The sequence below is a fragment of the Ictalurus furcatus genome, chromosome 7 (assembly GCF_023375685.1).
Source record: "Ictalurus furcatus strain D&B chromosome 7, Billie_1.0, whole genome shotgun sequence".
In the NCBI taxonomy this organism is placed as follows: domain Eukaryota; kingdom Metazoa; phylum Chordata; class Actinopteri; order Siluriformes; family Ictaluridae; genus Ictalurus; species Ictalurus furcatus.
In genome coordinates, this window is record NC_071261.1 from 14,886,576 (window position 1) to 15,008,224 (window position 121,649).

At 39.0% G+C, this 121,649-nt stretch overlaps 8 protein-coding genes across 13 annotated transcripts in view; all 8 read right to left on the minus strand.

Moving 5' to 3' along the window:
- Positions 1 to 7,700, minus strand: part of rab1ba (zRAB1B, member RAS oncogene family a) — a 9,882-nt gene extending 2,182 nt beyond the window's left edge. Inside the window, exons 1-6 of the mRNA XM_053628818.1 lie at positions 7,371 to 7,700; positions 4,211 to 4,283; positions 2,281 to 2,376; positions 1,770 to 1,865; positions 929 to 1,060; positions 1 to 750 (exon numbers count right to left, since the gene is read on the minus strand). The exon at positions 1 to 750 is cut by the window's left edge and continues 2,182 nt beyond it. Coding sequence (XP_053484793.1) covers positions 556 to 750; positions 929 to 1,060; positions 1,770 to 1,865; positions 2,281 to 2,376; positions 4,211 to 4,283; positions 7,371 to 7,384 — 606 coding nt within the window. The 5' untranslated portion in view covers positions 7,385 to 7,700 and the 3' untranslated portion in view covers positions 1 to 555. The remainder of the gene's footprint in view (positions 751 to 928; positions 1,061 to 1,769; positions 1,866 to 2,280; positions 2,377 to 4,210; positions 4,284 to 7,370) is intronic.
- A 3,806-nt stretch (positions 7,701 to 11,506) lies between these two features.
- On the minus strand, positions 11,507 to 23,692 carry si:ch73-40a2.1 (ephrin type-A receptor 7). The gene is made up of 15 exons (XM_053628816.1): positions 22,900 to 23,692; positions 22,168 to 22,229; positions 21,440 to 22,052; positions 20,375 to 20,530; positions 19,854 to 20,180; positions 19,422 to 19,584; positions 18,259 to 18,356; positions 17,943 to 18,047; positions 17,727 to 17,807; positions 16,095 to 16,187; positions 14,200 to 14,321; positions 13,945 to 14,054; positions 13,691 to 13,850; positions 13,468 to 13,601; positions 11,507 to 12,065 (listed from the first exon to the last, which is right to left on the minus strand). Exons 1-15 carry the CDS (start codon positions 22,991 to 22,993, stop codon positions 11,750 to 11,752), a joined length of 2,634 nt encoding a protein of 877 aa, XP_053484791.1. The 5' UTR covers positions 22,994 to 23,692; the 3' UTR covers positions 11,507 to 11,749.
- Positions 23,693 to 25,089: 1,397 nt separating this feature from the next.
- ehbp1l1a (EH domain binding protein 1-like 1a) lies at positions 25,090 to 74,883 on the minus strand. Of its 4 annotated transcripts, XM_053628822.1 has the most exons (24): positions 74,591 to 74,880; positions 63,249 to 63,306; positions 60,209 to 60,304; positions 59,983 to 60,036; positions 59,190 to 59,368; positions 56,531 to 56,667; positions 55,938 to 56,012; positions 55,335 to 55,592; positions 54,493 to 54,693; positions 50,119 to 50,178; positions 49,873 to 50,023; positions 35,951 to 36,185; positions 35,699 to 35,853; positions 35,548 to 35,596; positions 34,386 to 34,931; positions 33,526 to 33,577; positions 33,124 to 33,161; positions 32,676 to 32,787; positions 32,370 to 32,469; positions 32,158 to 32,231; positions 30,357 to 30,471; positions 29,200 to 29,274; positions 27,236 to 27,290; positions 25,090 to 26,719 (listed from the first exon to the last, which is right to left on the minus strand). In XM_053628822.1, exons 1-23 carry the CDS (start codon positions 74,692 to 74,694, stop codon positions 27,281 to 27,283), a joined length of 2,934 nt encoding a protein of 977 aa, XP_053484797.1. In that variant the 5' UTR covers positions 74,695 to 74,880; the 3' UTR covers positions 25,090 to 26,719; positions 27,236 to 27,280. The 4 variants fall into 4 exon arrangements, with proteins under 4 accessions (XP_053484797.1, XP_053484796.1, XP_053484795.1 ...); XM_053628821.1 differs by lacking the exon at positions 27,236 to 27,290; XM_053628820.1 differs by lacking the exons at positions 25,090 to 26,719; positions 27,236 to 27,290; positions 29,200 to 29,274; ... (8 more) ...; positions 35,699 to 35,853; positions 35,951 to 36,185 and adding exons at positions 44,955 to 46,589; positions 46,805 to 47,170 and having other exon boundaries at positions 74,591 to 74,883.
- On the minus strand, positions 37,831 to 44,316 carry LOC128609915 (uncharacterized). Of its 2 annotated transcripts, none has more exons than XR_008386297.1 (6): positions 43,992 to 44,316; positions 43,822 to 43,890; positions 39,980 to 42,772; positions 39,467 to 39,664; positions 38,330 to 38,821; positions 37,831 to 37,918 (listed from the first exon to the last, which is right to left on the minus strand). XR_008386297.1 is itself a non-coding variant. In XM_053628819.1 (6 exons), the coding sequence occupies exons 1-6, from the start codon at positions 44,288 to 44,290 to the stop codon at positions 38,326 to 38,328; spliced, it is 3,774 nt and encodes a 1,257-aa protein (XP_053484794.1). In that variant the 5' UTR covers positions 44,291 to 44,316; the 3' UTR covers positions 37,969 to 38,325. The 2 variants fall into 2 exon arrangements, 1 of the variants encoding a protein (XP_053484794.1); XM_053628819.1 differs by lacking the exon at positions 37,831 to 37,918 and having other exon boundaries at positions 37,969 to 38,821; positions 39,980 to 40,022; positions 40,104 to 42,772.
- Positions 74,884 to 80,698: 5,815 nt separating the features above from the next.
- Positions 80,699 to 86,595, minus strand: kcnk7 (potassium channel, subfamily K, member 7). The gene is made up of 3 exons (XM_053628825.1): positions 86,082 to 86,595; positions 83,535 to 83,930; positions 80,699 to 81,789 (listed from the first exon to the last, which is right to left on the minus strand). The coding sequence occupies exons 1-3, from the start codon at positions 86,413 to 86,415 to the stop codon at positions 81,431 to 81,433; spliced, it is 1,089 nt and encodes a 362-aa protein (XP_053484800.1). The 5' UTR covers positions 86,416 to 86,595; the 3' UTR covers positions 80,699 to 81,430.
- A 304-nt stretch (positions 86,596 to 86,899) lies between these two features.
- Positions 86,900 to 94,630, minus strand: taf6l (TAF6-like RNA polymerase II, p300/CBP-associated factor (PCAF)-associated factor). The gene is made up of 11 exons (XM_053628824.1): positions 94,033 to 94,630; positions 93,830 to 93,916; positions 92,234 to 92,384; positions 92,103 to 92,153; positions 91,893 to 91,987; positions 91,726 to 91,800; positions 90,729 to 90,949; positions 89,967 to 90,099; positions 89,755 to 89,883; positions 88,394 to 88,878; positions 86,900 to 87,532 (listed from the first exon to the last, which is right to left on the minus strand). The coding sequence occupies exons 1-11, from the start codon at positions 94,180 to 94,182 to the stop codon at positions 87,199 to 87,201; spliced, it is 1,911 nt and encodes a 636-aa protein (XP_053484799.1). The 5' UTR covers positions 94,183 to 94,630; the 3' UTR covers positions 86,900 to 87,198.
- Positions 94,631 to 94,794: 164 nt separating this feature from the next.
- On the minus strand, positions 94,795 to 98,086 carry cth1 (cysteine three histidine 1). The gene is made up of 3 exons (XM_053628826.1): positions 96,996 to 98,086; positions 96,761 to 96,862; positions 94,795 to 96,327 (listed from the first exon to the last, which is right to left on the minus strand). The coding sequence occupies exons 2-3, from the start codon at positions 96,770 to 96,772 to the stop codon at positions 95,386 to 95,388; spliced, it is 954 nt and encodes a 317-aa protein (XP_053484801.1). The 5' UTR covers positions 96,773 to 96,862; positions 96,996 to 98,086; the 3' UTR covers positions 94,795 to 95,385.
- Positions 98,087 to 98,532: 446 nt separating this feature from the next.
- On the minus strand, positions 98,533 to 118,882 carry mta2 (metastasis associated 1 family, member 2). Of its 2 annotated transcripts, none has more exons than XM_053628836.1 (18): positions 118,700 to 118,882; positions 111,874 to 111,941; positions 111,036 to 111,129; positions 106,805 to 106,922; positions 105,568 to 105,631; positions 105,300 to 105,417; positions 105,106 to 105,208; positions 103,800 to 103,899; positions 103,491 to 103,679; positions 103,262 to 103,336; positions 103,081 to 103,139; positions 102,711 to 102,811; positions 102,076 to 102,215; positions 101,753 to 101,981; positions 101,340 to 101,429; positions 100,930 to 101,048; positions 100,479 to 100,621; positions 98,533 to 100,343 (listed from the first exon to the last, which is right to left on the minus strand). In XM_053628836.1, the coding sequence occupies exons 1-18, from the start codon at positions 118,713 to 118,715 to the stop codon at positions 100,190 to 100,192; spliced, it is 1,980 nt and encodes a 659-aa protein (XP_053484811.1). In that variant the 5' UTR covers positions 118,716 to 118,882; the 3' UTR covers positions 98,533 to 100,189. The 2 variants fall into 2 exon arrangements, with proteins under 2 accessions (XP_053484811.1, XP_053484810.1); XM_053628835.1 differs by having other exon boundaries at positions 118,345 to 118,762.
- Between the last annotated feature and the right edge of the window lie 2,767 nt (positions 118,883 to 121,649).

Below are 121,649 nucleotides of genomic sequence, written 5' to 3' on the forward strand. Positions count from 1 at the left end.
TGACTACGTAACTTTCCCTCCTCACTCGCATCCCTCAGCTCTGCATATAATAAACAGATGTCCTCCAAAAGCCAATTACCTTTCTATTCTGAATTTGCACGTCAGTCATAGGACAGGTAAGCTTTCTAGGGACCCAGAAATCACTGTGTCTGTAGAGGGTTGGGGTTGTGGGTGGAAAATTGAACACAAGTGAGACTAAAGTAGAAGAATAGGTCAAGGTTTGTGAAGACAAAAGGTTGAGAGAGATAGGGTGTGAAGTCTAGGAGTATAAAACCAAGGAGAAGAACAGGATCTCATAAAGGAAGCTACAAAACTCCTTGCAAGGAAGCCAAGAGAAAGTTAAACCTCAAGCTTTGGCTTCGAACGCAGTGGTTACTACCATGAGAACGTTAGAACATCTTCACCTTCTGTTCTTATGCTCCTAGATGTAAGCGTGTGTGTGTGTGTGTGTGTGTGTGTGTGTGTGTGTGTGTGTGTGTGTGTGTGTGTGTGTATGGGCATGTGTAGGGCAGAGAGGGCGTGTTTTTGTGTGTGTAGGTGCGAGAGACAGGCTCTTCAACAGCAGCCACCACCAGACTGTCGAACTGGAGTGCTCTCGATCTTCAAGTTGGGCTTGTCTCCTCCAGCCGTAGCTCCCGGGCCCATGCGTTTCTTGATCTCGGCAGCCATGGTCATGAAGGCCTGCTCCACGTTGGTGGCGTTCTTAGCGCTCGTTTCAAGGAAAGGGATGGCGAGAGAGTCCGCAAATTCCTGAAAGACATAAAAGAACCCTTCTGATTACAATGTAATTGAATAGAGTTTCTATATTATGTATATATTATATAATACATACACTATGTAGACATTTTATTGAATTAAGAACAATGAAAGGAGCCATTAAAACACAGAAGTACAGAGTGAGAACACTGAAGCTTGGGTAAGTTCATACTTTGGCTGTTGTGTAGTCCACTACTTTCTTGGTGGTGAGGTCACACTTGTTCCCAACCAGCAGCTTGTTGACATTCTCACTGGCGTAGCGATCAATCTCCTGCAGCCACTGCTTTACGTTGTTGTAGGACTCCTACAGAGAGAGTACAATGACAAAATAAATTGTACAATGCTGGTACAGATAGATGCAGTAAGGCTTCTATAAAGCACCAAAGTACCTCGAGGAATTGACGTAAAGACAAGAACAGGGCGGAAAATTAATGTATACTCTAAACTGAACCAAACAACATAACTGTGTGCAAAATTTCAATGCCAGCTCATTACAGGAGAGTCTTTCAGGAAAGCTTCAAACAGTGAAAGGACTTCTAGAGCAAAGGCTGTGGTCTTTTACTTTAGAAAGATTCATTTTTAGGCTATCGGACCTCAGCACAGCACTAATAAACATTAATCAATCATTACATTGATCTCTTACACCAACTCACTGACACTGATCTATTAAACAAGACAACTGGGGTGCCGAGCATACCACAGCACCTACAGGTCTATTAGGAATGAAGTCTCACCTTATACTGATTATTCCATAAAATGGTTCGAACTATTTTTATCTGGGTTTTTATTGATTCAAGATTCAGTTTAAGTAATAAGCAAAGAGTATGCAATAGAACAATATACATAACACTGGTACTTTACATGTATCAAGCTTAGGCTTAGCACGACATCTATATCGTGTCTCTAGTCCTACATTTTTCATGAGATCCCCATTTCAATCTACAGCCATGTTGCAGTACATGCATTATTACACTTGGTTTATCTTATGAAGTAAATACTTCATGTTGCATTACCTGATCAGTGACATCATACACCACAATGATGCCATGGGCTCCTCTGTAGTAACTGGAAGTGATGGTGCGAAACCTTTCCTGTCCAGCAGTATCCCACTGAGAGGGAGAAACAGATTAGAGAAGATAGTAAGACAAAAAAAAAAAAAAAAGAATGGGAAGTATATATTCAGCAGAGCATGAACAGTTGATGATCATTACTCGACCAGAATGAACAGCCATATATCTAACTGCAACTTTTGCAAGAAATTCTTTCAGAAAAGAAATAAAAGCACTGGACACATTTCCTCCAGATTTATTTGATCTTGAAAGACTAACACACAGCTTAGATTGAAGCCAGCACACAAAAAAAATGCAAACAACAATTTTACAATACAAACTACAGTACTGTAGACTAACAACTGGAATATCTGTAGACATTGTTTGATGTAACCAACACCTTAAAGCTTGAACTGATCTCGAGATACACAAGAACGGCCAGGAGCAACCAAGTGAAAGTGTAAACATCACTCACAATCTGAAGCTTAATAGTTTTGCCATCCAGTTCAATGGTGCGGATCTTGAAGTCCACTCCGATGGTGCTGATATAGCTCTCTGTGTACGTGTCATCCTGGAAAACAAGCATGCACAGTCACAATCAGTTGTATATTAAACAAATCTTAAGTACTGTTTAAATCAATTACATTCTGGATGAATGAATTATATAGCTTTCATAAAGGACTTCAAGAAACACTGCACACGAAAGACTAGTTATTTCTTCTTATATGATAATCCTTGAGCTTTGACTGTTATGCAAAATGCCACCCACGTTCGGGCTCACTTGATCTAAAATACTAGGTCTATATCTTACTGGAGAGACCCCAGTGGAACTTTTCAACCTCCCACTTCGGATCAAATGAAAACAGGTTTTCAGTAAGACTATTTGCATGCATCATATACTCAGCAATAAAAAAAAAAAATAAGCGTCCTCTCATGTTCAACTGCTTTTATTTCCAGCAAATTTGTTAACATGAATAAATATTTGTATTAACATAAAAACATTCAACTGAGACATAAACTGAACAAATCTCACAGACATTTGACGAACAGAAATAGAATAATGAGTCCCTGAACAAAGGAGGGGGTCGATATAAAAGTAACAGTCAGTATGTGGTGTTCACCAGCATCTTTAAGTACTACAGTGCATCTCGTCATCATGGACTGTACCAGATTTGTCAGTTCTTGCTGTGAGATGTTACTCCACTCTTCCACCAAGACATTTACAAGTTCTCCATCACGTCTGGTTACATGTAATTTTCCACTGTGAGGACGATCAGCTGTCCTTCCTGTCTCCCTGTAGCACTGTCTTAGGCGTCTTACATTACAGACATTGCAGTTTATTGCTCTGGCCACATCTGCAGTCCTCATGCCTCCCTGCAGCAGGCCTATGGCATGTTCACGCAGGTGAGCAGGAACCATAGGCATCTTTCTTCTGGTGTTTTTCGGAGTCAGTAGAAAGGTCTCTTTAGTATCCTAAGTTATTGTAACTGTGACCTTAATTGCCTGTAAACTGTTCGTGTCTTAAGGACTGTTCCACAGGTGCATGTGCAATAATTGTTTATGGTTCATTCAACAAGCATGAAAAACACTGTTTAAACCCTTTCCAATAAAGATCTGTAAAGCTCATTTGGATTTGACAAAATTATCTTTAAAATACAGTCTCCTTAAAAAGGGACGTTTCTTTTTTTGCTGAGTTTATGTGCCAAAGAGCTTAATTAACAGAAAGTACAGTTGCACAGTATACCAGTACTACGGTAGTATCGCGTTATTAAAGCTTCAAATACCGCCGATGCCACTGTATATTTTTATGGTAGTACTGTAAGTAATGTATGTGCAGCAGTTAATACTATTTTTGCTAAAACGACACATCCCACTGCTTTTGCAGAATGCACAACGGTTAGTGACACTTCATTTAAACTAAACTCTTTACCTTAATCTTTAAAGATGTCCTGTTTGCTACCAAGCAAGCTAACGTTATTCTAACCGCTGTGTATAAATACTAAAATCTGCCGTGGTTGCTAGTAAGCAAGTTAACGTTCCCAATTTTATTTATTCCTAATGTTGTGTTCATTCTTAGTACTCTGAGGACAATTTCCATTTGCATGATTTCATTGCTCTATAGAACAGTAGATGAAATATGTGGCACATTGAACCATTCCAAAATTCATGCTCATTAATAAAGTATTCAGAGGAAAATTCAGTTTGTCTGTTTTCATTTATATGTATTTATGTAAATTGAGTTCATTATGTAGGTTTGAATTATGATTATTTGGCATTGTTATACTTCAGTTAGTATAGTATCGTAAGATATGTTTAAGGTATCGCGATGACCCTACCAGAAAGGATCAGTTTCATTATCTTAATTTATTTTGTTTAAAAACAGACTGACTGAGTTATGTACTTACTGCAAATCTCAACAGGAGACATGACTTGCCCACTCCAGAGTCACCGATGAGGAGCAGTTTGAACAGGTAGTCACTGAAACGCATAAATCACATTGCAGCTGAACATTTCACCACAGAGGATTACAGTTCAATAACAATTAAGCAGGAAAAGAAGGTAATTGTACGAAAGCAAGATGATTATGTTTGGGGTAAGTAAAGTTCATATATCAAAGATATATCTTTCAAACATCTATTAAAGTGCACCTATTATGGTTTTGAAACGTGCCTAATTTTGTTTTAGCGGTCTCATACAACAGATTTACATGCATCCAAGGTCAAAAAACACTTTAATGTGCTCATAATTTAAATTGCAGCATTTACCCCCCCCCCCAAACGACTGATTAAATGATTCATTTTAAAGGATTCATTCTAAACTCCTCCTTTCAGAGAGCATACTCTGCTCTGATTGGTCAGACATCCCAGTCTGTTGTGATTGGTCCACCACTGTCAGCCAGCATCCAATGAAGACCAGAGGCGGGGCTTTTTGTTACAAACCTACGTAGGTTTGTGCAGGAAGTGAATCTGGAATCACTAACGACTCGTTTCAGCTGTTTGGAATCTGTTCCTTCTTTTGGGAGTCAATAACTCAAAAACAACTATAACACACTACATGAAAGGTAATATTTGAGAAACCATAATAGGTGCACTTTCATATTTCATCGATCTAAAACACTGCATCTGTGTTATGTGTCACCATTTCACCACAACTCAGGAGAGTTTGGAGCAAACGCTCCTTTAAGGACCAGCACATAAAATACCCCCCCCCCCCCCCCCAAAAAAAAAACCCCAAAAAAAAAGGCAGCACAGATTGCCAATCCTTTTGGAAGCAACATTTATAGCAGACATGTAAGTAAATGGTTATGGAAACTATATAAAATAACTCAAGACCTGATGAAATTAATTTAATATAATTTATTACATCAGAATTTTAATATAAATGTTATGACATTTTATATTTAGTAAGCGGGTGTCAAATAAAACTCAAACACCCCATAATAACACTAGATAAAGTGGTAAACATAAACAGGGCCCATCCTTGAGAAACACCCCCATGTGACTCGAGCCCCTTTCTGACCATCACATATGTTGCAATTGACGAGCTGTTGAGGTGCTTTCTGAATCCTGAGCACTCACAATTCTTGGCACTGCCAAGGACTAACGTTACATATGCAACAAGACGTTGCGTCACATCTGTTGTGAAGCAATCGGCACTTTGTGCACGCAGCATGTCATACAGTCTGACGTGTCCGTGTCAAAAGACCACGCATAACAGGAGATTATTTTAGAGGTTGGTAATATGTAAATCCATCTTGTCATGACAGACTGCATCAAATGATGCTTTTCTGACCATACTGTGTGTATCCGCAATGAGCACGTGCATGTTTCATGAAAAATATATGTCAAGTATAGGGAGCCTATAAAGGGTATAGAGTGTATAAAACACATGCAGGTGCAATTTACTACAACAAAATGCTTTTTATTTTCCTTTTGCTTTGCTAGTTTTCTGCTAAACATTGAACAAGTAAATGGTGAGTTCACTGGACTTTAATTTAAAAGTCACACATGTTCTCAAAGGGCTTTGTTTCTGCTCCAATCTGGGAACCAGTGTTGACACGCCTGTGGTTCGAACCTGAAATTGCATTTGAACTACGTTTGCTCTTTTCTCCAATGGTTTTCACAGGACGCATGCGAGATTAAATGTGTCCATAATAAAATATTTAAAATCCACGTTCAAATTAAAAACAGCCTAATTTACTCGACCCCCGGCGATTCATTGCCATGGAAACGCCTTACATACCTAAACTTCTCCACTTGCATGAGCAGCACTGCAAGGTGTTACGCTTTTTATTCCTGATAAACGTACACGAGCATTTCTTTAAGCAGTTTTGGTATTGGTCTGATCATTACCCATCATCGACCTGTTTTTCCCTTCACACGGACCTGGAAATCCTACTGAAAGCGAACCTCGGGAAAAGTAAATATTTTGTTACACATTGTTTGTTACTATGATACTACATTTTGGCCACATTGCCCATATTATATACGTAATAGCGGTTGAGATAGAAATTTGAGAATAACCGAAGCGAAGCGTTGTTTGGATCAGGTGTACACAGTCTGACCAAACGGTCAAGCAAGAAGAAAAAGAGACGGTTGTGTGGGAATCGTGCGACAACACGCATTTCTATGGTACTGTGATCATCATCGTTGACTTGTTATTTCCAAGTCGTGTAAGAAGTCATCTTTCGGCTGAAATATTCTCAAAATTTTGATCCACTTTTATTGGCGAGCTGTTAACAAGGCAGTTATCGTGTATGGTGAAAATATGTGTTTAAGTATCGTGATGGGAGTTTGTTTTCATATCGGCCATCCTTAACACCAATGACCTCCTCCTCCTCCAGCCACAGCCCAGAGACTTCACAGGCCTAATCCAGTCACACAGGAGACACAGGCTATGGCGAAACTTCTGTCAATTTTCTCCGGCTTACGGGTTATTTTCATGAAACGCACCCATTTCACCTAACGAGGCCAAATAAAACGACAGGAAACCGGTTGCGGCGTAAACCAATAGCGTCACTTTCGATTAGCAACCCAGCGCAAATTAGCAACCCAGCGTCTGTTTAAAAAGTGTCTAAATAACAACAAAAATGAAAGAAAGAAAGGAAATGTGTAAACGGAGAAATTCTCTCTCCTGACGTCCACTAGTCCTTGCACAAATTTGGTGAGCTACTTCACACGGCCAATATTATTTTAGCTAGCTAGCTAGCTAGCTAGTTTGGATATATTCGTTAAATTAGCATAACGAACCCGTATTCCGATACCTCCCGCCTCCAACGCTAGGAGTGGCTGGTAGTGCGCTTCGTTCTGCGCTTGGATTGGCTCGTAGTCCACTGTCACGAGCAGTCCCCGATTCTATCCGATCACAGCACAGGAAGTGGATTGTGCCGTAAAACGGGTGTAAAATATAACACTGGGTTAGCTAGCCAGCTGACGGGGGCTAACTAGACGAGGTGACAAAGCTTGTCCGTTAACGACGCCATGGTTTTATCACTAGTGGACGTGAAACATAAGTGAAAACGGTCCATTTGTACTGCAGGTGTAGTGAAAGAAGAGGAATTCTTACTATTCAGGATTCATGTTGGTGAAGGCCGGGGTGTCTTTTTATTTTTTTAGGTGGAAATCTGACGGACACTCTTCCTTCTTCTTTCCCTCCCAGAGAACAGATAACTCCTCCGTCTGTGTTTCTGAGGCACTGTGGCGAACTCCGCTGCGTGTCTGTTTACCCTCCGCTGCTGTCACTCCGCACACTGCCTTTCTGCCTAGTCCCTTTTTACTTACCGAACATTACTCTACTGAACAACAGCACACGGTTATTTTATCCTTGCTTTTCTTCCTTCCTCTCTGGCCGCAGGAAAAGAACAAGATGGCTGCGCAGGTGCGGCAGTGACATCAGATGACGTGGCAGTACGGACGGATTTCAAAAGAGACCTCACTAGCAAAAAAAAGAAAAGAAATAAACGAAGAAAGCGAGTTAAGCAAGGCGTGCATGACGTCACCCGCCCGTATAGTTTCTTGAGTTGACTTTAATTTCAAACCTAAACTGATTCATTAAAGAGCAGCTCCAGGGAAGTTCATGAGAAATGTATGAACATTATTTTAAAATGTGTCATCTGTTAATTTGATAATTTCTGACTTTCAGTACTAGTGTACTAGAGATACTAGTGTATTTTACACACATTTTTTTTTTTTTTTTTTAATTGGCCATAGATGTGAGTCAGGGACCAGGACGTGGGATTTATTCATTCCCATACTGTCAAAGTACACCTTTGTGCTAATCTCCGTGGCAGAAACATGCTCAGTTACTGCATGCTGAGACCTTTTTTAAATAAAATAAAATATAAAAAGTAAGGAATGAAGCAGTATCTGCAGTAAATACTGCTCTCATGCAGGTATTTTCAGTTCTTCTTCTCAACTCATACATATCGGGCCACACGCACACTATATTAAGCTAGACAGTTCCAGCTTGTTGCTATGGTCAGAGGCACATGTCTCAGGCCTTCTCATCCAGCATCAGTACCTAACCTCATAATGCTCTGGTGGCTGAATGGGCAAATCCACACAGCCACACAACAAAATTTAGTGGAAAGCCTTTCCAGAAGAATGGAGGTTATTATTACAGTGAAGGGGGGACTAAATGTACATTTACGGTATTTGGCAGGCACCCTTATCCAGAGTGACTTATCTTATTTTTATACAACCAAGCAGTTGTGCTCAAGGGCCCAGCAGTGGCAGGTTGGCAGTGCTAAGATTTAAACTCACAACCTTCCATTCAGTAGTTCAGTGTCTTAACCACTGGGCTTCCACTGCCTAAACATAGTGGTGGCTTAGCAGTTAAAGCTCTGGGTTAATTATCGGAAGGTCGGGGGTTCAAGCCCAGCACTGCCATGATGCCACTGTTGGGCCCATGAGCAAGGCCCTCCAGCTTTCATATGGTCAGGGCCAAGGCAAGGAGCACATAGCTGGTGTATGTCTTTGGCTTCCAAAGAATTCAGACACTGGCCAAATGAACACAAGTTTTGCTGCATGTCTCTTTAGGCTGAGCACTTATTGTACATTCTCACAGTGTAAATGTGAAAATTCTGACCCAAAGTGAAAAGGGGGGTTATTTTGTGGAGGGGAAACCAGCCACAGAGCTGCATATTAGTGGCACTTAACCACAGGCCTGCTGGTCACTTAGATGCCAGGAGACATGATGACACAGTATCTTAGCAGACACATCGAGAAACAGCACATGACATGGAGAGCAGAGAGGAAAAATAATACACTATATGGCCAGAAGTTTGTGGATACTTGACCATCACACCCATATGTGCTTGTGGAACATCCCATTCTAGATTTAATGATAATGAGTCTTTATTGGTCACATATACAGTAGAGCACAGTGAAATTGTTTTCTTCGCATACACCAGCCTGTCAGGAAGTTGGGGTCAGAGCGCAAGATCAGCCATATTACGGCTCCCCTGGAGCAGAGAGGGTTAAGGGAGTGACTCTCCTTGCCTGAGGTTTGTCCGAGGCATGCAAGGCCATTGTGGGTACTGGAACACAGATTCAGGTTGTGGGGATGTAAATGTGTCTCACAGATGGTTTGTTTGGCTAGGGCAGTTTTGTGATTCTGAAACCTGTGGTCTCCTATCCAGGGCTTCTTTGGTGGCAGGCTCAAAGAACAGCCCTGGCACACAGGGAGAGTGGATTGTGCTAACCACACTTATGCCCTGCATAACCCAGGTTGGCATGCAATTCCTAGCTGTACTACCACCCCAATGCTAACAGCAAAACAACTAATATAATGCCAATATTTGACACAAAATACATACATTTCTTACTAAAACATAATCAACGTGTCTGCATTTAGCACATGGGCAGCACACATCTGAACTTCTACCAGCTGTGCACACTGCATCATCGACGGCTCACAGACAGACATTGCAGCCCCTAACAGGCTAATCATGTCCACATTCATAGTACTGGCCATATATAGCACCCCCAACACAATAAAGAGTCCAGCTGAGCATGCACCAGGGTTGGTTCGTGTCACTGAACCTGCACAATGCTTATTTTTATGTCCCCATCACCCTAAAACACAGATGCTTTAGCCTCTTTTTAGCTCCATGGCTGTTTCCAAGATGTATGGAAGTCACCTGGTCTCCCTTTGAATGACTGTCTCCTTTGTGGCCCCACGGAGGAGCAGCCCATTCAGCACACGTCCTTGCGCACATTATGGAGCTTGGTCTCATAGTGAACTCAAAATAGAAGCAGGTTCAACAATTTATCAGCTTCAGGCTAGCATCAAAGAGAATGCTAGCCACCCTGTCACCCCAAAATGTGTTACACATTATTATGCTTGCTATCAGATTTTGCCAGGTTGGTATGTGCAGAAGAGGCTTTATGTGGACGGAAGACACAATGTTTTGGACCATGACTGGCTTTACCATATACTATGCACTTTTCTTCCTGTACCTTTTCCTGACCATTCAATATGAATGTGAGAATTGTAACCGAGCAATCATGAATGCTCATGAATGAAAGACCTCCTCTGGCATAACCTTAAGAGGGAAGCTATTCTCAGGGCTGCCATCTCAGGGCACCACAAGATCATGAATGGCATCTCTCTGGAGTCTCACAGTCGATTACAACCTTCTCTTACAATCTATTATAACTACTCTTCCCTAAGAGCCGGGCATGGGAGCTCTCCCCTGTGATGGAGTCCCTTAAGGCCCCTCCATACTAGCCTGTGCAAGATGCTGAACTGAAAAAGGTGCTCAAAGACTCAAAGAGTGGCAGAGCTACATGCTCTGATGATAAGTACACATTGCAAGCATTGGTGGCCAAATGGGCTTGTGGTTGAATCTGGGATAGCTGCCTATCTTGCAGCATCCCATGAAGGTGAACGTATTTTAATGAAACTTTCTGGTGGTAGCATGATGGCGCCCCGGATCAGCTCACCTTATTGTCTGTTGAGTTTCACATGCTGTTTTGCATGCATTTCCTCCAGGTTCTACAGTTTCATCCCCCTGAGCAGTATAAGGTGGTTACTAAAGATGAATGAATGGATAGATGAATGGATGAATTTTCTGAATTACTGCACAGCTGCCATTAAAGAAAAAGGAAAACCAACAGAATCACTCAGTTGAGTATTTATGTACATTTAAATACATACAGTAGGTGTCAGTATACTGGATGAAGGTTTCGATTATAATATATAACATTCAATTTTGTTTGAGAAATGGTACCTACTAGGATCTGGCAGGATTGTCCCATGCAAAAGTGGAAGTAGAGTTTCACAAGCTTGCATCGATTCTGACAAAGTGTTTAAGTGTTTTATGATCCATTCTGTCACTGTTAATCATTCTGGGAGACATTTAACAGCTCTGCAAGAACATGCAAAAAGAGGTAGAGTAGTGGAGGGGAAGAATTCAACTGTGGTTGCTAGCACAGATCCATGAGACCACTGTATCAAGGGTAGGCTGGAAGGGGCTAATAACTTTGGCAAAGATTATATCAACCAAATTTTGCCTTGTATAGTATTTGTCAATTCTGATCAGAGTGTGGTAATTTTTCGAAGCTTTTTACACAGTGAGTACTGGTAAATGAGCTCTTCATCAGATGTCTAATTGATTTGACATTAGGCCACTATTTCTGTGGGACTTTCTATGTCTGTTAGTGTTAGTAAGAAAATACTTTTTCTTTTCATGTGGCTGTATGAAAAACAGTAATCACTGTTGATCACAGAAATATTAATCTGGCTTTATGGTGTTGACAAGTGTCGTGTTTAGAAACATGGACCGAATTTTAATGTCTGAATTATGAATACCGTAGGCACTTAATTGAAAGCGTGCACACTGGATTGGACGTTTTATTTTTTTATTTTAAAAAGTTAGTAAATTTTTTAAAAATATATATATGCAAATTACATCAAGAATTTGGGCCTCCATTTTTGACAGTCTACATGGCACGTTTATTGAAGAGCATATATCCATCCTCTTCGTCTTCCTTCACCTCCTCTTTCCTTTTAGCGCAGTCTGTTCTGGCCTCTGGCGAGGGCAAGTAAATGTTTCCTACAGCTCCCTCAGGGTCAGGCTCTGCAGCACTGCTCTGGGTGGCGTTGGCTGCCTCCAGGCCCTGGTTGATGTAGTAGCTCTCTTTACTGGGCTCCAAGGGCGGAAGCTCACACAGTAGAGCTTTAAGTCTCTGAGCCAGCTCTGCAAAACAAGGCCGCTGTGAGGGCTCTTTGTGCCAGCAGCTCAGCATCACCTCATATCTGAAAGGGTGATAGAGGAAGGAAAAAAGAGGACAACACAAGGAGATTTAGAGACTACTAGAGCTTTTGAATTTCTCGGTCGATACTGAATTTAAAAGCCCATGCTCAACGGTTATTTTTATAATGAATTTCACAGGCTCTGTTTATGTCATCATATAAAGATCTCAGTTCTCAGCGCCTCATGCCATATTCACAACCTTCAGGATAATTCAGGAGGATGGAAAAACCGCCTGTTATTGCTATTTAATTTTTTTTGTCATTTTTGTTTACTAGGTAAAAGTTTTTGTTGTGTTTTTTTTATCGAATATTAGCCAACGTTAGCATACTGATGTTTATCTTCCGAATATTTAATGAAATTGAAGACTTTAAGCACTTGCCTTTAAGCCCACAATTGCTACACAACTGTCTAAGTAGCAGATATACCATGTGGCCAAAAGTATATGGACACCTGACCATTAAATCTGCTGAACATCCCATTCCAAAGTTTACATCCTATTCCAATGTTGTTTGGGGTTTTGTGCTCATTCAGCCACAAAAGCATTAGTGATGTCAGGCACTGATGTTGGAAGAAAGCCTGTGGTGTAGTCAGCTACCAATTCATCCCAAAGGTGTTCAGTTGAGTTGAGGTCAGGTCTATGTGCAGGACACTTGAGTGTTTCCAAACCAAGCTTGGCAAACCATGTCTTTTTAGACCTCGCTTTGCGCTCAGGGGAACTGTCATGCTGGAACAGGTTTTGGACTCAACCCCTTTGTTTCAGTGAACGGAAATTGTAATGCTACAGCATACAAAGTCATAGTCTATATAATCGCGTGCAACTTTATGGCAAAAGTTTGGGCAAAAGGCCCACATATGGGAGTCATGGTCAAGTGCCCACAAACATTTGGTCATATAGTTACACCTGCAGTCTAAATACTGATGTGCACAATATCTGTATTCTAGCTCCTTATTATACATTCTTAACTCTGAATATGGCCATTTATTCCTATTTTTAGACTTCATTTCTTAGAACATATGGAATGTTTATGAAGGCCATTGCCTCAATTCCAGGCTTGGTCTGAGAAATCAGGGCTTTTAGAAATCTAAAAAAATTCTGGCTTACTGTATGATTCCCACCTGGAGTTTGACACAAATGGTTTTTCCAGGTCAGAAGTTGGGAATGACAGTTTTATTGTCAGCCTGTTATTGCATCTGGACTGTTAATACATGGCCAATATGAAGAAGTCTGAATTAATTCTCAAAATGGTTCTCCTCGAGTTTAAGTATACCCAATAGTCTTTGCTCTGTTTTGATTAATCTGGATACAGAGAAAGCATCACTACAGCATTCCTTCTCGAGTAGCATCTGTTTTTTCCTACTCACTGCTCATCTCTTGCTGAATGAAAACATATGGAAAGCACTCACAGTTTACTGTCACAGTCCCCCTGTTTGAGGCGATGCCCATTCTCCAGCAGTTCTAAAAGCTCATGGTTGGGGATGCCAGGATATGGAGTCCTTCCTCTGGACACAATCTCCCACATGGTCACTCCAAAGGACCACTGCATACAGTTAAAGACAGTGAAAGATTCAACAAACTATTTCAGAATAAACCCAAAAATGTGTCTTGACAGTAATATTCAGGACTGACCACATCACTCTTGCTGGTGTAGATGGATTCAGAAAGGCTTTCTATGGCCATCCACTTGATTGGCATTCGTATAGCAACCTTCTGTCTGTAATAGTTACTGCTGAAGATCTGTTTGGAAAGGCCGAAGTCAGCCACACGTACACACAGATCATCTCCCAACCTGCACGCGTGGGTGATGAGTGAGAGAGAAAAATTTTCAAATACCACTAGTTTACTGTAATATAAAATGTGCAGAAATGCAACCAAGGACTTACATGCAGTTGCGTGCTGCCAAATCTCTATGCAAAAAGCCCTTGCAGCTGAGATACTCCATGCCTGAGGCAATGTCAATCATAAAGCGTAGCAGGCTCTGATGAGGCACGAACTGAAATGAAGTAGTCAGTTACAGATGTCACAAGGAATGAGGTGATTTGTTATTTATTTGGCTTAAGTATCAGACTGCAAGTTATGAGATCTAAAATATTGTCTGGAAATGTCTGCTCGCTTGTGTATGTGTCTTTGGTATTCACCATAGGAATGTCACCATAGCGGGTGGCTATAAGAAATCGTCTCAGGTCTCCATGTTTCAAGAATGGTAGGATGACTAGTGGAACGGGGATGGATGAGTTCTGTACGGTCTCCAGAGTGACACCTGGTGGACAGACGTGGCACATAAATACACATTTCAACTTCAAGTATTTCATTACCCAATTGTCCTCTCTTACTTCAGTAACTTTTTATTTTCAACTTGCCACAGTGGAGATCAAGTTGAGGACCAAGGTTAAGCAGTAGCAGCTCATTTGAGGCAGTTTGTAAAAGGTTAACATACACTCACCATGCACTGTACATCTACTCATTCATGCAATTATCTAATCAGCCAATCATGGCATCGGTGCAATGCATAAAATCTTGCAGATACAGGCCAGGAGCTTCCAGTAATGTTCACGTCAAACATCTGAAGGGGAAAATGTGATCTCAGTGATTTTGACTGTTTGTTGGTGCCAGACAGGCTGGTTTGAGTATTTCTATAACTGTTGATCTCCAGTCTCTAAAGTTGCCCATATAGTATACTCAGAATGGTGCAATAAAGGAAAAACATCCAGTGAGCTGCAGTTCTGCAGACAGAAATGCCTGGTTGATCAGAGAGGTCAACGGCAAATGGCCAAACTGGTTCGAGCTGACTGAAAGCCTACAGTAACTCAGGTAACCACTCTGAACAACTGTGGTGAACAGAAAAGCATCTGAATCCAATAGAACAGCTTTGGGATGTGATAGAATGAGATATTTACAGCATGAAAGTGCACATGAAAAATCTGCAGGAATTGTATGATGCAATCATGTAAACATAGACCAGGATCGCAAAGGAATATTTAACATATTTGTGGAAGCCATGCCAGGAAGACTTGACCCTGATTTCAGAGCAAAGTGAGACCCTACCCAGTATTAGTGTAGTGTTGAGATGTGCGTAAGTGGCTTTTGTATTGATAATGAGTATTTATTAATCACGTATACATTACAGCACAGTGAAATTCTTTTCTTCGCATACCCCAGCATGTTAGGAAGTTGGGGTCAGAGCGCAGGGTCAGCCATGATACAGTGCCCCTGGAGCAGAAAGTGTTAAGGGCCTTGCTCAAGGGCCCAACAGTGGCAGCTTGGCAGTGCTGGGGCTTGAACCCCCGACTTTCTGATCAGTAACCCAGAGTCTTAACTGCCAAGCCACCACTGCCCCAGCTTTCTTTTATTCTGGCTTTCTGTGTTCTAGCGGTGCTCACATGTCAAAATTTGGTTCCAAGACTTGAAACTTTGTATTAGGCTGTCTTGGTCACTTGGTCACAATATGAAAAGGTACTAGTTTTACATCATGTGTTCTAAGACCATATGTAATTCAGTTTGTGTCTGCAACAGCATTATCATGGCAAAATCTGTGTCCATTTGCCTTGACACAAAAAACAACGCATGAGTAACTACAATTTATAATTATGGCATTTTTGGCAGACGCCCTTATCCAGAGCGACTTACATCTATCTCATTTGTACAACTGAGCAATTGAGAGTTAAGGGCCTTGCCAAAGGGCCCAACGGTGGTCACGTTGCAGTGCTGGGGCTTGACCTCCTGACCTTCTGAGCAATAACCCAAAGCCTTTAATCACCAAGCCACCAAAGCCCTAGCTAAAGATTAAAGATTAAAGCCCTAGTTCACACACTCTGAACTATGTTCAGAACTATAAACAAAAATAGTGTGTTTTTTTTCATGAACACACAGCTTGAGCAAGAGGCTCTTTCAAAATTAGAAAATATACACTGATTAACAGGACAATACACAGTACAGACAATAATCATATAATCCATACTAAGAAGAATTTCACAGAGACACAGACAAAACTTTACTTCTCTCGAAATAGACATTTAGAGAAGTTGTATTTTACCTAGAAGTTTCACTATGTTATCATGGTCAAAGTGCTGCATGATTTCAGCTTCCTTAAGAAATGACTGCAGATCGTCCTGGCTGTTAATTCCAACTGTAACAAGAAGTAGAAACATATTCTAAATTAAATATTTCAATGTTATCCAACACGAAGTAGGCTATAACTATATTTAACATCTTAAACGTGAGTGAGCAGAATAGTCTACGTAGTTCAGTTTCAGTATAATTTTCTGATGTATATACATTATATGACCTAAATTCAATTCACTTCATTTTTGTTTGTATAATGCTTTTAACAATGGACATTGTCACAAAGCAGCTTTACAGAAATATATCCATCCATCCAGGTCGCGGGGGAACCTGGAGCCAATCCCAGGGAGCATCACGCACAAGGTCGGGTACACCCTGGACAGGGTGCTGTCCATTGCAGTACAGAAATATATAAATTCGGGATATACATTTGAAATTGATAGATTTATCCCTAATAAGCAAGCCAGAGGCGACCATGGCAAGTAAAAACTCCCTGAGACGATATGAGGAAGAAACCTTGAAAGGAACCCATACTCATCTGAGTGACAACGGATAGTGAAATTATAAATGATTCCCTTCTATAACTGTGTACTACATTTTCAAAAGTTTGTGGACACTTGACCATCACACCCATATCTGTTTTTTGAACATCTCATTCCAGATGTAGTCCCCTTTTCCTGTTATAATAACCTCCACACTTCTGGGAAGGCTTTCCACTAGATTTTGGAGTGTGGCTGTGGGGATTTGTGTTCTTTCAGCCACAAGAGCATTAGTGAGGTCAGGCACTGATGTCAGGCGAGGCCTGAGGTTCAGTCCATGTTCCAGTTCGTCCCAAGGATGTTCAGTGGCGTTGAGGTCAGGGCTCTGTGCAGAACACTCAAGTTCTTCCACTCCAACCTTGGCAAACCATGTCTTTATGTACCTCGATTTATGCATAGGGGTATTGTCATGCTTTAACATGTTTGAGCTTCTTAGTTTCGTTGACGGGAAATCTTAAAGCTATAGCATACAAAGACATTCTACACAATTGTGTAATTCCAACTTTGTGGCAATAGTTTGGGGAAGTACCACATATGCATGTGATGGTCAGGTGTCCACAACTTTGGCCATATAGTGTATGATGCACATGGAGTATGCATTAAGTTATTGTGATAAAATGTTTCATGACAGAGGGCTGTATATACTAATGACAGATGTCATGTGTCAGATGCAAATGTGACCACTTAAGGCAGACAGACCAGATCTCAGGGGGAAAAAATGACCTAGAGTCTGATATGTAGGATAATAGAGTGAAGTGAAATCAGCTGGATTACAGCCACCCATAATAAGAGCTGGTTAGTTATAGTATATTTCATTAATAGTAATATAATAATAATAATAAATGTCAGCTCAGCACAGTGATGTCAAGAACTCAAGGTGGAAATGTCAATGTTGGATTTGTAATTGAGCCCTTTAATTTAATCTTTATATATATATATATATATATATATATATATATATATATATATATATATATATATATATATAGTAATCATAGACAAAACAGAGAGTCAATAAAAATGATTATTTTTAAAATGGTGCAGCTGGTGTATATTGTACTTGCCTCTCATGGTCTTCACCGCCACTTGGATGTTCTCATTGTCTTCTGATAAGAATATGCCCTCATAGACTGCCCCAAATTCTCCTAAAAGAGGTGAAATGCCAAACCTATTTAATATTGTACTGGACTACACCATTCAGTATGAAGAATGAACTAAAGACAAGTTCATTCTGACTGACCAGCATCTATTTATTTTTTTTAGCCTGAAGATATGTGTACCTTTCCCGAGCTCTTTGCCCAGCGTGACTCGGTTGCGATCTACCAACACGTCTTTAATACCAGACAGCAGGCTTTCATTCACACTGTCCAAAAACGGGACAGAACCTAAAGTGAGACAATGGCAGAGACAGCTCTGAGGTATAGCTCACATGTATATGTTTAATGACACTGCAGTCAACTGTACATTCACTGACACTGCTGAAATGAACTGTAAACAATTTTAAAGGCTAAATTCCAGTCATGTACCACTTCCACCAAAACTCACTGCCATCATTTTCTGTGTGTTTTAATGAGATGAAGTTTAATTAAATCTTACTGGCAGTTTGTTGAGGAGGTGTAGTTTGTGGTTCTTCAGGGGGTCTGTACACTCTACCAACACCCTGTAAAGGCATAAGCTCCACTTCTTGATCTTCCCTAAACCCAATACAGAATACAAATAATTAATAGAGATGCACCGATACTAAATTTCTCAGCCGATATCGATAACCGATTATTCAGAGTGATATCGGTCGATACCGATAACTGATACCAATAGTTCTGCCTTTTATTCTTTTCTTTTAATAATAATTAATTCCATAATTCTGAAGGCAATGCAAATTAAAAACTTTATTCTCTCCATTTCAAAAAGTTGTTTCAGATTAACTGGTCTCATAAACAGAAAACACATTATTCAAATTAACATTAACACATGAACTAAATTCTGAAGATTAAAGTAAGATTTCTTAACTTATTGAATGTTATTAATTCATATTAACATTGACTGGAATCTAAAAAACCTCCTGTTAGTCTCACACTCACTCACCACAAACAAAAGCATTTCTACTTCATCACTGAACATCAAACTGGTAATATATAATATCAACTTTTTTATATATTGACATTAACTGGATATGAAATATACTACTCTACAAATATATTTTTCTGTGCAATATATAGTTTTTTGTAAACTCATCTTCATTTAAATCTTACAACAGTGTACTGGTGCTTTAATTCAGCGCGAGCAGCTCAGCAAAAAACATTAGATTCGACGCTGAAACTCCCGCTTCACTGCTGCAGCGTCCGGTGTAAAATTTTAGCAGTGCAGAGATTACAGAGATTACAAACTGCAGTTTTGTCGTCATTCCACACAAGAGACATCATCTTTACACACAGCACGAAATCGATGTGTTTTCCCGCCCTCTTTTGACTGACAGGATATAATCGGCCCTGATCATCGGATGTTTATAAACTATATAAACTATACCGATTATTGGCCGATAAATCGGTGCATCTCTAATACTTAAGTTTATAAATAGAATGATCAAGCCCTAAGTTACACTGTATTGAATTGTTATAACAACAATAATGATAATAGTGAAATAAATAGAATAATAAAATATAGATTAAAATATTTCATTCTATATTATTTTATTTAGAGTTTTTATGTCCTTCTATTAAAATTAATTTTTTTGTTTATGAAAAAAATACCAGTTTCTTTACCTGAATTTACTATAACCTCTGCGTATAAGGCAGAACGCAGCTGATATCAGCGCCAGGAGTAGCAGTATTCCACACAGCACGCCGGCAATCACTGGAGTTTTGAGCTGTTGCCTGGCAGCAGGTGTTGGTACTGGAACAGCTGTGATTACTACTGGAGTCTTCACTGTCAGGCACACAGAGTAAATTTTTTAAATATTACCTCATACATGCTACCTAAAGGGGTTCTGATTATTACTCTTGTAGAGTCCTACATACAACCTTTAAGGATTCCCTCAGAAGGACAAAACAAAGAACCCTTAAACGTACTAATCAGACCATTTTCCCCCCTGAAATGTATGTACAGTATGGTCATATTTTGCCATCATCTAAACTAACAAATACATCCTTTATTATTACCCAGATCAACCGTTTTTGATGGGAATCATCACTTACATATAGTAATGGACTGTGAAGACCCAGATGTGCCCAGTTTCTGAGATATTCTGTTGTATGCTCTGACAGAAAGCTGGTAGCTCACATGTGCTTGTAATCCAGTAATGGTGGCCACTGTTTCAGTCAGCCCTGTGGACTGTGGAGTTATTAACATGGTATTGTCACATGGAATCCATGGAGCAAGAGATTCTTCTGTCTTTTGTCTACACTCTACATCATACATCACTTCCTCTCTTCCACCAAGATCTGCAGGCGTGGCCCAGTTCACAATCAGGTCTGTGCTACTCAAGTGATGTATAGTTAAGTTGAGCGGTGCTGATGGAGATCCTGAAAATAAATAACAGAAAGTAAGGAAAGATTTTCTCACACACGTGTTTATAGCTATATCTATCTATGTATGTCTAGCAATTTCAATGAATTACAAAGAATGTATATGTAATAAACCACTGTGATGTAAATGATGAAGAGGTTAAAAACAAGACCAAGGCTTTTTATTAATAAATTAAAGATACGTTACACACTTGTACAGCCTAGGTGTGGTGGGTCATTCTGCAATCGGGCATATCCTTCTTCACAGTCACAGTTTGAAGCACCTTCCGAGGATGTTCTACTATTGGACGGGCAAAGCTGACATTCACCACTTTCGCTGGCAGCTTTGTAGCTGCCCAGACCACAAGCTGTGTAAAAAATAAATCATAAATAAAATTACATTCATGGATATCCACCCTTATCTTGTTATCGGTTCTTTTCCCCCTAATAACACCCATAACAAGACAGGTTTTCCCCACCTCACTATATCTGATTCAACTCATTGTTCAATTTTCTAGGATTAGTAAGTGTGTTTTAGCAGGGAAATTACCAAACTATTCTACATTCCAGGCCTTCAATACCAGAGTTGGACACCCCAGATGGGTTTCTGTGTGTTTTTGTTGTGTAATTACCCCTTCACCAATAGCTCTGTACCATCGCGTATCACAAGTACCAATTACCCCTTGGCTGATAACATGATTTGACCAATGCCTGGAATGACTAATGACTTTTTTCATTAATTTTTGATGGTGACTAATACTGCTTCTCATAAACAAGCTACAAGGACATACACATCATGCATCCTCTGCATGCTACACAGGGTGATAGATTTTCAGCACTGAGTTTTCTGCATTTATTGTCAACACACTAATGCAACTCTTGCAGTTCAAATTTTCTCAGTCCTGTAGTGCTAACTCATCTCTTCACCAGTGATCACCAACCCTGTTCCTGAGAAACACCTGTCTATAGAATACAACAGAGCTGAGTGTATGGTCTTGATAGAAAATACTGTATGACATATGGTTAAAAGCTTGTTACTTTACTAATTATCAGTCATACTTTCCTTCTGATAACTTGCCTGAACAAGTAGGAACATGTCATGCTGCTTGGGTGACTTGGGAAACAGCCAAATGATGTTATGCAAAAAAATTCAGCAATAACACTGAAATAAAATGATTAATCTGACTAGGTGTACTGTATATGTCTCATGAATTATTCTTGTAGAGCTTTCATGGGTGTAAATCTTCAAGAGGTAAAAATTTAAAGCATCCTTTTACCTTTACACATGTTCCCCTCTGCTTCATAACCAGCTCCACAGACACAGAATCCTTGCATTACACCCCACTGTCCATTAGACTCGCACTCAATCATTGGGGTAGACTTTTCTTCAGCTCCATCCACACACTGGCCTCTGATCCATCTTGACCCTGCTGATGCTCCTCCAAAACTAGTCTGGTTCACTGTCATCCCGGGACATTTCATGTAGAAGACCCGTACGGACGAAATAAATATGCATGATCCACTGTAGGAGAAACCCAAATGAAAGCCATTTCTTTTGATCTTCCCCAAGTCTAGACCCTGCGCGTGATACAGGTGTTTCTCCACATCCTGAGGGCTTTTAGGCTGAGTAAATTCCTGTGGAGCTACAATCTGTTGTTGTATTTGTCGAGTCTGAGGACGTTCCACTGGTCCATCAGACTCCAGTAACTGGATTATGACAGGTGTTTTGTCATTTTGAGCAAAAAGCAGGTCCAGCTGAAGCTCATGGGCATCCTTCTTCGCCATCCATGTAGTCCACAATGTTTTTAGTCTGTTTTTCAAATTTGAATTACAGCCTTGGTAGACAGGGTGGGCTGAGGCCAGCCCCAGCTTTAACTTTATCTTTTGCCACTGAAATAAATGATTTGTAACATACGAAATTAAACATCTCAATATGCAAATTACACATTTTAATGAATGGCAGTTACAGAAAGGTTCATCACTAGATTTGAAATGAGACACATACAGCTCCAGGTGGATCGGATACCCATTGCAGATCTCTGTCTGAGGTCGAGTCCAAAATGTCCTCTGCAATTTGTGGATTCAAGTTATTATGGTTATTAAAATATGTTTTCTTCACATATAGAGTGTACATTTTATATATATACACAGTGTAAATGTTCATAAAGTATATGAATATAACAATATGTGAATATGAAAAGTATATGAAATTGTTTCTGATATTAAAACAAAATCTAAGATAATAGAAAGGCGACCTGAATAAACCCAAAATACAGTTTTTAAATGATAATGTAATTAATTGAAGCAAAAACGTTATCCAATACCAGCTATGTGAAAATGCATCTGCCCTCATAGTTATTAATTCTCTGTTTGGTTGCAGCTATTGCTGCTAAAGGTGGTACAATCAGATTTTAAGTTCAAGGGGGCAATTAGTTTTTCACATGGGTGATAGGTGTTGGATAACATTTTTGCTTCAATAAATTAATATATATATATATATATATAACTGTAGTGTGTGTCACGTGACGAAATAGAAACCCAATATAGCCAAGCCACTGTATAATGTATTGCACTTGTTCTATATCGTTTGTTAAAAAGTCAAAAATGTTTTTGAAACATAAAAAATTTTTATTTCTTTCAAGTATTTGTGTTTGATCTAATATTCTATCAGGAAAATCAGAACAAATAAAGCTAGTTAAAATAAAGTGTTTAAATTGCGAAAACTCAATTTTCTTACCTTCAATCGGGGTCAGCTGCGCTGTTGTGGCCAAAAATGTAACCGAAAACAAGTAGTAATGTAACAGTAAACAGAGGATGACAGCCATATCCATGAGAGTCACTGTGGGATTTATGATTTGAGCGAGAAAATCACAACCTGCCAACTAATTTGAACAATCATACTATTACCACACTCACACCTGTGCACTGAGCTTCTCTCCTCTACACATCGTTCTGTCTGAGCTCTCTCTCTCTCTCTCTCTTTCTCTCTCTCTCTCACTCACACGCACACACACACACACACACAATACAACCCGTCCTACTCGATGTGTCACATATTTCTCTCCTGATACTTTCCTGAATGCTGAAATAAATGTTTTGAAACGGTTGAAATGTAAAGCACTGGAGTTTTAACTGTGTTAAATAAGTACTTTAAATGCTACCTGACATGAAAGAGCTTATTTAACTACGATACTATTTAGTCTACACCTTGAGCTTTCATTGATACAAAACCTCAAGCTGTGCTATTTCGGTACATTTTGACATCTTTCCTCTTCATTTAAGTTCCCCATTTTAAAATGAACCGACCTAGCAGTTACAACTATAACCACCTAAGTTCTCACACTTCGATGTGCAGCAAAATTCCCAGTGTTGAATTAACACCTAGAGTATTGAATGAACTCTTTCAGAGTTCATTTGTGTCTAACTGGACATTTATAAACACTGTAGGTGTTAATTCAACACTGTGGATTGGAGATTTTATTCCTGAATTATTTCCACTCATATCACACTTTTAAAAATGTGAATTTAAATTGAAATAATTTTCACATTTCATGTGAATTACATTACTCAAATTCCACAATTTAAACATAAAATGATTAAAACTGTCCCTTCAACTTGATATTATTTATAATAATATAAATAATAAAATAAAATAATATAATATAAATATAAATAAAGGAACCTGTTCAGTTCTGGTGATTAGTCAGAGATGAGCTGAATGATAACCTCATCTCTGAGCATTCTTCTGCTATTCTTATGCCACATTAGGTTCATTCATAATTTTAGAAATAACTGTTTCAATCCTCCAGATAAACAATGTCTGTGATGATGAAACTGTCTCCTCTGATGTCTTCCATGTGCAAAAAAATACAACATAAAACCTTTTTTGTGGACATTAAACAGATGATACTATTAACTCATTAATTATGTCATATTTGTATATTTAATATTGGCTTTAAATGGCATTTCATATTTCTTTGGAGTGAGTGAACCCAAAACATACATTTCAAAGTGACATACTGTGGTTAAATGATGCACTGATCACTGATATCATGCAAGAAAAAAGCTTAAGTTCAAGATTAGAATCGTGTGTAATTGACACACACCTCTGTTTTACTCAAACTCATGCAATTGTACGAAGTCTGTGATTATGTTTGATGTCTGAACCGATATGCACAATGAACACTATAAGAACTCAATAATAAATATAATGTTGGGTTGTGATTTCCACCACTATAATAGTTGAGTTGAAAAAAAACACAGATGCCTGCCAGTGTTTCACTGACCCCTTTGTCACATGATGTAGGCGCAGGACAGAAGGAACTGCAGGTATGGCAGTTTAATCAAACAATAAGAAGGCCAAAGGATCAGGCAGAAATCAAAGTACAAGGCAGGCTAGGGTCAAACGATCAGGCAAACAGGCTAAACTAGGCAGGGCAGAGAATCAAGGTCAACAGAGTAAACAAAGTCAATAACCAGAAAAGCAAACACAATAAAAAGCTTGGAAATACAACAGAGACTAAGCAACTGAGCGTAATACTTCGCAAAGCTATTGTGTACAAACCGTCTCTTTATACTGTGGTTATGAGTGCTGTGAATAGGATGCAGGTGTATGTGATTAGAATGAAGGTGAGTGTTCTGGGAATTGCAGTCCATGGCGGTCATGTTTGTAGGCCACAGTGCAGGATGGGAAATGTAGTCACTGGTTTGCTGTGATATGACACCCTTGGACTCCCAGGACCCTACTTAGAGACCATGGCCCTAAGGTATCAGGTACAAGTCATCATTATTCTGTCTAGATGCAGTTAATTAATGTGTGAACTCAAGAGACTACACATATTTAAGTAAGGTGTACCACTATGATAGTGGATTGACAATAAAGATGTTGGAACAGTTCTATAATGGTCATGAAATATTTTTCACAAAATTTCAAAACATTCCATAGATTTATTTAAGATCGACATTCTGTGAATCAAGTTACATAAGAAATGTTTCTCTATTTTGCAATAGGTTTTTCCCACTGGGTTACAAGTTTTTAACTCAAATTCTATTTATAGTGAAATCCAGAAGTATTAAAGCTCTTGATAAAAATCAGCAAATATCCATAAATTGTCCATCTTCTGTACTGCTTATCCTATACAAGGTCGCCTATCCCAGGAGATTCAGAGCATGAGGCGGGGGACACCCTGGACGGAGTGCCAACCCATCACAGGGGACAATCACACACTCACACAATTTGGAAATGCCAATCAAACTACAACGCATGTCCTTGGACTGGTGGATGAAACCAGAGTACTCGAAGGAAACCCCCGAAGCACGGGGAGAACATGCAAACGCACCCGTGGTGCGCAGAGGAGGAGATTGAACCCCCAACCCCGGGTGTGCGAGGCAAACGTGCTAACCACTAAACCAATCAGCTTATATAAATATATAAACTGAGTTTAAACACATGGAAACTTGCCATAGGCTTATTTTCACCACAATTTTTTTTCAACCATAAAATGTTTTTTTAATTACTACAAAACTGTCTGCAAATGTAGCTCCAACTCAAAATTTTCAACTGTTTTATTAAGGTCATGGTTGTGTTTAAATATGTGATCAACTGCAAATGTATTTTCATATTCATTAGTTGACATGTCAACCATCTTGGATTTTTTTCTCTTTGTGTTCAGACCTCTTTGGTTTTCTCCCATGCTGATGGTCACATACTTATACTGAAGAGAATGAGAAAATGGTCAATAGCAAAAATCTTAGAGTCTTGGAGCAATTAAAAAAAAAAAAGCTCCAGCTGTTTGATTTTTCAGCAGTGTTAGAAATATGATACGGAAATATGAACTGTTGTCTGTAATATGTACGTGCAGTGTGATATTTTATCCCATTCTCTTGAAGTATGCCAAGAACTCAGGGACGTCAGGGTTTCTTAAAAAAAAAGAAAACAATGGACTAGAAAGTAATGAGCTAAGCAAAAACACGTAATTGTCTAGCCAAGAAACTAAAGAAACAGGAATTAAACACAGACACCAAGCCATGCCTCAGAATTGCATTTTACACCTGCAACGCTTTTATATATACACACCCAAGGGCCACTTTAATAGGAACATCTGTGCACCTGCTCATTCATGCAATTATTCAGCAATCCAATCATGTGGCAGAAGCACAATGCATAAAATCATGCAGATACAGGACAAGAGCTTCTGTTCATCTTCAAACATCAGAAAGGGGAAAAAACGTGATCTCTGACTTTAACCATGGGATTGTTTTTGGTCTCTCAAGTTTGAATAAATTTTAAATGGAATTAAAATGCTATATAATGCTTTTTTTCCGCAGTTGAGATATGAGTGACAGATCAACATTTCATTTCAGGAAAGCATGTAGTTTTCAGATCTATACGTAGTATAAAGTGTTCAAATGTCCCCATGTTAAAAGGCCACTACACAAGTATTAACCTTTCCACTTTCATTGCAAAATAGTTGCATGGTTTTTTCCATTATTAATCCACGTCTCTTTCACTTCTTGTTTCTGTACGTCACTGGCACGGGACTTGAAGTTCCACATTTCTAGGAAAAATGCATGAAAACAGTAGATCAAAGGCCATTTAAAAATTGCAAAAATACTTCCTGCTGTTTCTAAATCTAAGTTTCAAAATGTTCTCAACTAGAACTATGCCTTTCAGGAGCTTGAACAGTAGTTGATTTTAAAAACTAAAATACAGGAGCTATTGCACTCAAACCAAATTGGGTTATTTTTAGCCCAACGGCTTGGGAAAATATAGGACAGAACACATTTTGGGCTAAACTAACCCATCAAGTTGAGTTGTTCATTTTAACCCAGCAAATGGGTTCTTTTTCAACCCAAAGGATGGTTTCATTTTTACAGAAACGCTGGGTTCATTTTATTTCATAAATGGGTTAATATTTTCAGGGATATTTTTACCCTTTGAAAATGTCAAATATAGATATAGATAGATAAAGATAGAGGTGCATTTTATGTTATGTAATCTGGACTGTTAATGCACATTTTTGCTTTTTCTAGTGTACAGTAAGGGTTTTGTGGATAAATATACTGATACGAACCTTGTTTCTCCAAATAAATCTAACAGTCTGTCCATGTGAAAACTGCTACCTCCACCTGAGGGGAATTTAAACAGTCCATGCTGAGTTGATTTGACCCAAGGAGCTGGGCTGAGGTGCCGAGGTGGTGGAGGGGTGCATTGATCAACTGTCAGTGAAAATGACCCATCCAATAACCCAGTGGTTGGGTTACACAAATCAACCCAAAACTGAGAAAACAACCCAATTAAATGACCCAAAAGCGTTTAGGTAGAAAACCCAATTAAATGACCCAAAAGCGTTTAGGTAGAAAACCCAATTAAATGACCCAAAAGCGTTTAGGTAGAAAAAATAACCCAGTATTTTTTGGAATGTAGGTTACGTACATGGTCAATAACTGAAACTTTGTTTTTGTTGAAAACATGTGTGTGCGTTCTGGTCAGTTGTAAATGCTCTGATGGAAGACCTTCCCTTCATCATCATCTGTTGCCAAAAGCTCATGAAAGCTCATGAAACATTAGACAGAATTTTAAACGCAATACAATGGATAATGTTGCCAGACACACACATAAACGCAACTTTTATTTTCCCCAAAACTCTTTTAAACAGTGCAGTTTTAAAAGTGCAAAATGTCACTTAACAAGGATTCTTATATTCCTTATAGCTATACAATGCACAAAAAGTGACACTGCAAGGCAGAGGCCAAAACTTTCAGCAGTAAAACACGTTAAAAAAAAATCACCCAGACACTCACAGATTAATACATAAATAAATTAGCTAACTTTCAAGAAAAAGAGTGCCGAAACTAATACCTTTTTTTGGAAGCTTCTCGGGAAAAAGACATTCATTCTGAAGTCATCACAAATATTCTGCTACACAGCAAAATGTAACCATGTGTTTTTCCATGTAATTACATTTCTGCTATTAAATCTCCTGCCGTTGCATGTAATAAAGGAAGTTTAAAAATTCTGGGTTGCATGTTATTTTCTTGTGGTTCATATTTTTATGCTATATTTTAACTAAGTAACACAAAATAAATCTTAAATACTGTAAGTGCACTGAGGACCTCCTTGACACTAATTACCAAATGGCAGTAGCTAGAACAGTTGTGGGTGTATATTACAGTAAAGGGTTTGTTTACTATATTTTTATATATGTTTTTTTTAAGCAGGCTTCATAGTTTAAAACGTTCTTACTCTGTGTGGAAGACCAAATTGTACGATATCAGGAAATACCAAACCACAGTCACGAATTCAAGCATTTTGCTAAATTTTGGATTAATCAAATTTCATTTCATTTACTGTACATCTTTGAAATGTTTAGCCCACACAGAGGTCTCAATAACTTTCTTTGTTGAACATACAGATTTTTGTCCACCACTGTATGTTGAATAACAATTATGTACTAATTGTACTAGATAATGTGTATCTAGTAAAACTATATTTTCTTTTTGAGGTTTGATTTCAACATTCAATGTCTGATATCTACTTACAGCTATCATTTATATATACTGCTATATGCCATTTGCCTGAAAAACACTAGTGGCAATAAAATTTTAAAGAGAGCATTACTGCTATGGCACAGCAATATATTATGTTCTGTCTAAAATGCATCAATATCCTGTATAAATTACACAATGTAAAGCAGTATCTGTTTATAAACCATTTATAAATGTATTTTGAAGGTGAACTAGTAGAAGTATCCACTTAAATTTTACAAAAGAATCTCTGCAAAGTCAAATGGATACTAAGTGACCTCCTAAATAAAATACCTGTTTCTCTTAGTGAAGTGCAAAAAAAACTTTTTAAAAAAATCTCCACTTGTAATCCACACAGTCAAAACCTGTTTAACCTTCTGGTGAGTCTTTCATTTCTCCACCTTATATGTTCTTCACTAGCTCAATATAAAGTGTGACGTTTGGTGTTCCCAACAGTCTATTAATGTGAACGTCACCTTAGACCATCTTATTCCCTTACTGCAATACGCACTTCTCTTTTTGACTTCCATACTTTCTTTGTCTCTGCTCCAAAACTCTTCCCAACCTTTCATCTTCTTCCAAAGCTCTGCAACATAGAGAGAGGCAAAAGGAAATGAAGACTATAAAGTGATAATGCGAATGAACAATGTGCCTCTGATCTATTATTACCAGTCTTGGGTAAGTTACTCAAAAAAAGAAATCCACTACATGTTACTAATTGCTACTTTAAAATTGCAATCTGATTACACTACTGATTACCACATGTAATAAAAGTAATCAGATTACTAATTACTTTTATTTCACGTTACTTTCAAAATCTATCAAACCTACAAAAATACACTACAAAGTGTCACTCATAGTTCTTCCAGTAATTTGAGCAAGCGTCAATGTATGACATGATCAGAAAAAGTTGGCTTTATCATAAAACTTGCCTCGAGTGTTGTCACTGTTTGTAGGACTACCAGACCGATAAAATATAAAACTTTTCTAAAAGGCTAGTTTGGTGTCGCTAGCCAACTGGAGGCACAACTAAGCTATGGGTTTAGTTGCTACAATGCCATGCAAAGTACATTATCTTTCCTTATGCTCTGCTCATATCAAGTTCACGTAAACTGGAAATCATATAGACATTTACACATCTCGTTTTCCTGCTCAGCTTCAGACACTGTTACTGTCTCAGTTTCAACATCTTCATTGGTTTAAAAAATAAATTGCCGTGTATCCATTTTTCCTCACACTGACTGTGAGCTAGCGTTTGGCAGAATTAAGAGCTATCAGACACGAGTATTTCCATGTATTGTCCTGTAAACCATGTCTGATTGGTCTCACCTCCGTTCACTGAAGATATAAAATTACAACACCACCGTCCTCTTTTACTGATGTTCAGTTACGCAGTGACAAACCGCTCCAAGTGGAGAATTATTCAGGGCTAAAGAAAAAATCTTCAGGGCAAAACGTGATTTATTTTAAAACGCATTTTACTTAATATTGTTTTCTTAACAGTAAATTTGTAACCCAAGTAACGTAATGTTATTGACATCATTAACTGCAATCAAATTACATACATTTAAAATGTAACATGTTACACCCAACTCTGATTATTACTTAATAGTACACTAGAGGCCAATTAGAAATATAACACACAGATCTGTAATAAACAGAGCTTACCCTCTCTCTTTGGCATCCATGTCATGGACCAGTTCATCCCTCTGGTTAACAAGAGACACCAACTCTTGCAGCAGCAAATGCTCTCTGGTTTTATGGGCCTGAGTCTTCTGCCACTCTAAAGAAAAGAAAAAACAGATAGAAGAATGAGGAATTGGGAAGAGGAAAAGATGGAGGGAAAACTTTTGGAATATTGCCTCTGAAGCCCATGGGCTTGCAAAACATTTTCTGAGAGTGTGTGCATCAACATGTATGCTTTTGAAACAGACCAGATTTTAATCACGTCTAGTGTCTCTATGGATAAGGCTGGAGTTAATTCATTATTCATTATAAATGATTATAATTAATTAATTAATTATATTAATTACCAGAAATGTTAATTTTTAAAAATTCTCCCTTGTGTTTCTCTATATTGCCCCTCCCTTGTCTTTCTGGTGTTTGTTTCTCCCTCACTTCCTGTGTGTGTTTGTTTGTGTGTGTCCCTGGGCATGGCACTCCACATCTTGATGGCTCCTGATCAGTCTGCAGCAAATAAAAACCCTGCTTCTACAGTCACTCAGCAGCTGATTGTTCCAGCTATCACGATAAGGCCACTTCTCTGTTTATGTTCAGCTCTTTGTGACCGACCGACCACCTGCCTAGCTCCGCTACTCCGAGCCCTGCTTCGCCCTGTACTCTGCTTCTGGGTCCTAAACTCTTGCTGGTTATCAAAGTTCCCTCCTAAGCATGGGTTGCTGTTGGTGAGGAGTTTCAGGTTTCTTCCCACCTCCGAAAAATATGCCTGTAGGTGGATCGGCTACTCTGAACTGTCTCTAGGTATTAATGTGTGTGTGTGTGTACTGGTGTCCCATCCAGGGTGTATTCCCACTTCACACGTAGTGTTCCTGGGATAGGCTCTAGAACTACCATGACCCTGATCAGGAGGAAGCATTTACTGAAGATGAATGAATGAATGAATGATTAAAGGAAGCCATGTATATTAAAGCTGCAGTATCAAACTTTTATGTAAAAAATGAACAAAAATCACTTATTGAGCATGTACATTAAAAAGTCAGTATTCAAAACTTTCTTCTTACCTTACTCCGATTCGCAACGGTAAGCTTAAAATAATGATTTATAAATTGAGCTGTCAGGTCGTATTTCGCTGGAAATGTCAGATTGACATCATTTGCGTGGCCTTTGACGGCACCATGCCTTTGCGTGATTATGTCATGTGCGTAAGCAGAAAGAACTATATCGCGTGTGGCTGCTGATGATGGTGGAGTGTTTGTAGTTTGTCCTTAAAAGAGTTGCTTAGAATTTAAACGTGTCATCTAGACGGCTGCTTTTAATCTGGATAGTTTTAAAGGCATTTTATCAGATGACTGCAACAAATGAAATGTGAGTGTAACCATATTAACACTACCATATGCTATATGATGACATTTTCTTTCAGTTGCATACAAATTTCTATATCTATAGACCATTGGTCCTGTTAGTAATGAGGTAACATGATTATGTAAATATAATTGGCTAAAATACATAGCTTTACATATTTCTGTATATTTCAACACACATATGCATATCCATGTATAAAACACTTATAGTTTAGCCATTTAGACCCAAGGGTAACTGTTTTATATGTATATAGGGACTTTCATAAGTAATTGTTTTATTATGTATATAGGGACTTTCATATGTATATGTATATATTTTAATGGAACTAAAAAGAAACAGATCTACCAGTGTTGGGAATTTTCTGCACAGTTTTCCACATGCACCATGAGCTTATGCTTATGTTTGCTGTTGGTGTCGAATGTCTTACCTTCTACTGCCATGAGATCTCTAAGCTCCACCTTGAGCAGTTCCAACCTCCTCTCCAAATCATTCTCCTCTAGTCTGTCATAGAGTTGGAAAGCTTATTAGGAGCTTATATGCAGTACATGCAAGAGTATTCAGACAGTCATTAATGGATATCATACAAACAATGTCCTGTATTCAGAGAACAACGTAAAAAGCTTTGTGCAAAATCCTCACAGTAATTGCAGATGGTCTTGTCTCCTGATTAAGGCATTCTTCTTGTTAACTAGCGTGAACCACTCTTGAATCAGTTTCTCTTCCTCTGCGCGATCACTACCTGCAGGAAATAGTATTCAACGCAATCATTATAATAAGCAATATTGAAGATTCAGGCAACACTGCAACTTCTTTATATGATCGGTTTTGGAAAGACGATGTATGAAATGTGTGAGCAGTATCTATCCACTATCGCTAGTACTCCTCTGTAGTGAACAGTAACATGATGCCTACTGTATTACTCACAGTCACATACAACTGGCTTACCAGACTCCATAAGTCTTCTTAGTTTCCTCTCCACAATGTCAGCCCGGTGATCTATCTGCCTCTGCTCTGCCTCCAGGGCCTGCATCTCACTCAAGACATACTGACTGACATCCTACACACAAACATATATTTCCCTTCAACACACAAATAACAAAGGATACGATTCTTCAAACAATTAGTTAATTAATGCGAATGTTAACTTGAAAAATGTAACAGTCTTTATCTGTAGATAGTAGTTGGCATTTGTTTTAATATGTTTGTTGTTTTTATAAAGTCATAAAAGCCTGAAACTGTGGCATGTCCTTTTATTATTATACAAGAATGCACTGCATGTTTTGTGGTCCATGTGGAACTATTCATTTGCTTTGCTCAGATGAAATGGATGACAAAATACAATATATTTTATGTTAATAGCCTGCAAAGGCAGCAGACAGGCGAACAAACTGACCTGGCCATCTCCTGCTTTTCCCTGTTCCCCACACTCCACTACACATACACACACAAACACACACATATTAAATAATAAAAACAGCATTTATTACAATGTACCATCAGTTCTGCAAATCATTTTTACAGCAGCACTCAGCACACTCACTCAAATCAATTTGACAACAAACAACACTCACTCAAAGCTCAGTACAACAACTGACAAATATTTGGCAAGGGTGGACTTTTGCCAATTTTCAAAAGCACTTATCTTGATTACAGGAAAGAACCTATCTGCCTATAAGGAACCTATAAGACTTATGTGCAAAAACAAGTCTAACTTTTTGATCATTGTTATACTAACAGGCCCCACTTGTGATCTGATCATAATGAATTGTAATTTAAATTAAATAAATGTGCTTACATGCTCCTGAGGGTGCTTTGGCTGCTCCACTCTCAGCATGACTTGGTCCAGTCTGTGTAACATCAACAAACAAGTTACATGCTTTGGATTAATTTCACAATTCTAAACATTTCCAGTTGCACTAACAGGATATATATATATATATATATATATATATATATATATATATATATATATATATATATATATATATAATCTTAATTCCTACATATATTAATAATAATAATAATAATAATATAATATAACATAATAAAACATAACATAAGCTATAGGGAAAAAATCAACAGCGGGGTGGTGTGATGCAGCCCACTTCAGATGGAGTTACTGTTACCACCCTAATAATCGTGATCAATTTCTTGTCATAACATGGGCAAAGTGCTTTATTCATTTTATACCACAGTATTCTGCCTTTTAATGTATTAATTAATGACTCATTCAACATTTAAAGTTAGACAAGCACACAAATCCACACAGTTCCTGTTATCACTTGTGCTATACCAGATATAAACTGTCATTCCATAATGAGCCTATTTTATTTATCTCTCGCTTCGAGTTATTAAGACAAAAAACGTAGTTTGCCATGTTACCCAGAAACTAAACAGATTCAAGGATGCAGCTGAGCTGGGGTAATATAATATAATATAATATAATATAATATAATATAATATAATATAGTGAAAACTGAACATTCAACTGAAATTCAACCTGTGAGTTACAGTAAATATTCCCAATGCTAGGAGACTCTACATCTTTCTAAAGTCCTGATTTCTAAGTATAAGAGTACACAGGTATCTGTGTCCAAACCACACAATGTGAATTCAGGTACTTAAGGTAAATTAAGTGAATTTTATTTAAATTACCTCTGCTGCAGTCAGTTTCTCTGACATCTCAGTCTCTTCAAAAGACTCCCCTCTCAGCTGTGATCGCCGCTTCTTTACCAAATCTGCATCCCTGACATGAGAAAAACCCTTGGTGGATGAAGTGTGAGTCCTTGGAGGAACGACTGGAGCCTGGGCTCCCCCTGAGCCTCCCGCTTGACTCATCCCTTGAGTCCGTTTAGTTCGAGGAGGTGGTACCAAACTACCATTGGTATTTGGATTCTCCTTAGTTCCTTTGTCAATGACGTTCCCAGCTGTCTCCTGAGCAAGGTGGCTGGTCTGGAATCTCTCAGCATAATAGCGTGCAGCAGCATCCGGGTCTGTGTTCTGTATTTTATCTCCCACGGCATAGCTTGACTCATTGCTGTTCTGTTCAATCTGTACCACACTGAGCTCCTGGCCAGTAAAGTGTGTTCGGATCTGGCTGAGGTAAGTCATAACAATGAGCCGGTCAGGCACGGGCAGCAGTACCATGTCAGAGGGCTCGATCAGTCTGGAGATGCCCAGTTCAGCAAAACCATCAAAAGCCTGTGAGACAGTGTGGCAGTGATTAAATAGAAGAAAATACTGACAGTATTTAGGTCTGAAACATTTTTGCATTTTTTTGTATGGGTTTTGTGAATACCCAATTATTTTAAATATAGAAACTACTCAGTTTATGTTTCTCTTTGGATTAACTCAGCACCTTCTATATGTCATAGTGGTAGTGAATAAATAATTTAATCAAATTGTCACACCAACTGAAGATATGTATCATGTTTTTATGCTTTCAAACAAATATACCAACTATCGTCACCATGTGTCATCCTAAGTCACTGTTCTAAATGCTTTATCATTTATTTACAGTAGATGAAAAATTCCAGCAGTGAGGCTTCAGTAATAATGCATGAGTATTTGCATTAACTGGAGTTTGCCACCAAGCTTGAATAAAAGTATTTGGTGCAGTGAAGCCAAATTAAAGTGTACTAACATTAAATATACTTTGAAAATGTTGAAGATGTTTCAAGGCATTGTGCTCAGGTGAGGATCAATGGTGGCAACAATAAAGTACAGATTTCCAACTGGGTACCTATCAACTAAAACTGTAATAAAGATGACCAAAATGGTCAAATGTACAAAGAGAGAAGGACATAAAAAAGATAACCTTTTTGTTGTTCTGCTTAATGTCATAAGGATCCAGCATTTCGAAATTCCTAGATAAATGGAAAGATGATTTCTACATTTCTGAAATCATCGAAATAATTACACAATCATTTGTTTTACACACTTGATTCCTCAAATATCAAAGTACATACACTTTATCAGGATGGAAATTATGGAGGATGGCACAGAAAGCAAGACCATTTCGCCAGGAGGTGCTGAAGTTTGTGATCTTCACACCTTTGTGACCTTGCGTTACCTCTTGGCACCACTCTAGAAGAGACTGGCTGGAATCTACAAGGCATGTTGTCTGAGATGAAAGAAAACACAATATAAATGCATGTTAGCATATCCAAAATGGCACAAATCTACTTGAAGGAATACAATTTCAAAAACTATTCCTATACCTCTGCCTCAGTGGATGCAGCAGCGTTTCCTGGAGAACCTCCATGATGGACCATGGCTTCTGTCTTCGTAATCCCTCTGGTGAGAATTGGTTCATTAATGTTCTTATTAGAACCTTCTGCCGGATGGGTTATTTCATCAGCGGGAACCGAGGTATCATCTGGGAATGAGGCACTTAGACGTTTCTTCACACGAGGCCTTGGGACAGGCAGGTTTGAAGAATCCTCTGTAGCTTGTCTAGGAAACAGTGAAAAACAAACTATGATGCAACATTTATTTTCTTTAACACATTTACTAGATACTTCTTACTATCAGTTCACATATGTTTTTCAACTGCATTAGCACAATATTACATTTGGGGATGAATGAAAATCCAGAAACATATACAGCAGACCGATATGTGAGTGTATGTTTTGGTCATATCATTTACCCACAAAAATGTCTAAAATATTCTGTCCTTCATAACTTACCTCTTTATATCTAATGTAGCAGCAGTTTCATCTAAAGACACAGTAGCCAAATGAACCTTATCTTCTCCTTTTCCCTGCTTAACATCCTTCACAGTTGTTCCTACATCCTGATTTTTCTCACTGGATCTCTCTTCTTGTCTTTGTATATTACCCGCATTATGAGGAACATTGCTTGTGGCAGTGTCACTCATAGTTAAGGCTTTAGCAGACTCACAAACTTTCTCCCTGCCAGTCTCTTTAACCAGCTGTATGCTGCCTTCATATTTAGCGGAGGAAAGCTCTGGACGGGCTGTAACTTTTTTCACAGTAACTAATATGCTATTAACAGATTTGTTATTCTCTAGTTCAAGTGCTTTGACAGTCTTTTCTGAAAAATCTAATGAAGACTCATTTCCAGAAGAGAGAGGTGGTTTGCTTTCAGTTTGATCCACGATGGAGACAACATGGTTCACTTCGGATGGATTTTCATCTGAGAAAGTAGCACTGAGGCGCTTCTTTGAACGAGGAGCTGGAACCGGTGACCGCGCCTCTTTTTGCCCTTGATCAGCGACAAATGGAGGTGAGGATAAAACAGTTGGTATGTCATCATTAAAAGAAGCACTGTAACACTTCATCACACGGGGCATTGGGAGTAGCGGTTCTGTGGGCTTGACTTGATCTACTGACTTTCCTTTGATCTCAAAAGCAATTTGCTCCAGCTCTCTTTCAGCTTTTTTCTCTTTGCCAGGCTGCATATAAGTAGCTGATTTTATATCACCTTCCGAGTCAGGCACATCTGTGGAGGACACTTGATTCCTTTTCTGCATTTCAGTTTTATTTTCAGTACCACTAGCTTTAGAAATGACAGGCACTTTGGCTTTACTTGACATCTCATTATTGTCTGAGGGGCAAATACCGCCAGTGCTTATTTCAGTCGTACCACTTTCCACTCGGTAATCATCTGGTAAAGAAGCACTAAGGCGCTTCTTTCCCCGAGGCATTGGGACAGGTAAAACAGTGGGACTCTGCACCATGGATTTTGTAGAAGCATCTTCATCTGCAGATGTCATGGGATTTTCCAAAGATATGGGCATACCAACAACTTTGTCCAACTTCTTATCCTCAATCATAGATCCAGACATTGCTGCCTGCAAGCTCTGGGATACATCTGATAGACATTCAATCTGCTTCACAACAGATACACGTTCCTCAGTGTGTGAAGAGTCCTCAATCAGATGACTGTTTATCTTGCTGCCACACGGTGAAGCAATTGATACATTCGGACAAGGAGAAATGGGTTCTTGATCTTTCATGACTGCTGTCAAAGAAGCTTCTTGAAGCCTGGAGTTCAAGCAAGCCTCCTGAGGTGGTGGAGGTTGACTAGATGTTAAAACAGAGGTCTCTTCATTTCTAACATTCTCTGAATGTTTTTGTTGGGATGTTAGAGAGAATGTCATTATCTCTTCTCTCTGAGGCTTGCTGCTTGTAGGCTGGATGAGTGCAGCACTATGGTTCTGTGGCCTTAAGGGTGAGAATACAAATCATTGTTGTTTTTTTAATAAACATCAAACCTTTCCAATTATTTCCAGAACATTCCAATTAACAACACCAAAACTGTTTTCTAAGCTAGAAACAAGCAACACTGCTGGCAAGCAGTTTCAAAAACAACCCCTCAGCCAACAATTCAATTTTCAAGAATCGAGCACATCATTAATCCAACATCATCACGTTTTTTTTTTGTTTTTTTTTAAATCTTTGAAACGTGCACATGTAATAGATCAACTAATTCAAGCATTAATACTTCAAGACACAAACACACAAGGCTGCTTCAGGAAAAGCTTTGCAGTACAAAAGGATGAATGGCAAAAGGCATGGAAAGCACAAACTGGATTAGGTCATGCTGCCACTCAGACAACATTCCAACACACTCACCCCTTCTCTATCAAGAATGGCTTATCAAAAAACTCTTCTTTAATATTCTCATCAACATCAAACATTTTCTTTTTGGTTGTTTCACTAATTTGAAGTAAAGTGTGCGGGACGTGTTCTTCCTCTTCTTTGGTAATATCATGTAGGTCTGCCTCTGTTAGTGGAGGCCACTTCTTCATCTGGCTATGTTCTCCATTCTCGGTAAGCCAGCTTTCAACATCTTTAGAGCACAAGGATGTCTCAGATCGACTGTCAGCCAAGTGCCACATGTATGGTTCAGCACTTACAGGGAATTTAAACTGCTGAGGTTCAGTTGATGAAACATGTAATGCTTTTTGTAGGATTGGCTCCTCAGCAGGTTCACACCAAGGCTGTATGGGTTTCACACTAACACTGTTTTCAGGATTCACCGAACAACAGGGGTCAACAGTGGTCAATTGATCCACATCCACTCCAAAACCAGAGGGCTGCAACATCGCAGCTACTGTCTCAAAACTAAATAAAATGCATAACTTGAGTGGGGCATAAATAATAGCAATAATATCATTCAAAATCTTTTAAAAGTTAAAATCTCTTTCAATTAATATATTATTATGACAAAACTTACAAAAAATGCTTACAAAAATATGTTTTACAGCATTTACAAATCCTATTTAAAACCCGTACTTTTAATCCTATCATTTCACAGGAACAACTTTCCTCAATTTTATCCTCACAGGACTATTGTGGATTTAAAGTTGTTTTTAAAAAAAATTAAAAAATTTTTTTTTAAAAATCACAATTCCTGTGCACAATGAGCTCTCTAATTTGTGGATTTCATGTACAACCTGCCAGTCAAATAGGCTGTGTGTTGCTCTTTGGTAAGAAAATGATTAGATCTGCAAAAGGAATTTGTGATAAGGTAAACAGTGATCTAGTACAGTGATCTAGATAGACAACATTTTGTCCCATTAAGGAGAAAAATCGCATTAGAAGGTCACAAAAAACATGGACAGCATTTGAATATAGTACTCACATCACACAGTCACATCACATTAGAGAACAGACCTATTACACAAGTAAATCTCTACAACAATTAAATGTTTTAAAAACATTTTGCTTTAAGTCATCTTCCATGCTGCATATTTGTCTCTTGCTTACCCTTTGTGAAAAACACCAACTATGGATTCAACAAGGCCTGAAGATCCTTCTTTTACTATAAAAGGATCCTCTGCCTCCAGTACCTCCCATCCAGATGTTATATCAGTCTCTGAGTAGTCTGTAGTGTCATGGGTTTGGCTTGGAGATGACTGCTCCACAGTGTGCTCTTCCAGGGATTGCTTTTCTTGCAGTGGACTTCTGCTGATAATTGGATGTCTTAAGAAGATACTACGCTGGAGTCCAATGCCAAAATACTGTGTTCATGCCAAATCCTCCACACTCATGCAGTTCAAATTTCAAATACTATTGTACTCAAATCATACATTTGGAGATACATAATGTTCTTCAAATAAATCTTTATTCTTTTATTGACCAATAAGTTACATTTGTGAAAAATAAGCACAAATGCCACACGTTAACCATGCAAATTATTAACAAACTTTGGTGTATTAGTGTGTGATGACTGGAAAAATACATCACCCAAAAAAAAGGCACAGGCACAAATGAACTCACCCTTCAAGAATTTCTTGGCTCTTTTTTATTTCTGGGGATTTATCTTTAAAAAGACAGGGAATCAATGTTCACTCTGCTGTCATAAGATACATTAAGTAAAATACACTCTGTAAGTATGTCTTACCAGAGAGTTTGATATTCACTGTTAGATCCCGTTTGCCTATCTCATGTGGCATACCACTGAGTGCCATTTCAGGCTCTGTTTGGGTCTGGATTTGATTGGGGTTTGTTACAGACATGTCAGTTTGTGTGCAAAGTGTAGTAGACATTGATGGGAATCCAGGAATCCTTGCTTTGCTTGGGCAGCAGTACACCAAAGTGGACATAACTGTTTTATCCTCAACTGTAGGAAGATCGTTAGCAACCAAAAGCATCATTGTCTTCAAAGGTTTTTCTCCAAAAAGTGTCAGAGGAGGCAACACTCTGTCTATTTCAGTAAGATCTTGAATTATGTCTTTCCTAGATGGCATTCCAGGTATACTTGGTGCATACAAACAAGATGGTAGGAGTGCAGTCATTTCATACATTAACGTTCTTACAGATGGAAATCCAGGAATTCTAGCTTTATCAGGGCATGTTGGTGTAATCAATACAGTTTTCACATATTGCTCATAATGTTTGGTTGCACTTGAAATTAAAACTGATTTCTGCTTTACAGGTTTAACCCACAGTGTCTTCTCCTGAACTTTCCATGATGAGTCCATTGAGACAACTGAATTTACTGAAGGAAAGCCTGGAACAAGAGTAAACCCTGGGCAAGAATTCAGCATACTTCTCATGTCTGACTCTTTTCGTAAATAGAATTTATCCACTTTGATGTAAGGTATAGAAGGAAAGCCGGGGGTTTGAGCTTCTCTTGGGCAGGTTGGCACCAAAGCAATCATTTTCTTCATATTGTAATAGTCTAATTGTTCACAAGGAGGGTCAAAGTGGCATTGGTCACAAATATCTGATCTTGTATTGAATAATTTCTCCCACAAAGACTTTTTCTCAAAAAGCCATACAGGTGTGTGTGTTCTCTCTCTTGATTGGAGCCCAACTATTCTTGAGGTTTTTGGAATACATGGCTGAAGATTTACCATATTAGGGGCAACTTTGCGTTTTGGTGCAAATGGGAATCCTGGTGTTCTTGTCAGTGTTGGACAAGTTGGAGTTAAGGCAAACATACTTTTCATTGAGTCTCTGGTCTTGTCTGTTTTGTCCTTAATAAAAAATAACTTGTGTTTTGGTGCACTGCCGCACAATTGAATTGTATTTAGATTGTCAACTAACCAATCAAAATGCCTTGTTCCTTCTTTAGTAGGGAATCCAACAGTTTTAGATCTTTTGGGGCAAGAGTGAAAAATATTTTGCATTTTTGGTTCTGGTACAGATGGAAAACCTGGAATGCAGGATTTGGATGGACAAGTTGGCAGCAAAGCAGCACTGCTTTCAAGTATCTTGTTCTCTTTTGCTTTATTTATAATAATTGTAGGATTCTTAGTTTGCCTATCCATCAGAATGAATTGACTGGTTGGCCAATTTGATGATCTGGGGATCTGTATGCTCTGGCATCCAGCTATATGGGAGAGCATTGGGCAAGAGGGACGAATCTTTTGCATGTTTGGCTTCTGACCTTTACGTTGCTGTGTAGATGGAAAACCTGGAATGCGTGATGCAAGAGGGCAGGTTGATAATAAAGTCATATTTTTATTTATATCCTCTGCATCTGTTCCAGTTTCATTAAAGTTAATTGTGTTTTCTTTTAATTGTTTTCTTAAATTTAGTGTCTGACCACTGACCCACACCAAATTGTTAGATTCTTGTTTAGATGGATATCCAGGAATTCCAGAGATCATTGGACATGTTGGAAGAAGCCTCGGCATACTTGGAACCACTTTGACTTGAAGTTGTGATGTAGTGGTACATCCATTTACTTGAGCTGCTGGTGCTATTCTCAAAGTATGCCCAGCAACTACAGATACGGTAGATACTGTTGAGAAAGTTGAAGAAAAGGTTTCCATGGTGTCACCTTTCCATCTTTCTTTTGAGCATGGTGCAGATGGAAAACCAGGAATGAGTGTTCTCTCAGGGCAAGTTGGAGCAATAGCCACCATCATACTGGAAATCTCAGTATATTGAACTGGTTTATTTATGATGAAGGTCAGTTTTTCCTTTGACTGCATGTCCCACAAACAGCTTTTCCTGTTTAGCCACTCCACATGAGGCTTGTCCTCTTGAATTAGGGAGCTTGACGGCATACCAGCTACTCTGGAGATCTTGGAGCAAGATGTACTTATGGAGGATATTTTTAATAGTTTTCCCCTGATGGCAGAAGGATAACCTATAATACTTGTTTCGCTGGGACACGAATAGGCCAGAGATACCATATTTCCAATCATTTGTGTATCATACTGAGGTATTGCCATGTACAGAACGGGTTCTTCTGTTTTAGGTCCCATTACCTTTCTCCACAATGTATTTCCATCTCTAGGCCAGTCCATTCCTTCTGTCTCATAAGTAATAGTCATAGCTGTAGATGGGAATCCAGGAACTCGACAAATTCTTGGGCATGATGGAAAGAGATCAGCCATGTTAGGTACCCATTGGACCTGCTGTAATTTGGACTTAGTGTTACTCATGGAAGGCTCTAAATTACATCTGTCTTCCACTGTCTCTTTTTCATCCTTATGTCTGGATGCGAGTTGATCTGGTCTTTGTATCAGGTTCTCAAATCTACACTCATCACAAGCAGAGTGCTCTTTGTATGTATAATCATCTGTATTTTGGAACTCAGCATCTGTACGTTCAATTCTGAAGAAAGTAAAACATTGTCGTAAGGGTATGCAAGTACAGATGGTATTCCAAGGACATATTTTCACAAGTTCTACACCGACATTTTCTCATACATAATTGCATAAGTTGTCATCAGTTTCCAAAAGTCATGCCACAAAACCAATAAACAACACATCCATAAAACACCACAAGAATACAAACAGGACTCATTCAAGCTTGCACAATTTCCTTTGCAATATAGCAGTGTCTGAGAGTGCATTCAGATATGTAGTAGTAAGTCTGTTTGAATCGAATCCTGGTTTGTTTTCCTCTTTGGTGTGGTTTGCAGGTTAGAACACAAGGATCATACTTGGGTGCAAAACAACAACTCTAGCACAGTTCAACTGCAGTTAGAAAGTTATGCAACCCTGTATCAACCCAACTGCCGGAAGTGAACCAAACATGCTGTTTATTTTGGGATGTGGGGAACATTTTCCTGTAGATGAAAGCTGCTAAACTGAGTCACAAAGTGCAAACTAAGCCAAAGGACAGCGCTGTAGTGCTGCAGAAATTAGATGTTTTATGGATATAATGAACTCAAAAAAATAAACAGTGAATACACAAAATGTTTTAATGTAGGTACTTATAAAATTATCTAGCAATTTATTGAGTGCCAGGTCCATGTTCTCTGTGAATGGGTGATTTTTTTATGATTCCTATTCACACTTGATGATCATTTTTTGAGTTATCAGCCCTGCACAATGCTCAGCCAACATTTTTAGGTTTGTTTAATTATGTGCAGTGTGAAAACAAACCAATCAAAACAGCAAACAATGCAAGTTTCTCTCTGATTGGGACTCAGATGGACTAATAGGCGTGAAAGCACCCTAAGATGTTGAACAGATTCCTTTTCCATGTCATATGATTTGTAAGGCTTCGCATTCCGTATGATACAGCATGTCAAATGCTTTTCATTTTTATTATTAGTAGTGAAACGGAGAGGTAAATGAAGCTGTTACCGCAAGCCATCCAGTATAGCATTGGTCCAAGTTACACTGTAAATGCAAAGAGCTACATCTGTAACTCACCTTTCTCCAGCAGTGAGCAATAATGGTATGTCTGGAGGTAGGGAGTGCCACATTCTGCAGTCTATTTTGCTGAACACAGGGTTTATGAAAATTATTCTGTGCACTGTCCACTGACTACAGGGTGAGAAATATATATTTGTTTGCATTACAGAACTATGTCCCAAACTTACCCACTTTCCAGAATTCCCTTTTCTCCTTCCTCACTTCTTATCCAAAATCCTATATCCTCTTTGGTTTCTTCAAGGGAACTAGAGGTCAATTTAGTTGCATTGATATGAGTCACTTCATTTACATCTGAACTACTTGTTAAATGCTGCACAGCAATATCACATTCCTTTGAAGGATTTCTTTCCTCTGTTAGAATTGTAATAGGAACAGTTGTCATAGAAAAGCTTGAGATGAGAGATGACTCTAAACTCAGTGGGCCACAGGTTTCAACTATTGCACAGGGTGACAGTCTATTTGACATGATATGCTTTTCTGATCTTGGTGGTGGTGCACATGGGAAGCCAGGAATTTTTGCTGTTCTTGGGCAAGATGGTTTTAATAAAACTATGCTTTGTATACCATCTTTGTCATCTGTACATTCATATTGAGGTGGATATGAAAGTTTGGACCAGTATGATTGATTCCTCATTCTTTTAACCCATAATGGCTCAGTGTCCACTGGCCATTTATAGGAAACAGATTCGGTGTTGAGTACAGATGGTATTCCAGGGACACAAGAAGCTTTTGGACAAGAAGTTAGAAGTTTTATCATGCACTGAGCGCACTCATGATTCTGTGTTGTTAGGGATGGAAAGCCAGAAGAATGTGATTTTCTGGGACACGCTGGCACCAAGGCCACCATAGTCCTTGTAAAATCAATGTTTTCTTTAAATGTGTCCAAAACCTGACTCAGAATATACATGTCTGATATTCTCTTCCTTGGCATATGAATAAACCATTCACTGTTTAATCTCCACTGTTGAATTTCTTGATCTGTTCTCATAACTGTTATGGATGGGAAGCCTAAAATCTCTGAATTGTTTGGGCAAGATGGCATCATATTTACAATATTTTGGTCTTTCTGAGGCCTATACTGTGGGGCAGATGGGAATCCAGGAATCCTTGATTGTGTTGAGCAAGTGGACCTTATAAGACTCATTGAATTGGCTGTTTCTGCATTATATGTAGACATATAAAGAATGTGTGGGTCACTTGTGGTGTCATGTGTGGGTTGTCTTTTCCACAGTATTACACTATCCATATGCTTATATTTATCATCTGGCTCAATGACTAGCAATTTTGAAGCCAAGCCAGAAATCCTTGAAGTTGTGGGGCAAGTTGGACATAGACTGACCACATTAGGGACTTTTTCGATATGAACTGGTACAGATGGGAAACCAGGAGCAGCAGTTACTGGACATGTTAATGTCAGTGAAAACATATTTCTCACTTGTCTAATATCATTATATGGCTTTTCCAAGTCATGAATAACCCTTATTTGATCTTTATTTTGCTTCACAAATAATGGCGTGTAGTCGAATCAGCAAAGTGAGAGATCTTGCTCAATACTGAGAATCACTGAAGGGAACCCTGTAATACTGGAAATTTTTGGACAAGATGGTATCATATTTATGATACTTGGATGTTCTTGTGGTATGGACCCTGGAGTAGATGGAAATCCAGGAACCTTAGATGCTGTTGAGTAAGACGGTCTTATAGGAATCATTGCCTTAAACATATCTGGGCTCTCTGTAAATAAGTATAGGATCTGCACTTTACTTTTCTTCTTTTTTCTTTCCCATAACATCATGTTATTCTTTGGCCAGGTTTCAGGTTCTGAAATTGTAAATGGCAGTCTTGAAGGTAGGCCAGCAATTCCTGAGGCTTTAGCACAAGTTGGAAGGAAATTAACACTACTTGGTATGCCCTCAGTATCAAGGGGCACAGATGGAAATCCTGGAATGCTGACAGATTTTGGACAAGTTGGCTTCAGTGAAATCATTTTGTTCAGTATTTTAATGTCATGATACTGTATTCCCAAATTGTGAATATGCTTAGCAGGTTCCTTTTTACATGGCATGACTCTTATTGACCCTTCAAATGATAGCCATTTGATAGCTTTCTCTGGCAAGTATAAGGATGGCAAGCCAGGTATAGATGCAGCTCTTGGGCAGGATGGAAGAATACTGACCATGCATGGCTCTCTATATATCTTGGTATTATCAACCTTTGACCTCTGAGGTAAAAGTATGTCAGGAGTAGTACTTTCACTCAACTGAGGCTCACGCATATGTTCAAAGCAGTGTCTCTCTTGATATTCTGTATCCTTAGGGGCCACTGTATTTATTCTTTTGTCTTGTCTCTCCTCCTGTGACAGACTTTCATCTTTAGGCCACTGCACATCCTCCATTTTAATATCCTCCCCAGATGGGAATCCAGAAACATGTGATGCTTTTGCATCAGACAGAAAAAAGTCAATCCTATCTGACTCACTTTTATCTGCTTTTATTTTTGCCTTATGGACCTGTGCAAATTGTGGACTGTGTGCAATATCAGAACATTCTGACAAGTCCACAATATTTTTCACAGCTTCATAGTCTTGATTTGATTTCTGGTAGTCAGTGGCGAGATTATTGACCTCCTCTTTTATCCTGGTTGATCCATTGATTGGCAAAACTCCACTTTGACTTTGATCTGTGTCACATGTTGATGTGAAGGGTGACCAACTGGAAATAGGTGTCCTTGGACAAAAGGGAAGGAAAACAGCAGTGCTCTTTGCTCTGAGGGACAGGGAAACCAGAATTCAGGTCAAATAGTGCAGATCTTAGATGGATTGAAGTAAAATGAGCAACTATGTATGTCTACACAGATGGCAATACATGCATGCTATAACTAAATCAGAGCCTAAAGGTTACGCACCTATAAGTACTGCTCTGTTAATGTGCATGCAAATAGAAAAACTAAATGCAACCATGCTATGTCATGCTAGACTTACCCCTGATCGATTTTAATCTTTTCTGGGCTAAATGTCAACTCTGTAGTAAGATTTATTTCTTGCTCATTTTCATCTGTTTGGACATTGTGCAAATTTGTAAGCTCAGTTTGTAGCTTTAAGTTCTCCTCTTTATCAGTAAACACTGCCTGCATCTCTGTTGACTGTTGTGATAGGGTGCACTTGACCTCAGCCAAGGGGGAAGTAGACTCTTTGACTATGACAGATGATGGAATAGTTTGTGAAGCTGTATTGGAAGGTGTCTTCTCAGCCACATCCATGTCAGATTTAGGCAACTCAATTGATTGGGCCTCTGAGACACTAGGAACTTTGGGGGTAGATTGCAGGTAAGAGACCATACTCTCAGGTCTGGGAAGGAAAAACACTAAAGTGAAATTTGTCCAGGCATGATATGACCATTTCCGCTTACAGATTTTATACTGAAAACGGCCACTGAAACACATTGATAAAGTAGCACAAATTAAGGTTAAATCTGGATAACAAATCTATCCAGCTTCTAAAAACAAAAAAACAAACAAACAAAAAAACCATCAGCAACGTTTTTGCATCAAGAAATGTACTGGGGTGATGACATCACAAAATAAATTGACAATACAGATGACTGTAAAAACACATGATACGTGATAAAACACACATGTGTATGACATTGTGATATCAAACCAGTTTCTCAAAAGAATGATAAAATTAACAGGTAGAAGGTGCTACATGTAACACTTGCACTAGCATTTAAGACTGATGTATGTACTTCAATGCTTTTGTGAAACCTGGCACTGATTGTGTTAATATATTTTAATAGAAATAAATTCTTAATGCTTATCAAAAGTATATCTTGTTTTACAAAATACATTCAAACAAAAAAATAAAACAGTAGTGCAAATATAATGATCAGCCATCTGCCTTTTTAAATTAATGAATATATTATTTATATTGACAAACTAATGCATCTAACGAGGTTACAAAGCCTTATTAGAATTATTTTTACTACAGTATATACCAGTGGCCACCAACCTGGATATCTACATTCCTGAACATATCAATTCCAACCCTGATTGAACACATTTTATGCAGATCATCAATACACTTAGTTGGATTGGATAATGTGTGTTAGATCTAGGCTGCAACTGAATTCAGCAGGAAGTAGATTTTTGTGTTGGTGATTACAGCTATATAATCTTATCTATTATTACATAAGCTCTATTATATGAGACTGTATCTATTACATAGAAATGGATTTTGAGGGATGTTTAAACAAAAAAAGCCACACAAAATCATATAAAACCAAATGCTATCAGTTTGTTGACGCTCTCTCTCTCTCTCTCTCTCTCTCTCTCTCTCTCTCTCTCTCTTTCTCTCTCTCTGAGCAACTTTGTAGAATTATATTCATTTCCATCCTTTTACTTTCTCTTAAACATACTGCAGGTGATTCTAAACAAAAATGTTTTACCTTTTTACATCAAGACAATTGTATGAACTCTTTGTTTTAACTGTTAATGAACTAACAGCTCATTTTATTTATATTCACATCTTTTAATTGCTAGACTGTTCAGGAAGTTCAGGAAGAAAAGTCCTCAAATACATTTAGCCATTTAAATAATAATCGATTATTATCTCTTATTAATCTGAATTTTAACAAAAAGTATTACTATATACTATCGTTGTATCATTGTGTTTCACTTAGTCAAGTCTCATCAGTTCAAAAGAAAAAAATCACTCTGTGTGTCACAAATATTTGCTTCATGGACAATTATATTACAAACTGTACTTATTTAGCTATTGAGTGATATTAAGTGGTTAAGTGATTCCTGGATTTAAAGCACATAGAACAGTATGCTTAAGAATTGTAAATACAATTAAAGATGCAAGCAGCATTTTCGGGGGCCAAGCACCCATCTGTGAGCCGCACATTCACAAACACGCTATAAGTGTTGCCTAAGAAATAACCATAAAAGCAGAGCCATAACTTTAGGCAAAGGGATTCAAGAGTGATTTGTAGCTTCACTCATGATGTGTAAGTTTTAACCACAGAAAGTGGTGGAATTCTCTGACTGGAGGATGCAATTTTAAAAAATCTGGGTCTTTTCTCATCAGTCTGGGCCTTTTTGTCCCACTTTGTGCAAGTTTAGACAGATCTCAAGATGATGTGAGCCGAATTTGGTGAAGATTGGACAAAATATGAAGCAGGAGTAGCAAAAAAGGCGCTTAGATGGAAGCATTTTTGGCATGTTATTGTAACTTTTGACCAATAAGTCACACTGTCACGAAATCCTCTGCAGAGCCTCAGGGCATGATCCTGATGATTCCTACAAAGATTTGTGTCAGTGTGCAAGGTCGTTGCTGAGATACACCCTCAATTCCTGTTTGGTGGCTTCGCCGACATATTTGCTGGCAGATAACAGGCAAACCGTTTGGCGTATTCAAGATTCTTTTGAGAACTTTTATAACTTACATGTGCTGCTTGGCCCTCTAAATACAAAAAAGCCCACAACTCCAAAAAACAAAAACAACTCCAACAATGCCTCAAACTCAAATGATTCTCGTAAGGCAGATTACCATCTTAGATGACCAACAACAGTTTAGAGATCCATAGTGGAAAAACTCTACTGGGCTCTTTTAAAAGAGCTTTACAACCTTAAAAAATGCTTACAGCAAAATAAAAAATAAAATAACAGTATCAAAAATTGCCGTTTGAAAACTTGACTGACCGTTTAGGCTATAGGAGTACCTCAAGACTTCTTTCAAATACATGACAAAACCATTATCACTTTTACAAGCCTTTTAGATTCCCTGGTCTGTTCTCAAGTCTGCATCCCAAATTAAATGTAGAACACTTTTTTTTTTCAATGCATTAGAATTTGTCGACTTTTATATATTAAATGTGTGTAAGTCTTCAAGTAATATAAAATGTGTTTAAATGAAAGAGGTGGACAAATCGACAATAATGCAATAGCTCTAATGCAACCTTTCACAGTCTACCAAAGTTTTTTTTTAATAGCAATGTATATGTTTTTCATTGGTTGACCCCAAATGCTGTTATTATATCAGTCACTCACCTTGGTGCTGGCTTCACGATCTGCAGTTCAAACAATGATTCTCCGTCTGGTTTATGATTGGCTGTGGTGATATGCCCAGCCTTGCAATGGGACGATCTTAAGTCTTTGGCTTGGTGAGCATTTGATGTTTTGGTATCTGCATTTTCCTCACCTTTCACATAATAAGAAAAACAACAATGTAGAAAGGGAGTGTAGTATATATAGACTAGCAGTGAGAACTGATGTGGCATTCAAAACAGTTCTTACCAGGACAGATTGCAGTGGGATATTCCTCCTCTCTCAATATGCCGAGTTGTCTGTGCGACTCTGAAAAAAACAACAAAAAAACTACTATTATTTAAGAATGCTATGATATGTGCAGAATCTGTTGACAAGCATGGCTTTGCAGAGTTTTACATTAGCTTTTGTCCTCAAATTAAATCCACAGGGTGCCTGTGCCTCCAAAAATGTAAAGCTTTCGAAATGCCATGCCAATGTTGCAAGTGCCTTGTGGAGATTGTGTCCACATCTTGAACCCAGTTGATGCCATGGACACAGCAATGTCCATACATTAGCCTTAAAGCTTAGCAACAACTTCTTTCTGAGGCACAGCATATTTACACACAGAGCATGGCACAGAGCTGACACTGACTGTGAACATAAAATTATTCACCCCTTTAAACGTTTCACATGTTCAAGTGCTATGTGTATGAATTTTTATTCCCACACCTACACAACAAACATCATTCTTAAGGTGGCCTTATTTTTTGTTAAAACAAACACAAAAGGGATGAATACTTTCATCAGTCAAACAGATAGCAAAACAAACCTAATTCATCATAACTGTTAAAGAGTGTCAATTTCGGTAATAGATATGTGTGGCAGCCTGGGAAAACCCTTCATATGGTGAAATTTTGACAGTGCCCACTATATATAATTCTGAAAAGTACATTTTCTTTATACTGAAATACGTTTCTCTTTTGCACACATAACAGTCAAAGGAAATGTTTTAGCAGTTTAAAGTCTGGCATCCTAACTCATCAGATATTTTATATGCATTTCATTTAACAATAATTATAAGTAATAAATATGGCCATGGGCAAGGTGGCTTAGTGGTTAGCACGTTTGCTTCACACCTCCAGGGTTGGGGGTTTGATTCCGACCTCCGCCTTGTGCATGTGGAGTTTGCATGTTCTTCCTGTGCTTTGGGGATTTCCTCCGGGTACTCCAGTTTCCTCCCCCATTCCAAAGACATCCGTTGTAAGCTGACTGGCGTCTCTAAATTGTCCGTAGTGCATGTAAATGTGCGTGTGTGACTGTGCCCTGCAATGTGTTGGCACCCCATCCAGGTTGTCCCCCGCCTTGTGCCCCAAGTCCCTTGGGATAGGCTCCAGGCTTCCCATGTCCCTGTGTAGGGCAAGCGTGAATGGATGGATGGAAATATGGCCATTTGATTTATCAAAGATGATGGAAAATAAGTAATCATGCGCATCTTGCACATTGATTTCTCTAGTCTCATCATCTGAGGTAAATGTCAATCATGGCATCTAACAAACCAGATCCTCATCATCGCTCTTCACTAAACTGCTCACTATTTCGTTAGCACTGGAAAAAAATCACTAATTAATTCAATGAGTTTTGTTCTGTTAACTAAATTTCCTAAAATTTTTCTGTTTAGCATACAAACATTACAAATTTGTTCCCTGCTATTTCTACACTGTCAACGACACAAAGATTTTCAAGCATTTACAAGCTGAATACATTTGGCGTATATCTAGCTATGGCACATAACCAACATGATCAAAGCATAATTAATTTCTTTCGTATAACAAATAAAACATATTTAAAGAAACTGACCATTTTTGCAGCTGCAGTTCTTAAAATGACTCTTAATCTACCTGACGTGATCTTTGCAGAAAGCATAAGGAAAATTAGCTTGGCAAGTTTTCTACATCATTCTCGGGGAACATATTTACAGCGTCAAATATATTAGTTTTAGTCAAAAGCAGTTGTAGCTGTTTGCCAGAATTCAACTGCATCAATGTCTGATGGGTTTTCCCAGACCACCACATATACTATATTAGTCTGTACTCAGACACCCTCCAGAGAGCACTGCTACGCAAACTTCAATCATAACAGTAACTATAAAAGCTTACACACACTCCTTAGACACAGTACCAGCTTGTCCTTCAGCATGCACATTCACACGCTATAATTATGTAGCTTTGTAACTTCAGACCACCCATTTGTACCTTTACTTGTATCAGTGGGGGGTACAGGAATGTGCCCAATAAGGGGTTGAGCGATGGCTGTTTGGGACTGAAATTGAGAGCCAGGAACGACAGGTGGAGGAGAAGGAGAAGGGGGAAAAGAATATGTAGGAGTGTTCACAATAAGGGGGCCAGTAGGTCTGCGTACGTTTGGTCTAAACACGGTGGGGACAACCTGGTGTCTCCATTCCAACGTCTGGACCCGATGGCAAGGGTCTAAGACATACAAGTGGCAAAAGAAGTGCAAAAGGAGAGAAAATGTTGTGTGCAGGTGAGTGTTTATTAAAATGTTTATAATGCACGGGTCAAAAAAAAAACAAGGTCACAAAACCCATGCTTAACTCTGAGGGCTCAAGCTACCACAGCCCTTGTGCATGTTAAAAAAGTAAAATAGTAAATAATTGGTTTAGCAAGGGATAACTTTCGGAGAACTGGTTTCAAAGAGCTTGCTCTGTACCTGGCTGAGCGACATCAGATGGATTAACCTCAGCATCAACAGCAGCAGTTGAAAAGGGAGCAGCAAAGTGGACAGATGACAGCTGAGTAGAAATACTGGGATGAGGAGTGAGTGCAGAGTTAGATAACCTGACAAGGGAGGTATCAGGGTGGTGAGATGAATCAGGGATGGGGTTGAGGCTGACAGGTGGAGGTACAGCAACATGGATAGAGTGTGCAGGCGACAGGGGTTCTAATGGGACAAGGGAACGGGGCAAAGGAGAGGGCCCAGTGCAAGATGTTCGGGACAGGTACAGAGCAGTACCTACTGTAGGTGGCACATTAGGGGTGGGAGAGGTTACTATTTCTGGCAAGGGTAAAGGAGGCAGAGGTGTATCAATGGGAGATGTAAAGGGACTGGCTTTTTTAAGGGGAGGACCTAACGCAGAGAGAGGTGATGAAACTGAGGCAGGCCTTCGCAGTCTGTCTGAACTCTGCATTGCCTGCTGTAGGACAGGTTCTTCTAACGTAATGGGTGCGGGACAGAGGCTAGGCTTTACTTCAGGGGACCTCCACTCTCTTTGCCATGTTGCTGAAAGAGCAGGGAGATGGATGAGTGAGAGGGGAAAATGTTGGAAAAAGAAAAGGAGAAACAGAATCATGGTTCATTGAGATTTTCAGCATAAATGGAAAAAAGAGAAAGAGAAAAAAACGATCAATTGAAACTTTAGCATTCCAGTTGAGAATTTCACACTTCAGTCATCTTCTGTCCTAAACTACTACAATTAGTTAGCTAGCTTGTATTACACCGATAACAGCTGAAGCATACAGTCACTCCTTAATTTGAGATTATAATTAGAAAATGGTCAATTAAATTCCTTCGCTGTAGGCTTTATATACCTGTCTCAGCAGCTGTGGGCATACTGGTGGGCCTGGTGAGGGTGGAACCTAGCTCTGACAATGAAGCACGGTAGGGTTTTAAAGGGCATGGTGCAGGGAGAGGTACAGAGCCAGGAGTGACGTGGCCAAGAAGAGAAGAATTAGGGCTACTGACAGATACAGGGGGAGAAAAAGAAGGAAAGCTCTGAGGTGTCCAGGCTCCTGGAGCAGCAGAGGTGGCTGAGAAGGGAAAAGAAAAAGAACAAACAGAGAGATGGATGACTTCTCAGCAAGATGCAGAGAAGTTGTAAATGGCAGGGGAATAAAGTTTCCATACACACCCTCAATCAGTTATGACATATAGTATGGCGCTTTTCCATCAAACAAGGCTTGCCATTACTCGCAAACAAATACCTGACTACTGTACCCAGATCTCGGCCAGGTCTCTGTATCACTTTCCCATCATTTCTACCAAGGAAACTCTGAGTTTCTCTGGAGGTTATCGGGTGGTCTAGTAAAATACTCCTGTAAAGAGGCTGTAATGAGATCATGTGAATATGACAATACTTTAATTCAAGGATTTCCAAATTAAGGTTCGCAACCTCAAGTGTGGTTGCTCGATTTACAAATGGGGTCACAAGAGAAACTCACAATCTCTCTTTAGTTTCACTGATTTAATTTACAAATTAATATTCAAAACATCTCAGATGAATTTTGTGTGCTAGAATTTTGAAATGTTTCTGGGAGTCACATTCACATTCCATTAGCCTAGTAGTGAAGATTTCCATCCTGGTAGATGCAATTTGTGCAAGAGACATTAATCAGGTCATCTATGACGACTACTATCTATCAGTCTGGTGGTCTGCACCACTCAATGCATGGTACCTGAGTAAGAAGGGTAACCAAATTCAGCACAGTCGAAACAGCGACAACTTGGAGGATCATGGGTAGTTTGCTGAGCCGGTAGAAAAGTGCTAATCCTTTCCACATGTCAACTTCTAGTTTCTAATTAATGTACTGCAAGGAGATGTCATATTACAAAAGTGACTGATATTACCTGTCTGAGAAATAGCAGGTGGAGCAGTCAGCTGAGAGGAGTAGGAGGAGGAGAAGGTGGAGGAAAGAGAGAAAGGAGGAGCGCTGGGACCAGGAAATGTGGAGGAGAGGGGTCGTGGGTGTGAAGCTACGGAGCTATTGACCTCGGTCATACGAGCGTCAGCCTGGCCCCCTGAGGGCTTTCGGGAAACAGATACAGGCACTTAAATAGAGCAGAAAAAGAAGCAAAGCAGAAAAGAGGGACATTAAACAAAAACAGATACAAATTTCATGAAGAAAGGCCTTTTTTCACTCTAATTTGCCCTGACTGTTTGTTCAAGACCTTTTTACCTATCACATAAACCTAACACAATATAGGCACAATAGGACAGGAAGTGAATGAAAAAAGACAGCTGTGCAGAAGGTATAGCCGCTTCTATGAGCAAATTCACAGCGTGCTGTACAGGTTACCATGGGATTCAGACAAATGCTTCTAAATGCACGAGCTATAAATTCAGGCTATTGGTATTTAAATCTAGACAGAACAGACAGCTTATGAGATCCTTCCTATAGAAAATACAACTTCCCACAGTGCATTAAGACATGATTTGTTTATGAACATGCAAATGGCCTCTATTACAGGACCCTCTCTCCACTGTGTCTAATAGCTGAGGCCCCAGTTTAGTCACAGCAATATTCCTACATTCCAGTCTCACCATTAAGTAAAAGGAAGACCATAGTAAACACTCAATGGATTAGAAAAAATGTGCCTGACAGCGGTGTATACTGTGCACTTCACTTCCAGTTTGCAGCACTCCTCTGTGGTGTTTTTTATTACGCCACAGGCTTCATGCATGTGTGTACCTGAGCCTGCTGTTGGCTGGAAGATTTTGGGCAGGGCAGGAGGATGAGCACGAATAAATGCCGGTACAGTAAAGGCAAAACGGGAGGCATGTGATGCCTGGGATGAGCCAGAAAGGTCAGGGAGATGGGTGGGTGCAGTACAAAGTGATGAGAGAGAAGGTTTGACAGAGGTCTGGAACAGGTGGCAGGCTTGATGAGGAAGGTTAGGAACAGAGGATGATGATGATGATGAACTCCTCAAATCCATTTCAGAATGAACTGAGAGACCCAGAACAAGAGGGAAACAGATAAATGAGAAATGTACAGTAGGGGATTTAGATGGAAGAAATAATAGAAAAGAAAGGAAGGAAGAACTAGGATGAGAGTACTCAGACCCCATGGGACTAAATATTTCATTAATGGGCACTCTGTTTCTGATAACATTAACCCAAACAGGAATTTCACTTTAATTATGAATGAATAAATGGTACGGGTTATTACGGATGAATATCACAGTTTCAAATGAGCTCTAACAGTAATGTGAGGATGAGAGACTGCAGTGCTAAACAATCAGGAAATGAGAGAGGAAATTAGGCAGGCAATAGAAAACAGGCAGGAAGCTACCTGTGACAAAAGGGTTTGTGTCTACAGCAGGCCTCCATGCCTCATCATGAACTTTTCTAACAGGAGGAAGAGGAGCTGACCATGAAGAAGAACAAATGAGAGAAGGGACTCATTTACGAAAACCTTATTAAATACAAAACTGCCTAAAAACACACATAACCCTTATTTATGTATCTATGCAAAGATCAGTACACACCTTACAGGAAGTACCATTTGCCTTTTCTGCTAAATATAAGTGTCCAGTACAATTTAGATTTTTATTTGAATCTATAAAGGAACCAAAGGTCCATAAATAGGTTTTGTAAACCAGAAGCCAGCAAAAAAGAAATCTGAGATCGAGATTTAAATGCATTGCCTGTATAAAAAGAGAAAACTGTGAAGGTTTTTATGCAATTAATTTATACCACAGTGCTGTTTAATTCTCAACTCTATTTTGATTTTATTTTCTAACTTATGTGTGTGTGTGTGTGTTTGTGGGGGTGAGGGCAGTTTTTTAACACTTTGGGGCAAACAAATATTCCATTTTCTAATGAAAAATGCAGCGTTGAATTGAAAATCTAAAGGAGTGGGTTCAGAGTTAAGTATATCTCTACCTGTGACTGCCATGCTTCTGCCTGTTCCTGTAATCATCCTCTTGTCTTCTTCATCACTGTCGTTGAAGTCCTCCAGGTTTCCAATGTCTGAATGTTTAAGGCTCATTAGACTGGCTAAACTCTGCATATCCTCATCACTGTAAGAAAGAGGACACTGAATGAAGAAGCTGATTTCCATCAGAAAACACAACATTTGTTCGTAGTAGTAGCAGCAGCAGCAGTAGTAGTAGTAGTAGTAGTAGTAGTATTAGTAGTAGTAGTAGTAGTAGTAGTATTAGTAGTAGTAGTATTAGTAGTAGTAGTAGTATTAGCAGCAGTAGTAGTAGTAGTAGTAGTAGTATTAGCAGCAGTAGTAGTAGTAGTAGTAGTAGTAGTATTAGGAGTAGTAGTATTAGTAGTAGTAGTAGTATTAGCAGTAGTAGTATCAGTAGTAGTAGTAGTAGTAGTAGTAGTATTAGCAGCAGTAGTAGTAGTAGTAGTAGTAGTAGTAGCAGCACCTTAAAGTATTATATAATCTTATGCTATATTTGTTACTGAAGAATTGTACATCAGACTATATAGCATTAACTTATGTACCTAAATTATAGAGTATACCTAAAATAGAGTTAATTAAATGAATCTGTCTGTAATTTGTCTGAATTTGTTTCTGTTAGTTGACAGAAGCTGCCAGTTGCTGCAATAGCCAATCCAATCAGCTGCCACACCATATTAAATGCCCATTATACTAAGTGCATATACAGTACAATAATGTATATTATAATATAATATATATACTTCCAAATCACTTCATGTGTCAAAATGTGTCTTTTTCTTCTTTTTCAGTTACAGACTTTTTATCAATATTTTTAGTTTCACAATGTATAGACCTAAATTTAAGAGAAAGCATTTTAAATTTAAAATACTACAGTCCAAAATACAAAATAATGGGATTTTATTTTTATAGAATGGGAAATTTGTACTAATACATCATAAGCCAGCTAATGTAGTTCAAACGTCATAGTGCCAACTTCAGACAAAAAAAGATTTTAGCTTTTTTCTTGCTGAACATGTAAAGAATTTTTCACTAATTTGTTCGGACGCTAGAAAATGATAGTCAGCTGATGTATAATTTTTGTGTAATTTGTGTCATAAGAATGAAGTTGTTGAGCTAGAGAGCTCACAACACCCAGCTAGTAACTAACAAATAGTGTGGGTGAGTTTCCATATTTCTATATTTCAAATGAGTTATAGACTTGATAGTGTGAGTGATTCAATCAGATTTCCAATGTCTTTTTATCTTCTGGTGAAGGTTTTCATTAGCACGCTAAGATTATCACCATCAGTTAATGCTGAATATCCCTAGATGCATCTTCTGCATTTGTGTATATCTCATAACAGCTTCAGAAATTTACAAAAACAAAATCTAAGAAAAACAAAATCTAAGATAAAACAAAGGCAACCTGAGTAAAGACAAAATGCAGTTTTTAATGATAATGTTAAATATTGTAGCAAAAAAGTTATCTAATACCAACTGGGCCTGTGTGAAAATGTATTTGCCCCCATAGTTACTAATTCCCCAAATCTATGAAACTGCATTCATAATGGAGTTCAGCTGGACTGGATGCAACCTGATTACTGCAAACCCTGTTCAATCAAATCAACACTTAAATAGAACTTTTTCAGCAGCATGAAGTTGGTTAAAAGGTCTTACCCAGTAGCACACTATGCCAAAACTGAAAGAAATTCCAGAAATGATGAGGAAGAAGGTGATTGAAATACATCAGTCTGGGAAGGGTTACAAAGCTACTTCAAAGGCTCTGGGACTCCAAAGAACCACAGTGAGAGCTATTATCTCCAAATGGAAAAACTTGGCACAGTAGTGAACCTTCCCAGAAGTGGCCGACCTTCAATTTCTCCAAGAGCACAGCAACTACTCATCCAGGAAGTCACAAAAGAGCCAAGGACAACATCAAAGGACCTACAGGCCACTCTTATGTCAATAAAGGTCACTGTTCATGACTCCACTATCAGAAAGACACTGGGCAAAAATGGCATCCATGGAAGAGTGGTGAGGTGAAAACCACTGCTAACCCAGAAGAACATTAAGGCTCGTCTGAATTTTGCCAAAACACACCTTGATGATCCTAAAATATTTTGGAAGAATGTTCTGTGAACTGTTGAGTCGAAAGTGGAACTGTCTGGAAGGCAGGGGTCCCGTTACATCTGGCGTAAACCAAACACAGAATTCCACAGAAAGATCATCATACCTATGGTTAATCATGGTGGTGGAAGTGTGATGGTGTGGGGATGCTTTGCTGCTTCAGGGCCTGGGCAACATGCAATAATTGAGGGAATCATGAACTCTGCTCTCTATCAGAAAATCCTAAAGGAGAATCTCTAGTTTTCGGTTCTTAAGTTGAAACTCAAGCACAACTGGATTATGTAGCAAGACAATGAGGAGTAAATTCTAGTCCTAGAAGTAAGTGAAAGACTGATCTCCCGTTATCGGAAGCGTTTGGTTGCAGTTATTGAGACATATACAAAGAAATCAGGATGGTGGCAAATACTTTTTCACAGCACTGTATACACACACATACACACACACACACACACACACTTCACTGTCTAACCTAGATGTTGGCATTATGTTTATTGTTAGAACTGATGATGAAACACTCACGTGGCCTTGCCCTCTTTGAGAAAGATGCAGGTCAGGCTGAGCTTTAGCGTAGCGTCCACCACTTTCACAGAGAGTGGCTTCAGATTGAGCGTCAGGTCAAACGTGGCTGAAGTGACGTTGGCATACTTCTTCATGTTTACGTCCACTGATGCTAGAACTTTCCGATGACCCTTTGTCTCCTGTATAATTTTAGGGGGGGAAATTGTGCTCAATAACAGAAGTTAATAAACACTGGAAGAAAACAGATATGTATTGCTATAACTAACTATGTTCAGCAACAAAAGTCCAACACTGCAAGGCTTATGAAAGGCTTGAAAAGAAAATGAACTGCAAATTCACTAAATGAGACCTAGTAATAAACTACAAACTATATACCAAAATCTGGACAAACACAAACCTGTTTTCTGCTCTAAACAAATAACGTCATTGGGCATTGGTCCTTAAGGCTCAAAGTTCTGCTGTTTTTGTTTCATCTAAGAGTATCATACTCAAGAAAGGAATTAATGAAACACAGATTAAACTTCCTAAATCAATCCTTCAAAAAATGAAATTGCCACTACTCTACATTTAGCCGTTACTTTTTATACTAGACAATTTAGCATATGTGAAACTGATGCTTTTCCTTTTTGGTTCCATGGAACAAAAGACATGAGTTTTGTCATACATGCTTTCCTTGGTACCATCTCATGCCAATTTCTAACTTTCAGAGATCGGCCATGATCAAAATGCTACTGAAATAAAAAGTGATGCTATACAGATTGTTACAGATGTCCTACATTAGAGATTGACTTACATTTTCAATGATGAACGTCCAATCTTTGTCTTCAAATTCATCAGCATTTGGATCCTGTAGAAAGGTTTGAGTAATGTAGCAGTGTAATTAGCTGGATGATTGGCATTAGTGATATTGGTAATAAAGTAATCCATATTTATTAGAGATATTACATTATTAATGTAAGACATGAATGGTACCATGTCTATAAAATATTGTGATATTTTGTGATGTTGGACATTTGTACCTTAAAGAGTGTGACTGTAATATCCACATTCTCAGGTACCTGCCACAACACTGTCCCTCTGTACGGATTCTTGATGCCAGGCTGCCAGCCATGAAGCTGAAAATATGAGTGAATGTTAAAGTTACAATCAGCAAAGATTACACAAGTGATAGGTTTGGTTAATAACTGTGGGAGAAATATTTAAACATGCAACAACATAAATATATTTTTTACTTTGTCATGTTAACAGGCAAACTATTTAGTACAGTAGTATGCAGTTTGAGACCTGCTATTTGTACTCTGCAAGAAAAAAAAAGCAAATTGTAAAACTCCACAAGCTTCAAAAGAAACCACACTGGTGGTCTGGAACAAAAGCAAATAGAACTGAGTTTAAAACACAAAAACACACACAAACATTAGTCGCTTTTCATTAGTTCTCCAGCTAAACAACTTCTCTACCATACAAATTCAACAAGGAAAAAAATCAGCTGCCCTTCACTGACTTGCCATCATGTTGACTTTTTCACACTCTGGCTCTTGTTTGTTGACTATCTCATGTGCTTACTTGTCCTCTCCCTTGATTGGCTGTTGTCTCTCAGCGTATAGTTGTACTTTTTTCGTGCCTAAAGTTGGGGTATGATGATATTGATATAGCTGAGCTGACATATGCGTACACATTTCCCACCAATTCCCATCTGACAAATCCGACACATCACTGCCTGTGAATTACTATTACAGGATTGTCAGGGCTACTCACAGCCTCTAAGAGGAATGACATTTGGGATTATTTTTGTCCCATGAATAAACCGTCCTGTTAATTTTTTAAAATCCGACTCACTGTACCTTTAATGTCAATCCATAGCTTAGTCATAGCTGCCTTAAAATGTTGTTTATATCTTAGTACTATTAACATTTCTTGGGGCCCCATAGTTTGTGTTTCAAACATTCATTTTCCAACTTTAAAGAACTATCTTTAGAAAACAGAAGGCATGCAGCAAATGGTAAGGACTCCACAGAGCCCTAATCTTAACACAGTTCAGGCTGATTCTTGGCTGATACCTCAAAACCATGAATCCAAAGATTTTTTTTTAAAAGAGCTAGTTTCTGTTACTCCACTAGGGGGCAATAAACCCAGGGCCGTAAACTCAAATACTGACAAAATGTGCTGATATGCAGGGTTGGGAGGGATACTATATTAAAAATGTATTCTCTTACAGTTACAAATTACTTCATAAAAAATGTAATCAGTAACACAATCCAAGCATCACAATATGACAATAAAGTAATTTGATTACTTTTGGATTACTTCAAGGTCACGTGTAAATAAAGTCAAGAGAAAAGCAATGTGATCTAAAATACTTTTATTTAGAGCTTAAAAACATGTTCTACGTTTAGATTTGTTTTAAGAACTGAAATAAATAAATGAATAAATAAAAGATCACTGTACCTGAGGCAGGTAACATTATATCACAAAAGTTAGGGTGACCATATTCTGGTTTTCCAAAAAGAGGACACTTTTTCCCCCTGTGTCTTAATAGCATTCAAAATAGTCTTCCTATGAATGCAGATTTTAATACACTGAAAAAGACACTATTATCTCTATTAGCATCATGTAAATATATGTAAATTCCTACATTCTTTTGAATGTCCATGGAATAAAATAAAATATCAGATGCCACGAGTGAACCTTTTGTCGTCATTTACACATTTGAATGACCATGTAATACGAAGCAATGTGATAACATGAAATTAAAAATAACCTTATATGGGCATTGTTTCGACTCAGGACAGCTGTCATTTGCTGCTATTGTCAAGCAACTGTTTGATGCTGCACACACCAGCGCTTCACTTTCACATGCTCGCTGAGAGTAGACTAATGGGTGAGAGGCAGGAATTTGGCCAATAGTTGCCACAGGCCTTTTATGATCGACCAATTGGTGTGCAAGAAGGCGGGAATTACAGAGAGGGGTTAAAGCAATGCAAACATGCCCACACATGATGCGGTATTAGACCATAAGCACATCATAATGAAACTACAGCCGAATCTCGGACACAAAGAGGATGTATGGTCACTCTAATAAAAGCATTTCAGAGACAGAGAATTTGTGTTCATTTCTACTAAATTAACTTTGCACAAAATGTATTTGCGTATGCACCAGGATGTTGTTCATGTGAGTCACAACTGCCGAGAGAGAACCACAACCATAATCAAGCAGCTGTCTATACTGTGTTATGTCAAAAGATTACTTTCTTTGGTTTTAAATGAAAAAATCTAATCCTGACAGTATTCCCATTTTTTTACAAAATGTACCTGTAATCTGATTACGTTGTTTTTTGACGTAACTGTAACGGATTACAGTTACCAGTTTTTTGTATCCTGATTAGGTAACACCGTAACATGTTTTCCGCTACTCTCCAAGCCTGCTGATATGTAAAAATGTGCTAATGATATCTTCATTAGCTAGCTAAAAATGTTATGCTGTAACCATGCCTCTTTCAAAAAGAATAAGGGTTTAAGGGGTGAATACATTTGCAATCATGACTTTTACATTTTTGTTTGTATATAATTTTTAAAACTACAATATATCGATCTTTCCTCTCACTTCAATATTATGAGCCATAATTAGAACCATATAAAGCCATATGTTTGAAAATAATGAGTTTTTCTGCTAATGAATCTGTTGTTTAGGTGATTATTGTTTAGGCATTTAGAATGTACCGTTCAGATAAATGCTCATAAATGAACACAATTAAGAAGTGTTGTCGATGTGTCACTGATCTATTAAACAGAATTTTTTGTCCAGCCTTCTTGATATTGGACTAAGTGTAATGTGGCCTATTATCTAAAAGGACTTTGATGTTCCTGCTCTACACTACACTGTAGTGTATAAAACAGATTTTAACCAGTACAGACAGATGTGACTGCAGTTGGGCCATAGGATATCTGTGCACATCTGCACTACATCCTGCACACTATTAGAAACATATAACTTATCATACCACATGTGCAGAAGGTGAAACTAAAGCAGTGATGCACTAGTATCTACATCCTTTTTCCTACCTTAGTGCAGATTCGTCTGTTTCGTCTGGTCCAAACCACTCTCAGCTTGTCTGGCTGCCTGCAGACACAGAGTGTATAAGAATAACATCAACATACAGAAAGCTCACACAATCCAACAGTATTTTTCCAAGAGGTGTGAGGCCTTATCTAGTGAAAAGCACCATGATTATTATTAGGCATGCATTGCAAATGAAACTGCACAATGTTTCCTACACATCCCCCTTCTCCAGAGGACAGATTCTGCCAAAAATTAAAAGCTAAAAAAAAAAACAAATAATGACTTATATAAATGACTTAATAAGTAAAGATACAGTATGTTTGATTTTTTAACTAAATTATGTATGTATTATTCATTTGTGCTTTTATTGGGGTATTTTTTTCATTTATTTTTGTATTCAAATCATTTATTTCTGTATTTATATTTTTCTATATTTAGTTTAGTATTTATAGGTTTATGAATTTATGTCTTCGTCATACTGTTTTTTTAATTGTTTATTTCTGTGTCCAGATGGTAATGAGGTGGTGTTGTTTTCACATTCATGCACAGTAATCAAACCTAGTGTAGGAAAGTACGAGAGAGTTTAGGAGAGCAGGGCTAGGGAGGTTGTCTCGATGATACACTGAGGTTTTTGCCTACTTATTAGACTTATTATAATGGTGATAGGATAACATTTCTGGCACATCGCTTTCATATCCTTTATCATACATATCCTTAATCCTGGTCAGGGTCCTGTTAGAGCTGAAGCCTAACTCAGGAACGCTGGGTGCAAGGAGGGAATACACCCTGGATTGCAGGGCACCATGCACACACACTTTAATACCAACTACCAATATGTTATTGGAGAACCTGGAGGAAACCCACACAAACATGGAGAGAACATAGAAACCTCCACACAGAAAGTAAATCAATCTCCAGATAGAACCAGGGAACCTGGAGCTGTAAGACAGCAACACTACCCACTCAGTACTGGTCTATTTCATGGAAATATATGGCAAACACAGTGTGAAACATTTTGACTAATGTGACAGTGACAGCAGATAAAGAAAAGATAAACTAATGTAGCCTATTTTACAACCGAAGAAATTGCTAACCTAGCTAACGTACATAGATATTCATGTAGTGAATTAAGTTACGTTAGCCAGCGAAGTTATTAGTTGACGTTACAAATATCACAAATGTCACATTTTTGTTCTGAAATTTAGGGTAAGGCCTAGTGGAAGAGAGCGTGAGAGAGATAGTGAGTGAGAGAGAGAGGGAGAGAGAGGGGGATGGGGTGTGAGCAGAGCTTAGCAGAGCAGCAAAAACTGAAAACAATAAGGAGAGTAAAGAACCCGACAGACCTGGTAAACCTTGTTCCCTGTTGATTGATGTATTTTAGTTGCTAGCTAGGGAATGTCAAGTTGTATATCAAAAAAAAGATAACAGGTAACACACAAACTATTCACAACCTGCCCCACTCCTCCCAGCATCAACCAAACCGCCACACTATTAACACACTGTATCACATAGGAGTCTGAATAAAATTTTCCATATGCCAAGATTCCTGATCGAACATGTTGCAAGTATTACAAGGTTTAATTCTCTAGCCTGGAGGCCATTAAAGCGTGATATCATCACAGATGATACACACTTTCAGTTATTGGGTTGGTTATCTGACCCACATCCAGAACAGAATTAGTCTCTGTAAACGGCATACTACTGTCTCACAAGGCAATGTGTCATATACGTGACCCTTCTCAGAGGGCCAACTCAGTGCTGACCTGGGATCAAGTTTTGTATTGCATATCCTAGTAAATATGCAAAACAAAGACCACTTCCTGGAACAGTTCTCTTTCTCTTGTGCGCCTGGTGCATGATTTTATTGACTGTGTTGATGTCCCAGGCTCTGCTGTATAGGATTATTTGTATATTATGTCGCGGTAGCTATTATTCCAGTTTATGCATAAGTCCATGTTAATGCAAAAAGAAAATGATAAGGTATTATATTTTCAGCTCCAACAAGATATGTACAGATTGATTTAAGATTACACAAGAAGGGCTCAGCCCCGCATGATTAACAGTCCAGCTAACGCCCCTGGCAAGTATGAACGTTTTCAGTAGACGTCTGATAATGACTGTCATTTGGATTCTACCTATTTAAATACATCATCACGAGAGGTGTGTCCTTTAAGGTAGGATGTAAGCGATCAGCTGAGTGATCACATTTATTCAAATACTCTAAGATAACCTTGTAGCGATTTGTAAATCCCCATGGTGTTCTTGTTGTTGTTAGAATTTCATTTCTGAAACGTTACTAGAATAAATCAGATTTCTAAAACAGTAAGCCAGAATCAGATCGCAGTAATATAAGTCAGTCATCTAACAGCCTGGTAAATAATCATGGTAAACAAATGAGTGCCGGTGATATGCATATTATTTAATATGAAGCGTCTGTAACGGTCACGTCCATAACGCACAGGGTCAAGCAGAAGGCACAGATATCAGATAGCTCTACTATAGTAGTAGAGCTATGTGTTTTCTAGTGGAGGGTGTGGCCCTTCCTTGTTCACTCATACTGCATCATTAAATACACACACTTACACCTTCAACACACTGTGTTTGAAAGCAGTTGGCAAACAGTATGACTTGTTCCAAAGTTCTTGCTTCTTCCCTACTTACATTTTATGTACTGATTGTAATTTATGTATAGAACCAAAACACACAAATCTGGTCCACTCTACTGCAGGAAACCTGGCCTACATTCATATTTGGCTGTATGGCTTCCATTGTAGGCCTCTTTTTACATCGGAAAATGCTGATGAGTCGATCTACCAGGACACACTTTGCATCCAGACAGTAATTTCCTCTAAGCGCAGAATCAGAAGTCACTAGCTGTGTGTAGCTGTGTGTAGCTGTGTATAGCTATGTGTAGCTTTGTGTAGCTGGGCACTAGATTAAAGGAAAGGTGAAAGGTAAGAGCAGCAGCGGCCTCCAGGTCTCATGTTGCAGGTCACGCCGAGGAGCAGCTGTACAAATGCGCAAAGGGCTGAGGATACTGACGACGGGGTCCAAAATAGACTGGCAAAATGGCAGCCAAGTGGATATTGAGAATCTTATTAAGCTGTGTATATTCTCTGCACACACATGGGTGGGGGATACAATAATAGCAATAGTAGTGAAAATAAACATGTCGGGTCAATGAAAGGGGATTTCAAAACAGAAAAAAATAAAACTGCAATATTTAAAAATATATATGATGATAAGAGATTTGATAACTTTCAATGTGTGAGACTTGGAATGCGAGTTATTCTGAATGCCAATGTTGGATGATTATTTTTCTTATAATAAAATTTTGCTAATAAAACATCTTTATCAGACAACAGGAAAAAAATAATAAAAGTGGAGTGATGATATTTTTGCATATTAATATATTTTTCTGTAAAACATAGTGATGGCACTGATTCAGTATCAGCAGAAAAAAGATATTGGAGGGAAAAAAGGAACCAATCCACTCAGATTCTGTAACAAGCTAACATTCAACTATAACATTCTATTTATTTTCATGTTAAATTTATATTTTTATTTAATGTATTTATTCACTTATTTTTTCTAAGTCATGTTGCTATGTATTTCTTCCTGTAATGTAACAGGGCATTTGAGCAGTTTTGAGTTTGCTTAGTAGATAATTAAAAAATAGCTATTTGATGGCACTCAAGATTTCAATATCATATCAAAAAATGGTATAGTGCCATATCTGATAAAAAGCTGTTGGATGTAAAAAAAGATCCTGTTACGAGTATTGTAATAGTGGTACTTTTTCCATCCATCCATCCATCTTCGATACCAATATCCTTCTTCAGGGTCACGGGGAAACCTGGAGCCTATCCCAGGAAGCATCGGGCACAAGGCGGGGTACACCCTGGACAGGGTGCCAATCCATCGCAGGGCACAGTGGTACTTTTTTTGTTTTAAATACATTTGCTCACTGAACATCTGTACACGTGAATGATAATTCATGTAATTATCCGGTCGGCCAGTCATGTGGCAATGAGTGAATGAAAACGCTTTGTTGAAGATAGAGGTCGACCAAATGATCGGTATTGCGTTTTTTTGCCGATCATCAAAAATCCACACCGAGAGAGGCTGAGAAGGGTCGGCTGTCATTATAAAGTACAAGAGCGGCTTCTAGAGGCGAAATAAAAACTGTCACTGACAAATTTTGTTGTGTTATTTGAAGCTTTTTTTATTCATTTTGGATGTCTCTGTTTGTACTTGTTGTGTTACATTTTGGTTCAGTTTGGATGTATATCTTTTACTTACTTTAATGTTTATTTTTTAATTGTCAATATATTAATATTTGTATATTCATTTCATTTTAAAAAGTACAGTACATTTTCATGGTACAGTCCGTACTGTTTATCTCTGTAATAAAGTTCAGCAAAGTTTTACTTTGAGTGTTATGTTCTCATTCAGTATCAATTTTAAAAACTATTGGTTGATTAATCGGTTATCGGAAACGTACTGCCCAACTTAGTTATCATTATCGATAAAATCCACTATCTGTTGACCTCTAATTGATGAGAGAGGTCAGAGAAGAATGGCAAGACTGCTTCAAACTGACAGGAAGTCTGCACTGAAAAAAAAAATGCCTCTTTGAATTTCATTTTTAAAATTTCATGTCCAGTGAGTTCACTAATTTAATTTGTCTACATTCAGATGTATATTTGTAGTAACATTTACTCAGAGTTTTTTTGTTATTACCTTAATTATATTCAGTAGAGTTTAAGAGTTTACTTCAAGTGAGTAATTCCAGCTACATCTAATCATGTTCCATCTACTTAAATTCATTATGTAACTGAAGTCACAAATAAACTGTGATGAGTAAGGTTAACTAGATGTGTTACACTGAAAAATAATCCGTAAAATATTCTTTTATAAAAATTGCCAACTTTTTTTGCATTTGCTTTTATTTTTGGAATAATACCTCAAGTTTAATTCAAATCTACTTGATTTAAATGGATTTATATTACCCAAATCAAACTTTTGCTCCCTTCTTTATTCATTTTATACAAGAACTTTAAATTGTATAAAACTGTAAAAAAAAAAAATATATATATATATATATATATATATATATATATATATATATATATAAATAATAATAATAATAATAATAATAATAATAATAATCATAATAATAATAATGATGATGATAAATAATAAATAAATAAATAATGTACATTGTCAAAACTTTATGTCTTGTCTTCAATTGGAAATATCTTTAGCATTGCTACTGCTGAAAAACTAAAAGACCTTCAGGCACTCAAACTAGAAGTAGTACACCAATGAGAACACACATGTAAATCAATCTTTACAAATACCAAACTGTTAGAAACTTCCATTACTGTTTAGCCAATTCTCATGCAGCTCAATTCACCTCCCCACTCTTCCATGGATGTCATTTTTGCCCTGTGTCTTTCTGATAGTGGAGTCATGAACAGTGACCTTTATTGATGCGAGAGAAGCCTGTAGGTTCTTTGATGTTGTCCTTGGCTCTTTTGTAACTTCCTGGATGAGTCGTTGCTGTACTCCTGGAGGAATTTTGGAAGGTCGTCCACTTCTGAGAAGGTTCACTACTGTGCTGAGTTTTTCCATTTGGAGATAATGGCTCTCACTGTGGTTCTTTGGAGTCCCAGAGCCTTTCAAATAGCTTTGCAACTCTTCCCAGCCTGATGTATTTCAATCACCTTCTTCCTCATCATTTCTTGAACTTCTTTCAACTTTGGCATAGTGTGTTACTGGGTAAGACCTTTTAACCAACGTTAGAGTCAAAGTTCTATTTTAGTGTTGATGTGATTGAACAGGGTTTGCAGTAATCAGGCCTGGTTGTGTCTAGTCCAGCTGAACCCCATTATGAATGCAGTTTCATAGATTTGGGGAATTAGTAACTATGGGGGCAAATGCATTTTCACCCAGGAACAGTTGGTATTGTGTAACTTTTTTGCTTCAATAAATAATCATTTCAAAACTGTATTTTGTGTTTATTCAGGTTGCCATTGCTTTATCTTAGGTTTTGTTTTAATTTCTGAAACAATTTAGTATGAAAAACAGAAGAAATCAGCGAATACCTTTTCACAGCACTGTACATACAGCAGTGGGGGGGGGGGGGCAGATTTACACTAATGACTAATGGTAATAGTTTAAAAGTCTCTAATTATTTTATCATGTGTTTGTCCAATTTCAACTACTAGACTTTTGTTTTCTAAATGGTTACAGAAAATGCGTGTGTCATTAAAGAAAGTAGCATATTGCATAACAGAGTACTTTTTAGATAAAAAAAACATCAGGGAGGCTATCTGGGACCCGCAGGAAACAGAACAAAAATGCTGCAAGAAAAACAGTGAACATTCTACACATTCCTCTGAGTTACACTGCGACGTATGTCAACACTATGTACTGTATTTGCTTATGTGTACTTCAATTTGGCCTCGTGACTACTTTTTACAATTACTCATACGCACCATTTCACCTGGATCAGTGGCAAAAGAAGCTCCGCTATAACACACTATAATCTCATCAGGATCTTACCTTAACAACACTATGTCGTGTAATCAAACACTGTAACTGCTCATAATATATGACGTCTACTCTTAAAGTTTAACACCTTGTAAACACTTGGATTTAGTCCAAAAAAAATGAACATGCAATGAAAGTGAAATAATAGTAAAGGCTTGCCCTGATCTGATAACTAGTCAGCAATCCTGAGAGGCACAGCATACTGGTGGAGAATGTTAGGAATTTTAGTATCCTAGACAAGAACAATTCTAACATCACAACATTTACATCCCAAAGCAACAGGATCCTGAGGAGACGCTAGGACTGATTACTAATTAATAACTGTCAATTAAAAGCCATGCATGCTGCTTACTATACTATACGTCTATATGCACTGCAAACTGTACAAACTTTACACTGGAGAGACTGGAATGCGGTTAGGTGTGTGTCTATATTTATTTACCCTGTTTACAAAATCTATGCTAGTGTAAATATGTTCCACAGTCAAAACAGTCAACGAAACACTGAAGTCCACCATGTTTTTCAAACTACTAGTTATGCAGTAAACAGAATTAGACTGCCTTCTCCAGGAAGGAGACACATTACACAGGATTTTCCTGGGAAGTGTAATGCTGTCTACACACAGGCTTCTACCAAATGGAACTCAAAAATAGTAATATTACAATATAAAAAATATATACATGTAATAATATGTAAAAGTGTCTTACAGTATTGTTCTTGTCGATTATTGTCATTTATACCCAGTGCCAGTTGTTCTCTCAGTGGCGTGACCAGAAAAAAAATTCGGAAGGGTGAGGAAATATACAACATAATGTAACAATTGTTTTTCTCGTCTGTACAATTAATTCGGTAAGTGTGACGTGCTCGTGCATTTCAGATGGATGCCAGACAGCAGTGCTGACACTAAATTCTTATTTTAATCGTTACCCATTTAAGGTATAACCTACTGTCAAAAAATCTTTCCATATTAATAACGTCATGAAATATATTTATGATACTGAAAAAGATTCAAATAACATGTTAATAATAGGCGGAAATTACACATTATATTATAAATCCTGATCTACTTTTATTACACCACAATGTATTGACATTGCAGTTTGATTTGTTGCCATTAGAAAAATAAATGTATTAAAATCCTACCGATCAGTTAAACAGCAATACTACAGAAGAAATAAGAAAGAGAAATAGGCATTAGAAATAAGTAAGCGGTGGTGTAAAAGAAACTACAAGGAGTCTTTGGCATCCCTCCATGTTGCTGCTGTCGTTGAAACCTTCTCCTTCCTAAGCTCTAATAAAGGCCCATAATAATGTCCATGTTATGTATACAGAACTTAGTAAACCACAGCTCTGCTTTTATAGTTATCCATTTGTCAGATGTGTCAAGGGAGGCAGAATACAGCTGTGCTTCTGTCCAGTCCTAATGCATTGCACAATTTCTATTTTTTGCCATTTTCTTAAATCTCTGGCTTTCAACATGGAGTCCAGCAATCCACAAAGCATTACTATCGGGTTTTGGTTTTTTTTGTTCTCCTTTTTTACAATGGTGAAAGTCACAACTCAACATTAACAAAGGTACTACATTTATTATTGAGTTCCTAGAGTTATTATCCTATTTGACTGGTCTCATTCCAGACCTCAATTACTCAAAAACAAGTAAGCCTTTAATTAATTTCAGTGTAGACCTAGTGTGTTCTAATGGTGGATAGTTGGCTCCAATAAACAGCCAAAATATTACAGTACACATTTAAATAATCTGTCTTTAAAGCAATTTGTATTAGTTGGATTACCTTCGGAAATTAAACTGTAATGAGGGGAATTTATTTTACAGTTATAGCGGGCCCTCACTGCAAAATGTTTGAGAACCTTTCTCCTAAATGAAATGCACTTATTGAATAATTCTTGCATTAATCACTTTAATCAGCAGTATTTCATTCTCCTTTACAAGGCCATTATTTTGAGTGATTTACTTGGTCGACATATTCTTCTGTATTTCTTATTGCGTGACCACTTTATCCTGGTCAGGGCTGCCGTGAATCCGGAGCCAGTCCCAGGAACACTGGGCACAAGGCAGCAGAATTCACCCCAGGTGGGATACCAGTCCATCAGAGGGCACCATGTACACACACACACACACACACACACACTCACTCAGCAGCAATTTAGCATAACCAATCCGATCTACCTGCATGTTTTTGGACAGCGGGAGGAAAAACGGTAAACCAGGAGGAAGCTCACACGATCACCCTAGAGCTGTGATGCGGCAACACTACAGTACACACTGCGCTAGCATGCCTCCTCAATCGATATATATATTTGCTTTTAACATGAAAGACAGTCCTACATTGGCGCATAATATCAACTATATGTAAAGTTATCGTTGGGTGTGAAAGTCATATCAAGTACATAAAGTACTGTGTGTACGCAAATGCATATGATTCAAACAAAGTCCTAAATACACAACACTAGAGACAAGGGTTAGGTGATTTGACAAAAATATCATATCATGACTCTTAAAGGCATTTCAACAATGCATGATATGTAGTGCAATATATAACTTAGGTTTGCTAACAAACTGCCAGAAAAACCGTAGTGTTTGCATTTTTAAAAAATCACAGATAACTATTTCTTCATAAATAATTACGTTTTTAAAAACATACACGTATTGTTTTAATAAATAACAAATGTTTAACATGAAAACGATAAAAACATCATTTGTAAAAAAAAAATAATAATAATAATTTTTTTTTTTTAAAGTTTCCCATTCTTAAAAAAAAATTCTGCCAAAAAGATTGTGATATCTGTGGTATGCCAGAAAAGTGTATCGTGGTGTAATTTCTCACAATATGGCTATTATATCATTACATCACCCAGCCCAACTCGAGACAACAGAAATACATGAATTGCTTTAAACTACTTATATGTGAAACCACGATAATCGAAAATCCCACACATCTGAAGAATGTTAAATTGCACAGCTGTAAAACCGGTGCTCGAAGTGGGCCGGTACTCACCGGTACGCAGTACTGGCATAATCTACATTTTACTCTTTGGTGTAGCGTGACTTTTTTATTGCGTACCAGCAGTTCACACAAGCTACTGGTGCTATTTTCTGCCTTCTCCATATCAGGTTCTGAGCAATTCATAATTACCTTACATAAACTACATTACCCATACTCTCGACAAGTCTCAAGATAATTTTTCTATATAAAAAAAATTCACGATAAATAACTTTAATGCTAGTCTATTGTTCAATCTATCTAAATAACGTTAATACCAATAATGTTGGCCTGGCTCCAAAAGGGCACAAAGAGAAAGAGTCAGACAATGACTACGTCTACATGCACATCAAATTCGCTTTAAGGTCTACATTCAGGTTGCAGCCATATTCTGAATACGATGTTTATATGCGTACAGGCATCGCAATGTTCCTGTATACAGCCTTGTTGTAAGTATGCCCGAGTTGACATTCCTAAATACCTAGCCTACAGCTAATCATCTGTTAGCACCTACAATTTCTTGCAAACTGAGCATGCGTGTATATCTCCTTTCAGTGGATTTTCTGAATAAGGTGTTTACATGCAGCACATTTCAAATTAACACACGCATACATAATAATATAATAATAAAACTAATAGTATATAGTATCCTACAGATATTGCATTATTATCCATCCATCCATTTTCTGTACCGCTTATAATACGCAGGGTCACAAGAAGCCTCAAGCCTATCTCAGCGGGACTCGGGGCACAAGGACGGGTGGCGCAACCCATCGTGGGGCGCAATCGCACACCCATTCACACACTACGGACAATCTAGAGATGCCAATCAGCCTACAACGCATGTCTTTGGACTGGAGGAGGAAACTGGAGTACCTGGAGTAAAACCCCGAAGCACGGGGAAAACATGCGAACTCCGTGCATACAAGACGAAAGCAGGAATCGAAACCCTCAACCCTGGAGGTGCTAACCACTAAGCCACCGTTCCCCCCATATTACATTATTATATTATTACATATTGTTATTCTATATTACAAAATGAATAGTTAAATTAAATGGTTGTCCGTGCTTGGAGTAAATAAATCAGCATCTCCTAGTATCGTTTATTTTTTATCTTCCTCTTTTTTTCCCCCACTTTAAGTCCTGAGTAATACCAGTGTGTACAGAACATACTGCAGTACTATAATAACAGATATGCTTTCACTGTAATAGCATGACAGACCCTATAATAACCCTGATATACGCATGGCTTATACACAACTACTGCAAAGCACAACTTTCCACTAAGTGAAAAGTTGAAAAGAAACAAGTGCAAGATAGTGGTGTAATGTTACATGAACACAGTTTCAACTTAAACAAATGATGAATTGTAAGCTGTTTACTGTTTATAACTCTGCATTACAGTGTCTCTCATCATCTCTAACAGTGTCTCCAGTGACAGAAATGAGGCTGATACTTCAGCATGACTTGTGACAGGGGAAAACTGCAAACAACACGGAAGTAAAAGATAAGCACAGAGGCCAAGCCCACACTTTCTCGTAAAAACGTGACATAATAGCAGTTAATAATAACAATAATATAATAATAGGGCAGTTGGTTTAAAGCAGACTCCTTGTTGTTGACAGATTCCTCTGGTCACTGAAGGAGGCTGTGTAACACACTGGACACCGCACAGCTCAAAAAGAGTGGACCTTTTCCTCCCTACTCAAACTTTACTAAACAACTGTTTACATCTTGTTCCGTCCATAAACCGTGAAGTAATGTCAGGGATTTCTTGGGCTACATACCATTTGTTGGTGCCCTCGACGGTAAGTTCGTGATAGGACGCGACAAACTGGAACTTGGACGCTCTCTTACCGACGCGCTGGAGTCTCTTCCACACGGAGGTCATGGCTGCATTTGTACGAACCTGTTTGGGGTTTGTTTTTGTTTTTTTTGTATTTATTTACACTCGAAAATGTCCGGTAAATAAGAAAGAGCCTACATAAGCGCGAAAGAAAGTACTCTATTAGTCCTCGGTCCTCCTCAGGCGTGTGATTCCTCTCGCTCTGCTCTACTCACATGGGCCAAATGTCAAAGTGAGGCTCCGTCCCAAGCAGCACACAGCGCACACTAGCGCACTACAATACAGTAAAGAGAGAGAGAGAGAGAGAGAGAGAGAGAAGCATGTCATGTCAAGTTTCCCTAATTATTAGTGACATTACGATTTCTGACTGCAGTAACAAGCTGTAGAAAAGCCCCTCAGTGTGTTGAAGAAACTGACATTTTACAACGTCCAGCTTTAATTTGCATACGGTATTTTGTTGTGTTGCTACATTAGTTTATACTAAGGACAAAACTCTACTTTAGTAACTAGGCAACGGTTTGGGACGGAGCCAGAGATATGTAAACACCAGGCGAGGGAAGATTAGTATCTCTGCTCACACTCAGAGTGCTTGAAAATGTGATTTTTATATTTCGACATTATCAGACCAATTAGTGGATTAGTCAGAAAAAAAACGTCTTAATCACAGTTTTTAAAATAAAAATTTGTAAAAAAAAAAAAAAAAAAAAAAAAAAAATTTATGTGTTAAAGGGTTAAAGTTGAAGATAGGTGGCCTACACACAGTTTTGTAGGCTATACTTTATCAAATGGGAGTTGGTTTTGAATTTTGTATATACATCATCATACTGAAAAGAACATATCATTGGAAATGTTGTTTCACTTCCTAACAGCCCAATTATTTCCATCAAACATTTACTATGTTTATATCTAATAGTTCTAATCTCTAACGGTTTCTGAGAGCCATTAACTGATACTGTTGTATCTTTCCTGCTGAAATAAAACAATATGAACCATCACAGAAATTCGAATGGTTTCCACTACAAATACCATTACAAACCATCAGCTAACCATTAAAACCATTACCATTATTGGTCTTTAATGGTATCCTCTATACATAACATGCCACCAATAGAAGGCAACAAATTAGCAGTAGAGAGTAGAGTTTCCATTAAAAGCAATACAATTCCCATTATAAACATTAAAACCGTTACAAATTCTATCAGGGTTTCTATTGGGGGTTTTTTCAGCAGGGTTAAAATAATATTTGCTAGTTATAATTAGCTATATAGCCTATAACTATATATCAGTGCTCTATTGTTTCCATACAGGCAGTCAGAAGTTCAGATTAATTATATTTCAGCAAATTCACAGAAGTCATTTTAGTCCATTAAATAACCATTAAACTACATTAACAATGGAAGAAGTGGAAGTCTGCAATGGTGTGTATGCATGACTAGATAAGATCATCAGACATATTTCCTAAGTACACTATATGGCCAAAGGTTTGTGGACAGCTAACCATCACACCTTTATGTGCTTGTTGAACATCCCAACCAGAAACCATATGGATTTAGTCCCCCTTTGCTGTTATAATAACTTTCACTCTTCTGGGAAGGCTCTCCAGTAGATTTTGGTGGATGGCTCTGGGGATCAATGCTCATTCAGCAATCAGAGCATTAGTGAGGTCAGGCAATGATGTTTGGTGAGGGGGTCTGGGGTGCAATTGGTGTTCCAATACAGCCCAAATGTGTTCAGTGGGGTTGAGGTCAGGGCTCTGTGCAGGCCACTTGAGTTCTTCCATTTCAACCTTCTTAAACCATGTCTTCGTGGAGCTCGCACAGGGGCACTGTCATGTTGGAACAGGTTTGGACTTCTTAGTTCCAGTGAAGGGAAATTGTAAAGCTACAGCATACAAAGACATTCTATGTGTGCTTCCAACTTTGTGGCAACAGTTTAGGGAAGACCAACATATGGCTGTTATGCTCAGGTGTGCACATACTTTTGACCATATCATATATCATGATTAAGGTCAGCTCATCATTCAATCATTCATCATTAGTAGCAACATAAAATATTTGGTCAGAGAAGTCATGCATCAGAATATACAGATATATGAGTAGCCTGATATAGGGTCATTCACTGTGAGGAGAAAATCATAAGAACCTCAGAATCATAAAAGGTTTTTACATTATATATCTTTATTCTGTATATCTGCGATCAGCCAGTGGGCCAAAATAAATAATTGTTGAATTTCTTCAATAGAAGAAGCTTTTAACAGTGTTATTACATATACATTTATGTCACATTCAGAATGTGAAATGTGATATGTTCAAGTGCAATTTCAAATGAATAATAAAATCAAATGGACAGTTTTCTTCAGTCGAGATTAGCCAACTTACTAGAAAACGTGATTTTTCCAGCTGTTCCCTGGTGAAATAAAGCCTGTTTGCCAGAAGCTATGGGACACAGCTGGATGTGGATGAGAAAATAAAGCACTGCTCCATAGTCCTGTTTCCCAGCTATTTTAGGTAACAAGGAAATGGTCTTAAAATGTCAATTTCCAAAATAAAAACCCCATGTTCATTCTAAAGAATTTCAGTGCTTCACTGTTATATATTTATTTCAACCTGGAACTGTATTGATATAAACCATTTTTCATACCAAGGTTCTCCTGGGAGATGACTTACAGACCACAGTGTGCTTTTCACAGGATCATCTGTCCTTTGCTGTTCATCAAAGATCTTCCGCTGGATGTTGCCCAATAACCACCAAAACATCCAAGGAAATATGTCATTCCTTCTTTAAGAGAATTACTGTGTGGTATTTCATACATGAATTAGACATTTCTTCCAGTCCTACTTATTTACTTTGATAAGCCACATCAAGACAGGACTCAATGTCTGTTTTAAATATAATAACACATCTGTTTTCAAATTAAATAAGTATCACAGGATCCAATTATGTGACATTAAAAATATAGACATGTTTGATTGACCTATAATCTGTTTAGAGTAATATAAAAAGAGTTAAAGTAGGTAAATTCCCTGAGCCAAGAATAACATAATATAGCGGGTGTAAGAGCGAAAGAGAAACGATGAATGAGAAAGGATGAATGATCCAGTGGTCATGTTGAGGTGAAATGTCACTTTTCCCAGCAGTTAACTTCCTCTGAGTTGACAGTGTGCATGGCCTAGCATTTCCTGCTTTTCTACAGGATGCATGATTTACTTAAAACGACCATCAGGAAATATACTAATAGAGGACTCACCTGACCAGTGATTATGAAGGTCAGTTGTTAGCTTTTTTTTTCCCCCGCCATTTTGTTTTAACATGCTTTTCGACACTGTAAGTGTATATAATAACATTATGTAAAACTCACTAGAAACATGCAGATTTTGTATAAGGTTTTATCAAACAAAAAATGGCTGTGTTTTGCCAACTTGATGCATAAGTCCAATGTCATTTCAAAAACTCAGAAATAAAATACAAATGAATAATTAAAAAAAAAAAAAAAAGCACACAATGCAAAAAAGCTGAATTTAATAGGACATTGATTTACCCCCCCAAAAAAAGAGTCTGCTTCACCCTACTCCTGGAAGGACTATATTATGTTCCACCATATACTAGCTATTTATAAAGCTATTTACGGTATCACATTCAAGTAAGGTTTAATCTATGCATGGAATGTTCACCTTTTATCTCATATCCTGAGAATAAAATGGGGGCAACTCTGGTGAGGCAAAAGAAATTCTGCATCCATAAAAAAAAAATACACTAAACATTCAAATTTGTCTCAAACTACAAAGGTGGTATCTCTTAGAAAGAAAAAAAAACATTATCTTATGTTAAAGAGTGGAAAAGTACTTCTGGTGTTGTGGTGGTGTTGCATCAACCCTGAAAGATCAGCGCTTGCATTTAGGCCACCTTGATAAATATAGACATGCATTACAGGAGCACCTGCTAACAGTCCATCAAAATGACAGGGGGTCGACTGTCAGATGTTAACAGGATCACCCATATCTCCACAGTAACAATGTATGTGTATATCCAAGATAATATATGTGTCTAACATTAATTAAACTACAGCATGTAGTCAAGCTGGGAAAAACCCCTTCCAGCTAAGAAGGCATTAATGAGATGCTTCACCCGTTCTAGGACATTCCCTCATGACCGACAGTTGTTCATAACAGGATCACGAGGCCAGTAATGTCCCTGCTGTCAAATCCCTAGAATGGACAATGTGTACTTCCATTCAGGAATGAGGAAAACATGCATTATAGAGTCAGGGGCGGTTTTCAATTATTTTGTGTATCAGCCGTCTCACGGAGATCTTTTTTAAGCTCCTTCTGTGGAATTTACACAAAGGGTTTTCTTATCTGGGGGGCAGGTTGGCTTAGTGGTTAGCATGTTTGACTCGTGCCTCCAGGGTTGGAGGTTCGATTCCTGCCTCCGTCCTGTGTGCATGTTCTCCCTGTGCTTCAGGGGTTTCTTCCGGGACTCCCCTCAGTTCAAAAACAAAGGCTGATTGGCATTTCCAAATAGTCCATAGTGTGTGAATGGGTGTGCGATTGTATCCTGCAATGGGTTGGCACCCCATCCAGGGTGTCCCCCGCCTTGTTCCCCAAGTCCCCTGGGATAGGCTCCAGGTTCCCGATGACCCTGTATAGGATACGCGGTAAACAAAATATATGGATAGGTGGATGGATTTTCTTATCTAACAAAACAATTCTAAAAAGTGTATATATGGTGAGTATTAATATTAATTGATTATTCTTTCTTCTTCAGTAACCACTTTATCCGGGATCCAAAGTAACACTGGGCATGAGGCAGGAGAATTCACCCCAAATGGGAAGGGAGTTCATTGCATGGCACTCTGTACAAACACACCTTCAGACAATAATTCTAACGTAGGGCAATTTAGCATAGCTAATCCATGTACCTGCATGTTTTTGGACGCTGGGAGGAAACCAGAGAACCCACAGGAAACTCGTGTGAATAGACGGTAGGTAATCAGAGCTCAGGATCGAGGCCAGGACTCTGGAGCTGTGAGGCGGCATTGCAACCCACTGCACCGCTCTGCTGCTTTTAACTGCTTAAAGATTGTGAACATCTGTGTGTATTTAGATCCCTAATTACCCCCTTAAGCTTAAAGATACTTAGGGATGAATGAGTGAAGGAAGACAAAAGGTGACCTTGATATCATCAAAGCATACAGTTAAAACAATCCTAAACTTAATCCCAAACAAAAATGAAAAGAACTTCCAGACAACCTTCACTGTTGAGTCCATGGGCTTTCCAGGGGACGGACCTAACTGTCCGTATGCCAGTTTAGGAGTGTGTGATCTCATCTGTTCATTACGCAGGCAGGAGTACTTATGTCAGGCTGGATGAGTCACAGCAGTGCCATCGGTGCTGGGCACAGACTCTGAGTCACCATGCAGTCTCTCCTCTCTCTCTCACACATACACACAGACACACACACACACACACACCCCCTGGCCTACAATCTATCGTGTCACTCAAGGGCAACGTGATGAGGCTCAACACACGAAGCCTCAACATGAAGCACCACAATATGAGGTAAACTATCAGGATGTGAGGCATCTACTATATTTCATAACTAAAAGGAAGAGCCTAATAATTATTGTATAAGCATCTGCACATGGGAATAAGCCATCATTCCCTTTCTTCTTCTCGCCTCATACAAGTGATCTAAATGGCATTTGGTGGGGGTTTTTTTTATATTAAATTTTCTGTAATATGTAACATCTTTTAAAATGTCCCATTTTATGGATGGCTTTTATAGGTTAATGATTTGCATTAGCATGAACACTGTGAACAGGCTTCCATCTAGTGGCTGAGAGTTTTCCAACTCGGAAAACTCAAGGAAAAAAAGATTATGGAATAAAAAGGTGAAAGAATGGCATACTTTACAAAGGTACAGCAAAACACATCAATTTGTTTATTTAAAGAGTTTTAAAGTGAGTTTTAGTCCATTACAGGGAAAACAACATGGTGCAGCAGGGCTCTGCAAAATGACAATGAACTAATGATACTCTTGCTAGAGTGTTGCTGTTTTTATAAACCACAGAGTCTATGAGCTTTGTATAAACCGCTGTTATAAACCATTGTTATTCACTCTAAGCTTCTAAGCTTGCTAAGGTGGTTTTGGTGTCTCACAACCCTAGCAAGCGTCATTGCTTGGGCCTTTAACTGCCTACCAATTTTGTACCAATTGTTTAGTGATTGTTGGATAGAAAATAAATCATGCCACATTGCTGCCTCTAATGTACTGGAGTTGAACTCTTACAGCCTTAAGCACAAAGACAAAGTTCTGAAATGACTAACTACAGAACTTCTCTAAACACTAAAAGAAAATACTGGAACATGTTACAAGTTTACTCTGGACATCTGTATAAAATGCAGTTAATTTAACATTAATGTATTGAAGAACGTAGTCAAGGTCTCTATTGTTTGTGCTCATAATGGGATTGAAACTATAAATGGAAAATAAAGTACAAAGAAAAGTATTTTCTTTAACAATTTGGGGAACTGATCTTGATGCAGACAAAATTAATTCCAGGAAAAATTCCTTATACAGGAAATTCCTGTATAATCTCAAACACTGGCAACACTGTGCAACATTTTTCAATTAAAATAAATCCTTGAGATGATCAAAGTGTCAGTGGCGCATCAGGAAGGCTTTGGTTTAAATCCCTGGAACGAGAAACATTTGCTCTGTCACTTCTTTCTTGTGTATATAAATTTAGTGACCGTGTTTAAAGACATTTGATTTTGGTAATCAGTTGTTTTGATCAGCTGGGTCTGGATCAGTGTCTGGCTGATGTTGCGGACACACGGTCTTCTTATAAGTTGCCGCTTTTGCTGTAAATGATGTACATGCATCCTCCACAGAAGGGGATGCTGGTGAGTCAGACATGCGGTGTGAGATGATGGAGATAGGGGGTCTAAACTGAACAGCCGCTGTTGGAATATCATGGCTGTCTGGCCATTCACCGAGCACTAGCTCCTCAAGATCATCTTCTTTTAGTGACGCTGCTGTAGACCCAACAAAGAGACGCACCAAGGCCTGCACTTGCTGAAGCTTCCAGAAGCTCTCCATAACGACCAGCAAGACAACAAGACCGAGTATCAAGTAACCTGAGGAGAAGATGCGTCTTAACAAAATTATAGAAGTTATATACAGTAAGGGCCATAAGTATTTGCACAGTGACAAACTTTTCGTCATTTTGCCTCTGTACACCACCACAATGGATTTGAAATGAAGCAATCGAGATGTGATTGAAGTGTAGACTTTCAGTTTTAATTCAAAGGGGTTTAACAAAAATTTTGACTGCAAAGGATTTGCATCCAAGTATGAAAAATAATCTTAATATTTATGATCATGTTAGTCCAATTACTTTTGAGCCTGTGAAAATGGAGGGACTCTGCAAAAAAAAAAAAAATAGCTGTAATTACTAAACGGTTAATGCAATATTTTTATTAAACCCCTTGAATTAAAGCGGAAGGTGTACACTTCAATCGCATCTCGATTGCATCATTTCGAATCCATTGTGGTGGTGTACAGAGGCACAATGACAAAAATTGCATAGCTGTCCAAATACTTATGGACCTGACGGTATGTTTTATAAGGTTTTGAAGATGTCTACATTAAGACGTTAATCAGTATACAAGGTGGTCTACATTTGTGCAAATAATGAATTGTGGTGCATAAAGATCTAAATAAAATTCTTGTTGAACATAACAAGCACTTATGCATAATCTTAAAGTCTTCCTTTGTTACATGATTGGACTAGTTCCAACTGTATTTCACATCCATATGTACTAATGCAGACATCCTTCAAAAACCAAGTGGACTATCTTATGTCATGAATTACATAATTACTGAAGTTTGGGCTACATGTGGGATCGCCACTATCTATAAACAGACAACTGACTAAATATACAGTTGAGGTCATAAGTTTACATACGCCTTGCAGAATGTTAGTCATTTAAAAAAATATCATAAAAATTGCATTTTGTGTTTATTTAGTCCTGCCCTGAATAAGCTATTTCACATAACAGATGTTTACATATAGTCCATAAGTCACAATAATAACTGAATTTACACAAATGAACCAGTGCAAAAGTTTACATACGTTTGATTCTTAATATTGTGGATGATCAGTGACTGTGTTTATGTTTTGTGATAGTTGTTCATGAGTCCCTTGTTTATCCTGAGCAGTTAAACTACCCACTGTTCTTCAGAAAAATCCTCCAGGTCCTGCACATTCTTTACTTTTCCAGCATCTTCTGCATATTTGACCCCTTTCCAACAGCAACTATATGATGTTGAGATCCATCTTTTCACACTGAGGACAACTGAGAGACTCGTACACAACTATCACAAAAAAAAGGTGCAAACATTCACTGATGCTCAAGAAGGCAACATGATACATTAAGAGCCAGGGGGATGTCAACTTTTATTATTTTGTTTAACGATCATATTTGTTTTCCTTTAGTACTGCCCTTCAGGAGCTACATAATATATTTACATGTTTCCCAGAAGACAAAATAATAAAAATGATTGTAAACAATTACTGTAATGTGAAATAGCTTCTTCTGGGCAGTATTACATAAAAAATAAATTTAAAAAATACAATTTTTTTTTAAATTTGTTAACATTTTGCAGATTCTGCAAGGCGTATGTACACTTATGACCTCAACTGTGCACACACACTAAGCCTAGTCCAGAAGTAACTGTTCTCAGAGTAAATACACCACTAAAACAGTAAACCATGGCAATATATTTTGGGTGTCAGGAAATAAACCAAGACAAACTGAGAGCTTACTTGACAAGGGTTAGAATAAAACCATAACTACTGAACAATAACTCCTGAACTCACAGGAGGTGGCGAATTCCAGTGCTTGCCGCGCAGCCCGGCTGTGCATCTGTCCAGGCAGATAATCTCCCAACCCGATGGTACTGAGCGAAATGAAGCAAAAGTAGAAAGACTCTAGAAAGCTCCAGTCTTCCTCCAACAGACAGAGACTGGCAGCAGGCAGCAGGAAAAACAGTGCCGCTGTGCACACTGCTAATATCCCGCAGTAAATTAGGGCAGCCTTGCTGCGAGACAGACCCCAGTAGATGTGAAGGTGGCGTATGGGAGCACGACTCACTCTGGGCACCAGGGCATGGGTGACGGACGAGAGCAGGAGGAAGGTGAGAGGAATACCGAAGACACAGTAAAGCATACAAAACACTCGGCCCTCATCTGACAATGGAACAGTGGTACCATAACCTGAACGTGCACAACAGAACTGTTAGCAAATGATTTTAAGTGCTAAGAATGAACATTTGTAGTTAACAGATACATATATACAATGGCATCACACTAAAAGAAGTTTATGAATTTTTTATAATACTCTATATTCGAAGGGGTAATCATTTGAATAGCCATACAGTGATATACTAATACGGAGTTCTGATTTGTCAGTTGAATAATGGTGTTTAAAATCAAAGTATCCTCACAACTCATCATATATTAGGGACCCCATAACATTCCAAAGTGATTCTTTTCTAAAAGTGTTAACTGAGGAAAACAGGATGTGCTTACTCACCATGCACTACCAAGAAGACAAATGACTTCTACTGAGCTTTCTGTTAAATCCATTAAATATAAACAATAAATGACAAAAATGTAAGGAGACACTACTCTCAGCTGTTTCTACAGTGCTAAAAAAAAAAAAACTACTGTTCTTCACAGATAATGTTTCATTTTGACAGCTGGCTATTAAATTTATGTGATAAAGTTCTAGCTAAAATATATCACTTATAAATGTTTCACAGTATAAGTGAACGTATAACACGTAACAGTAACAAGTAACACTATAATAACGCTATGGAAAAAAGGTATTAAAAACTTGCCACAAAGTGTCCTCAAGTTATCCAGCCCACCTGAAGACAGGGCTTGCTAACCATACACTGTGGGAAGGGGACAAGGATCTGGAGGAGGCTGGTGCTGCTTTAAGTCTTCTGTTTAACCCATAACCTCTGGTGTGGTGAGAAACACCTGGGTTCCTTTTTATGCTCGTGCGCCCACGTGCAGAAACCAAAAGTCATGATGTGACATAGTATGTGCTATAAGTATTATTGTCTGCTATAAGTATTGTTGTCGTATAGCCAGCTTGGCTTCGCACCTCCAGGGTTAGGGGTTTGAATCCTGCCTCTGTCCTGTGTGTGCGGAGTTTGCATGTTCTTCCTGTGCTTTGGACGTGAGTGATTGTGATGGGATGTCCCCCACTTGTGCCCCGAGTTCCCTGTGATAGGCTCCAGGCTCCCTGTGACCCTGTGTAGGATAAGCGGTACAGAAAATGAATGGATGGATATGGCCATTGTTCCTTTTCGCCTCATACACACATACACATTGGAGCTGTCAGTGTAACAGCTTGTGACTAGGGTCAGAGTTCCAGGTCACCTTTTTTCCAAAGCTGGGGGTTAGTCTGCTATCATCTCCTGTCACTTCTATATGTTTACAGCTGTGGTGTGTTTATTGACTTTAGTTTACACTGTTGGTCCTGTGGCTTGGACCCGGATAAGCATAAGAAAATGGATGGGTGGAATATGGATGGATGGGTGGATGGATAGTTGGATAGAAAATAGATGGATGGATGGAAAATGGATGGATGGAAAATGGATGGATGGATGGAATATGGATGGATGGAAAATGGATGAGTGGAAAATGGATGGATGGACAGAATATGGATGGTTGGAATATGGATGGATGTAAAATGGATGGATGGATGGATGCTATTCATCCAAAAATCCATCAAGAACAGACATCCTGAGGCCATTAAAAAAAATCACCTAGGTGTGCGTCCCTCCAGACTCAAACCATTTCTTGCAATAGATCCTGTTTATATACTGTAGGCAAGTCTTTCTCCTTACACAGTTTGTTTACCACAATCTACACATATTCTGGATCTCATTTTGGATTTAGAAAAAATTATATATGTAATATATAACAACTGTGTATATAACAACTGTTTTAGAAATGTTAGCTTTGCTAAGAGAGGCTCTGAACAGTAATGCAGTAATGGAATTTAATGTTCTTTGAAATGCATTGCATATTATACGTTTAAAAATAAATGATGGGCATTGAAAATTTACAGCCAGGAGCCTGTCTCACTGTGCACAAGTCCTGACCATATGAACCTGTGGATGTTAGGAAAAGTTCTAGTAGCTTCCAATAGTGGCTCAAATATAACCATTCTTTGCACAACTACCCGCATCACTAGAACATTAATCCTGTTCATCAATTAAAGGGGAAAAAATGTTAAAACAAGGTTTCTAGAAAATTATGACTAGGTATCTCAAAATAATGAGAAAGTGTCTAGAAATTTTCTTATAATAAATGACAATTTTGAGATTTGTTTTGTAGTCTGTGGCTCACCTGTAGTCGTGAGAAAAGTTATGACAAAAAACAGCGATGAAGTGAAGTCAAAGTTATACTCGTCACTGTCTGCCTTTACAGTTACCCCACGTTTTCCAGCAAAAAGCACCTTCTTCAGTAAACCATCCAAACTACTTTCTTTCACACACTGGTTGTCCTCTAAAAACCTCCTCCGACGTTCATGTACTTCAGCAACAAGCGCATCCTGTTCAGGTTGCTCAAGCACCATGAAAATAACTGCACCGATAATCATGTAGAGGAAGTAACAGAGAAGCAAAAAGGTGAAAGAGTAACTTCGGCAAAAAGTCAGCACAGATTCCATGTTTTGACCCATAACCCGACCCGATCAAGAACAGGCTTAATACTGCTCTGTTATGAATGTAACCAAATCCAGTCTACAGCTCTCAGCAAGGTGTTGAATAGTTAATGAACTCGGCAGCAGGTAGAAGATCAGGATTACAGAACGTCCCTCAGCCGTAACATGTTCAAGAATCTTACACCACTGCGTACATAAAAAATTCCTCTACATTAGACTTCATGCTGTATATCCACTATAAATGAAATAAGAAATATTAAACCATTATTAAAGCAAAGTTTTTTAAAGGACTTCTTGGCTTTCTAAAGGGATCAGCTTTTAAAAACTCGTTCTGAAATATTCTGTTTTAGGGTTCGGAGCAACCGAAGAACACTAAAGCATTATTGGAGTTCATCTTTTCAGTGCAGGTTGTTACAATAATTGTGCAATAGATAGTGCACCATGATATAGACAGAACAATGGAAAGAAAATACATCTTTTATAAATCCCATGTTCAAGAACGAGACAAAATAGACAGCCTCCCGGTGTGCTCGGCTTTATTTAACAATATTTCCACTTACATTATATAACGTCTTGAAAGACTATTGACAAAAGCAGTATTTCCCCACATAAATCTAAATGGTGGTATTAGTTCATGGTGTGTATTGAGAAAAATATGATTGTGGTCAGCCTAAGAACAGTTCTGCAGCTGTTCTTTCTAAATCTAACGCTTTAAAGAGTTCAAGAGGAAGTTCATGAGGAAGCTACGGTAGCTGGTTCCACCATACAACAGGCCAACTCAACCCAGTGTCTCTGTGTGCCTTAAAGAGGCAGATACAGCGAATAATGAGAGCACGTCCAGCGTCTCACTGGTTTGCTCACTCTCCCGATAACTGGAAGTTTGTGGGCATAGGCCCGTGGAGGAAGGGAGCTGACGGATGGAGTTGGAGTGAAGCTCGTCTGGAAACGTCGTCCCTGGCATCTCCGGCCCATCTGTCTCCCACCGATCAAAAAGGAGAAGGCCGGAGGCCCCACCTGGGAAGGCAGGAAGCGAGCTTTTGGGAAGATGTCTCTGGATTGGCTGGCAGAACGCCCAGGACGGGAGGAGGACCTGGAACGAGGGACTGCGGATGAGGAGGAAGAGCGGGCCAGAGACCTGTATGTCCAAAGCAAAAAGAGCACTCGATAATTTGTCCGCCAGACATCTTTGTTTCCTTGAAGTCAAACACGCACACTATAACTATGAATATACAGAAAACTAAATGTGATTTTCTGTATTAAATAAACTACCTTACTACCTAGACATTACACCCTTTTTGCTTTCGTTAATATACAAGTATATACAAATACCAGCACTCCTAAACACTACTTCTAAATTCCACCATCAATAACCATCCCTGCCAAATGTATTGTATAATTATATAATCAAAAGTAAGATAGTTGTTTATTAATCATAAATATAATATAGTATAACTACGAGAATAAATATCCAATTTTGCTTGAATGGGAGCACATTTTAATTTATAAAATGCAATTAATCTAATGTAGGGTTTCGCAAACTTTTGTAGCCTTGGACTCTGTGACTGTAAAAAGAAAATATCCACTGACCTACTCGGATTTATCTTAACATAATCCAACTACTCAAATATTAGTTTCATTATGTAAGTGTGTACAATAACATTTTGGATATTTATTGAAGCCACAGAGCTTTTAATTCTTAAACATTCCACTTACACATTGACATGTTAATAATTATAATAATTGTTATTGGCATGTTTCTGTTATGTAACCTTTCCACCACGGTTTAAAATAAAAATAAAAAATGTAAAATAGCAGACCCTTGGGGCCCCTACACCCCATTTTAAGAACTAATGCATGTTAATACGGGACAAAAAAAAAAAATCACACCCTATATTTCAAATAACAGATCAAACTGTATAAAGCAATCACATTCAATGTTTCAGATTTATTGATGTGGCCCCATTTGCTCCCGTGTTAGACCTTGGCCTGTACGTACCTCCCAGTAGCACCCAGAGTAGGTGGTACCGTCTCAGTACGTGGGCTTCCATCTGGTCTGGGGCTGAGGTTCATGTTCGCAGTGAGCTGTGGCATCTTGCGTGTGCTCTCCATGCTGCCTGCGCCACTCCCTGACTCTTTCCTGGCATCAGAAGGTTGCACTGGAGCTGCAGCTGGTGCACTGCCTAAAGCAGGACCTGTGCTAAAACGCACAGCCAAGCTGTCTCCAAAGAAGGAGTAGAGCTCACAGTACATGGCAGGCAGGGAGACAGGGGTCCACTCTTCCCACTGGCATCCTGTTCCAGCTGCCTGCAAGTGGCTTGCGATACCCAGAGGGGCTTCAGACAGGGCTTCAGGAGGGGGACTGAGTCCTGGAGAGCTCTCTCTAAAGCACATCCCTCCTCCCGCAGAACTCCGAAGAGCAGCAGGACCCCCTTCTGCAGTCAAACTCAGGGCTTTCATTTTTAGCAGACGCTCCACCGCCACCTGGTGGACAGGAAGATTGTTGTATAGTTTCAGGAAGTACAAAAGAGGCGTCTCATAAACGAAGCCTATGAGGTAGACTAGTGTCAGTTTAAGACATTACAAGTTACACTCACTGAGCACTTTATTAGGAACACTACACTAATAGTGTATAGGGCCAAAACAGCCTCAAGACTTCGTGGCATGGACTCCACAAGACGTTGGAAACATTCCTTTGAGATTCTGGTTCATGTTGACATGATTGCACCACGCAATTCCTGCAGATTTTTCAGGTGTACTTTCATGCTGTGAATCTCTCGTTCTATTGTTGTGTGTGAAAATCCCAGGAGGTCAGCAGTTATAGAAACACTCAAACCAGCCTGTCTGGCACCAACAATCAAGCCACTGTCAATCACTGAGATCACATTTTTCCCACCATTCTGATGGTTGATATGAACATTAACTGAAGGTGCTGGCCCATACATGCAAGATTTTAAGCGCTGCACTGCAGCAACACCATCGGCTGACTAGATAATCGCATGAATGGGTAGGGGTACAGGTGTTCCTAATAAAGTGCTCCGTTAATTAACATTTCCAATCAAATTTGAAGGAAATTAAAAAAGTCAGTCCATGTGTTTTTCTATGAAATACTGTTATGAGACTATTTTAAAAGAAAAAGAAAAAAAAAAATCATGAAATCTAAACAGCACCAGCCAATTGATGTCAAATACACCAATCTGCAATACCATAGTTAACACGTAGTGTGATATGTAATGCAGGGCTCTTACTACAGAATTCAAAACTGACATAAAAATATATGCACAGAGATTCCACTAAAAAATTCCATTCCATGCATATTCCTGGATCAAACTGAAACCGAATAAAAATGACCAAACTTACAAGAATGGCTCCATAGACTTTGTGCCCATCTGCTTTTACTTGCGCGTTAGAGACAGAGTAATCGTCCAGCACGGCTTGCAGGTTCGCCCAGTAGGCAGGGAGGTGGGGATACAACACACGCTCTACAGCCTGGAGCAAAAAACAAAACACACTCGTATACACGCACAGCTCAGAGCAGTACACCTGCCTGAATGTGTGCGTGCGCAAGTTACCTTCCAGCCAAGAGCGTGCAAGCCGACCACAGCTCCATAATGAGAGCAGAGAGGACGCACTGGGTCTGACAGGACCTTCTGCAGTGACAACAGAATCTGACGGTACAGTCCACTCACCAGATCACCATGAGTCCTAATACCGAAAAAAACCCCACATAAAAGCCTTCACAATCAAAGCAGACATATAAATACCATACAAGACATTAAGATAAAATGCACTGGCCTCTGTATTCATACACACACATCTTCATAACTCATTGAGGTTGTGAATATTTGTGCATTTCCAAAATGTTCTGCTCACCTTTAATATTATTTGACTTACTTTACCAAAAGCTGGACTGGAAATTCAACAGCATAATAATTCACTCCACACAGATTGAGAGCAAAACCATTTTACAATTGTGTTCCACTTTCGTTTTTGAGAACACATTATTTTGTGATGTGGCCTGACGTGAAGCAGAAGTTGATCCTTTGTGTTGCAGCAGCTATAAACACTTGTTCCCTCACCGACCTCTTTTTTTTTTTTTCTATTGCACTCTTTCAGCTGCTCACTTGGTTGTCATGGCAACAAAATGACACCACTACCAAGTCCTTGACCTCACCAGATTTTGGTTCCAGACCAGTAGGATTTTGGTGCTGGAACTGGCTCCTGGTACGAACAGTTCAAGATTAGGGGCCGGCAATGCGTTGTCAGAAAACACTACCCTAGTCTGTGTGTGTAAATGTATAATGTGCATGTGGTAGTAACAGTATATGATATACCAGAAAATGTGACTGAGAAGCAGAGCAGCGTAGTCCCTCAGGGTCCAGTGGTCATTGAGTGGATTAATAGAGGCGGCAAGCGGCTCCAGGATGCAATACATGACGCTGGAGACCAGACTGCGCACATACGAGCCAAGATACAGGTATGGGTTCTGAACCAGACTCTTCACCATGTGCAACAGCCGGTTCAGCTGATCCAGATCATGACTTACAGACTTCACCTAATGGGGATACATGATGGTTCAGTGATTTAAAAAAAAAATAAATAAATAAGACTAATCCTAGTCTCTATTTCGTCATGCTTTTGCTTCAACTAGTAAGTGGAAACATCTGATTATGTTGCAATTATGTTTGGAAGACCACTAGATCAGAAAAACATTTATACACACAACGTGAATGAATATACACTAAACAACCAAATTATTAGGAACCCCATTCTAAAACCGGGTAACACTGTGCATACGGAGATGCTTTTCTGTTCACAACTGTTGTAAAGAGTGATTATATGAAATACCGTACCATTCTTGTCAGTCTGTCCATTCTCCTTTGACCTCTCTTATTAACAAGGTTCACCATTGTCGTCCCCCCCCCCCCCCATCACAACATTCTCTAGTGTAAAGTTTAGACGGTTGTCTGTGAAAATTCCAGGAGATCAGCATTTACTCAATACTCAAACCAGCCCTCTCTGGCACCAACAACCCCGCCATCGTCAAAGTCACTGAGGTCACTTTACCCCCCAGTCTGATGTTTCATCTTAATATTAACCAATGCTCTTGACCCAGACATACATGCATTTATGCACTGAGCTGCTGCCTCATGATATCCTGATTAGATATTTGCATGAATGAACAGATGAACAGGGGTTCCAGTGAGTGTATATCATATAAAAAAAAATCTAATATATAGATTAATATACTATCCAAATTTCTGCCCTGCATAGATACCCCTTAAGTCTTGCACTTTATACCAAATACATTTTAATAGGAAAATCACCTACCCCACTGATGACATAAACAAAATAAGGCAGGAGAGCGGCAATCTTGGAGTTGGACTGAAGATCCATTAAAGCAACCTGGTGTTTTCGAAAGGGAAACGTTCGCTGATGGTTTTAATCAGAGCACTGCAGTTATTTTGATCAGTCTTCATGCTGACAACAACTCATACCTTCATAAGATGTGGATCCTCTCCTAATATGGCTCTAGTGATCTGCTGGTAATACTTGAGTAGGTCATCCGACAGAGACTGCACAGCACTGGGAACTGAGGAGGAAAGACAAGTCGGTTACTAGCCACAGTAAACCATGCTCTATTCTTTAACAGTTTGGACTGTATTTCTTCAAGAAATCTTATGAAGAAAACCAAAACTGCGCTTCACCTGTGCCCTGAGGTTCCAGATTTCCTTTTCCATCGAGATAAGACACATGCACTGTCAAAGAGACAACACAGTCAGCACAAATCTAAACAGTCTGCATGATCTTCGAACTGGGAATGGTCAAAGCGTTGTACCTCGCACTGTCGTCTCAGCGCAGCCCTTGGGAATGTTGGTGGCAAGAGCCAACTCGACCAGGTTCACCTCCCGATCCTCAACAAAGAAAAGCTCGCCCTCTTTCAGCGCCCGGAATGGTACGGCATCTTGGGCACCATAACCACAAACAACCTCAAAGAGAGAAAGAAAAGATACATGAAACAAAACAATTATAGTAATTTGAGCAATTGTATCAAGGTTAGGATTATATAGAAAACATTGTACATTAGGTGCAAGGCTGCAATACAGTTAAAACTGGGTTGGAATGATGATCCAGTGGCAGTGGGTGACAGATGAGCGTTAGGTCTATGTGGATGCAATTATTCATCTCTGGAGTGATTTCACCTTCATCATTGTGCCAAGCAGAGTGGTGGTGTTTTTTCTTTTCTTTTCAAAACAAGGCTGCTAATAGAGCCATAAATATAAAACTAATATTATAATTACACCCTGAATATAAAATATCTGAGGTAAAGATGATGTCTTGTGTGGAATGATGACAAAACCGCAGTTTGTAATCTCTGTAATCTCTGCACTGATAAAATTTTACACCGGACGCTGCAGCAGTGAAGCGGGAGTTTCGGCGTCAAGTCATTTTTTTTTTTGCCGCACTGCTCGCACTGAATTAGAGCAGCAGTACACCGTTGAAAGATTTAAAAGATGAGTTGACAAAGAGGTATATATTGCACAGAAAAATATATTTGTAGAATAGTATATTTCATACCCAGTTAATGTTAATATATAAAAAGGTGATATTATATATTACCAGTTTGATGTTCAGTGATGAAGTAGAAATGATTTTGTTTGTAGTGAGTGAATGTGAGACTAACAGGGGTTGTTTTTTTTGTTTTTTACAATTCAGTCAGTCAATGTTAATATGAATTAATAACATTCAATAAGTTAAGAAATCTTACTTTAACCTTAGAATTTAGTTCATGTGTTAATGTTAATTTGAATAATGCATTTTCTGTTAATGAGACCAGTTACTGTGAAACAACTTGTTTAAATGGAGAGAATAAAGTTTTTATTTGCATTTCCTTCAGAATTGTGGAATTAATTATTATTAATTTAAAAGAAGGCATAAAAGGCAGAACTATCGGTATCGGCTGATAACACTGAATAATCGCATATCGGCTGAGAAATTTAGTATCGGTGCATCTCATTATATGTAAACGTGTGTGTATATACATATATATAAACTTGAAAAAGTCTTGTTCTGTTGGCAGATCCTTCTGCTAATCATTTTTTTCTAGAAAAATAATCCGCCAATAGAACAAGAAAACGCAACGCTTGAAACGAGTCATAATGTCTAGGAACAGGTTTAACAATCGTATATTTGGTTAATTGCAATCTTATAACAGGAAATACTAGATTAATCTGACTACACTTAAGATATTCCCCCTGGCTAAGACGACTTTGTTTACAGTGCATCCACTGGCTCCAAGCACTCATGTCTGAGCTTTATGCACTTCATTAAAACACTTCAACAAAATATGTTCTTTTCTAGGTTTTCCAAGAACTGAAAGAGAAACTGAGATGTAAGCTCAGATTGTTTGAGAGCTGTTTTGGTGTTAGTTTACCTCAGTATTGCTCCAGCGCAGTCCTCTGTTGAAGTCCTCGACAGTCAGTTTTCGTCTCTTGGCGTGTCTCATAAACTGGGAGCTGTTCTGATGGAAGAAGGAGTGAAATTCATATAGTCACTTTTCTCCCCGAGTATCGTGTTCATTTAGCCGAACTACATGTGTGAAATGAGGGTCTGGTGTTGTTTAGGGTGGAGGTTTACCTGTGCGGCCTCTCTGAGGCGGTAACACACGTCCTCGGCGAGCATCGAGGCTAACTCATCAGCCAGCTCCACGCCGGCGCTCTCAGCCATCAGCTTGATGGAGTCTCGGGAAACTTCAGCGAAACGACGCTCTTCTCTAGTCTCAGTCATCTTCACCAAAAACGTCCAAACGCGAACACGTCCACCTTTTCAGCTTCAATCAGGTGCTAATGTTGAGCATCACATGAACGCAGGCGCTGTTTGTTAGCTAGCTAGCTTATAAACCTGCTTATAAATGAGCGACCTGATTACTACATCAACTCTAACGAGTTGGTAAATGTGCAAAACAAAGCAATAAACCGACACAAAGGTATACAAAGACAACGCATATATAGCTCAATCGAGCATATATAAAGAAATATCTAGACAGAAATTCAATGCTTTCCACAAGCTAAGCGAGTTAGTCAGGTAGCTTTTCACGCGCGTTATTAGTCATGGATCATACGTTGATAATATACCAACTTCTTTTGGAGTCCATTTGTAAACTTAAACTACATTTTAGCCTCCAATTGTCATAATGTGCTCTCGCTGTGCGCCATATTCAATCACTTCAAAATAAAAGACCTGATTGGTTGAACGTCTGCGCGTGCGCAGAGGCTCGTGTAATGAAGGCACAGGAGTTCCTAACTGTGGCCCTGGAGTAACCCAGGTGCTCTCTCTGCTCAACACCGATTCTAGTAACTAATTAATTCTAACGAATCAGCCCTTCCTGAGTTGGCGTTGGAGCATTGAGACCACTACAATGTGCAGTACTGGAGATGAGGGAAAGGGTAACTTGTATAGCCAAGGGTTGGGAACATGCAGTGTAATGTAGACCATTATTTAGTTGCGCTAGAGTTACAGAAGTGTGCTGTGTAAGATCTATAGACCAGGATCACGTTTACTGAACAAGAGTACAAAAGCACAAGTTTCACTGAGAACAGCACTAACAAAAGGTTAGTGGTTTTATTAAGATCAAAGGATGCAAACCATGCTAATCCTGAAACAATAACTTAAAGTACCACAATTTAAATTAAAATCCATAAATAAAAAAAAGACATTCACACTGTGTCCCAAAGGCTCCATACACACAACCAGTTAAAAATACAGCTTGCAAAATGGTCTAATGCATTATATTAGACTTGCCACAAATTGGGACCAACTTTACTAGCAGAGTACCAATAAAAACCATCTAATTCCCCTCAAAACTTTGAGACTGCAAGATCTCAAACCAAGGCCATAAGTTTGTAAACAAAAAAAACAAAAAACAAAAAAAAGAGTGGCAATCATTAAAAGTCTAAGGAATTATTTACAAAAGGAGTGAGGTTATAAACATCATGGCAGCAGTGGTTGGTCCAGCATGCCAGCAGCTAGATTAGAAGCTTGCTCCAGCTGTTGGAGTCTGAAGGCCAGAGGCAGCAGCAGGTCGTTCAGGTGCTGGCTGCTGAAGGTGAAAGCATTGTTGGCCACCACTTCCGCAGATGGGGGTGTGACTGGACCAGAGTCATCAGGGAACGCAGGGGAGGCCAGTAAGGATTGAGGTGATGAAGAGGCTGAGGAAGAGGGTGGAGAGGAAGATTGCATTTCTGAGGCAGGAGAGGTGGCCCTTCCAGGCACTTGTAGTGACCAGGGTGCCTGGCTTGAATCAAGGCCCTTTACTGCATTAGGGAGGCCATGCTGGAATCGGCAGCGGGTGCCATACAGGCAAAAGCCAAAAGCACTGAAGGTACGGCAGAGGGCACCACGGGGTTTCCATTCACTGGAACGGGGATGCCAAGTCTTCTCCTCAGCACAGTCCGACTCTGAACCACCCTCAACATGCAGGAAGTGGCATCGTGTGCCAAAGGGGCAAACACCAAAGGCACGGTAAGTGCGACAGGGTACATTGCGCCTTCTGTGCCGAACTGGCCTTTGCTCCTTCAGGCCGTGCACAAAGAGACAGCGGCTTCCGTACATGCAGTAGCCAGCAGTGTGGAAGGAGCGGCACAGCTCTGTCTTGTACTTGGGGTGGCGAGAGGGCATGTGGAGGTCATGCAGGCCATGAGCAAACTGGCAACGCTCTGCGTACTTGCAGGTACCACTCTCCGCATAGCGGCTGCACAGCTCGGTCTTGTAGCGGGTGGAACACAGCCAGGGGTTAAGAGGAGGAGAGGGAGACTCAACCAGAGGAAGCAAAGCCTCAGCCAGGGACTGACCCCCACTAGCCAAGCTCTCAGCTGGGAAAAAGGCTTCATCACTACCCTCTGAGGGAAACAGCAGCAGGTCATCTTGGCTGGTCTGTGGAAGAAAGGGAATTAGTCAATACACTTAAACCCTTAATACAAGAGACCTACAGTGGGTGTGCACTTTAATACTTTAAATCAATCATGCATCCTACCTGGAAAGGTACATATCGTTTTGAAGTGGTACACTACATTACCATGTGAATGTTGAACAATATCCCTCCAATCACAAGGAAAGGTACAGTTTAGTGTACCATATTCATTACCTTAATGAGTTTATTTGGAGAACCTTAATTATGTGATCTCAATAGTTATTCAAATACAAGCGTTTCTAATTATCCGTAGATTAAGTCAATTCAAGTCCATGAATAGGAACAGTTAATTTAGAAACCCCCAGCTTATAACTTTAATATAATAAGTTTGTAGTTTAGACAGTTCAATTTGGAATGTAGAAAAATAAAAAAACAAACCCAAAAACATAAGCGTACCTCGAACATCATCGTGCGTCGTGAATCTTTCCAAATAAAGACAGCAGCGTCTCCACAACGTGCTTTTGTTTCCGTTTAAAAAGCGCAGCTACTTGACGACACCTTCCAACGAACAAGCAAATAAATTAATAAAAAAAACAGGGGGAGAGAGGAAGAAAATACTGCTTATGGCCCAAATGAAAAAAACTGAAAGACGAGGCTTGCACCTTGAACAAGGCAAGTCACACGTACTGACCTCTGCTTGCCATGGTTATTATAAAGCGCTTGTAATTTCCCGCCTTCCCTTTAAACTGGCATCAGCTGAGACGCTGAAACGTCACCAGAGCGTTCGAACGGACCAATCAGAGCGCGAGGCGGGACGCCAAGTTAATTTGTGCTAATGAATTCCGCTGATGTTGGGAGGGTTGTGTTTCCTCCTTGCACGATTTGAAGTATGATCGAATTTGTTCGCACCCGCAGCGCAATAAACATTTTCCTAGTAGCTCAATAGCCGACTTCAAATAGCAAGATCAGAGAACACACACACACACAGGGAGCTATCCTGTGGAAATCACCGCGTCACACCTTCATTTGTTAATTGAAGAGCTATTATAGAGCTGTGAAGAAGGTCAAAGCCGTCTCAGTTCATTGTGTGAACTGCTGGTACACACCCAGCTAAGAGAAATCAGGATTTTTCATGTTTTCATTTAAAAAAAATAAATAAATAATAATTAAAAAAAAAAGAAAATCGTGTTCTTCTTTATATATTTGCTCTTTGCTCTTTTCATCCATATGTATATGCACGGTCACTTATATTCATTTTCCCCTTTCTGATATTCACTCAATACAACACTATATACAGTGTTGTGTAGAGTGGATATACAGCGTTGTGTAGAGTGGATATACAGCATTGTATAGTCTGGATATACAGCGTTGTGTAGACTGGATATACAGTATTGTGTAGAGTGGATATACAGCGTTGTGTAGACTGGATACGAGAAAGGAGGAAATTAATACAAGTGGCTGTGCATATACATGAAAAAAAATACATTTCTGTTCATTTAATCACTGTTTAATGTTTACACTTTTGACACTGTTTGCATTGCACTGCCACTTTAATTCCACATAAGTCTGCTGCTTATATCTACAATGTTTACACTATATATATATAATTTATTCTTATTTGTTAAATTACTACCTCTGTGCTGCTGTACTATGTGAATTTCCCTCTGGGATGAATAAATTTATCTGTCTATTATTATTTGTGCCTTTAATATATATTTATGAATATATTTATGAGCTTCTCACTGCAGCAACAAGATTTTTATATAGTGTACAATTTTCTGGCAACAAGACACATTAAAGTCATAAAAGACCCAAAGCATAAACAAAAATAACACATTCATTGTAATTTTGTATTTGTAATTGTAAACTACAGCTTAATGCAAATGAGAACCTAATACTTATTTTTATATAAATAATATATATATATAAATAAAATATATATAAAATATATATATATAAATAAAATAATATATATAAATATATAAATAATATTTAAATTGTCTCATCTCTTACAAAAGTCCTGAAACTTTCCTAATTTTCTTTCTCAATTATAGTGACCACTCAAGCATTCAAGCATTACATTTGGCCTCATCCCAATTCACATATTGCCATACTCATAAACCCTATGGTTGGGCCAGTGAACGATACATATTGATATTATTCAGTGCAGTATGTGGGTTGGGACACAGCCAGTTTCCTGTATATAAAACTGGCGAGTCATTTCGGTGGACAGGTCAACGTTTATTTTAAATTTTAGTGTGCAGTGCACGCTCAGTTTAAGAAATCTTACAAAAACCCCAACACTAGGGAGAAAAAAAAAACAATGTACAAGAGAATATTGTGTAGAGCTCATTCAGTGGTTGACAAATCACCCAGCGAATGAGAGTCATCCACTCATTCATTCATTAAGAAGCACAAATGAAGCCATAAATGAGGACATGATTCAATATCAAAGCAGTCTACAACCTATTAGAGCCATTACTAAGAACCCAATCGTACATCATAGGCAAAGAAAATGTCCTTTCTCTCTCATTTTCCTAACTACATTATCTAGTCACTATGTTACCTTCCAGCCAGCGCCATTTTGTAAGTAAGCCACTGGATTACATCAAGTCCTGACCCTCTTGGCAAACACATAACTGAAAACGTAAAACTGTATGGCTTTGTTTATTATTTCATTGATACAATGGGCAAGAAATAAAAGACCAAAAATGAGGCAGAGGCTGAACTGATTGAGACCAACCATTTACTGGTAAGAAAAGCTATTTAAAAAAAAAAAAAAAAAAAAACCCATAACAAAAAACCCTGAAAAACCAGAAGCTGCCACAGGGTTTCTCTGACCAGCCTCAGCCCACCCAGCTCCCTCCCACCACTTCATTCTAACACCTTTAACCTTTATAGGGGCCTTCAGCATCCTGTCACCGTTTGCACCTAGAAAACATTTCAAATAGATGCCTACAACACATCAGTGTACATCAAATGTGGGTTTTTTGTCATTATTTCTTATTGCAGAGAAATGAGAAATCACATATTGAACAAGAAAAACACAAGAGAGGAGAAGAGGGCCATAAATAAAAGCCGTCCTGAACTTCAATCCACCGATCCAGGTCACGTGGAGTAGAGCTGACCCCGATGCCATCCTGTGCCCTGTGGTCTACTTGAGCTCGTTTAAGGATTAATCAAATGGGACACTTCGAGACTGGGGTAAATAGAACAAAGCCACTAAAAGAAACACTACAGCTTTCCAACCATTAGATTGACTAAAGTGTGAAGAAAAGGAGCACTTACATACTGAATTTGTATAAACAAAGAGAAAGAACAAATAAGAGACATGCCAGACCCCCCCCTCCCAAAAAAAAACCCACCCCCTTACCACACCAGCATTAAAGATATCACTCCTGAAAAATGTTAATATTTACACAAATAAAGATAGACCTGGAGGACAAAAATAAAGTGTGCTTTATCACCATCATTTCATGTTGCGCATTATCAGATTTAAATTACACAGTTAAAAATATTCGGCATTTAAAAAAAAAGATAAGGAAGGGGAGGAAGGTGTGTGTCTGTGCAATACTATAGGAATAAAACACTACGAAGTCCATGATGAAAGCTTGATGTGTGCTGCTGTGTGATTATGTGGGGCATAAGCTCCTCGGTTTCTTTATAAAGCTCACAGGTTGAATGACCATATGAAAAAATTGAATAAGAAATGATAGAAAATAGATATGGACAAGCAAAAAAATGAAAGGATATTTCTTATGATAAATGAGAGGGGAAGACAGCACACAGGTTTCTTTTTTTGTGGGGAATAAAGAGGGGGGGGGGGAAGAAAGGAGGGCATAAAGATAGGGAGATTTGAGGTGATGCAGCCTAAAAGAAATGTCATTAGTCCTCCAGCACGATTGGCTCGCTGGTGCTGGAGGGCAGAACGGGGACAGGAATTGGCCGTGGTGGCAGAGGAAGTTTCACTCTGACAGGGATGTTGGGTTTCCTAGCTGCTCGTCTCATCTCACCCTGAGAAAGGTGTTTCCTCAGGGCCCTGAAACAAACAAATATACATGCACGTTGATTTTGTTTTTTTGTTTTTTTAACTTTGAGCAGCAAGTTGAAATGGACATAGTTGGTTAAGAGAGTGTGTGTGTGCATGTGTGTGTACATTACTGCTTTAACACACCTGGTTTCTTTAGTAGCCACAAAGACTACAGGATTTGGGGCATCTGCCTGACTGACTCTCTGGCGCTTTATGACGGATTGGGCGGTCGTCCTCATGCCGCTCATAAAGGGCCTCCCGTTGGTGGAGAACGAATGGCCTACCCCCTGAAGGAAACAGTGTGAGCATGGTCAAAAGCTCAGTGGTGCAGTATGTGTAAGACATACCAGACAGACAGACAGACAGAGAGAGAGAGAGAGAGAGAGAGAGAGAGAGAGAGAGAGAGAGAGACAGAGAGAAAGAGAGAGAGAGACAGACAGACATAGAGAGAGAGAAAGACAGAGAGAGAGAGAGAGATAGACAGAGAGAGACAGACAGACAGACAGACAGAGAGAGAGAGAGAGAGAGAGAGAGAGAGAGAGAGAGAGAGAGCGAGAGCGAGAGAGAGAAGCAAAGAAAGAACGCGAGAGCTTACACTTTCGAAGGGTCTCTTGCCAAGCAGGGCAGTTGCACTGCGGGGTTGGTTGGCCTGGTTACGGTTGATTGGGGTGGGAGCACCTCTAGGAGCTTTGAGTTTAAGGGGAGCCTGGACAGCTGAAGACCAGAAGCACACACTTAGTACAGCACTCACATTACCAACCCCAAAGATGTCTGGTTCGTGCATACCAAGGGTGTCCAATCTTATCCGCAAAGGGCCGGTGTGGGTGCAGGTTTTCATTCCGTTAAAGCAGGAGCCACACCTGATTCCACCTGCTTAATCAGTTGATCTTGGCTTTTAATAGACTCGGGTGTGGCTTCTGCTTGGTTGAAATGAAAATCTGCACCCACGCCGACCCTTTACGGATAAGATTGGACACTCCTGCTGTATACCCATGTGAAACTCACCCAATTCTTTGACTATGTTAACGAGAGATGGTCGTGGAACAGGGCGGTTCTTTATAGCACTTTTTGCCACTTTAGGGAGTCTGATCATACCTAAAGGAAACAAAAAGAAAAAAAAAACAATACTGAACAGTTAATCTCAGTATTGTGAATTTGAATGATGCAATTATGCACGAGTTATATGAAAAACACTTCACTAAAAGACAATATTATCAACATAACAGACACCCACTATAAGATCACTATGATGTAAATCCATCACGGCGATAATTAACTTTGATCGGTGGCGATATCAATATTTAATGCACTACTTCTACAGGATTGTAGGGCTGAAGTGAAGCACACATTGAAGTTTTAAACTCTGCATTGTTTGTGTCAGTACAGAGACTGAAGCATGGTGAACGCGGTACACTTACACTCTGCTTTGACGGCATTGGCGTTGATTGATGCGTAAGGGCGGCGGGCAGCACGACGTGACTGCAGGATGTCCTGGCACACCCGACGAGCGATGCGGGTCAGCTTGGTGGTCTGCAGAATAAACGTTTGCCGATTTTTTGCCAAAAGCTTGGCTCTACCGGCGCTATTGGTGAACGGGGACATGCCCTGCACTTCCTGACGAGTCATGTGACTACGTGAGGGTGCGTCCTATTGTAGGATGAGAGGAGAGGTCATAGTTAGGGAAAAGGATCGATATTGGATCGCGCCTAAAATGACAGTAATATTGGTAGATATGGCATACCGAGCCAGCTCTTGTAGCGCCCTCTAACTGAGTGGGTGTCTTCAACCCACCATATTTCTTCCAGTAAATCCAGCAGGAGGCGCAAAGTCGACACTGCATGTTAGGAGGACCCCAAGCATACCACTGAGGAGACTGAGCAGCTGCAGCGGACCAGAGGAAATGTCAACTTTAAATGCACACATGCATAATAGAAAATCCTAAGCTCATCTGTAAACATGAACATATTAATTTTATAGTACTACAGAAGGTTCTAATACCTGTAAGTAACACTGATAAAAGCAGGTTTATGCTTGACGCGCGACTTTGCACGCGCATGCAGAAGCAAAGCAAGCGGCATCGTTCACATACTCGACTAATCTGAAGGATTTAAACGTTACATCCACTAGATGGCACATCAAGTCGAAAACCCTGACCCTTATATTAAAAAGGATTTAGAAGGCCGGCATGCAAAACAGACCTTTCACAGTAAGTTTGAAGATTACGTGAGAGGTTTTTCCAAATACAAACACGAAAAAGTAAGAAGAAAACCAGTATAATCCAGCTGTAATATAAAGCAGTACAAGTCTACAACAAATCTGAGACACCGGTGAAAAGGTAGAGTAGAGAAAGTGCGATTGCAATGATTTGGTACTCACTATGGCAGCTCTCGCAGCACAGGCCTTTTTGAAAGCCTGCAGCTCCGTTCATCCCGGGTTTGTTACCAGGAGCCATAATCTGGTTAGGATTGGGCTTGGTGCTGGTTACAACAAAATTCCAATTCAGTTTTCAAATAAAAGATCAAATTCAGATCTCGTTTAGAGCAGCGACAGATTTTTAAAATAGACAAGACTAAAGTGTTGCATCAGTAATATGTAAATATATAAGCACAAATAAACTCCATACAGGTGGATGAGGAGGAAAATCAAATACTTAGGCAAGTCGGATTAAACATGAGATTGATCAATTCAAGCAGTCGCTACACTCACTTGACCAAAAACGGTTAGTGTTATTTCAGTAAATACTCACTAGGTGGGGATGTAAACCTGTTTCAGTTTACTATCTGCTTCTGCAGCCTTCAGTCTTTTCTGAAATTGAAGATCCAAAAACACAGTAAGCTGATATCTGAGCCATAGTGAATTCAGTTCATACAGAACAGGACAGAATAAGACAAATAAAAAAAATAAAGCAGACAATGCTGAAGGCTCACCTGCTGGATATAACGGTCTGTGGTCTTCCACATGTAATAGAACTGAACAACGCTGGCTAATGACTTCCAAGGCAACTAGGAAAACAAAGCCAATGAATAAACAGGCAACAATATGAAAAGCATTGAATCACAGTAGCAATGGAAATCCCTTTCAGACTTTCCGATACCATATGGACAGGATGTGTGCGGATGAGTGAAGCAAACGAGTAGGAGGAGCGTGTGAACTCACAAAGTCCTGGCGAATGTCATTGAAGTCCTTTCCGTATTTCTCCAGTGCTTCCTCGAATAACATGGCTTCTGAGGCGCTCCACTCTTCCATCTCGTCACGGCAGAGCACAGGGCCGCCCTGCGGCACCAGTGTGGACATGGCCTTGGCCAAGTCATAACTGTTCTTCTGCAGTGTGTCCATGGCATGGAACTAGGAAGCGAAAATATGACTATTACGTGCTGCGTGAATCAGACACGTATATGAAACAGCATTGTGTGCGTTTACAGCATCTTCAGGTGTGTGTGTGTGTATGCACGCGTGTCCTCTCACCAGGGTGATGTCTCTGGACGCAGCTGCTGCACTCATGTGCAGACTTGGTTGGCGGATGGAGCTGCTGCAGTCTAAGGCACGGGCAAAAGTCCCCACAGCCCTGCAAAGGTAATACCATGATATACACTACCAGTCAAAAGTTTAGACACACTTCTAAACAATTCAGAATTCCTTATTCCCCCCCCCCCCAACATTTTATAACAATAATAATAATAGTCATCAAAACTCTGGAATAATACAAATGGAACTCTGGGAATTATCTAGTGATAAAAAATCCAAAATAAATCTACATAACTTAATATTTTAGCATCTTCAAAGTAGACCCCCCTTTTGCCTAGAATTTCCAGAAATGTATTCTTGGCATTTTCTCAAACGATTTCTTGAGGAATCGCCCTGAGATGCTTTTTAAACAGTATTAAAGGAGTTCCCACCTATACTGGACACTTAACGGCTGCTTTTTGGAACATTTTGTCATCCGTTTTAAGTCATCCGTTTAAAGAAAAAAAAACTTTTTTTTTGTAAATAAAATGTTAATTTTCTAATGAAAGAAATGATTATGTTGGCACAATTATATTATTGTCTACAATACCGATTTCAAACATTTAATCATACACCTACAGATCAAAAGGCTTTTAAGATCAAGAGAAACATTTCAATCATGTGTCTCCAAACTTTTGACCGGTAATGTATATATTTTTTAATGACTTTGAATAATGATTTAACAAGTATCCAAGATACGCCAGAAATGTTGTGGGTTAAACGATCCTAGTTCAATACTTGCCATGAAATGAATGAAACAAATACTTCCCACGGTGTTGTTAAGGGTGAATAATGCCTTAACAATGTCACTAAAAATCTGATCTGCTCAGCTTGTAACTTGACCAAACCAACACAATATTAAGTAGTATTATTAAGTAGTAAAGTGGTATAAAATAATATAAATACAATATATAAAAGTAATATGAAGTAGTGAAAAAAAAAACCCTAAATCAATATTAAGTGTACTGAGAAACTAGCTTGACCCATGTAGAACCCACGTAACTATAGCACCCTTACCCACCTACTTGAACAACTTAATAGTTTTCATAAAACAATACTCCAAACCTATCACTATAACACTACACACAACACAATGTGAAACCGCAGTGATCATTCAGAGCATTTCATACTACAGCATTCGACAATGCGCTGCACTGGAATGTCATTACAAGGTTACATCTCAATTTTCTCCTTACTGCTTCAATATTTTAAAAATGAAATGTAGTAGATTGAGGAACAGATGGTGAGTGTGGAGGCTGTGACTCACCGGGCCACCACCAGGAACTGATCTATCTGAGAGTCCTTCAGCTGGTTATCTGGATCCCATACCTTCGTTTCCAGTTTCTCTTGTACTCGATTGTCCGAGTCCCCTTTAATAGGACAGTAATGCGTTTATGTCAAGTTATGCTTGGCTACAACAGTAAGTTATACTCATCGATTCGACAGAACTTTGCACCTCACCTTCTGCCAATTTGTCAGGAATCTCAGCTTGATATTTGGAGCCCACCCTGATCTCGCCCTGGTCAGCCAGCAGGGTTTTCTGAACCGGGTCAAACACCAACGAGTAGAAGAAACAGTCCTGCAGAGCACAGAAGCACATAACAGATCCACTAAAATAACTGCTAATCATGGTACGATGCTAGTCGGATTGTTTGTAGGATTCCCACATTGTTTGGAATGAGTCTTCCAGGGTTGAGAGTTTCGTTGTTAAAAATAAATAAAATCTTACCTCTCTCTCTAGATAGCCTGTTAAAACATCCGTCTCGTTCAGGAGTGTGACGTTACATTTCCCTCTGTGAAGAAACACTAATACAAGTCAGACAAACTAGAAAACACATCACATGATTAACCTGCTTAGGATACTTTGAATTAGTCTTTTTCCTGTATACATTTCACACACACACACACACACACACACACACACACACACACACACACACACACATATACAACTGGAATGCTGAATGCACACCAGGCCTCCTCGTCCGACATCACTGCCCAACCTCGCTCCAAAATCTAGTGGAGAGCCTTCCCAGAAGAGTGGAGGTTATTATAACAGCAATAACTCTATATTAAGGCCATGCCTTTGGAACAGGATGCTCAACAAGCACATATTTGGGGGGTGTCATGGTCAGGTGTCCACATACTTTTGGCCATGGAGTGTATATTAGAGATGCACCGATGTATCGGACGATAAAGGCTATTTTTTCCATCATGGGCCATCGGCCGATAGTTTAAAAACAACCGATGATCAGGGCCGATTATATCCTGTCAATCAAAAGAGGGTGGGAAAACACATCGATTTTGAGCTGTGTGTAAAGATGATGTCTCTTGTGTGGAATGATGACAAAACTGCAGTTTGTAATCTCTGTACTGCTAAAATTTTACATCAGAAGTGAGCAGCAGTGAAACGGCAACGAGTCCCCGCCCCCCATTGCATTTCTAACAGAATTGTGGAATAAATTATTATTAATTTAAAAGAAGGCATAAAAGGCAGAACTACCGGTATTTGCTGATATCACTCTGAATAATCGGTTATCGCTGTCGGCTGAGAAACTTAGCATCGGTGCATCACTGGTGTACGTTTAATATAATCACCGAATTGTTCACAGATGAAGGCTGACTTTTGGAGTAGAAATAAAATTTGTAAATTAAAATAATAAAAAATAAATGTAAAAAAAAAAAAGCAAAGATGCCAGCTTTAAAGTAAACTACAAATTATTTTCTACTGCTTAAATTATATTTTTCAAAGATTCTGACACAGAAGAGAGATGATAGCAGTGGTAAGAAGAAGGGAAATGGATGAGTGACAGGCACCTCCACCTCACTGCTGTTGTATTACTGAAAAACATGTTAAATTCTGTCCAACATAGTTCTTATGCAAGCAAACCATTCCAGCACAAAAAAAAGAAAGAAAACTTTCATGGCATGAGTTTCTGGCATGTGTGAGAAAGAAAGATATTCACCGTATGTGTGTGGCAGGAAGAGACTCAAACTGTCGGGACAGGAACAGTTCTCTGTGTTTAAGCTGGTGTTTCTGTTGATCAGTGATTAGTGGCTGCTTGGACTCCTCCTCAAAGTCTCCTGGGGAAGCAAAAATAAATAAACAAATCAATAAAATCCAAAACACCACACACGCCCCCCCCCAACAAATAGTGTTTACTTTCACTTACTAATTTAATTAAACATTTATTTTAAAAGATGATCTGCAAATCTGGAAGCCAATACAGAAAATCCAAAAAAGGAAACTTAACAATACACATAATCAATACTAACAACAAAGCATCAATGACATGCGCGTATTCGAATGAGCCTCACACAGTGGGCTTGATTAAAACTGATGCAAAAACAGCAGCAAAAATCGCAAACAATTTTGAATGGTTTTATTCTATGATATTTACTCATTGGTTCATGATTTCTCATCTACAAAGCGGATGCTTGAGTGAGGTGAGACCTGACAGGAGCGTATCAGAGGATGTGACTGGACTCCGCCCCTGCACTCAGCCTAAGGAAACCCCGACAGTGAATGGGCGGGACATCAGACCACACCCCTTTCTATCAGAGCCTCCTGCCACTCCAGTGTCCCCACCCCCTCGGCCAGCGAGACCCTGCTGATTTTCCTGGGAAACCCTGTGCATGGAACCTGAGGCGCCCATCCCCCACTAACCACACACACACACACACACACACACACACACACACACACACACACACACACACACACGTCCGTGTATGCATATTATATATATATATATATATATATATATATATATATATATATATATATATATATATATATACACACACACACACACACACACACATATATATATAAATAAAAGGTAAGCTCTCTTGGTCTCACGCAGGGCACACTAGTCACACGCAGACAAGACAAAGACACAAATGAGCAAGTGTTAACCCATTCTATGCCAGGGCCTTGCAAGTGCCATGAAGGCTCTTTTGTTAAGTGTGCAGCACCAGGGCTCTGTGGGCTCAAAGCCAAGGGAGGACACACAAGAACCCAGACCGTGTGCATGAGTGGGCGTGCATGCTGGTTGAGAGGCGGGGGTGGTAAGGGGTCAGGGTCTGAAGGATGACGGAAATAAGAAAGGAGAAGGAGAAGTTGTGGTCTTGAATAACTGCGCAGACTAAAGCCCCATTCACTCTTGATATTACCAAGTGGACAGTGCTAAGAACAGGCCTGAGAAGGTTAAACACGTACCGCTGTGAGCCGATCACTCAGACCACATGCAGAGGTGGTCTGGGATACATGTGCACACATTACATTTGTAGTGTGAATGGCAATGTGTCCAAATGCATCAGTGACATCATCCCACCTGGTCTCCGGGGTTTTCACACAGATTCAAATTCCTTTTGAACCGTCTGAACATATTCTGTTCACATAAGGATCGAGATGCAAAGTGAGGAAAATCATGGACACTGACAAAAAAAACAAAAAAAAACAACACAAATGCACAGAGGTCAAAAGTTAAGTTGATTGCAGCATTACATTCCTCTCTTTTTATTGTGGGACTATTAAAAGTACACGAAATGTGCCAAGCAGCCAGCAAATCAGCCAATATGAGTAAGCCTTGTATCGACTGATCTTAGCTTCCCATGAGTAAATTTAAGATAATACACCTGATGGCTAAATATCAACACTTCATGTGAGTTTGAGTCTGGTATAAGCTAGTACTGTTGTGTCTAAATTTGACAGAGGTTGATCTGGCAACCTTGCAACTGAATGGATCCATCGGTCATTAGATCACCCAAGATGTCTGAACAGGGCATTAAAAACCTTACAAGAATAAGCCTGATGCTATTAGTAGAGCAGTGACCACAAAGGATTTAGTAAGACAAAGTAGTAAACCTACACAGAAATGCCTGGAAGTAGTCTGTCCTGGCTGTGACGAGGCTTTCGCTCTCATTGCTCCATCCTTTGCTAAATCCTCTACTAAACGGGTATAACGCAGCTTTTATTAGGAACAAGACAGAAGTGCTATTACTGGTAGGCCTGCCAATGAGCCAAATCAAAGCACTGTCGGTTGTTTAACATGCTCATGAATGACTGGACATACTTTATTATAATGATAGCAGTCTTTGGATTTGCCCATTAACCCATTAAAATTCTTTCCTGGCTTCAACAGTGTAGCCTTCGTACAGGCTCTACAGCTAGAAATGACACTTTGTACAGGAAGCTATTGAATAAAATTCAAATAGACACAACTCTGAAAGAGTTCATCTGATTCAGCACCCAGAGATGTCAACGCTAAACCCTCTACATGCACCAAGTAAACACACCATAGCGATGTAACCAGATACAACTTGACAAACAACAAACATTCTCTTTACCATCAAACTTAAGGGTGTAATATAAAACACACCTTACTGTGAGCATTAACACCATTTCATATTAAAAGTATAGTAATTAACCAATTATAGCTGTGCAATGAATCTAAACATGTGATCCTAATGCTACATAAAAAATTCTGACTTACTTTACATCTCAATTTAGATTCAGATGATTTGAAACTATTCTTCATGAAAAACACAACTAGTACAAAACAGTACGATGACAAACTCGCTTATATTAAACATAGAACTTTTATTAACAAAACGAATAAGCGTGGAATATACCATGCTGTAATATAAAATAAATAACTAACACTTTGTGCTTTGACTCCGACTCATTTGGCTTATGCTGAACTGAGCAGACGCGTTCAGTTTTTAATTGTAGTCTCCATTCTCTAACTGAACTAAATGATTATTAATATAAAAAGGCAAAACGACAAAAAAAGACAAAAAAAAAGTGTGTTGGCAAATGATGTAATCGGTTGCACGGCCCCAACACCGATAACACCGACTATCGCAGCAAGACTATTGTATACAATCAAATGGGAACCACAAATGAACTGATGTTACTGAATTACTTTATTTTCAAAACAATAGCTATTTAAAAAATTTTTTATAAAAATAAATCAGCCACTTCAGTTGAGGCTGTCAGTTTGCATAATCTATGCAGGATTATTGTGAAAACTATGTGCCAATCATATATACACATTCAAATGAGACTCGGCAGCTTCACATCACTCAGACACTTCAATCCTAAGCAACTCAAAATTGGGACAGGACACAATCTAAGCACACAGCTCGGAGGTCCTGTTTCTTGCTCGAAGGCCCAGCAATGGCTCATTCAGTCTTGGGATTTAAACTTAAGAGCTGTAAGAACCTTAGCCGCTGAGCCATCCTACCACTTGCTCATGAAGAGCTTGTAAAAGCGTGTGGATTAATAAGCAATTATTCAATCAATAAAAAGATTCCTTTTGACCCATTTAGCAGTCTCATGTTGTGTATTAATTCAACAAATATAAAAGGCAAATTATCAATTCTGAGCACATGCCACTATTAAGCTCCAACACACAAGGCTCTCGTTCTGCACCGTGCAAAACAGCTGCCAAGGGAGTGTCAACAGCGGTGCCAACATGGTGTCAGTAAGTACACTCAGTTACAGAGTGTTACATTTAACGCCTATTTCACGCGTACACTTGTGCGTGGCAATTTAACAGCAATTGATTGGGAAGGGGTTACGGGTGAACACGAGCCGGAGCGGGTATCCCAAGAGACTGAGGCAGCAATCTACCGAGAAGAGGGAGGGCTGATTGGGAGGTGTGAAGAGAAACTGTAAAGATGTGTAGCCATATATCGATGCAGCTTATTTAAAACACTGGGGCCGTGTAGCAACAACAGGAGTAAAAGACTGGTCTAAACTACTAACAGAAGTGTCGCCTAAAGCTCAAGCCGAGATCTAGGACCAACTGGACTGTAGGTGTTGTAAAAAGTCTCTGGCTACGACTGGTGCATGAGAGCAGAGCAGGTTTGTAACCACTATAGCTTCAGCATGATTTTGAGATGTCTAAAGGGGGCAATAAAGGCATGGAGAACTGGGCGTGTCATCCCACTGAAGGACATCACTGCCTAAACATTGAAATGTAGTGATCCTAATCAAAATGGGCAAAGGCTCAGTCAAAAGCTATTCAATCTCCAAGTGTGAAAGGTATGTTCTCTGTCTTTGATGAATTTGGCGATCAGAGCAACTTATGAAAGATTCACAAAGCTGTTTTTTTTTTTGTCCAAAGCATGTAGAGTGGATGAAATAAAAGGGGGATTAATAAAGGACTGGAAAGGTTGTGGACTTACTGGCATTGCTGTCAGCCAAAGTGTTGAGATTGCTAGATATATCTCTCCTCCTGAAGAGACACACGACCTTGGCTTCTACGTTTCCATTGGCCGTCTGCAAGAGATAAATGAGAGACAAAAGGTTGGACCGATCTTACCATTTATCCAACACCACATGGGCTCCAACCCTGATCAAATGTTCTTACTGTTCTCAGACATTCAGATACATGTTCAACAAACAGAAGGCTTATTTAACGAAAAGGCGAACACAGTAATGGTTTGCTTTTACAAAGGCAAAAAAGTCATCCATTTTACATGAATCAAAGAATGCCCAAACACACTGAGACTATTTTAATACACTTTGATGGTGATACAAGTTCAAACACCCACTAACCTACTTGCCTGGGGAGTTATCAGCAACAACTCATAATTTCTACTCAAATAATGGAAGCTATTTCTCTTAGTTGTAACACAAATATTATTCACATTAGAAATACTTATGACAAGATTATTGATACCCTTAAGTCATACTAACAACTGTTTTTCATTTCCTCCGAGTCCCCAGGACGCTTTGATGAAATGAAATACAACATCCTGGTACGTTTGAGCTCAAAAGACCAGTGCGTGTTTTAAACGAGTTTTCGCTCATTTTCACGAAGGCCGCCAATAATTCTGGAAGGCATCGTATATGAATGCATTGTAGTATTATATTATCGTTCTTTACAGTACAGCAGGATCCTCGACTCACCAGCACAACCTACTCGGCGTGCTGTGTAATAAATGTACACTACTACCATGCTGTAGCTCACACGTATAATAATAATAACAATAATAATAACATTAATAACAATAGGCCCACCTTGTTGAGTTCTTCTATTCGACGGATCAGGTAAGGATTACTGGACGAGTTCTCGAAGTACACGTAATCTGTAGAAGAGAGGGGGGAAAAAATGAAACGAGAGGAAAATATAAGTGGAACAGAAGCAGCATTTTGAGTACGGTACACTTTCTCAGAGCTCTTAAAGCACGAATATTAATAGCAGACGTTTTAGTTCAGCAGAATCGTAAAAATATTCTTGTCACACAGCCGGCAGTACCAAAAGTTTTAGACGCCACTTCTTTGAACATTCTGTTTCAACCATCTTATTATTCAGGTAAACAGATAACAGCTTTAACACATCAGTCCAATGAGTGTAGTTTAATTTCGATTGTTAACATGCGTCAGGATTATTTGCCTACTGAGCTAAAAAAAATCACCCCCAAGCAGGGCCAAGTACTGAACATGGGTGACCAAATACAAATACCGAAACATTTCAGAGCTAACGAGTACTGAAAAATCCTAAATAGTACTCAGTACTAATGAGTCTGTCTGACTAACTCCTTCATGCACAGGACAGTGAAGAGTGAGTGTGAGTTGAGAGTGTGTGTGTGTGTGTGTGTGTAACTAAGGCACATAGGAGTCTGGCTGTACTTTCAGAAAGTAGATGAGAACAGTTCCCGGTGTAATACATGTCATAACCTCATAGTTGTGAAGTCAAGTAATACATAACAAATGAACATCTTAATTTATACGCAGAATTAATCTCCGTCGAGAAAAAACCCCTCCACTTTCAACTGCATGAAGAGCAGCACTGCTCTGTGGAGAATCTGAGTGAAACACAGAAACAAAATTGGACAGTACAGATTTTTTTTTGCTCAAATCCGATCCGCATAATTTGACGGTTCATGTTCGAAGAAGAAGCTTTTGTTCGTCACATATACACATTACAGCACAGTGAAATTCTTTTTTCGCATATCCCAGCGTGTTAGGAAGGTAAGAGGGCAGGGTCAGCCTTGATACGGCACCCCTGGAGCGGATAGGGTTAAGAGCCATGTCCAAATCCACTTTTCCACTGCACGCTACGGCTCGACTCGACTCTGCTCGCTTTACTTTGCTTGCTTTTCCACTGCAGTTTAGTGCCGCCTCAACGTGGATGCCATCTTCATTCACCTTCATGCAGGAATAATATTCTATTATTGAAGCCCTGCACAGATACACGGCCAGGCTGTATTCCAAACGCCTTTCCTGTTCACTAAACATGGACCCTATTAAAGATGTAAAGTAACAGCGTTCTAGACCCGACGTCGTGCTCAAAGTTAGATTCAGCCGCGACAGGAGTGACTTCGATAAACGCCCGTTTGGAAATCGGTAACGAGTGAGATGTTAAAATCTCAGACACAAACCTTTGTTGTAATTTTATCTGTAATGAGATAAATTATACATAATTTTCAATTAATAGAATATTACCGTACACACAGTATGTTTTAAATGACACATTTATTCAGGCACAGTAGAGAACCACTCGTTAAGGAGAATTCCCCACTTTCTCAGTGCGTGGCTCACATTTAGTATCGGCTCGGCTTGCTCGGAACCGCAACCGAGGTGGCACAAAAAAAAGGTACCAGGTACTAGCCACAGTGGAAAGCCCCCAAAAAGCAAGCAGAGTCGAGTCTAACCATGTAGTGGGAACACGACCCATTTGCAACACATATCTGTCTTTAATCAGGTCGTACAGGATTTCACAGAGTTCTTTTGTGATTGCAAACGCTTGCTGTGGCTTTTTTTTTTTTTAATGTCACAATGCAACTTGGAGTTTTTTGTGCTTTTCTTCAGAAAAACAACTCAAATTGGTGAAACTGCAGTTGTACGAAATTGTTTTGCGTGGTCTTTCGCCTTGATGTTTGTTGGTAAATGAGACCTTTTCGCTGTACTCATGTTCGATGCAAGTGAATCTAAAAGGGCTTTGTCTGAACGGCGCATCTTGGCCCAAATCTGTGCAAATTCTGAAAAACTGCCAGCTCCTCTGAATATTGTGGCGTTTGCCTGATCTCACCTTCATTTCAATGAGTGCAAACTCCAGGTGTGACTGATGCATTCGAACGCATCTGTTCCCTGAAGCGTCCTGCATGTGCACGTCGATTTCATCACACCACTCGCTTTCCCCCCATAATCATTCAACAATATCAACCGTGTCGTTTTCTTTTTCATATAGGAGCAACCTACAGTGGAGCGTTTTTGTTCTTCATCGGTGACAGATACTGAGAAAAGACAGAGCTGCATATCTATAACTTGTACATATTCATTGCTGCTTCACAGATCTCATCTGGAACAAAAATGTCCCCAAAACCAAAGCTGCCAGACTGTCAGGAAATCAGCAATGTCCACTTGAACTGACCGTGTTAACGGTTTGATCCTTTCCCTCAGCTGGAGCTCGCATGTCCTTGGAATCACATGGAGCAGGTATACAGTACAGCAGTTAACACAATTACCACTATTCTGTCTACAGTAGGCTTATCATCATTCAACACAAGACAAATACAACCCCTCGCTTTCACCACACACACACGGCTGGAAAGTTTTGTTAGGAGCCTGTAGCTACACTGCCATGCAGTGGCCACAAAGCTGAAAAATCTCATGTCAAATATTATCATTTCCATACATACTGTATCTATTACACCTGAAGGTTCTTCAAAAGCTGATACAAACCCCTTTATTTTTCTGAATTCCTGCATTATATATTGATTACTCTGTACCCATAATGAACTAGAAAAGTACGGCTTCACTTATAAGACAGTTTGTGCTGCTACCTGTAGAGCCCTGTTACTGGTTTTATTGATTATAATTATTAAGGATATATCCCATGCTATTTTATTACTAACGGAGGATTATACGTTGTCCAGGACATTTTAAAAACCAAACACGGTAACTAGTTTTCGAACATCTGATCACTTCCCCCAAAGACTGCAAGCTGATTTGTTAACAGATTAAAACTAGCTGTGATTATTGTGTGTCACGTGTTAATCCGTGTTAATCCTGCAAAAGCTTTACATGCGACTTTTAAATCAATTTAAAGAAAAGGACACACATAAAATCCTCACAAACAATATTTAGCTGGCGGGATTTGTCCAGATAAAAAAATGTAACAAACTGATAGAGCAAACATGAGGTAGAGCTGGGAGAAATAATGATGTTATTAAGCGGCTTGGTGAAATGATGTCACAGAACACGTAACTCACCTGCATAATCCTTACACCTTTTTTATTTATTTATTGTTACTGAATGTAAGTAGCTAACTGGACAATAATATATTTTTACGGCAGCTTTGTGTAGTGTTTGGTTCCAAACGTGGCGCTACAAACCCAACTGTGAGTGTAAGCTTTGTATACTTACAATACTTTTTTCCCCCCCGATACTGGAAACCTTTGTATTGTTACTACACGTAACGTATTGTTACTACAGTACAAACAATTTTGTATTTGTTACTACACGTATTTGTAGAGTTACTACACGTAACGTACTTGCATATTTTGTACATCCCACATTTTTTGCACATTCCTGTACAAATATTTCTTACTTTTTAATTTAGTCATTTAAATGCACAGTCTAAGGAGGGAGTAGGCCAGGTCACAAATAAACGCTTGAATCTTTTGTCTGTATTGTATGTAATCTGCATTTGGTCGTAATGAACAGATCCACTCGGGGCTGTACGGGATTTCGCTTGAGTTTGCTGCGGATTTTTTCTCTCTCAAAATTTGTGTTGCAGCTTGCGGAGATTTTCGTGCTCTTTATTTGCGGAAAACTTCTTGAATTGGCAAAATTGCAATTGTGCGGTCTTTTCCAGTGCTGTTTGTTGGTAAAGGAGACCTTTTAGCTGTACTCACGTTCGACTCACGTGAATCAAAGCGGACTTTATCTCAAAGTATGTTTCACTTTTTACGCAGATGCTAGGAACAGCGTACAGTACGTGTGACGCCCGATTTTTCGAAGCACACGCAGGTGGCACCTGGGCATTTAATTATTATGCACTATTTAGTTCTTCCACAAGGTGGCAACAGTGACCCAGGGCCGTTGATTCTCAATGTAGTCAAAGAAAAAAAATGAAGTAAATGGAAGAGACGGGAAACAAGTCCAGGTTAGAAAGTATCCATATTTGTATAATTCTAGCCTTAAAGAGTACAAGGATTTGTATGCGTGTGCTAATCGGGGTGAGAGATGGCCCAAGCATTGTTCATGTTGTTGTGATTCTTCTTCGTTGTCGTCCTCCACACCAAAAGACCTGCTTTACTGCTCTGTACTGACTCCTGTAGGCCAGATGGGGTAGTGCAAGTTGTCATAGCGCATGCATTGACTGCCTTCGTACACGTACTTGTCAAATTGACTATACTGTGAAAGGCTATGCATACGACTGTGCGTACATACCAGCGTACGCATAAAAAAACTAAGTATACCAGAGTCTTTTGGCTGAATGTGCGTCACACGATGCATCTTGGCCCAAATCTGCAGTAATTTTGAAAAATCGCAAGCTCCTCTGACTACTTTGCCATTTGCTTGATTTTCTGCGATTGCAAAATCCTGGACGGACTGAAGATGTTCACACAAGCTCCTGTAAACTACTGTGACTATTTATCAATAGCGCTTGTGAATTGTAGCAGTTGATGTAGCCAAATGTTAAAGAAACCTGACACTGGTTTAAGGCTACCCAAACAACCCAGACAAAAAAACTTCATATCGAAAACCCAAGTCTTATATGGTAACATAGGAGAATACTCCTCTATTTAAAAAAGAAACACGAAACAGAAATATCAACTTCTACAAACAACACTATTTATCTGATTTTTAAGTGTGCTGGATGCCGTGCTGTCAAGTGGTTTGAATTTTTTCGCCATAGTCTCATTTTTTGTACCGTATAGAGATTCTCTACTTGGTATCGTCTCATGTGATGATAAATGATATCCCATCATTTATCAAGCCTTTGTCAGGTTTCCTCAAGGATGCTCGGGGACAACGAGCACTCAGGTGACACATGAAGAGGCCCGGACAATAGAGCGCACACTCTCTCTCTGTGTGTATATATGTGTGTGCGTGTGTGTAGATCGACTAGGCGGCTCATTTGGCTGAGGCAGCCTCATGATGGAGTTCAAGTCGGGCATAAACGCCCCATCGCAGCACCTCTGAGCTACAGTGCACGTCCACGAGCCTCAGGAGAGAAAGCACACACACGTGACTGAACTCAGAGAGGTCCAAATCGGCCATCGAAATAATAACGCATGCCACAAGCAGACATTTCATTCATGACGTAAGCATGTGTACGACAACATCTAGACAATCCAGACCTCAATGAAATGTTCAAATCCTCACGAATGGTTCAAAACGTCTCGTAACAGCGCCCCGTCACAGTTATAAACAAGAATCATCTCTTCATCCTCATTAAAGACGGACAGGCACGAAAAGGGGAACGGGGGCGTTTACAGCTGGGGATGGTAACCGCAACCTTTAACATATCAGAGAGCTGATTACACACTCCATCACACACACACACACAATCACTCCATCACACACACACACACACACACCTCCTCATAGGGCTTCTGTATAAACTGTACATCTCAGGACACACACTTCAGTCAGACAGGAAGCCCTCGACATTAAATCTATCTACTGTGTAACTGAGCCAGTGAACGAACAAAAAACACACACACACACACTCAGCCTGTTGTGATCGTGAACACTTTTAATCAGCTCACAAATGACCTGCAGTACAACACAATACACACACTGGTCATGCTTCACCTGAGAACTGCTCCTGAATCAGGGGTGTAGAAATGTCTGCCTTTTCTTTTTCTCCACTCAATAATGAATCCTTCATCATTCAAAACAAGTCAGGCTTCAAAATATCCAGAACAACAGGGAAGCAAAAGAACCCTACAGTCTAATCAGAGTCGATGCAAACAAATGATCATGTACAGCAAAGCTCAGTAACACCGGGTCTGCAGGATGTAAATAAACCAGACACTGCACTTCCACAGCTTCTTCACTTACTTTTATAAACTCTTAAACAGATCATGAGTAAGTATGAAGTGTCTGCAAACGTTATCTACAAAAAATAATAAATAAAAAACACTCCACAAAGTAAACCCTAACCCTCATATGACCCAGTGAAAGTATTCCAGAGCCTCAAAACCACACAGCAAACTGCTCAATATCTTCTCAAACTTTAGTTCGGCTTCCTTCAAAAACTTTTACTGGTTATTCCAGCAGTCTAGCTGGAACAGACTATAGCTAAACAAGCTAACTAACCGAGCCGGCCATTGTAGAGAAGGCGGAAATACTACATGCTAGCTGAGCTACCCATCAAATGAGAAAACGCGCTAACAGGCTAGTTAGCATTCAGGCTAACGAATCCTCCAGCTAACTATTAATCAGCCAGCCTGGCCGTGCTAGCCACAGTAGATAGCATTAGCCTGCTACAGGGGGGTAAGAAGCCTAATTTCAATATTTGAAATTTCTCACCTCCGACGCGGTACATATTGGCCGCCATTCTCTCTCTCTCTCACTCTTTCTCTCTCTCTCTCTCCTCCCAGCGAACGCGCAGCGACCGCTTCCCCTCTGGTGATTAAAATCTCGAGCGGATGTCGGTTTTCACTCCCGCATGTAGCGTCGCGCTCCGCTGTGTAGAGACAAAGCCGGGGACCGGCGCGGCAGCGCGAGCTATAGCGGCGCCGAAAAGTTTCAACTTTCCGTTACAGTGTGCCTCAGGACGTCTCGAACGCGACTCTTTGTCTTGGTCTGATAATGAAGTCCCTCCAGAAGTCCCTCCAAAAGTCCCGGTTTACACACATACACACATGCGCACACACATACATACACACGCGCGCGCGCATGTACGCGAGGTCCTCGGCTACCAGCCTGTGTGTCTGTGTCTCACGCCACTCTTCCTCCCATCCTCCGCTCCAGCTTCATCTTCCTCTTCCTCCCCCCTCCACCTCCTCCTCCTCCTCCACGGCGGCAACGTCATCTTCGGAATAGTGACGTCACACGGGGAAGTTCGGCTCACGCGCCCGAGCGTCTTCGGAGCAAACAGAAAGTCAACACGGGCTCGAGTCCATTGATTACAGTGTAATCTCTACACTGCTGAAACTAAAACAAACCCTCATAGAATTTGTAATGGTTAATGAGCCTTTATTGGTCACATATACAGTAGAGCACAGTGAAATTCTTTTCTTCGCATACCCCAGCCTGTCAGGAAACTGGTGTCATAGCACATGATGGGCACCCCTGCAGCAGAGAGGGTTAAGGGCCTTGCTCAAGGGCCCAACAGTGGCAGCTTGGCAGTGCTGGGGCTTGAACCTATGACCTTCCAATCAGTAACCCAGAGTCAACCACTAAGCCACCACTGCCCCCTTATAATGGTTATAATTGAAATTGTATTGGTTTTAATGGAATATGTAATGGTCCCTGTGGGTATCTATTGGTAATTTGTTGCGTTCTATTGGTGGAATGTTTCGTCTAGTGGATACCATTAAGGACCGGTAATTGTTTTAATGGTTAGCTGATGGTTTGTAATGGTATTTGTGGTGAAAACCACATAAAAATAATTTCTGTAATGGTTTCTACTGGGGGGTTTTTTCAGCAGGGTACACTGGGTGTAATTTGGTTTTACTGGGTATAATATTATATGCATAAGTTCTAATTTGTCCCCAGATTGAATCTTTTTAATGACCTTTGTCTCACTAAGTACCTTTTACTATTGTTCAGTTTATGATGCTATTATAAATGACAGAATTTCTTTTATAATTTTTTATAGATTGTATTTTTGTCATCCTTATTACTCTTTTTGCTACATTCTACATCCCCAGTTCCAAAAAAGTTTACATTTATTTACATTTTACACAGTGTCAAATTTTTTTGGACTTGGGGTTGTATTTGTAAACAGATTTCTGTTGCAGTTAAATCAGTTAAAAACATTATTATACCTCAATATTATACATGAGTTGTTTGTGTTAAACAGTGTAGTGATTTCAGTATTTTCATCATGTGAATACTTCTTCACAATACTTCTGTATTCTGCACATTTGCACATCCGATACACCCATTTACACTGCACTACACTTCATGTTACTACCATTGTAGTTCTACTCTACTCATACGGACACAATCACTGTCCTATTTACAATATACTTACTTCTCTGTCCTCTCAGACATTATATTCTTATACTTTCATGTTGGTGTAAGACTTTATTTTTTTCATGAGGGATTAATTAAAAGCATTGAACACTCTACCAGCTATGATGCTTTTATCCATCACAGGACACCATACACACACATATTATTAACAAACTCATTCACATCTAGGTACAATCTAGCACAGTCAATCTGCCAACATTAATCAACTTTCATGAATGCAAGTCATCTAGAAACTGGTTTAATATGGTTTGATGTGTTTCCAATGTTATTAGTAGGATAATTACTGACAATCAGAGATGGACCGATACTAAATTTCTCAGCCGATACCGATAACCGATAGTTCTGCCTTTTATGCCTTCTTTTAAATTAATAATAATTAATTCCACAATTCTGAAGGAAATGCAAATAAAAACTTTATTCTCTCCATTTAAACAAGTTGTTTCAGAGTAACTGGTCTCATAAACAGAAAACAAATTAACATTAACACATGAATTAAATTCTGAAGGTTAAACTAAGCTTTCTTAACTTATTGAATGTTATTAATTCATATTAACATTGACTGAATTCTAAAAAAACTTCCTGTTAGTCTCACATTCACTCACCACAAACAAAAGCATTTCTACTTCATCAGTGAAAAACAAACTGGTAATATATAAGCCTAATATAAACTTTTTTGATGATATTAACTCATATTAACATTAACTGGATATGAAATATATTACTCCTCAAATATATTTTTCTGTGCAATATATACGTTTTAGTCAACCCATCTTCATTTACATCTTTCAACAGTGTACTAGCCCTTTAATTCAGTGCAAGTAGCGTGTGAGTAGCACAGGGATTTTTTTTTGACTCAACGCCGAAACTCCCACTTCACTGCTGCTCACTTCCGGTGTAACATTGTAGCGGTGCAGAGATTACAGAGATTACAAAATGCAGTTTTCCACACAAGAGACATCATCTTTAATCACAGCACTAAATCAATGTGTTTTCCCACCCTCTTTTGATTGACAGGATATAATCGGCCCTGATCATCTGATGTTTTTAAACTATCGGCTGATGGCCCATAACGGGAAAAATAGCCTTTATCGGCTAATACCGATTATCGGCCAATACATCGGTGCATCTCTACTGATAAGCGTTATTTCTGATGTATTCAGATGAATAGATTATACCTATTATAATTTATATACATTATATTTATACATAAATATCATATTCATGTTTAATCCTCCTTTTACAGTGGGGGAAATAAGTATTGAACGTGTCAACATTTTTTTCAGTAAATATATTTCCTAAGAGGATATTCACGTGAAATTTTCACCAGACATCAGTATTAACTCAAGAAATCCACACATATAAAGAAATTACAACATTAAAGTCCATAAATGAAGTTATGTGTAATAAAGAGGAATGACACAGGAGAAAAAAAGTATTGAACACGCTGACTGAAATTTATTTAATACTTAATGGAGAAGCCTTTATTTGTAATGACAGCTTCAAGACACTTCCTGTATGAAGAAATTAATCGGCCGCAGTATTCATGTGTGATTTTTGGCCCATTCTTCTAAACATATATTTTTTAAATCTTCTTCAATTGGATTCAAGTCAGGTGATTGACTGGGCCATTT

Bases quoted from the DNA above. Each gene is read 5' to 3' on its own strand.
- mta2 (XM_053628835.1), bottom strand. From the start codon at position 118,372: ATGGCGGCCAATATGTACCGCGTCGGAG. The intron at 102,216-102,710 runs GTGAGTACCAAA...GGTCCGCTGCAG, and splicing joins GTGCTGCGAGAGCTGCCATA to CTGCTCAGTCTCCTCAGTGG. The intron at 101,049-101,339 runs GTGAGTTTCACA...TCTGGTCTTCAG, and splicing joins TAACATAGTCAAAGAATTGG to CTGTCCAGGCTCCCCTTAAA.
- kcnk7 (XM_053628825.1), bottom strand. From the start codon at position 86,415: ATGGGTCAAAACATGGAATCTGTGCTGACTTTTTGCCGAAGTTACTCT. The intron at 83,931-86,081 runs GTGAGCCACAGA...GTGCACGTTCAG, and splicing joins AACTTTTCTCACGACTACAG to GTTATGGTACCACTGTTCCA. The intron at 81,790-83,534 runs GTGAGTTCAGGA...TCTTCTCCTCAG, and splicing joins ACTGGAATTCGCCACCTCCT to GTTACTTGATACTCGGTCTT.
- taf6l (XM_053628824.1), bottom strand. From the start codon at position 94,182: ATGACTGAGACTAGAGAAGAGCGTCGTTTCGCTGAAGTTTCCCGAGAC. The intron at 93,917-94,032 runs GTAAACCTCCAC...TTCTTCCATCAG, and splicing joins GCCTCAGAGAGGCCGCACAG to AACAGCTCCCAGTTTATGAG. The intron at 87,533-88,393 runs GTACGTACAGGC...TTGGACATACAG, and splicing joins ACTCTGGGTGCTACTGGGAG to GTCTCTGGCCCGCTCTTCCT.
- si:ch73-40a2.1 (XM_053628816.1), bottom strand. From the start codon at position 22,993: ATGGATATGGCTGTCATCCTCTGTTTACTGTTACATTACTACTTGTTT. The intron at 18,357-19,421 runs GTAAAGAAACTG...TATTGGGTTTAG, and splicing joins AGAGGTTATAGTAAATTCAG to GGAAGATCAAGAAGTGGAGC. The intron at 14,322-16,094 runs GTAAAATACAAC...TCTGTCCACCAG, and splicing joins TAACATAGTGAAACTTCTAG to GTGTCACTCTGGAGACCGTA.
- ehbp1l1a (XM_053628820.1), bottom strand. From the start codon at position 74,694: ATGACCTCCGTGTGGAAGAGACTCCAGCGCGTCGGTAAGAGAGCGTCC. The intron at 60,037-60,208 runs GTACAAATGTCC...ACCTTTCTACAG, and splicing joins TTACAGTCACACTCTTTAAG to GATCCAAATGCTGATGAATT. The intron at 46,590-46,804 runs GTAAGTCTAGCA...CCTGTCCCTCAG, and splicing joins AAGATTAAAATCGATCAGGG to AGCAAAGAGCACTGCTGTTT.
- LOC128609915 (XM_053628819.1), bottom strand. From the start codon at position 44,290: ATGTCAAATAGACTGTCACCCTGTGCAATAGTTGAAACCTGTGGCCCA. The intron at 42,773-43,821 runs GTGAGTTACAGA...TACTTTCTTCAG, and splicing joins TTGCTCACTGCTGGAGAAAG to AATTGAACGTACAGATGCTG. The intron at 39,665-39,979 runs GTGAGTTCATTT...AATTATCAGCAG, and splicing joins AGCCAAGAAATTCTTGAAGG to AAGTCCACTGCAAGAAAAGC.